At 49.5% G+C, this 144,179-nt stretch overlaps 1 protein-coding gene across 1 annotated transcript; it reads left to right on the forward strand.

Moving 5' to 3' along the window:
• Positions 1–56,469: 56,469 nt before the first annotated feature.
• Positions 56,470–113,912, forward strand: LOC144784952 (FUN14 domain-containing protein 2-like). Its single transcript, XM_078664067.1, has 5 exons — positions 56,470–56,504; positions 77,119–77,269; positions 89,702–89,777; positions 89,913–90,047; positions 111,902–113,912. Exons 1-5 carry the CDS (start codon positions 56,486–56,488, stop codon positions 111,977–111,979), a joined length of 459 nt encoding a protein of 152 aa, XP_078520193.1. The 5' UTR covers positions 56,470–56,485; the 3' UTR covers positions 111,980–113,912.
• Positions 113,913–144,179: the final 30,267 nt, after the last annotated feature.

The following is a 144,179-nucleotide window of genomic DNA, read 5'->3' on the forward strand; positions in this document are numbered from 1 at the left end:
AGTCTTGAATCAAAATCTCGTAATACATAGTGACCCTTGAAGTCACGTAGGAACAATCGTATTCCCTCTGGGGAACAGCATATAACTGCACCTAACTCTTTCAGTGTTTTAATGCCTAATAGATTTTCTGGACATGATTTAGTAAGTAACAGATCAGTAGTGCGGGACAATGGACCTACTTCTAGAGTAACTGGCTTTGAAATCTCATTTACGATAGGTTTTCCTGAAAATCCAAGGGAAACATTTCTTGAGCCTGAGAGCGGAGCCCCTGGAACTTCGGCGTGACTAATTGTGGTCCTACTTGCCCCTGTATCAATCAAAAACTTTCTGTCTTTCCCTAATACTTGACTGTGAACATAGGGACCTTCTTGATCTACAGGTATCTCGATGAGAGGCAAGCCTACCTCCCTCTCTAGGCTGTTTCATGAATACTGCTGGTACTCTGGATACTCAGACTGTGCATACTGGTACATCTGCGATGTAACATGCTGTGTTGCAGCAATAGGCTGCGGTGCTGTAACTGTCTGTGGTGCATTCTGTGGCTGAGGAGTCTGTGAAACTTGTTCTTGTCTAGGCGGACGTGGTCTTTCTTTAGTCTTACCAGTAGCTATGTTGTGTTTCAGAACTGCACACTCATTTATGAAATGACCTGGCTGTTTACAATAATTGCAATTCCCTTTAACGGGAGCTGCAGGATGACTGGCTTGATTCGGACCCCTCTTCTGACTGTCTTGAGGAACAGATTGTGCAACTAGTACTTTCATTTTCGTGTCTTTCATACGTTTTCTTTCGTGTTCTTGTTCTTCTCTGATTCTATTCTGGTGATATTGAAGCATTTGCAACATCTGGGACGGGGTATTAGCTTGCCAGGTACTTTCGACTTTCAGAACTCGATTTTTAATTTGTGGGCTTGAATTCTCGACTAATTTAGTAACAAAAAGGTGAGGGTATGACTCGCTACTTGTCTTGAGGCCACTGTTGATACTGAAACATTTTTCAAATCTAGAATAAAAATCACTGATATCTTCGTCTTGTTTCTGTTTACAGGCTGAGATTGCATCCCAGTCTTCTTTTCTAGTTGTCAATAATCTAGGTAAAACTTGTATTAATAATTCTGGTAATTCTTTACATTTATCTCCAAGACCGGTACCTGGTACTCGTGCCTTATCTTCGGCTTCTAGAACTGCCCAATCGATCTTTTTCTCTCCCACCTCCCATTCTTTTTCCTTGAGCTTTTCATACACCCCTGCGGGCAGCAGAACCTTTAACATTTTAATTATATCTGGATATGTGTATTCTCCCATACGGAGCATGTCTTTTAATTCTCGGTGGAACCCTGCTGGATCTTTATCATGACAGGGAATTAATTTCTTCATCTCGAGGAGTTCCATCTTTGTAATCGGAGTGTAAACAAACACTCGCTGCATTTCGCCACCCGTTCCTTTAACTGGGTGGACTTCTCGTAACGGATTCTGTCTCTCCATGTAAAATGGTTTACTTTCTGGGGGCGAGGCATGAACAAAATGCGGATTCAGAAACGTTCTATATTTGTGACGCTGTTCTAGAATGACACTAATTAAATCGGTACCTAGACCTTTCCATCTATACTGGAGTAACTCGTTCAGGACATCATGTAACGGACCTGGATCAGAGTGCTGACCCTCATACAAAGTAATGAGGTGCTGAATCATATACATACCCGCCAGTCGTTGTTCGGCTGGGGGCATTTTCAGAAACATTTGTGCCACTATTTCGTCTGGAAAAGTGGTAGAATCAGTAATCCATCGGACTGCTGATCGGGCTAGTTCTTGTTCATGCATGGTACTTAACTCACTGTAACCGATTCGTGATTTCAGAATGTGATCGGTAGCTTGAAACACTTGTTCTAGTGAACCTTGTTCTGGTGCTGGAGAATGAAAAATAGACTTGTGTTCTAGGCGTAAATGGCGATCTGGAAATCTAGATTTTCCTACATACGCTATTCTGGCGGGATTCTCGTCCTCTACCTCTTCAGTATCAGAGTTACTTTCTTTCTCGCTTACTTGTGCTGCTTTACGTTGTTCGTGTATCTTTATTATTTCTCTACGGATTTTCTTGTACATACTCTCCACAGCACCGACGGTCTTGTGCTTACCCTCGGCTATATTATCACTCCACCTTGTCAGGGTTTTCATTTCAGCCGGATCTTTAGACGGGTAATCTTGTTCTCTTATTAGACAATTGATCAGAAACTTTAATATCATGAGCTGGATCTCGGCTTTCCTTTGAGACATGGCCTCGCTAATACTTTCTGGATCATCCCCTGTACGGATGAAACGATATATTCTGTCTAGATCTTCTTTCATATTCGGTAAGGTGACTAGGTACTCGGCCACCTTTCTTACGCGGAATGAATATAAAACCATATTATCCTCGCCTGGGACTGGATCATAACAGCATTCGGCAAGGGATTTTCTTATTTCTGCTACAGTCTGATGTCTAGGCGTACGCTGTGACGCTTGTGCATGTAATTCGGCTGTCGTTAAACGCTTGTGTGGCGGCGGGGTTTGAGGAGTACCTCCTCCTGCGGCCCCTAAACTGGAGTCTAGGTCTACTGAGGCTCTTCGTCCTGGCAGAGTGGGAAATGGAAATGTAGGCTGGACTTGTATGGCGGGCTGGACCGGGGGTACCGTAACAGGTACTCCGGTGTCTGGAGAAGCGGGAAGTGCCTGATTTACAGGGACTGGCGGAGCGCGAACAGGATTTGCATATTCTGGGACTGTGTCGTCCAAATAGGACGAAATAAAAATATCAGCTGCGGTCTGTTTGTGACGTAGCTTGGTCGGAACTAATGGTGGCGGGAAATTACTGGATGCCTCTGGGGTCGCTTTTGGCAAGCCCTCGGCAAGGAGAGGATACATACCCCTAATAAGGGCATGCCTCTGTCTGTCTGACTGTTCGGCTTTGACTTGTTCACCTATCTCGATTAGTTCTTTTTCTTGTGCTCGTTCTAAGGATTCTCTACTTAATTCTGACTTTCTGATTTCCTTTTCAGTTCTTTTATGAGCTTCTTTGCGCCATAACTCGATGGCATCTTTCTGTGACTGTCTGGCTTTCTTTTTCCATAATGCTTCTTCTACTCGCATGATGCACTCGGCATCCCATGTACCCGATACGGGCCATCTATACTTTTCTTCTAACTGTTTGGTATACTCTACCCATAAATCTAGATACAATATGGCGCTTATGCCATGCTTCTGATACATAAAGTGACCTGGACTGTCCCTCGGCGGAACAGGAACTGCTTCTTCTAACAAACCCTTTCTAGTTTTTAACTGACGTAATCTCGAAAAGAGAGACATTGTAAACTTGAATCGGAACACAATACAATACACGAGGAACAATAACAACTGGGAAAACAATTCAGGCATACCACGACATTGGAAATACATTGAACAACATCATAACATAACAGTTCGGACAGAATATTACCTGGAATACTGAGAACAGAAACACAAGAATTTCTCGAGAACGGAACAGACTAGAGTTACTGGATGCACTGCTGAAACAGTACGGAACATACCGGTCCCATAAAGGGACGCATCAAGACCCGTATCCACCTAGGTGAACACTTCGTTTGTGAGTCTGTGTACCACCAACCCACGGACCAGAGTCAATTTAGATTGACCCTGTCTAGATACTACCCCAGTAATGGTACTCACCGGGCAGCAAGAACGGAAAGCCTCGGACTGGACTGGACTGCTACGACGACGGACGACGAACTTCGGACTTCAGTTACGGGTGGGCCTCCAGATACCTCGGACCTTGGACTCTTGGCTTGGGCTCTGGTCGGGACTCGCCGCGTTCCTCCACCGTCTCGTTTGGATGCTGGACCGCCTCCTCCGTCTCCTCCGTGGGCCTGAGGGATACTTGAAGCAGAAATATCTGCCGGTGCACAGAAGAGTTCCGTCACGACTGCAGAGGGTCAGGGGGTCGGCGTGGCTTCACCGACGCGTGGGGAAAGGGCAAGTTCCTGTTCGGGCGCCATTATGTGGTAAATAAATAAATAATACCTCTCTTTTTGACTAGACATATATCATAACAGATAGCTCAATAAATAAGAGTCAAGATTCGAGGTAGTAGGAGTTTTTGCAGGTTTAATACAGCATAAGGACAGGAACAGGACAACCTGCATAGGAATAGGATGACAGGGCCCAGCAGCTGCTGGGGCTGGATCTGGGATGAGCGCGCTGACTTTTAATAACAATACATGAGCATATATACATAACGCAAACACATAGCATTACATTGCAGTAGGCGTAGCAGTGGGTGGAGCAGAAGGCGTGACGCGTAGCAGTCGCGAAAGATAAGGGTAAAAAGAGGTGTAACTGGGCGCATACATAGACATGTGATGCAAACGTAACAGAATATGTCATGAATGGGGCGGAAACATTGGAGGGGGCTACCTAAGGAGCCGGGACCTCTAACCTGATGGTGCGCGCAAACTAGCAATGACGTATCACTAGGAGAAGCTGGGGGCTATGAACTCTGTGCTAGGAGCAGAGACTGAAGTCTGGAGAGTCAGGGCGACATGTACCTAAACAGTATCTAGTATCTGATGTCTTTTGAGGCCTAGAAACGGGGACTTTATAATAGAATAACGTGCACACTGAGAAACGTGGCAACGTAGCTTTACATAGGCCTGATATTCGTAGTATTCACGAGAACTGGAAACTGGCATATTAGAGGTGGACACAACTGTAATTGCGTCATTAATCGAACATGGGGAATGCATATGCATATTTAATCATGCACACATAACATATGATGGATGACATGTAGGGACACAGAACATGGCAAAATTTACTTTTCCACACCCTGACAGACTCCTGCAGCCCCCCGACAGACTCCTGGGTCTGCAGCCCCCTGACAGACTCCTGGGCCTGCAGCCCACTGATAGACTCCTGGGCCTGCAGCCCCCTTACAGACTCCTGGGCCTGCAGCCCCTGATAGACTCCTGGGCCTGCAGCCCCCTTACAGACTCCTGGGCCTGCAGCCCCCTGATAGACTCCTGGGCCTGCAGCCCCCTTACAGACTCCTGGGCCTGCAGCCCCCTGACAGACTCCTGGGCCTGCAGCCCACTGACAGACTCCTGGGTCTGCAGCCCCCTGACAGACTCCTGTGCCTGCAGCCCCCTGACAGACTCCTGTGCCTGCAGCCCCCTGACAGACTCCTGTAGCCCCCTGATAGACCCCAGGGCCTGCAGCCCCCTGACAGACTCCTGAGCCTGCAGCCCCCTGACAGACTCCTGCAGCCCCCTGATAGACTCCAGGGCCTGCAGCCCCTTGACAGACTCCTGCAGCCCCCTGACAGACTCCTGGGCCTGCAGCCCCCTGACAGACTCCTGTGCCTGCAGCCACCCTGACAGACTCCTGGGCCTGCAGCCCCCTGACAGACTCCTGCAGCCCCCTGATAGACTCCTGGGCCTGCAGCCCCCTGACAGACTCCTGAGCCTGCAGCCCCCTGACAGACTCCTGCAGCTCCCTGATAGAATCCAGGGCGTGCAGCCCCCTGACAGACTCCTGCAGCCCCCTGACAGACTCCTGGGCCTGCAGCCCCCTGACAGACTCCTGCAGCCCCCTGATAGACTCCTGGGCCTGCAGCCCCCTGATAGACTCCTGGGCCTGCAGCCCCCTTACAGACTCCTGGGCCTGCAGCCCCCTGACAGACTCCTGGGCCTGCAGCCCACTGACAGACTCCTGGGTCTGCAGCCCCCTGACAGACTCCTGGGCCTGCAGCCCCCTTACAGACTCCTGGGCCTGCAGCCCCCTGACAGACTCCTGTGCCTGCAGCCCCTGACAGACTCCTGGGCCTGCAGCCCCCTGACAGACTCCTGGGTCTGCAGCCCCCTGACAGACTCCTGTGCCTGCAGCCACCCTACAGACTCCTGGGCCTGCAGCCCCCCGACAGACTCCTGGGTCTGCAGCCCCCTGACAGACTCCTGGGCCTGCAGCCCCCCGACAGACTCCTGGGCCTGCAGCCCCCTGACAGACTCCTGGGCCTGCAGCCCCTGATAGACTCCTGGGCCTGCAGCCCCCTGACAGACTCCTGGGCCTGCAGCCCCCGGACAGACTCCTGGGCCTGCAGCCCCCTGACAGAATCCTGGGCCTGGAGCCCCTGACAGACTCCTGCAGCCCCCCGACAGACTCCTGGGTCTGCAGCCCCCTGACAGACTCCTGGGCCTGCAGCCCTCTGACAGACTCCTGTGCCTGCAGCCACCCTACAGACTCCTGTGCCTGCAGCCCCCTGACAGACTCCTGGGCCTGCAGCCCCCTGACAGACCCCTGGGCCTGCAGCCCCCTGACAGACTCCTGGGCCTGCAGCCCCCTGACAGACTCCTGTGCCTGCAGCCCCCTGACAGACCCCTGGGCCTGCAGCCCCCTGACAGACTCCTGAGCCTGCAGCCCCCTGACAGACTCCTGGGCCTGCAGCCCCTGACAGACTCCTGGGCCTGCAGCCCCCTGACAGACTCCTGGGCCTGCAGCCCCCTGACAGACTCCTGGGCCTGCAGCCCCCTGACATACTCCTGGGCATGCAGCCCACTGACAGACTCCTGCAGCCCCCTATCAGACTCCTGGGCCTGCAGCCCCCTGACAGACTCCTGGGTCTGCAGCCCCCTGACAGACTCCTGCAGCCCCCTGATAGACTCCTGGGCCTGCAGCCCCCTGACAGACTCCTGGGTCTGCAGCCCCCTGACAGACTCCTGTGCCTGCAGCCACCCTACAGACTCCTGGGCCTGCAGCCCCCTGACAGACTCCTGGGCCTGCAGCACCCTGACAGACTCCTGGGCCTGGAGCCCCCTGACAGACTCCTGCAGCCCCCTGACAGAATCCTGGGCCTGGAGCCCCTGACAGACTCCTGGGCCTGCAGCCCCCCGACAGACTCCTGGGTCTGCAGCCCCCTGACAGACTCCTGGGCCTGCAGCCCTCTGACAGACTCCTGTGCCTGCAGCCACCCTACAGACTCCTGGGCCTGCAGCCCCCTGACAGACTCCTGGACCTGCAGCCCCCTGACAGACTCCTGTGCCTGCAGCCCCCTGACAGACCCCTGGGCCTGCAGCCCCCTGACAGACTCCTGGGCCTGCAGCCCCTGACAGAATCCTGGGCCTGGAGCCCCTGACAGACTCCTGCAGCCCCCCGACAGACTCCTGGGTCTGCAGCCCCCTGACAGACTCCTGGGCCTGCAGCCCTCTGACAGACTCCTGTGCCTGCAGCCACCCTACAGACTCCTGGGCCTGCAGCCCCCTGACAGACTCCTGGGCCTGCAGCCCCCTGACAGATTCCTGTGCCTGCAGCCCCCTGACAGACCCCTGGGCCTGCAGCCCCCTGACAGACTCCTGAGCCTGCAGCCCCCTGACAGACTCCTGGGCCTGCAGCCCCCTGACAGACTCCTGGGCCTGCAGCCCCCTGACAGACTCCTGGGCCTGCAGCCCCCTGACAGACTCCTGGGCCTGCAGCCCACTGACAGACTCCTGCAGCCCCCTGACAGACTCCTGGGCCTGCAGCCCCCTGACAGACTCCTGGGCCTGCAGCCCCCTGACAGACTCCTGGGCCTGCAGCCCACTGACAGACTCCTGCAGCCCCCTGACAGACTCCTGGGCCTGCAGCCCCCTGACAGACTCCTGGGTCTGCAGCCCCCTGACAGAATCCTGGGCCTGGAGCCCCCTGACAGACTTCTGGGTCTGCAGCCCCCTGACAGACTCCTGGGCCTAGAGCCCCCTGACAGACTCCTGAGCCTGCAGCCCCCTGACAGACTCCTGGGCCTGCAGCCCCCTGACAGACTCCTGGGCCTGCAGCCCCCTGACAGACTCCTGGGCCTGCAGCCCCCTGACAGACTCTTGCAGCCCCCTGACAGACTCCTGGGCCTGCAGCCCCCTGACAGACTCCTGGGTCTGCAGCCCCCTGACAGACTCCTGTGCCTGCAGCCACCCTACAGACTCCTGGGCCTGCAGCCCCCTGACAGACTCCTGGGCCTGCAGCCCCCTGACAGACTCCTGGGTCTGCAGCCCCCTGACAGACTCCTGTGCCTGCAGCCACCCTACAGACTCCTGGGCCTGCAGCCCCCTGACAGACTCCTGGGTCTGCAGCCCCCTGACAGACTCCTGGGTCTGCAGCCACCCTACAGACTCCTGGGCCTGCAGCCCCCAGACAGACTCCTGCAGCCCCCTGACAGGCTCCTGGGCCTGCAGCCCCCTGACAGGCTCCTGGGCATGCAGCCCCCTGACAGACTCCTGGGCCTGCAGCCCCCCTCACAGACTCCTGGGCCTGCAGCCCCCTGACAGACTCCTGGGCCCGCATCCCCCTGACAGACTCCTGGGCATGCATCCCCCTGACAGACTCCTGGGCCTGCAGCCCCCCTACAGACTCCTGGGCCTGCAGCCCCCTGACAGACTCCTGGGCCTGCAGCCCCCTGACAGACTCCTGCAGCCCCCTGACAGACTCCTGGGCCTGCAGCCCCCTGACAGACTCCTGGGCCTGCAGCCCCCTGACAGACTCCTGGGTCTGCAGCCCCCTGACAGACTCCTGTGCCTGCAGCCACCCTACAGACTCCTGGGCCTGCAGCCCCCTGACAGACTCCTGGGCCTGCAGCCCCCTGACAGACTCCTGGGCCTGCAGCCCCCTGACAGACTCCTGCAGCCCTCTGACAGACTCCTGGGCTTGCAGCCCCCTGACAGACTCCTGGGCCTGCAGCCCCCTGAGACACTCCTGGGCCTGCAGGTCCCTGACAGACTCCTGGGCCTGCAGGTCCCTGACAGACTCCTGGGCCTGCAGGTCCCTGACAGACTCCTGGGCCTGCAGCCCCCTGACAGACTCCTGAGCCTGCAGCCCCTGACAGACTCCTGCAGCCCCCTGATAGACTCCTGGGCCTGCAGCCCCCTGACAGACTCCTGGGCCTGCAGCCCCCTGACAGACTCCTGAGCCTGCAGCCCCCTGACAGACTCCTGCAGCCCCCTGATAGACTCCTGGGCCTGCAGCCCCCTGACAGACTCCTGGGTCTGCAGCCCCCTGACAGACTCCTGTGCCTGCAGCCACCCTACAGACTCCTGGGCCTGCAGCCACCCTACAGACTCCTGGGCCTGCAGCCCCCTGACAGACTCCTGGGCCTGCAGCCCCCTGACAGACTCCAGGGCCTGCAGCCACCCTACAGACTCCTGGGCTTGCAGCCCCCTGACAGACTCCTGGGCCTGCAGCCACCCTACAGACTCCTGGGCTTGCAGCCCCCTGACAGACTCCTGGGCCTGCAGCCCCCTGACAGACTCCTGGGCCTGCAGGTCCCTGACAGACACCTGGGCCTGCAGCCCCCTGACAGACTCCTGAGCCTGCAGCCCCCTGACAGACTCCTGCAGCCCCCTGATAGACTCCTGTAGCCCCCTGACAGACTCCTGCAGCCCCCTGACAGACTCCTGGGCCTGCAGCCCCCTGACAGACAACTGAGCCTGCAGACCCCTGACAGACTCCTGCAGCCCCCTGACAGACTCCTGGGCCCGCAGCTCCCTGACAGACTCCTGGGTCTGCAGCCCCTGATAGACTCCTGGGCCAGCAGCCCCCTGATAGACTCCTTGTTCAGCAGCCCCCTGACAGACTACTGCAGCCCCCTGATAGACTCCTGGGCCTGCAGCCCCCTGACAGACTCCTGGGCCTGCAGGTCCCTGACAGACTCCTGGGCCTGCATCCCCCTGACAGACTCCTGGGTCTGCAGCCCCCTGACAGACTCCTGGGCCTAGAGCCCCCTGACAGACTCCTGGGCCTGTAGCCCCCCGACAGACTCCTGGGCCTGCAGCCCCCTGACAGACTCCTGGGCCTGCAGCCCCCTGACAGACTCCTGCAGCCCCCTGACAGACTCCTGGGCCTGCAGCCCCCTGACAGACTCCTGGGTCTGCAGCCCCCTGACAGACTCCTGTGCCTGCAGCCACCCTACAGACTCCTGGGCCTGCAGCCACCCTACAGACTCCTGGGCCTGCAGCCCCCTGACAGACTCCTGGGCCTGCAGCCCCCTGACAGACTCCTGGGTCTGCAGCCCCCTGACAGACTCCTGTGCCTGCAGCCACCCTACAGACTCCTGGGCCTGCAGCCCCCTCACAGACTCCTGGGTCTGCAGCCCCCTGACAGACTCCTGGGTCTGCAGCCCCCTGACAGACTCCTGCAGCCCCCTGACAGACTCCTGGGCCTGCAGCCCCCTGACAGACTCCTGAGCCTGCTGCCCCCTGACAGACTCCTGGGCCTGCAGCCCCATGACAGAGTCCTGGGCCTGCAGCCCCCTGACAGACTCCTGGGCCTGCAGCCCCCTGACAGACTCCTGCAGCCCCCTGACAGACTCCTGGGCCTGCAGCCCCCTGACAGACTCCTGGGCCTGCAGCCCCCTGACAGACTCCTATGCCTGCAGCCCCCTGACAGACTCCTGCAGCCCCCTGACAGACTCCTGGGCCTGCAGCCCCCTGACAGACTCCTGGGCCTGCAGCCCACTGACAGACTCCTGGGTCTGCAGCCCCCTGACAGACTCCTGTGCCTGCAGCCACCCTACAGACTCCTGGGCCTGCAGCCCCCTGACAGACTCCTGGGCCTGCAGCCCCCTGACAGACTCCTGAAGCCCCCTGACTGACTCCTGGGCCTGCAGCCCCCTGACAGACTCCTGGGCCTGCAGCCCCCTGACAGACTCCTGCAGCCCTCTGACAGACTTCTGGGCTTGCAGCCCCCTGACAGAATCCTGGGCCTGCAGCCCCCTGACAGACTCTTGGGCCTGCAGGTCCCTGACAGACTCCTGGGCCTGCAGCCCCCTGACAGACTCCTGAGCCTGCAGCCCCCTGACAGACTCCTGCAGCCCCCTGATAGACTCCTGGGCCTGCAGCCCCCTGACAGACTCCTGGGCCTGCAGCCCCCTGACAGACTCCTGAGCCTGCAGCCCCCTGATAGACTCCTGGGCCTGCAGCCCCCTGACAGACTCCTGGGTCTGCAGCCCCCTGACAGACTCCTGTGCCTGCAGCCACCCTACAGACTCCTGGGCCTGCAGCCACCCTACAGACTCCTGGGCCTGCAGCCCCCTGACAGACTCCTGTGCCTGCAGCCACCCTACAGACTCCTGGGCTTGCAGCCCCCTGACAGACTCCTGGGCCTGCAGCCACCCTACAGACTCCTGGGCTTGCAGCCCCCTGACAGACTCCTGGGCCTGCAGCCCCCTGACAGACTCCTGGGCCTGCAGGTCCCTGACAGACTCCTGGGCCTGCAGCCCCCTGACAGACTCCTGAGCCTGCAGCCCCCTGACAGACTCCTGCAGCCCCCTGATAGACTCCTGGGCCTGCAGCCCCCTGACAGACTCCTGGGCCTGCACCCCCCTAACAGACTCCTGAGCCTGCAGCCCCCTGACAGACTCCTGCAGCCCCCTGACAGACTCCTGGGCCCGCAGCTCCCTGACAGACTCCTGGGTCTGCAGCCCCTGATAGACTCCTGGGCCTGCAGCCCCCTGACAGACTCCTGGGCCTGCAGGCGCCTGATAGACTCCTTGTCCTGCAGCCCCCTGACAGACTCCTGCAGCCCCCTGATAGACTCCTGGGCCTGCAGCCCCCTGACAGACTCCTGGGCCTGCAGGTCCCTGACAGACTCCTGGGCCTGCAGCCCCCTGACAGACTCCTGAGCCTGCAGCCCCCTGACAGACTCCTGCAGCCCCCTGACAGACTCCTGGGCCTGCAGCCCCTGACAGACTGCTGGGCCTGCAGCCCCCTGACAGACTCCTGGGCCTGCAGCCCCCTGACAGACTCCTGCAGCTCCCTGACAGACTCCTGGGCCTGCAGCCCCTGACAGACTCCTGGGCCTGCAGCCCCCTGACAGACTCCTGCAGTCTTCTGACAGACTCCTGGGCCTGCAGCCCCCTGACAGACTCCTGAGCCTGCTGCCCCCTGACAGACTCCTGGGCCTGCAGCCCCCTGACAGACTCCTGGGCCTGCAGCCCCCTGACAGACTCCTGGGCCTGCAGCCCCCTGACAGACTCCTGCAGCCCCCTGACAGACTCCTGGGCCTGCAGCCCCCTGACAGACTCCTGGGCCTGCAGCCCCCTGACAGACTCCTGGGCCTGCAGCCCCCTGACAGACTCCTGCAGCCCCCTGACAGACTCCTGGGCCTGCAGCCCCCTGACAGACTCCTGAGCCTGCTGCCCCCTGACAGACTCCTGGGCCTGCAGCCCCCTGACAGACTCCTGGGCCTGCAGCCCCCTGACAGACTCCTGCAGCCCCCTGACAGACTCCTGGGCCTGCAGCCCCCTGACAGACTCCTGGGCCTGCAGCCCCCTGACAGACTCCTGGGCCTGCAGCCCCCTGACAGACTCCTGCAGCCCCCTGACAGACTCCTGGGCCTGCAGCCCCCTGACAGACTCCTGGGCCTGCAGCCCCCTGTCAGACTCCTATGCCTGCAGCCCCCTGACAGACTCCTGCAGCCCCCTGACAGACTCCTGGGCCTGCAGCCCCCTGACAGACTCCTAGACCTGCAGCCCCCTGACAGACTCCTGGGCCTGCAGCCCACTGACAGACTCCTGGGTCTGCAGCCCCCTGACAGACTCCTGTGCCTGCAGCCACCCTACAGACTCCTGGGCCTGCAGCCCCCTGACAGACTCCTGGGCCTGCAGCCCCCTGACAGACTCCTGAAGCCCCCTGACTGACTCCTGGGCCTGCAGCCCCCTGACAGACTCCTGGGCCTGCAGCCCCCTGACAGACTCCTGCAGCCCTCTGACAGACTTCTGGGCTTGCAGCCCCCTGACAGACTCCTGGGCCTGCAGCCCCCTGACAGACTCCGGGGCCTGCAGGTCCCTGGCAGACTCCTGGGCCTGCAGCCCCCTGACAGACTCCTGAGCCTGCAGCCCCCTGACAGACTCCTGCAGCCCCCTGATAGACTCCTGGGCCTGCAGCCCCCTGACAGACTCCTGGGCCTGCAGCCCCCTGACAGACTCCTGAGCCTGCAGCCCCCTGACAGACTCCTGCAGCCCCCTGATAGACTCCTGGCCCTGCAGCCCCCTGACAGACTCCTGGGTCTGCAGCCCCCTGACAGACTCCTGTGCCTGCAGCCACCCTACAGACTCCTGGGCCTGCAGCCCCCTGACAGACTCCTTGGCCTGCAGCCACCCTACAGACTCCTGGGCTTGCAGCCCCCTGACAGACTCCTGGGCCTGCAGCCACCCTACAGACTCCTGGGCTTGCAGCCCCCTGACAGACTCCTGGGCCTGCAGCCCCCTGACAGACTCCTGGGCCTGCAGGTCCCTGACAGACTCCTGGGCCTGCAGCCCCCTGACAGACTCCTGGGCCTGCAGCCCCCTGACAGACTCCTGGGCCTGCAGCCCCCTGACAGACTCCTGGGCCTGCAGCCCCCTGACAGACTCCTGGGCCTGCAGGTCCCTGACAGACTCCTGGGCCTGCAGCCCCCTGACAGACTCCTGCAGCCCCCTGATAGACTCCTGGGCCTGCAGCCCCCTGACAGACTCCTGGGCCTGCAGCCCCCTGACAGACTCCTGGTCGTGCAGCCCCCTGACAGACTCCTGCAGCCCCCTGACAGACTCCTGGGCCTGCAGCCACCCTACAGACTCCTGGGCTTGCAGCCCCCTGACAGACTCCTGGGCCTGCAGCCACCCTACAGACTCCTGGGCTTGCAGCCCCCTGACAGACTCCTGGGCCTGCAGCCCCCTGACAGACTCCTGGGCCCGCAGCTCCCTGACAGACTCCTGGGCCTGCAGGTCCCTGACAGACTCCTGGGCCTGCAGCTCCCTGACAGACTCCTGGGCCTGCAGGCGCCTGATAGACTCCTTGTCCTGCAGCCCCCTGACAGACTCCTGCAGCCCCCTGATAGACTCCTGGGCCTGCAGCCCCCTGACAGACTCCTGGGCCTGCAGGTCCCTGACAGACTCCTGGGCCTGCAGCCCCCTGACAGACTCCTGAGCCTGCAGCCCCCTGACAGACTCCTGGGCCTAGAGCCCCCTGACAGACTCCTGGGCCTGCAGCCCCCTGACAGACTCCTGGGCCTTCAGCCCCTGACAGACTCCTGGGCCTGCAGCCCCCTGACAGACTCCTGGGTCTGCAGCCCCCTGACAGACTCCTGTGCCTGCAGCCACCCTACAGACTCCTGGGCCTGCAGCCCCCTGACAGACTCCTGGGCCTGCAGCCCCCTGACAGACTCCTGCAGCCCCCTGACAGACTCCTGGGCCTGCAGCCCCCTGACAGACTCCTGGGCCTGCAGCCCCCTGACAGACTCCTGGGTCTGCAGCCCCCTGACAGACTCCTGTGCCTGCAGCCACCCTACAGACTCCTGGGCCTGCAGCCCCCTGACAGACTCCTGGGCCTGCAGCCCCCTGACAGACTCCTGCAGCCCCCTGACAGACTCCTGGGCCTGCAGCCCCCTGACAGACTCCTGGGCCTGCAGCCCCCTGACAGACTCCTGCAGTCCTCTGACAGACTCCTGGGCCTGCAGCCCCCTGACAGACTCCTGAGCCTGCTGCCCCCTGACAGACTCCTGGGCCTGCAGCCCCCTGACAGACTCCTGGGCCTGCAGCCCCCTGACAGACTCCTGCAGCCCCCTGACAGACTCCTGGGCCTGCAGCCCCCTGACAGACTCCTGGGCCTGCAGCCCCCTGACAGACTCCTGGGCCTGCAGCCCCCTGACAGACTCCTGCAGCCCCCTGACAGACTCCTGGGCCTGCAGCCCCCTGACAGACTCCTGGGCCTGCAGGTCCCTGACAGACTCCTGGGCCTGCAGCCCCCTGACAGACTCCTGCAGCCCCCTGATAGACTCCTGGGCCTGCAGCCCCCTGACAGACTCCTGGGCCTGCAGCCCCCTGACAGACTCCTGGTCGTGCAGCCCCCTGACAGACTCCTGCAGCCCCCTGACAGACTCCTGGGCCTGCAGCCACCCTACAGACTCCTGGGCTTGCAGCCCCCTGACAGACTCCTGGGCCTGCAGCCACCCTACAGACTCCTGGGCTTGCAGCCCCCTGACAGACTCCTGGGCCTGCAGCCCCCTGACAGACTCCTGGGCCCGCAGCTCCCTGACAGACTCCTGGGCCTGCAGGTCCCTGACAGACTCCTGGGCCTGCAGCTCCCTGACAGACTCCTGGGCCTGCAGGCGCCTGATAGACTCCTTGTCCTGCAGCCCCCTGACAGACTCCTGCAGCCCCCTGATAGACTCCTGGGCCTGCAGCCCCCTGACAGACTCCTGGGCCTGCAGGTCCCTGACAGACTCCTGGGCCTGCAGCCCCCTGACAGACTCCTGAGCCTGCAGCCCCCTGACAGACTCCTGGGCCTAGAGCCCCCTGACAGACTCCTGGGCCTGCAGCCCCCTGACAGACTCCTGGGCCTTCAGCCCCTGACAGACTCCTGGGCCTGCAGCCCCCTGACAGACTCCTGGGTCTGCAGCCCCCTGACAGACTCCTGTGCCTGCAGCCACCCTACAGACTCCTGGGCCTGCAGCCCCCTGACAGACTCCTGGGCCTGCAGCCCCCTGACAGACTCCTGCAGCCCCCTGACAGACTCCTGGGCCTGCAGCCCCCTGACAGACTCCTGGGCCTGCAGCCCCCTGACAGACTCCTGGGTCTGCAGCCCCCTGACAGACTCCTGTGCCTGCAGCCACCCTACAGACTCCTGGGCCTGCAGCCCCCTGACAGACTCCTGGGCCTGCAGCCCCCTGACAGACTCCTGCAGCCCCCTGACAGACTCCTGGGCCTGCAGCCCCCTGACAGACTCCTGGGCCTGCAGCCCCCTGACAGACTCCTGCAGTCCTCTGACAGACTCCTGGGCCTGCAGCCCCCTGACAGACTCCTGAGCCTGCTGCCCCCTGACAGACTCCTGGGCCTGCAGCCCCCTGACAGACTCCTGGGCCTGCAGCCCCCTGACAGACTCCTGCAGCCCCCTGACAGACTCCTGGGCCTGCAGCCCCCTGACAGACTCCTGGGCCTGCAGCCCCCTGACAGACTCCTGGGCCTGCAGCCCCCTGACAGACTCCTGCAGCCCCCTGACAGACTCCTGGGCCTGCAGCCCCCTGACAGACTCCTGAGCCTGCTGCCCCCTGACAGACTCCTGGGCCTGCAGCCCCCTGACAGACTCCTGGGCCTGCAGCCCCCTGACAGACTCCTGCAGCCTCCTGACAGACTCCTGGGCCTGCAGCCCCCTGACAGACTCCTGGGCCTGCAGCCCCCTGACAGACTCCTATGCCTGCAGCCCCCTGACAGACTCCTGCAGCCCCCTGACAGACTCCTGGGCCTGCAGCCCCCTGACAGACTCCTGGACCTGCAGCCCCCTGACAGACTCCTGGGCCTGCAGCCCCTGATAGACTCCTGGGCCTGCAGCCCCCTGACAGACTCCTGGGCCTGCAGGCCCCTGATAGACTCCTGGGCCTGCAGCCCCCTGACAGACTCCTGGGTCTGCAGCCCCCTGACAGACTCCTGGGCCTGCAGCCCCCTGACAGACTCCTGGGCCTGCAGGCCCCTGATAGACTCCTGGGCCTGCAGCCCCTGACAGACTCCTGGGCCTGCAGCCCCCTGACAGACTCCTGCAGCCCCCTGACAGACTCCTGGGCCTGCAGCCCCCTGACAGACTCCTGGGCCTGCAGCCCCCTGACAGACTCCTGGGCCTGCAGCCCCCTGACAGACTCCTGGGCCTGCAGCCCCCTGACAGACTCCTGGACCTGCAGCCCCCTGACAGACTCCTGGGCCTGCAGCCCCTGACAGACTCCTGGACCTGCAGCCCCCTGACAGACTCCTGAGCCTGCAGCCCCCTGACAGACTCCTGCTCCTGCAGCCCCCTGACAGACTCCTGAGCCTGCAGCCCCTGAGAGACTCCTGGGCCTGCAGCTCCTGACAGACTCCTGAGCCTGCAGCCCCCTGACAGACTCCTGGGCCTGCAGCCCCCTGACAGACTCCTGGGCCTGCAGCCCCCTGACAGACTCCTGGGCCTGCAGCCCCTGAGAGACTCCTGGGCCTGCAGCTCCTGACAGACTCCTGGGCCTGCAGCCCCTGACAGACTCCTGGGTCTGGAGCCCCCTGACAGACTCCTGGCCTGCAGCCACCTGACAGACTCTGTGGAAAATGACAATGTATATGTACATAAGCGGCGTTCATTTGTGTTCACCATACCCCTCGCTGTAAGCAGAACGAATACCGCAATGCATTGACCGCATCATCCCGCCAGCGTAGGCCAATGCACGCACGTACACGACAGCCATTTTAGGCACCAAGGCCTCTCTGCCCGTTTGTTAAACCCCCCCCCCCCGTTGAACACCCCCGCTCTCTCATGCATAGGCCATAAAACCCTCTCCCTCTGCGCGACCCTGCTCTAAAAGTGACACCCCTGCCTGACCGACACCCCCTGCATTCCTCCCAGGAACACCCTTCCCCTCTTCTGATGACCCGCCCCCCGGCTACACCTGGCCTCTCGACCCGGTCCCAAGTCATAAAACCAAGCCTCATGGATGTACCCCCCCCCCCCCCCTGGCCCCGCATAGGAAAACGTGATACACCAACCGAAGTGCCCGATCTTATCGCCTGCCCAACCTTAGATCTGACCACCCCCTCCTGCCCTCGTGTCCTGTTGGAATGTCCGGCTGCAAGATTACAATCACTTGTTACATTTGGGAGGGGAAACGACATCCGAGCGACGGGTGTGGGAATAGGCCTGAAGCTGGGATTCCAAACGTGCCTTTTCGTACTTCAAAGTGTCTTTATTGCAATAAGGAATGTTTGTGCATCATAAACCTGTGTATAAAAGACGGAGCCTCAGAGAAACTTGTTAGAGCACCTCTTGAAGACATTGTGCGCGTGTCCGAAATGACAGGCTCTCCTCATGAGAAATAAAAATCTGTTCCTGCATTCCCGCTTCCAGCGCCCGTCTCTTTATTTTGGTAACTGACCAATATGGGAACTAAGAGGCGTCTTATGCCGGCAGCCTGGGCATCGGTTGTAATTGGGCTGTTTTTCCTCAATTGGCGTCCCAACGCGGGGCCCATCAGCGACATAAGGTCCGGTAAGAGAGGTCCAGACGATGGGGTGAACATCGGAACGATTGGAGTATACCTGCCTTGAGAGGGCCCTCGTCCGGCAGCCGATTGAATGAACTTCACCGATTCCGAACGGACCTCTCTCAAGCGACCTACTGTCCTGACTGGGATCCCACAGGAATGCAGCGGTAAAAACATGGAGTAAGAGAACGATCGGGCGCTGGAAAGGGAAGGCGAAGAACTGTCCACACGGTCCGGTCCGGGTAAGGTTAAGTAGGACGTCTTTACGTCTGATAAATAGGATGGCTTTATCCATCTGATCGATTGATTGATTGTTTATATTGGAATCGGTATTTAAATACTAGTATTGTTCATTGATTGGTTCATTTAGCCTTAGTTGCTACTTGAAGTATTGGTCCTCTTTGAGACATTCTCTGTTTGCAAACAGCGACGAATAGGAACGTTCCTCTCTCTTTGCAAATAGTGAAGGATAGGTAATGCAGACTTTTGTCCCCCGTTGTAATCCGTCATGCCTATTTTTCTCCCCACTGATTCATTGGTTGCTCTGTTGCTCTTTGAGACATTCGCTGTCTACAAACAGAGAAGAATAGGAATATTCTGTCTCCCTTTGCAGATAGTGAAGGGTAGGTAATGCAGACTTTTGTCCCCCGTTGTAATCCGTCATGCCTATTTTTCTCCCCACTGATTCATTGGTTGCTCTGTTGCTCTTTGAGACATTCGCTGTCTACAAACAGAGAAGAATAGGAATATTCTGTCTCCCTTTGCAGATAGTTAAGGATAGGTAATGCAGACTTTTGTCCCCCATTGTAATCCATCATGCCTATCTTTCTCCCCACTGATTGTTTGTTATCGATTTTTATCGATTATCGCTCTTTTGAGATATTCCCTGTCTACAAACAGAGAAGAATAGGAATATTCTGTCTCCCTTTGCAGATAGTGAAGGATAGGTAATGCGGACTTTTGTCCCCCGTTGTAATCCGTCATGCCTGTTTTTCTCCCCACTGATTGATTGATTGTCTGGACATTTATTGTTTGAGGAATAGTTCTTTTGAGGTATTCTCTGTTTGCAAATAACGTGGAATAGAAATATTCTGGCTAGTCTTTGCACGTAGTGAAGGGTAGGTAATGCGAACCTTTGTCCCCCGTTGTAATCTGTCATGCCTATCTACTCCCCACTGATTGGTAAACTAGTTCCACCCGGACCATTTATTAGAGGTAGATCATCTGGCTCAACCGGAGGGCGCCCCTAATAAAAAGGACATATGTAAAATACGAAGTAATCACCGTATCCTGTTAACAGAAACTTTAGCACGAAACACACTAGAAAAGGAAGGAAAAAGAAATCGGGCAAAATCAGTAGGCCACTGATGAGTCTTCTTGACGTCGCTAGAAATAAGAAACGTTAGAAATAGCCTGCAATAAGAAACATGAAAGTGGTGAGAGAAGCCAAGCTTGACATCACGGCAGCCACGAGGTAGCTAGGCTCCGCCGCCCCTCACTGCTCCAAACATGTCCGTCCCACCGCCCGCCACGCCCAATAACGGTAACATAAGATAGATACAAATCAGCAGATACCTACCCCCATTCCAGAAGTTCCCGAAGTGCAACAGGTCCACGGTTACGCCCATCCGGAAGACGAGGCCTCGAAACATGCAGGGCGGGGCCCGGCTGGCCGCCATCAGCCGGAGAGGTCGTGGGGTGGATGGCCCGGAATGTACTGGTCCTCCCATCCTCTTCTTCTGGCGCCTTGCAGACCACGGGGGGGGGGGATGTCTTGCTTATGCCTCCGACCCCCCCCTCTCTCATCGCCTGGTCTGGCCATCACGAATGTCAGCACCAGGAGACGGCGTGGGGTGCACTGGGAGGGAGAGGCGGCGCGGACGAGCCTCTCCCACCTCCCCAGGTGGAGGCCCCTCAGCTGCACCCCCAACGCTCCACTCACCCGACAAGGGTTCGTCCACTATTGCGGTGCAGCAACGCTCCACTCACCCGACAAGGGTTCGTCCACTCTTACGGTGCAGCAACGCTCCACTCACCCAGCGGGGTCTCGTCCACTTTTGCGTTACAACGGCGCTTCGCCCGAACCAGCTGAGTTTCTCCCACTCTTGGGACACAGCGCTGCACCCCTGCGCCTCACTCACCAAGATGAGTTGCGCCCACCCCTCTTGCGGTGCAACACCACGCCCGACAGGCTGGAGTCCGTCTGCTCTTGCGATCCAGCGACTGCCGGTTGCCGCGGAACTCATAAAAATGGCGGTCGACTCTGCAGGATTGGGCCTGGCAAGCAAAGATGGCCTGGTCGCTTGTCAGCTAGAAAATGAGTCCCCCGTCCAGAAGCGTTCTCTTCAGCTTTGAAGATTCTACGAGAACTGCAGGGGCCCCCGACCCCCGCGGGCCCCCGATGGGGAATGACTGCCATGATTGCCCACGGAACGACCAAGACGTAGCCACGAGACGTTGGCGCTCTCATGCTGGCGCCAGCCTCAGTTTGAAAGACCAAAATCCCGCAGACTACAAATTTGATGAGTTCCGGTGGAACACCAGTATGACCCGGTAGGAAAGATTGTTGCCTCCCTCCCCCCTTTGACTGATGGTTCATATTGCCGGCCCCTTCTGTTGCCCTTTAACGAAACTTTTGGACTGCCGAAAGAGGCTCTGGTCCAACCACGAGTTGGTGGAACATTTTGACTATACTTGGACCTGCCTGACCTCAGCCAAAATGGCGCCGGTACAAATGAAACTAGCAAATCCCTGTTGTGTTCCGGTTGCCCAGCCTTGATATAATGAGATATGTATGCAGTTTTTGAAGCGCATGGCGGGAGGGGATGGGTACTGATTGAATATTCGGACAATGAATTGATATCAAGTTCTGAAGCGTCAGTGATTATCGTATTATTGAAAGTTCGAATTTTCGACACCTATGGTACTTGCCCACAATGAATTTTCGATATGATTTTATTGCACTTGTCGCACCTTTATGAAATAAACGATCACCGACTCCGTTCCGTTTCCCTCAAATAAATATCCCCTCATGTACAGTTCCAGTCTGCTCCGTGGCCGGCCCACGTGGTTGTAGGCCCGTATTTGTACGCCAACATTTTTTAATAAAGGTTTTTTGAAAAGCAAACATAGTTGTAGCGCTTAGATTGGTAAGTTTCGAATAAATGGCCACTGTTTCCAATATAAGTAAAATACAGGTGAAATGAAGCAACTCGATTACTTAAAGGTTAAAAAGCAAAGTACACAGAAATATTGCAAATGTGAATGGTCCAGGTTTGTCGTGTGTGTTTTTATTTCTATTTTTTATTTTTGTGCAACGTAAAGCAATCGATAAAGATCCCGGTATTTAGCCTTTACTTTATATGCCACATGTATCAGGGAAGTTGTTTGAGATGCCCCTAAGCCACTTCGAAGGAATGCCTCCTAGCCCCTCTAGTCTCCGTGCCTAGTGAACAAAAACGACCCTATACCACTGTAGACCATCCCTCCTACTCGAAGGAGAGCACGAGTTCACCCCCACTTTACACTGACTGCCCTTTGTTTTGACCCTTCCCTACACACGATTCGTAATACCACACTTGGGCGATCTATGCAATACACAGTCCATCAACGATTATCTCTCCCACACTACCGGTCCCTCTGGGCTTAAACGCCGAGATGAAAGGGACTGCACCCCGCGGACATAGGTCGAGTATGTGGTAAGTAAAAGCATTTTCGGATTTATGCGCGCTGATGTGTTTTAAGACGCTGCCCCCACCCCTTCTTTTTCCCTTCTTTCTGCAGGTCGCGGCGGAACGACGACTAAAGTATGGAGAAGACCTAAGCAACACGCCATGGTTCCGCGTGGAAAAATTGTATATTATCTATGGGGACTGCCCTGAGAACGTGACGAATTTGTGTGATATGAATGCACACGTGTATGCCCTGATGTGTATAGCTCGACTGAATACACGTTGCACACGTTTGGATTGATAAGAGAAATGTTTTATGTATGACTTAAGTGATGATCGAACGGCCGATGGAATGGGGAAAAGGGGTCTGAACATGGTGCCTATACACGACGAACAAACAAAGATATAGCACTCCCTTACTTAGAAACGACTGTCTCTCTCTCTCTGAACCCAGCGACTGGAAGGGCGGCCTGAAGTAGAAACTTGGCGGGTTATTGCAGTATGACAAAATATGACTCCAACCGGCACCCCAAATAATGCAACCAAGAATGACGTGCTCCCATGAGTAAATTCATACGGTAACTAAATAGGGAACGGTTCAGGAATATTCCGGGGTGAGGTTTACCCAAGTACCCTCCTCCTGGAAGACTAGGAATATTGTCGATGTTTAAGATTTACCACCTCCTTCTTGCACCCTCATAGACATGAAACTCAAAGCTGCCCCATTGTTCTCCCGACTGACACTCTCCGTTGCCTCAGCCTGGATACCCTTTCGCTAAAAATGATTCGAAGATCCCACCGTGAGTATTAGCCCGACCAGGTTAGTTCCCGAATAATTGACAAAGGTGTAAGTATTTGCAACCGAGGCCACCAGCAAAGGCAGCCAGATGAATTAAGTAGGATACTAAGGATGCGCAGCATGCAGGAAGAAATCTTTTTGGCCAAGTACTGTTCTATGTTTTGTCTTGGATTTTTTGTATATAATACATGTACTATCCCCCCCCCCCGCCTGAATTCATGTGTACGTAATGTATGGATCTACGTCGTCCCTCAGCCTGTGTTCCTATATAACTTGACCCCTGCTGTTCTGTGTTGTGTGCGCACTAAATGACCTATTATTGTACACGTTTCTCTCTCTCTCTTTTTCTCTCTCTCTCCATGTCGTACGTGTACCGAATAGTTTGTTTAGAATGCGGACGACTCTCTCTCTCTGAGGGTCCCCCTGTCCCCTCTTCCTTTGTGTGGTAACGTTGTGCCCCGCCTGCACAAGCCTAATTGGTTTTTTAACACAAAGGTGTTCGGCAAAATTGACAGAAACTAAAACAATTGTAATTTGCCATATTACTACCTCTCCTTTCTGTAAAATTATGGAACTTGAATTGGCTAAGAAGGAAAGGACAGGTAAGACGACTGATGTCCGCTAATCTGGCCCTTTTTCTTTATAGGGGGACTATATGTCAGTGGCCTTCTGTTCTCAGTTCGTTAGAAACACAATCCCCAATGCCCAGATTGCCCCACCTCTCTGCACCCAAGTACGGATGTCCAAAGCGTCCTCGTTTCTCCCGATTGACCCCAGCTCCATATCCCGAAGTATAACTGATGACACTGATTAACAGTTGCTCCCCGAGAAAAGAATGTTTAGCCTCTGTCCGTCTCTCATGATGATAGAAGACTGCCGGGGCTCGGATTAGAAAGACGAGTCTCTACCGAAGGATCCGATTTCGAGTTTGATGGAATACGCAGTTGATAGGAGTCTGACTTCTCTCCATATACGTCATGAATGAACGCCAAATAGACTTAGTACAAACTCAGTAGAAATGCCCGCATACATACTCCATAGTGGTAACTTCTGACCGTGACCGATGAACGTATCCCCAACTACTTAAGATTGGGGGCGGAATTGAAATGTATAAATCTCTTCTCCTGCCAGTTCTCTAAAACGTATTTTGTACCCATTCAAAGATACACAATAACCGGAGGAGAGGGGCCGGACGTGACGCACGGCCTGGCCGCAGATCATGAAGCACATGTGACCTCGACCAAAGGTGGAGCCGCAGAGCAACGAGACGCGGGACGAGGCACCACTCTCAGACACGGAAAATGAAAGGATGGAGGGATGCCTTGAAGCCCTCTGCTTGCTGACCCACGCTTGCCAGAAGTGCCCGCCCCTTTGAGCCCGATCGATGGGCCTGCCTGTTCGTTATCCTTTGCTCCCTTGGTTTGTCTCAAAGATCTGATCCCACTCCGCCCTCCCTTCCCTCGATTATCCGACAACCCCCCTTTTTTCACATGGATTTTGACTCAGAGAAGAACAGCATCTAGGTAGAATAGGGTTTGCCACGGAAGGAGAAAGAAATGCAGGTGCCCAGCATGAGGCGCCCTTAAAAAGATTAGTTAGGAAACAGGACTGTGGTCTAACAGCAGAGGACAGATCGCACCCTGCGACGTGTAAGGATGGATCCGAGCTGGACCTATAGCTCCACCGCCGGTGCTCAACAGCGCCAACAGAAGAAAACGAACTACTAGAGCCTACCAGTGATGGCTCGCTGTTAAAAAGACACTGTGGCGAAGACCCCCCCTTTCTGAACTTTCTACCCCCCCCCTGACTAATTGCTTGTATTGAACTGAATTCCTCCCTCAACCACTTTGTATTGCTTTCAAAATGTTTCATCGGTCACTTTTAACTGTACATTGATACCGCCGGAGAGAGAGTCAGAACATGGTTCCATAATGTGACGGAACGTTTCCTTGATTGACTCCGACTGAGTAGTATACCGATCTCTAGACTCGTATATATAACACGACAATGTAAATTCATATGTATTGCACCTCGTCTATCGCATCAACTGCACATGGTTATATGCAATCCTCCAGTATTGACAAACGCTATTTCATTGACCACTCATGGCTATATGTACACCCCGTCAGTTATGATAAACACGGAAATGAACTAACTTATGTTAAAAAGCGGCGACTGTGGAAAATGACAATGTATATGTACATAAGCGGCGTTCATTTGTGTTCACCATACCCCTCGCTGTAAGCAGAACGAATACCGCAATGCATTGACCGCATCATCCCGCCAGCGTAGGCCCATGCACGCACTTACACGACAGCCATTTTAGGCACCAAGGCCTCTCTGCCCGTTTGTTAAACCCCCCCCCGTTGAACACCCCCGCTCTCTCATGCATAGGCCATAAAACCCTCTCCCTCTGCGCGACCCTGCTCTAAAAGTGACACCCCTGCCTGACCGACACCCCCTGCATTCCTCCCAGGAACACCCTTCCCCTCTTCTGATGACCCCCCCCCCCGGCTACACCTGGCCTTTCGACCCGGTCCCAAGTCATAAAACCAAGCCTCATGGATGTACCCCCCCCCCCCCCGGGCCCGCATAGCAAAACATGATACACCAACCGAAGTGCCCGATCTTATCGCCTGCCCAACCTTAGATCTGACCACCCCCTCCTGCCCTCGTGTCCTGTTGGAATGTCCGGCTGCAAGATTACAATCACTTGTTACATTTGGGGGGGGAAACGACATCCGAGCGACAGGTATGGGAATAGGCCTGAAGCTGGGATTCCAAACGTGCCTTTTCGTACTTCAAAGTGTCTTTATTGCAATAAGGAATGTTTGTGCATCATAAACCTGTGTATAAAAGACGGAGCCTCAGAGAAACTTGTTAGAGCACCTCTTGAAGACATTGTGCGCGTGTCCGAAATGACAGGCTGAGAAATAAAAATCTGTTCCTGCATTCCCGCTTCCAGCGCCCGTCTCTTTATTTTGGTAACTGACCAATATGGGAACTAAGAGGCGTCTTATGCCGGCAGCCTGGGCATCGGTTGTAATTGGGCTGTTTTTCCTCAACTCCTGGGCCTGCAGCCCCCTGACAGACTCCTGGGCCTGCAGCCCCCTGATAGACTCCTGGGCATGCAGCCCCTGACAGACTCCTGGGCCTGCAGCCCCCTGACAGACTCCTGGGCCTGCAGGCCCCTGATAGACTCCTGGGCCTGCAGCCCCTGACAGACTCCTGGGCCTGCAGCCCCCTGACAGACTCCTGGGCCTGCAGGCCCCTGATAGACTCCTGGGCCTGCAGCCCCTGACAGACTCCTGGGGCTGCAGCCCCCTGACAGACTCCTGGGCCTGCAGCCCCCTGACAGACTCCTGGCCTGCAGCCCCTGACAGACTCCTGGGCCTGCAGCCCCCAGACAGACTCCTGGGCCTGCAGCCCCCTGACAGACTCCTGGGCCTGCAGCCCCCTGACAGACTCCTGGGCCGCAGCCCCCCGACAGACTCCTGAGCCTTCAGCCCCTGACAGACTCCTGAGCCTTCAGCCCCTGACAGACTCCTGGGCCTGCAGCCCCCTGACAGACTCCTGGGTCTGCAGCCCCCTGACAGACTCCTGGGTCTGCAGCCCCCTGACAGACTCCTGGTCCTGCAGCCCCCTGACAGACTCCTGCAGCCCCCAGACAGACTCCTGGTCCTGCAGCCCCCTGACAGACTCCTGGGTCTGCAGCCCCCTGACAGACTCCTGGGTCTGCAGCCCCCTGACAGACTCCTGGTCCTGCAGCCCCCTGACAGACTCCTGCAGCCCCCAGACAGACTCCTGGTCCTGCAGCCCCCTGACAGACTCCTGGGTCTGCAGCCCCCTGACAGACTCCTGGGTCTGCAGCCCCCTGACAGACTCCTGGGTCTGCAGCCCCCTGACAGACTCCTGGGCCTGCAGCCCCTGACAGACTCCTGGGCCTGCAGCCCCCTGACAGACTCCTGGGCCTGCAGCCCCCTGACAGACTCCTGAGCCTGCAGGTCCCTGACAGACTCCTGGGTCTGCAGCCCCCTGACAGACTCCTGGGTCTACAGCCCCTGACAGATGAAAATGGATAAAACCCCTGACGGGCGGCCAAAGATGGTCTTTTTGGTCGCTAGTATGTGATGTTCTTAGAAGCCGCAAATTGGGTTTTTGACTTAGCCCATGTCTCCTGGAAGCACAATATATCCCCCTTTGCGAGGTAGTCTTGCGTTTCCTCGCCCCTAAAGATGTTACTGAACCCTGCGATGTTCCATGAGATGAGGGTTAGTTCGCGTTGCTGAACACATCTTGATGTTAAGCATCCTCTGCTGGCATTGCTACATCTTTGGTTAGGGACGCTGTTGCCATGGATGCTCCCGGTAGACCTGGTCTTGCCTGAGCGTCTGCGCTCTGCGCTGCGCGTCACTGTACGAGATACTGTTTTTTATCGGAGTTGTTGGTCGTTCGGGTTTATCTCTCCCTCTTGGGCTTTTTTTCATTGCGCCTCTGAGGATTGATGTATGCTCCCGCCCATCGTGTTTGGGTTTGAGCATGTGTGGGTATTTCAGCATGCTAAGTGCGGTGACTTCTATGCCCCAGTGTGCGAGATGTGGTGCCTCGCCAAGAACCGCCTGTTGTACTTGCTGTTGGGTGAAGACGACTAAGGTGGAGTCACCGTGGGTGTCGCTGTCTAACCTTCTGAACTTTACCCACTCTGTTATCAGAGGTTATCTGTACCAAGGTGTCAATGTGTCCGAATAGACATAAGATGTTGGACCTGTTCAGAATGTCGTAGGAGCCTTTGGCTGTGTATCCGGGGGTGAACAACACCTTGTGAAGTGCTGGATGGTTTTTGTGCGTGGACGTGAGCAGTGTTGATCTATCCTCCCCCATGGAGAGCCTCTGGTACTTCTGATTTAGTGTGTTATTGTAGGAGGCTCTTACCTGGTGTCTGCCTTTTACCCCACTTGGCAGGGGAAACAACCTTTACAACGCAACTTTTACAACGCACTACCATTACAACGAAACTTTTACAACGCAAGATCCATTACAACGCATGTCATTACAACACAGTCATTACAACGCATACTATTACAACGCATACCATCACAACGCATGTCATTACACACAGTCATACAGCGCATAGTACCCTTACACTATCCAAAACTTACCCTACTGTTGCACCCCCTGGAGTTAGAATAGTACTTTTTACCCCTACACTATCCAACACTTACCCTACTGTGGCACCCCCTGAAGTTAGAATAGTAATTTTTACCCCTATACTATCTAATACTTACCATACATGCAATGTAATGGTATGCGTTGTAACTGTATGCGTTGTAAAGGTAGTATGCGTTGTAATGGAAGGCGTTGTACTGGTAGTTTTAGGAAATGCGTTGTAAAGGCATGCGTTGTAAAAGTATGCGTTGTAACATCATACATCCCTTGGCAGTCCAGCCCTTCTTTCCTCTTCGTGCCGCCCTCCTGGTTGATTTTTTGGCACTTCACCGCACTATATAAGAGGTCCGAACCCAGGGAGGCGGCAGCCCTGTGTGCTGGCAGCCTCCTGTGATGGGGGCTGCCCGACTGCCTCTTCCTGAGTCTTCTCTGTTGTTTGCCCTGCTATTTGTGGACCCTCCCAATATGTGTTCAGTCGACTTCGATCCTCATTTACCTCGGTGTTTTCTTCCCATGTCACCTGGGCATTATTTGGCTTTTTTAAGTTGAAGATGGGGAAAAGTGTTTTTTTGGGTTGTTTATGTTCGCTGTGCTCACACAACAAACATTAGAGGAAGCCCCCTCAGTACTGATAACATTAAACTAGTCCCACACAGACAGCATCACAACTAAGTCACTTTTTTGGTATTTTATTATCTGAAAATATATATATATTATTATTTCATATACTCGATAGTCAATAGTTTTTCAATAAATATTTCATACATAAAATTCTCAACAACAGAAAGTACAAAAAAATATACAATAAATTATACTATATACATACAAAAACCATTCACAAAAACATAACAAACATCATGAACATACAAAGTCACAACAAATTGCGCCGATGTATATAGTATATTTTTTTGTATTTTTTTTGTACTTTCTGTTGTTGAGACATGTACCTCAATTTATTACTGCTTCGTCTGTGTTTTCACTCTCACAAATTGGATCTGGATGCGAGTTCTTTGTAATTGTATGAATGTTATGTATGAAATATTTATTGAAAAACTATTGACTATCGAGTATATGAAATAATGATATATATATATTTTTCTGATAATAAACTACCAAAAAAAGTCATTTAGTTGTAATGCAGTCTGTGTGGGACTAGTTTATTGTTATCAGTACTGAGGGGGCTTCCTCTAATGTTTATTGTGTTGCTGTTTCCCTGATTTTGCCCCCTGAGATTTGCTCTTCAGGGTCCCTCTTGTGTTTTTTATACTATGTTCGCTGTGCTGCCAGAGTTCAACATTGCTGGTAAAAATTACCTTCTTTTGATTTTCGATTTCTTCAGTTTTTCTTCAGGTTTTTCATGGAATCCGCCCCTACTGCTGCTCCTTCTGCCTTTTCCACTGGAGCTGCTTCTTCGTGTGGGACGTTGTTTATTGTGCCGATCGATAATGCCTCAGGGTCCCTTTTCCTTGGGCTTCTGCGAAGTTGATGTTACTGGGTCCTGCCTGAGGTTCCTAGATTGCTCTGCTGTTTGCAGGGAGGTAGTTTCCAGTATTGTCTGGTTCCACATTCTTCCCAGCTGATGTCTTGGAGGTTTTTTGTTTTAGTGGGAACGTCTCCCCCTGTGCCTACTTTAAGGATCTAAAGTTACCTCATACTCAGGAGGATTTACCATCCCGCACCGCCCACTTGGAAGGATTCAACATTGTGTTATAAAGGAGTGCGTAGTCCTACCTGAAGGGTTCTCTTAATGCTAACAGGTTTAAGGCTTCTTGGGGTACTTCTTGCTGGGCTTCTTGGCCCATTGGGCTCCAACCCTCTGTGTGGGGCTTTCTCACTTCTAAATTCCTTCCAAAGTTTATTGGAGTTGAGTCCAAGGTTCTTTCAATAGTCAGCTCTAGTTTTTGTAGGAAAGAGGTGTTTAGATCGTCTATCCCTGGGGAGTTGGTCTGACGGTCTTTCCCGGGTGTCGCGATTAAGGCTGGTCTCTTAAAGGAGAGTTGGCCGCAAGCGCCTCTTTGGGCCACTGGTGGATTTCTGCTATAGTCCGCAGGGGGCTTTTGGCCGTAGTTGCAGACTTTGGAGTGTTCTCAGGGCTCCCTGTTTCTTGTATGGCGGCAGACTCTCAGGCACCCACTCTAGGGTGGTGTCCACGCTGACCCTTGCTGTCCCCTGGGGATCCTATTGGTTTGACTGTGGTCTCTGCCTCGCCTTTCTCTCCTGGGGGATTGTCCAGTGTATTTGTTGGGCTGCCTGAGGCTTGAAATGAGTGATGAGCCCTTGATGGGGAGCGTTGAAGCTGGTTTGCACCTGAGATTGTGAGATGGCTGGTCGTCCTCTACAGGGTCTAGAGACCCTTGATGTTTAACTGCTTCTGTTTAAGCGTCATGTTCGTGCACCGACGTCTGGAAAGTTCTGGTTGATACCTTCCCTCCTCCTGGTTGACTCGAGCCTTTGCCTTCTGCCGGTGCACGGGTCCTCTTGGTACTTGTAGAGTTTGGTGAGGGCGCTAGGCCCTCATTCTGTGGATAGGTAACTGAGACACGGACACAGTGGTATGGGAATAGGTAATGGGCCCTGAGCACGTGCGCTCAGTCCCTTTTATTAGCCAGGGTCATCTGACCTGTGACGCCTGGTGGTGGGTGGGTGTTAAGTGTAAGATTACAAGTGAAATAGGCCCGTGCACTGCTGTTGATAAAGTTTCAAACAGAAAGTAGAATGTTTGTAGGTGCCCTAGGGCGAGAAATAAACAATCCGCAATAGTGTGATCAATGGTACATTGATGACATCCCTTAGGCACTCAAACTGGTGTATCCCTCCTAAATGATTGACTGAAAGGTAGGTATTTTCAACCGTTTTTATTTTTCCTCAGTAAATGGTATTCATTTCATATCCATTTTCAATATTTTTCCAAAAAACAATCCAACTTCAAAAATGCGTGTTATTATTTGCCGGTCTTGGTCGGCGTTCTGAACTTTATTAAACTTCAAACACCAGGCTCCCCGATGAAGGGCGGTTGCCCGAAATGCATTGGAGCAAGATATAATAACACGCATTTTTGAAGTTGGATTGTTTTTGGGAAAAATATTGAAAATGGATATGAAATGAATACCATTTACTGAGGAAAAATAAAAACGGTTGAAAATACCTACCTTTCAGTCAATCATTTAGGAGGGATACACCAGTTTGAGTGCCTAAGGGATGTCACACTATTGCGAAGTGTAAGATTACAACATGACTGAGACACTAGACCGTGTCCTCCGTCAGTACAGTACTTGCGGGAGGCGGGACTCAGTCCACTTTCACTCCTGCCCTCCCTCCTGCTTTGCTGAGTGGGGCACTCCGGGTTAGTTGACAAACCATAGGCTTTGCCCTTTTCTTACTCCGGCCTTCTGCCTTCGCAGCTGCTTTGCTGCTTTTCTTCCCTTTCCTTCTTCCTCCCTCTATTCTTGTTTGGCGTTTGCTTCACTATTCTTCTCACCGCCACCCCCGGCTCTCCTCCTTACGCCCCTGCCTTTTTAGGAGCAAGGCTCGGGGGGGGGGCGTTGTTGAGCAGAGGCGGGTGTAGCAGCGTAGGTGGGGTAGGGTGAGTGGCGTGAGAGTGAGACAGGCTTTGCTTGTCGTGCTTGCGGGGGCGAGACTCCAGGAGGGGGCAAGCGTGCCAGCCTGAGCTGGCAGCCTCAGTTCCTCCCTCAGGCCTTATCTGCTGCGCTGTGGAGGCTGCTCCCTTCACTCCTTGCCTCTCGCCTCTCTTCGCCGGTTGGACAGTTAGGCCGGTGAATGCAGGTAAATGCAGGTAAATGCAGGCGAATGCAGGTGAATGCAGGTGAATGAAGGTAAATGCAGGTGAATGCATGTAAATGCAGGTGAATGCAGGTGAATGAAGGTAAATGCAGGTGAATGCATGTAAATGCAGGTGAATGCAGGTGAATGCAGGTCAATGCAGGTGAATGAAGGTAAATGCAGGTGAATGCAGGTGAATGCAGGTGAATGCAGGTAAATGCAGGTGAATGCAGGTGAATGAAGGTAAATGCAGGTGAATGTAGGTAAATGCAGGCGAATGCAGGTGAATGCAGGTGAATGCAGGTAAATGCAGGCGAATGCAGGTGAATGCAGGTGAATGCAGGTAAATGCAGGTGAATGCAGGTGAATGAAGGTAAATGCAGGTGAATGTAGGTAAATGCAGGCGAATGCAGGTGAATGCAGGTGAATGCAGGTAAATGCAGGCGAATGCAGGTGAATGCAGGTGAATGCAGGTAAATGCAGGTGAATGCAGGTGAATGAAGGTAAATGCAGGTGAATGCATGTAAATGCAGGTGAATGCAGGTGAATGAAGGTAAATGCAGGTGAATGCATGTAAATGCAGGTGAATGCAGGTGAATGAAGGTAAATGCAGGTGAATGCATGTAAATGCAGGTGAATGCAGGTGAATGCAGGTCAATGCAGGTGAATGAAGGTAAATGCAGGTGAATGCAGGTGAATGCAGGTGAATGCAGGTAAATGCAGGTGAATGCAGGTGAATGAAGGTAAATGCAGGTGAATGTAGGTAAATGCAGGCGAATGCAGGTGAATGCAGGTGAATGCAGGTAAATGCAGGCGAATGCAGGTGAATGCAGGTGAATGCAGGTAAATGCAGGTCAATGCAGGTGAATGAAGGTAAATGCAGGTGAATGCAGGTGAATGCAGGTGAATGCAGGTAAATGCAGGTGAATGCAGGTGAATGAAGGTAAATGCAGGTGAATGTAGGTAAATGCAGGCGAATGCAGGTGAATGCAGGTGAATGCAGGTAAATGCAGGCGAATGCAGGTGAATGCAGGTGAATGCAGGTAAATGCAGGTGAATGCAGGTGAATGAAGGTAAATGCAGGTGAATGCATGTAAATGCAGGTGAATGCAGGTGAATGAAGGTAAATGCAGGTGAATGCATGTAAATGCAGGTGAATGCAGGTGAATGAAGGTAAATGCAGGTGAATGCATGTAAATGCAGGTGAATGCAGGTGAATGCAGGTCAATGCAGGTGAATGAAGGTAAATGCAGGTGAATGCAGGTGAATGCAGGTGAATGCAGGTAAATGCAGGTGAATGCAGGTGAATGAAGGTAAATGCAGGTGAATGTAGGTAAATGCAGGCGAATGCAGGTGAATGCAGGTGAATGCAGGTAAATGCAGGCGAATGCAGGTGAATGCAGGTGAATGCAGGTAAATGCAGGTGAATGCAGGTGAATGAAGGTAAATGCAGGTGAATGTAGGTAAATGCAGGTGAATGCAGGTAAATGCAGGTGAATTGTAATTGTAAGGGGTGCTTATAAAGCGCACTGACACCATGGGTTTCCTGGCGCTGGATGGACATGGAGAGTACAGAAGGACTAAGCAGATTGAGGAAAAAGCCAAGTTTTTAGAGACTTACGAAAAAGAGTCAGAGAGTTAGAAACTTTAAGAGAAAGTGGAAAAGAGTTCCAAAGCTTGGGGGCCAGGTGTGCAAATCTCCGGCCTCCAGATCTGCAGAGCTTGTAGGAGGGGACAGTCAGCAGGTGAAGATGAGAGGATCTCAGATTCCGAGACGGGCAGTAGGGACTAATCAGAGATTTCACGAACGCGGGGCAAGGCCCGGCTAGCGATTTGAAAATAAGGCAGCCGATCTTGAAGGCCGACCTTGCGGTGACAGGGAGCCAGTGGAGTTTGACAAGGAGGGGCCTGGCGGACTGCCACTTCGGGATCCCTAGGGCCAATCTCGCCGCTTGATTTTGCACCACTTGCAGTCTGGCCACCGATGTTTTAGGCAGACCGTGGTAGATCGCGTTAGAGAAATCTAAGCGGGAGAGGACGAGAGCCATGATGACCTGCAGGAGGGCATCGGGAGTGAAGAGGGATGCCACTTTCCTGATCCTGCGCAGCTGGTAGATGCAGGACGAGACCACCGTCCCCACCTGTGGCCCAAGGGATAGACCGGAATCAATTGTGACCCCTAGGCTCTTCACCGAAGCCACGGGGGTGGGGGAGGGACCAAGTTCCGCCGGCCAGAATTGTGGCCCCCAGGAGGTGGCGCTCCTACCAGGAAGGAGGAGCTCCGTCTTCCCGGGGTTCAATTTCAGCTGGTTGTGGCCCATCCACCGAAGAATATGGGACATGACTGCCTGAAAATTGGGAATAGCAGAAGGGGAGTTAAGAGAGAAGATGAGCTGCAGGTCGTCCGCGTAATTAAACACGGTAACGTCCCACTGCCTCAAGGAGAAAAGAAGGGGGCGAAGATAAAGGTTGAAAAGAAGAGGGGATAGAGAAGAACCCTGGGGAACCCCACAAGGCGAGTGCTCCCTAGGAGAATGCAGGTGAATGCAGGTGAATGCAGGTGAATGCAGGTGAATGCAGGTAAATGCAGGTAAATGCAGGTAAATGCAGGTGAATGCAGGTAAATGCAGGTGAATGCAGGTGAATGCAGGTGAATGCAGGTGAATGCAGGTAAATGCAGGTGAATGCAGGTGAATTCAGGTAAATGCAGGTGAATGCAGGTAAATGCATGTGAATGCAGGTAAATGCAGGTAAATGCAGGTGAATGTAGGGCGTCGTGGTTGTTGTGAGGGAGGGAGACAGGGAGCAGTTGAGTCTGGAGGCAGGAGGAGAGGGGAGATCTTTTGACGAATTTGCGCCACCTCAGCCGCAGTTCTCCCGCTATCTCCCACCCTGCTGCTGCTGGTGGGAGAGGCTCGGTCAGTACCGCTCCTGTACTCCTGCGTCTGCCTGCGGCCGTGCCTGAGGGTGGAGGGAATGAAGGCAGAGGGAAGGGTTACCAGAGCAGGAGCTTCTGGCCACCGCAAGCCGCACCCAGACCTGGCTGGGCCACTTCTGCTGGACCCGGCTCTCACTCTGCCGTGGCTGCTATGCAGCTGCTCTCAGGACCCCTCCCTATCACAACTCTGCCTCCTATGGCGTTGGAGGAGCAGAACCCTGCGGGGTGCCCAGGGGAGCCAAAGCAGACCGTTCATGGCCCCCAATGCTAGTATCCTCCTCCAGGCAAGACAAACGAGAGAAGGAGCTCCACTGGCTCAGTTAGGCTCCCAGTCGTCCGGCTCGTCATCTGCTTGACCCGGGACCAGAAACAATCTTGCACGGAAGTGTGAAGCTAAAATACAACACACGTATTCTTAAGAGTGCTGTGCCTGGCATATTGTACCATCAATTCCTTCAGGTCGGCTGTCTCAGCTGGCCATTCTCTAGTGAACAATGTTCCAGTGGGTGAACACCAATGTGTAAGGAAGCTCCTCAATGGCATCAGAATGTCCCGTCCCTCGGAGCCCTGGTACGCGGGCTTGTTGGAGTTTATTCTGGTCCTACGTTTGCTGATCTCCTGGCAGGACGATCAATACCTTTCCAGGAAGGAGATCTCAGCCAAGCTGGCTATGTTTCTCTGTCTCATCTCTTGCAAGAGAGCTTCGGAAGTAAGAGCTCTAGACCCCTCAGCTACGATTTTTACCCTGGAAGGGGTCACCTTCAATGTCTCCAGGAAAACTAAGACGAGTACCAGGTTGGTATCTTATCCAGCTTTTCCTGATAACTCTAAACTGTGTGTGGTTAGATGCCTTAAGACATATGAAGGTATGACATTGAAGGTTCGCCCTCTGAAGAACCGGGTTATTTAAGACCCAGCGGCGTCAGGGGACACGCCCAAAGTCTCCGAGTTCACCTGTCTTCTAAGCACAGAGACACGGAATCTTCTTGGTGACGTCAAAGAACGAATTTATTGGCTGCAACCAGAAACAGAGGTCCACGAAGTACAATGGCTGTATATTCGTAGGAGACTGCTCAATTTTTAGAAAGCAAGCCATCCTTTTTATGCCAAAAATCACATTCCAGACAAATACCTTACATTTACAAACCGACCGATCACATGTATCCAAATCAGAGGTATCGCATGACGGTAAAACCCACTTTTCGGTTGCCCAGCCCACGATCGATCATTGGCCGAACCAACATTCTTCATCAGTCAGGTCGATCGAACCCATCATAAAAACGGGCACCTCCTCATCGTAAAACAGGTCATAAAGAAAGGAGCAGAGACAGGTGTGAATAAGATAAGACATAGTTGTGTGCAATAAAAGGGTTTATGAAGTCCTGTGCCTTGATCCTCAATCTTGATCAGCTACTGGGAAAGGAACTGGCCTAACAAGTTCGGCTTCAGGCAAGAGGGTCGTTCGCTCGGGTCATTCAGAAGTCAGCTAAAGTGTACGTGTGCTAAAGACTCGTTTGGCCGAAGTCATCGGTCTATGTGAGGGCAACCACAAAATGGCTGCCGTATACAAAATGGAACCCGAGGGCTCAGAACGAATCCCTAAATACGTAGTAAACCCATCGATGTAACGTGACGAAAACACTCATGCTTGCCGTACTAACTGGTTATGGTTCGCTAATACCAAATTCGTAGCGAAACCATGATCTTTATGGAACGGGTTCAGGATTCACGGAACCTCAGACCCTCCATTTGCCCTTACATAGGCAATTAACCTACACTCACGTCAATCTGAGTCCAGGTCTGTATTCATCAGATCATCAAGATGTCGCTGAAGCATAATCCTATTGCTTAGTACCTCTCTTGGGACAGGGCTCCTTGCACACGTAGTAGCACAGAGGCCACATATAGCAGGAGCGCACTGTACACAAAGACAGAACAGAAACAGAATCGCTAAAGCCAGCCCAATGAACATCAGAATCTTCCATCCCCAGGTGGATAACAGTTCCCAGAACCATCCCATTAACGACCAATCTCCTTTATCCACGTGTATAGAGTCGGAGATCTTATGTAACTTGGAAATGGCCTGGTATACTGTCGGAGCGTTGTCTGGAATGAAAACACAGCAGCTTGATTGGATCACTTTACATTCCCCACCTCGATCTGCAAGTATGACATCTAACGCAACTCTATTCTGGAGTGTCATAAGACGATCCGACTGGAGCTCAGCAGTCAAGTTACTAAGGGCACCGGCTGTTTCAACTACGGTGGACTCAACCACTCTCGTCAATTGTCGTATGTTCCTGCTGTTAGCCATTGGTCCCCAAAACGGCAGAAAACCCTTCATAAAATCTCCTAATTCTTGTCCTGCAGTATCTTCCTTACTGAAGACACCTCTAACAATTCTTGTCTTGTGGTAATCTGCCGCAGCTGTATAGGTAGGAGGCAACAGGAACGAGACAAAACATGTACCCGAGAAGTCAGGGGGCAACCATGTGTATGCCCTATCGTAACAGACAAAATAGGTACCCTTAGCTGCTAGAAACGATGGGGAAGTCTGGGACGCAAAAACATACGTCTCCGTGCAGATACTCTTCCCTAACTGAGCTCTCGGATTCTTGCCATTACCTTGCAGACAAAGATGACCCTGATGGGGTACGATCCAGATCGGAGAGGATCTTTTCGCTTGCTGGTTCTCACTCAGACTAGCTCCATATCCAGTCACGTTCCATCCAATATACGCTAGTGTCTCTTCTCTCGGGATCGTCTCATAGGAGCTAAACCCTCTAATCATATCGACTATTCCCTTAACTAGAGCACTATTCTTCGTATTGTCCTTTACGGAACATAGGGTGTGGACTTCTCAAGCATAGATAAACATCGTTCTGTATGCCCACACAGAACCATTGTAGCTGAATGGTAGGATCAGGTAAGGAATACCTTTATCAGTTGTATGTGGCATAAGGCCACACACCCAACAGTTAGTCGTGTTCACTACCAGTTGGTGTTGGTGTAGAAGCTGAACAAAGGAGTTATTAACGAATTCCAATCTTCTAATGGATGCATGTTCAGGCAGAGGATGAAAAGAATGTGAAGAATCAGTAGAAGAAGGTATGGGTTGTGTAGTGGGAGCAAACGTCACTTGAAAAGAGAATACAATATATCCCATTAAAAACATCATTAAGCTAAGTAACATAAAAAGACATAATATTAAAAAACATTTGCTGCTCATAATTCGACACATTTTGCTTTTAAAACTCATGTCCTCAACAGGTCTCTCCATCTTGAAAAACTCCATCCTCTAACCGTGCCGTTCGCGGCAGTTGGGTGTTCCGTGCCTAGGAATGCGCCTGTCAGTCCAGGGAACGCCCTAGGACCAACCAGAACCGTCGACCTTGTGTCTTCGGCTTGCACTCCAAAGACTTTACACCGCGACCCTACAGCTGAACCCGGATGGCGGTTAAAAAAACAAAAACAAAACAGTTTCTCAGATGGGAGAGCTGAATTTCAAAAATAGCAAAACGGAAATTTTTTTGTTTATTTGTCCCATGACTCTTGGTCGCAAATTATAACGGCCTTTATCAGGCAATGTCTGGTCGCGGAATAGCAGTTCAGGCTCAGTAGTGTTCAATCGAACTGACGGTGGCACAGCTTCTTGCAGGAGATCGTCGCTTTCTCGCTCAGAACTTGTCCCAATTAAACGTGCATCGCTAAAAGGCAGAAAACGAGGCACAGTGTCAGTTTCTGAATCAGGAATGCCCTCCTGGACCCATCGGTCATACGGCAGAGGCAAAGGAACCCTCTTACAATGTACGTCGTGGATCCAGTTCTTTTTTCCTTGCACTCGAACTGCAGATCGCGTTGATAAGAGTACCGCGTAGGGACCAATCCAGCGAGGCTGATCGTTCTTTGTCCGCTGGAAGTTTTTGATCAGCACCCAGGAGCCAGGATCGATGACATGTCCTGGATCGTCAGAAACCTGAGGCAGTGTATCATGAACCTGTTGGTGTAAGACACGCAATTTAGCCGTCAAGTCATACAGATAATCAAGCAATACAGGATGTTCAATCTCGCTGAATTGCGTCGGCCTCGGCACGACCCATATATTCGCCGGGCGACCAAAAATTATTTCATAGGGACTAAGTCCCACTCGAGAATGTACAGTCATCCTGGTTGACAAAAGTGCTAATGGCAATGCGTCAGGCCATTTAAGACCAGAGCTCGCCTGTATCTTGGCAAGTTTTAACTTAAGAGTGCCATTATAGCACTCTACTAGTCCAGCTGATTGTGGGTGATTTGCAGCGTGGAACTTCTGCCGGATACCTAACCCCTCACACACTCTCTTCATAACTTGACCCACAAATTCACTCCCATTGTCACTCCAGACCATTCTCGGCAAACCATACCTAGGGAAGAACTCTTTAATGAGTACTTTAGCTGTGGAGACGGCAGTGTTATCTTTTAGGGGATATGCTTCTACCCATCTCGAAAAGGCACAAACAACCACAAGTACGTATTTCAGGTTGTTGCATCTCTCCATGTGAATGAAATCTAATTGCAAGACTTCAAACGGATACGTCGGAGGCGCAAAATGACCAGCTGGAGTTGGGGTTCCCTTACCAGGATTGTACATCAGGCAAACCATACAATTCTTGACCACATTCTCTGCACACTTAGGAATTCCAACATTCTGCCATACTGGAGCCAACAACTTACAAATCCCTTTCACACTGATATGAGCCATTCCATGCGCCATCGTAACCACTGCAAGCACATACGCATCGGGTAACAACCCTCGCTGATGCTCTGACAACTCAACCCAACAACCATTCGCATCAAATTTACCCGTACTTTCTCGCCATACGCTCAACTCTCTCTCTGTAGCTTCAGCTTGAATAGACTTCACACTTTCTATCGTATCCTCACACATCCCAACATCACCAATCCACCTTGCAGGGCCAGCAACATACATTCGACTCATCACATCCCTTGCCACATCTTTTGCAACTTCATCGGCAAACGCATTACCGCGACCAACGTCATCGGTAACCTTCTAGTGTGCACTGCATTTCACAATCGCAACTTGTAACGGCAAAGTAAGTGACTCAAGAAGCTCGTTCACCAACTGACCATTCTGAATCTTCGTTCCATGAGACGTGAGGAACCCACGTTCCTTCCACAAACGTCCAAAACTGTGAGCCACACCAAACGCATACTGGCTGTCGGTATATATGGTCACTCTCTTTCCTTTCGACAACACACACGCTCTCGTAAGTGCAATCAACTCGGCTGCTTGAGCTGAATTGTGTGGGATACGTGCAGCTTCAACAATCGTATGCAAAGTAGTAACAGCATATGCCTCAGTCGTATCACCATTCGGAAGCTTGAAACATGAACCATCCACCCATAAGGTACCATCACACTTTACAAGAGGAGTGTCCCTAAGATCTACTCTCCCTCTCGTTTCTTCTTCTGTCCTGAGAAGACAATCATGCTGTTCAGAAACATCTGTCTCTACTGAGATCGGCAACAACGTGGCTGGATTCAACGTATTGCATCTCTTTATGTGCACATGACTCGCTAGGAGTGTCAACTCATAACCTGACAATCGAGCACTAGTTAAGTGCTGTGTCTTTGTCCTGTTTAACAGGGTGTCCACTGCATGTGGAACCATTACAATCAACATATTATTCATGACCAACCCAGCAGACTGTCGAATAGAATCAGCTGCTGCCGCTGCGGCTCTCAAACAACTCGGCAACGCCCTAGCTACCGGATCCAAAGACGACGAGAAATACGCGCATGGACGTTGCTTGTCCCCAAAAGATTGTGTCAACACTGACAATGCAAATCCCTCTCTCTCGTGAACATAGAGCGTAAAAGGCTTACTGTAGTCGGGGGTACCCAACACAGGAGCCGAACACAATGCATCGCGCAATTCAGAAAAACTTTTCTGACAGTCGTCAGACCACGGGAGGGGATTCGGTGTATCTTTACAGGTCAATGCCACCAGAGATTTGGCCAGCGTAGAGGAGGCAGACCTGGAAGCAGAGGTCAGCCCGGGACCAGGGTTCAATTCCCGGCTCGGCGGGGTCTTGAGTCCTAAAATTTCCATGGACTCGACAATTCTCGCTCCGGTGCCTACTCGATTCACGGGTTCACACTCTGCGACTCTGGGCAATAGCTTGCTTAATCTCCACAACGGCCCCTCGCGGCGGGATGCCTGGCTTTCACCTTGCGGATACCCTGCCGGGGTTATCTCACAGGGGAATACCAGGACGGGTTCCCTAAGCACGCACGTAGAAACCGCTTGGTGATTTGCGCTATATAAATTCCTGTACATTTACAAAGAGAAATTCGGTATCCATTGTCTGCAATATGATGTAATACCGAAGAAAGCACGCACGTCTCGTTGTGTAATTGGCACACTCATTTTCGCAATCGCTTGAATTCGTTCTGGGGTCAATCTTGTTCCCTCCTTCGATAAGAGATGACCTAAGTAGGTCACTTCTTGTCGACAATACTGTAACTTCGAGAGAGACACCTTGTGATGGAAGTCAGACAAATGACGCAACAACGACAAAGTAGCTTCTTTACAAATCTCCTCAGTATCGGCAGCGACTAACAAATCGTCAAATCGTCAACGTACTGGAGAAGAGCAGCACCATCAGGTAAAGCAATCGTATCAAGCTGTGTTTTTAAAGCCTGACTATAGATAGAAAGACTCTCGCAGTAGCCTTGAGGAGCTCTCTTAAACCGGAAGCTTCGGCCTCCTAAAGAGAAGCCAAAAATATCCCTACTCTCCTCGGCAATCGGGATGCTGAAGAAAGCATTCTTCAAATCAATCACCGAGAATCAAGTGGCCGAAGCTGGAATCATGGTCAATAAGGCAGTGATATCCGGAACAACAGGAAACTGTGGCACAACTATTTTATTCACCTCTCTAAGATCGATCACAAACCTGTAAAGAGGTGGTTGAGAAGAGTCAGGCAAAACAGGGCTATTTGCAAACATTACCTCTTGTTTCCTCAATTACGTCTTTCTCAATTAAATCATGGATAATCGCTAACAACGCTCTTTCACCATCACTAGAGATCCTATATTGGGGAATGCGTGGCATTTTAACGTTTGCTTTCAGCGTCACAACATATGGCAGTATCTCCAAAAGACCCACAACATTAGGACCAGTAGCCCAAATAGTATCAGGAAGAGAAGACAATTCTGTCGGAAGTTGATCCCTCGACAAATACATCGGAGAGACCACTTTCTTACCCAGTGTAAGTTGTACTCCCGAAGGAGAACAATACAATGTTGCATACAATCTTTTCAACTGATACAATCCCAACAAGTTCTCACCACAACCTGTCGTCAGAATAAGGGGTGCTTCGAATTCACGTGGTCCAACAGAAAGAGACAAAGGATTAGAAATCGGGTTTCTAACTGGGGCGCCAGAAAAACCTACTGAAACATTTGTTAAGCCAGACAAAGGTGCGCCAGGGAGTCTAGAGTGCATAATAGAACTCTTCGTGGCACCAGTATCCAACAGAAAAGGCTCTGACACACCTGATGTAATCACTTCAACATAAGGTCCACTCTGATCTACTGGAACTGAAACCACTCACTCTCTTTGTCCATGGCTGTCCTAGCAATCATTACCATCCACATTCTCACCTTCGACATAGTAGTCGTCAGCATAGTACTGAGTCGTCCTACCAGACGTATTATTCTGCTGATCGAAACAATTCATTGCATTTTGTGGAGGGAAGGAACGCGCGTTCTGTGGAAAACCTCCACGTCCCCTACCTCTAGAAGCTTGCGGAACACCTCGACCTCTTGCACCAGAAACACCATTCATACACTGTAACAAAACAGGGCAACTATTTTTAAAATGACCCTCTTCTTTGCAATATGCACATTGATTAGGGCCTACAGGAAAACGCGGTTGAGAAGGCTCAATCCTTTGCCATTTTCGCTGAAACTGCTGAGGTTGCTGATATTCACCTTGGTTATTACGAGGCAGGTACGCTTGCTGTAAAAAAACCTTCGTCTTCAAATCCTTAGTCTTTTTGTCTGCTCTATCCTTCTCATCCTTATCCCTATTTTCGTAATACTGTGCAGTAGCCAATATCTGTGCAGACGAGGAAACAGCCCAAGAACTCTCTGAATCCTTTAACTTGGTACATAACTCGGGAAGTAAATTATGCACAAACTTATCAACAAACAACCGTTGACCACCTTCAGTACTCATGTCTTGACCACTATGGTCAATAAACGTTTCTTCAAACCTAGTGAAGAAATCAGATACGGTTTCATCCTTCTTCTGCTTACACGCAGACAATTTGTCCCAATTTACTCGCATAGCAGGCATTAAAGTTTTCATGTAAGTAATGATCTTACCCGGAAGGTCAGCAACTAAAGGCTCAGGTTTATTACCACCAACTTGCCGTGCATCCGCAGCACCAATATTAGCCCATGTATCACCTAACTCCGGCGCATGATCAGTATGACAAATCAAACCCCATAAAGGCTGCGGTACCACATTACCAAACAACATGTCTATATCCGCTAGATTCATGATGCATGACTCTGCAGTCTGTGATAATTCCTTATAATACCCTGCAGGATTTTTACGGGGGTCAGGTAAAGTCTGCTTAAGGGCCAAGACTTCAGCACGTTTCCACGGAACATGTACCCAAACACGTTGAAAATGAGCCGGTACGGCATCAATGTTATTAGGGGCATCAGCCGCAACAGCGTCCTTCCATACAGGAGGAACTTCTCTCATCGGGTACTGCTTCACTTTCCTCCTAACAGAAGGGTCAGGCTCAAACAACGACCGAGAAGGAGACTCATTCCTGAGCGAAAGCAGCGTCGCTACCGCTCTTTCAACGTCAGGACCCACAATTTTGCCTTTCGCAAACTCTGATTGCACATTGGACAACTCAGTCGGAGTTAGTTCCAGATCACCGTCTTCCCATTCCTCACGAAGGAACGTGCACATCGTATCAAAGACATATCTCTGCTTCGGTTCTTCCCATTGACGGAAGACATCCATAACAGACACTATATCATATCTTAAAGGACGAGTGATCCATTTACGCGCTAAATGATCTAATACTTCCCTCTCTCGGGAATCAGGCAGTTGACTACGCAACTGTTTACGCTCTGAAACGGGGTCGTACTAAATGACCCAAAGAAGGGAGACAGAAGACTAGTAACAGTATCAGTCATCCTCTGTCGAACAGAAGGAGAAGTTGACAGGACAGGAGATAGAGCGGACTGAGAAAAGGTCAACGTAGGAGCAGTAGCAGAGGAGGCAGCGAGAACAGGTGAAAAAGTCGCAGGAAATAAAGGCGGAGCAGGTAGCAAAGTAGGCGGCAGCCCTTGAGAAGGTTGCACCAGGGGAGTAGGCGCCAACTGAAGAGGAGCTGCTGGCAGTTGTGCGATAGCAAGAGGCAGAACAACCGGAGGTTGCGCAATTAGAGGTTGCGGAGGTGCTGTAGCATTCTGAGCATAAGGGGGTGGCGAATTCAACAAATGTGACATCAGAGGATCTTTCACAAGATCCTCCATCGCATCTTGCTGAAGAGGCGGCAAAACTGGATAGCATTTATCAACCGCCATTTTACGTTGCCTGTGCAACTGCTCACTCGCTTGTTCTTCTTCATTATCTTTAAACTGTATAGCAGCTTGCATTATCGATATACCCTTTTCTCTTTTATTTTTCTTTGCTAATTTAATTTCTTTCTGTTTGGCTTCCTTTCGCCATAGGCGGAAAGAGTCAAACATTGCCGGCCGGGCTTTCTTCTTAAAGAGTCTAACTTCTAGATTATCTAAAACTTCCGTGTCAAAGCTACCATATTGGGGCCATTTGAGGACACTGTCCTTCCTAGTGTACCTAATCCATACTTCATTATACGCGATGGGGCCCACGCCATGTTTTGCATATAGCTCATAGGTTGGAGTTCCAATCGGAGGAACCGGACACGAGTCCTCCAATCGGGAATCCCTATTACGACCACAACTAAATATTCTTCCAAGTCTGCTAAGACCAGGCACCTTCGCTCTCTAGTCTAGCTTCAAACTTCAAGGGAGTATCGAATACGATAGTCTCGTGAATACACAAGTCCCTCGGCTTTGGAGCTAGCAAGTCCCAAATCAAAGATCCCAAGGGATACCCAAAAACAAAACTAAGGACTGGGAGACGCTCCACTCATACTTAACTGAAGTATCGATGACATCGCCAGAAGATCCGTCTATCGTCTCGCTCTACAAATCATCAAAGGCTCCAAGACAGGGAGACAGTCAGGGCAGCAGTCCTTTGTAGCCATCGGAAAGCGGGAAACCTCGCAGCAAAGACTTTCGGACCACGAGGACATACAGGGGTCGATGAAGTGGCAGGCCTTCCTCCAGAATTTCCACACGAAGCTCCTCACGATCTTCAGGCTTGGACCGGTACCGCTGAAGTCGCCCCACGTTGGGCGCCAAATGAAGAACCGGGTTATTTAAGACCCAGTGGCGTCAGGAGACACGCCCAAAGTCTCCGAGTTCACCTGTCTTCTAAGCACAGAGACACGGAATCTTCTTGGTGACGTCAAAGAACGAATTTATTGGCTGCAACCAGAAACAGAGGTCCACGAAGTACAATGGCTGTTTATTCGTAGGAGACTGCTCAATTTTTACAAAGCAAGCCATCCTTTTTATGCCAAAAATCACATTCCAGACAAATACCTTACATTTACAAACCGACCAATCACATGTATCCAAATCAGAGGTATCGCATGACGGTAAAACCCACTTTTCGGTTGCCCAGCCCACGATCGATCATTGGTCGAACCAACATTCTTCATCAGTCAGGTCGATCGAACCCATCATAAAAACGGGCACCTCCTCATCGTAAAACAGGTCATAAAGAAAGGAGCAGAGACAGGTGTGAATAAGATAAGACATAGTTGTGTGCAATAAATGGGTTTATGAAGTCCTGTGCCTTGATCCTCAATCTTGATCAGCTACTGGGAAAGGAACTGGCCTAACAAGTTCGGCTTCAGGCAAGAGGGTCGTTCGCTCGGGTCATTCAGAAGTCAGCTAAAGTGTACGTGTGCTAAAGACTCGTTTGGCCGAAGTCATCGGCCTATGTGAGGGCAACTACAAAATGGCTGCCGTATACAAAATGAAACCCGAGGGTTCAGAACGAATCCCTAAATACGTAGTAAACCCATCGGTGTAACGTGACGAAAACACTCATGCTTGCCGTACTAACTGGTTACGGTTCGCTAATACCAAATTCGTAGCGAAACTATGATCTTTATGGAACGGGTTCAGGATTCACGGAACCTCACCTCCTGGAGAACGACATCTCCTGATTGCCATCAAAAAGCCTTACAAGGCCATGTCATCTCCGACCATTTCCAGATGGGTGAGATGGGTTATGGCAGAAGCTGGTATTGATATCAGCGACTCCGGAGCTCATTCCATCAGGGGAGCTATGGCCTCCAAGGCTGTTCAGGTAGGGGCAGACTGGAGGATATCATGAATGCGGTGGATTGGTGATCGGATTCGACCTTAAAGAGATTTTATTTTAAACCAATCGAAGAGGCAGACATGATGGTGGTAAGTAAGCTTTAAACAAGCACAATCCTTGCCTCTGGTCCTGACAGAAAGAAAAATGTTCTAGTTAACATGAAGGAAAGTTTCAATTCTAATATGGATGCGGAGGCGGGGGTTATCCCCCCCTGGCATGTAACTCCATGCTTCCCACCCTGGGATATAAATAAGGGTTTTTTCTTAACTGTACGCTATGCGGCACTCTAACGAACTGGAGACCTGTCATTCAGAGAAGTATTTTGGATGTTAATTAATTGCAAATGCACTAATTGGTCTTGTGATTCTGAATGCAATGTTTTTCACTATATATAAATGTTTTGGTTGTTGTACTTCAATAATAGAAGTTGATTAGTTACTACAAATACTATTGTAAATAGGATTTTACAGGCGTGGTGGCATTATAACATGTTGCTCGTTCCTAATTTGGAGTTATGTTCGAGAATCTCTAATGTTTCTCCACATTTCCTCTTAGGCTCAGATTCAAAGATGGAATGAGATTACACTCTTAACCTCCATCAGTGAAGAAGACGAAGGACTACGGTTCATTGTGGAATTTATAGACTGTTGGATTGTGAATGGATTGGACTTGGTTACTATGATTACTCCCTAAGGTTCATGGGAGATTTCGTTTGTGAAGGTGTTGTTTTATTTTACCTTTGAACCTGCTATGTTAATAAAGGTGAAGAAAGACATGCAACATATTTGCCTGTGCGTCCTTACTAGAAATTAAACTCCCCTTCATGTTAACTAGGAAATATTTCATTCCATTATGCATAACTCCACTCAACACCACACAATTCCACAATAAACAGGCTCGTCTGTGCTGTGCGGGATTAAGGTGGTCATGTTGTAGTGTAAAAACTGTCGCCAGTAACCGAAAGACTAAGGTATTACGCTAGATAATATAAACAAGCATTTGCAATGCTCCTAGTGCTGAGACTATTACTGTGAGGAGCCTCTTAAGTGTCTCTCTCAGAGAAGAAGTCTGTATTCACTGCTGGCAACGAACTGTTCCCAACTGAAAAAGTGGTGTTGTGGACAGATGACTTGAGTGAATCTTGCAAAGATGAACAGGGAATGTGCAGGCTGCCGCGGCTGCAGGAGAGGGCTGAACTTTCATGGCACTGGGAGGCGCTTCAGGGCTGGGGACGTCTAGGGGCGGCCAGAGCCTCGACCCACAGGCAGAGTGTACCCGGGGCACCGCAGCTGCTCCTCTCCAGACCCAGGCTGTCCTGAAAGGTCAATACGATGATACATAGCGATCAAAGGTTGATAGCCAACTTTCAGCAGGACTCATTGTAATAAGGTCGCTAATGCTCAACAGTTATTACCCAATAGAGTCCTGAGCTAAGAATAACCAGCTTCAAATGAGGCTGGAACAACAATCTGAACAGCGCATGAGTGATAAAGTCCTCGCTGCCAATTCTACTGCTTTGGCCAAATTTAGCCAAATGGTTGTCGGAAACTGATTTAAATACATTGCAATGGTGTCTGCTGCCTGAACTTGTCATGTTTAACTCCGCATTGCAGTCCAAACTCAATGGGAAGCCCTGCCCCAGCGCCCCGGCGCTCTCCAAAATGGCACTTGCCCCCCTGCGGGGGATGGGAGCCCCAGACTGCCAGTGAGAGCTGCGCAGCAAGCAGTGCCAGCTGCACCGTTTAGGACTTTTACAGCTGCGCAACAAGCAGTGACAGCTGCACCATTTAGGCCTTTTACAGCTGCGTAGCAAGTAGTGCCAGCTGCTTCGTTTAGGCCTTTTCACAGCTGCGCAGCAAGTAGTGCCAGCTGCACCGTTTAGGCCTTTTACAGCTGCGCAGCAAGTAGTGCCAGCTGCATCGTTTAGGTCATTAACTGATGTGCAGCAAGTAGAGCTGTTTCCAGATGCATTGTTCAGACCTTTTTCAGCCGCGCGGCTATTAGTGCCAGCTGCACCTTTTTAAGTTACTTTTCCGTGGGGACAGGTCTGATTAACTTGGAGTCCTGCTGCAGGGACAGCACCATTGACACTATGGTTTTAGGGCATTTGAGTCCCCCTTTGAGATGGCCAGTTGGCCAGGGAGTCTGCGAGGTTTGTAAGGCGCCAGGCCTGTACATTTATGTTGGTGCTAGAAATTGCTTTTCATGTAGTATGTTTTCTGCACCCTGTTCTGAGCACCTTTACAGGTGGTCTTAAGTTGATGAGGCTGCTGTGCATACTTAGGCTTTGCCAGTCCCGGACGGCACATTAGCTCTTATATCCTCACCTTAACATCTGGATTATGTGCCCCCTTTATGCCCTTTTATTTCTCTTCTCCACCGCTTTTCCAGTAACACCTTCCTCTTATCCCCCCCACCCTCCTCTGCCACATCTTCCCATCATGGCCACCACTCGAGTTAAGGTTGGAACTAATTGCTACAAAATCATTTATCCTCCCAGCCTGACTAAAGCTGCAACAAAACGATTGAAGCATAACACTATTGAACGTTTCCCGGATTCCCTTTTTGTTGATCAATTTCACAACAGTCGTTTTGGGAGGCTCAAAAATGATTTCATTTTCTTCACTCACGACACCCCCTCATGGTCCACCAGCTTATACAAGTCCCTTAACATCACCTCCTCCTCCTCTATCCCTCATGGGAAAAAGCTAAAAATGTCCCCCTCTGCGCGCTTCAATGGTTACCTCACTATCTCACTCTATAACAACGGTACGGTCATGATCCAAGGCAATGACACCTGTCTCTCGCTTTTTGACCTCCTCTTCCCCTCCCTACTCCCCTCCTCTGCGACCGGGGTTTCCCCCGACTCTCCTACTAGCTCCACCCATTACTCCCTCTCTCCTCCTCTGACCCCCCTTTACTTCAATTGGCTGCACTCTCAAGAATCACAGGTCGGCCCTCTTCCCTCCCCCTCCCCTGCGACCTCCTCTCCTATTCCTCCCCCCTCACAGTATGCCCCCTCCCACTTCACTTCAGCCTCACCGCTAGCTAATGCGCTCCTCGTCCAATCTGTATCATCCCGGTACTCCAATCTCTTCTCCTGCCCCATTTTCCTTCCAGTCATCCCCCTTTTTAGTCCACCTCTCCTCCAACCTTCTCCCCCAGTGAACTTTCCCTACGCTCTCCTTATCCCTTCTTCCATACCTCCTGTCCACCTCCCCCTCCCCTCGTTATTCACCCGGATTTCTCCATAATCCCACTGCATCTCTCTCCTCCCTCCCACTCCTCCAGCAATGCTATGCTATTCCCTTCCCCCCCTGGTAACCCTGCCCATTTCCCTCCCTCGGGTCCAACAGTTCCACTTCCTTTCCCCAACTTACCTTTCTCTCAACCCCCCCTCCACTCCGCCAGATGCCCGTTCCCTCACAGCCACCTTTCCTAGCTGACATGCCCTCCACAACAACCTCTCCTCTTTTCCTCCCAAACCTCCTTCATTCCCATGACTCCACACAGTCCTCCCCTCTCCTTCTTCCTTACCTCTGTGTTCCGCACCCCTCTTCCCCTAAAGTTATCGCTAATCCCTCTCCTTCCTGTAACACCAACAAAGACAACGCTCCCCTATCCTCCGATTCATTCACTCCCGCTCTCAACCTCCACCTGTCCCCACTTTTGAACACTACACCCCAACTCACCTCCTGTCCCCCCACCTCTCCCTGCCTTCCACCACCAATTCCACCCCCCCCCCTGTTTCCATCGATCCACCCAACCTTCCGTGCTCTGCATTACTCTCGCTGGAAAATAAGCTAGGTTCCCTTATCACCTCCATCTCCCAGCTCACAGCTTCAATTTCACTTCTAAGCTCTAAGATTTCCACCTTTTCTTGCACCCCCTCTCCTTCCCAACTTCCCACGTGATGCACCTCGCCCCCTCTCCTCAATTTCGCCAAGCTCAATCAGTCGTCTGCAAACTTTGTTAACTCGCACAAGCATTTGAACGCCGCCCTTCCTCAATCTGCATACCCTAGCAACACTACTATCTAGACTATGCCAACCATCTCCTCTGTCAGAACCAAGCATCCACCTAAACCCTCCCGAGCACCCCCACACAAGCACAACATCCCGATCACCCTCCAGAGCCCAAGTGCCCCAGTCACCAAAACAGTCCTGACAGAGCTGCGCTGTCTGCTCCACAACTGCAGATCTGCAGTAAAACACAACCTTGAAATCTCAGATACCATCACCCACCACAATATTGACATGCTCTTCCTCACAGAGACCTGGTTCAAAGATACCTCACATTCTATGTTTGATCTCCTATTACCTACAGGCTATTCTATACTTAGGAATGACAGAACTGACAGCACGGGGGGAGGTGTTGCAGTCATCTTTAGAAACTCCCTTCAACGTAAGGCCTCTCCTATCAGCTCCTTCCACACCTTTGAATGCCTTTCTCTTGAGTTACAAGTGCACCACCGTTCACCCCTTAGATTCCATGTAATTTACCGCCCGCCTCGTAGTGGCCCTGCGTTTTTGGAGGAACTCACTGACTTCATCAGTGACCAATACTCGCAAAGTGTCAATCAGACCTTCGTGGGTGACTTCAACCTCCACTGGGGCTCTCCGCAAGACTCTTCCGCAATCTCCCTGGCCACCTTCCTCTCTGTAAATGATCTCAGCCAACACTGCTCAGAATCAACACACTCTAAGGGCTCAATCTTGGACCTTGTTATTTCTAAAGCAGGCATGCTTTCCATCACTACCCCTATTCATGTAGACTGGTCTGACCACCTCCTCATCCCATTCTCTATTCAACTATCACACTCGATAACACTTGGCCAACCCAAGAGGGCTATCTCCTGGTTCCGTGATGTTAAAAACATTGATGTCGGTCCCCTCTGTGAATCAGCTTTGTTATCACTTCCAAGGCTAGACCCGAACCTAGATGTTGACGATCTCACCTCCCAATGCCTCACAGTTCTTGCAGATGAAATTAATAATGTCGCTCCACTCAAAAGCAAAAGGTTAAGACCCACCCCCTCAGCACCTTGGTTCAACAAATCCCTCTATGAAGAAAGGAAGCAACTAAGATTCCTAGAGAAACAATGGAGGCAAGTGCCCTCCACCGATAACTTGTCCATGCTTCGCTCCGCAAGTTCCAAGTACCACAAACACATCTTCCTTGGGAAAGTGGCGCACTTCAAAACCCTCCTCGACTCAGCCAAAAAAAGACCCAAAAAACTATTCGATCTCATCAAGATTCCTGACTGTTCTCCCCCATCGTCCAAGTTGGAGGATTCTGCAAAGAGAGCAGCAGATTTCGCTATATTCTTCGATGAAAAAGTGAAATCACTTGTGGATCAGGTCGCTCATCCCACCCCTCCAGAGGAGTCCAAATCCTTAGCCATTTGGCAAAACTTTGACCCCATATCTGAAGATGCCCTTCTCAAGTGCATCCGCGAAACAAAGCCCTACAACCATCATCTGGACCCCATCCCCAGTGCCATTGCCATTGACTTTTCTACCCTTTCCCTCACCTACTGGACCACTCTGGTCAACCTCTCCCTCTATCAAGGCTCCCTTCCTGTCTCCTTCAAAACTGGGCAGGTCACCCCGCTTCTTAAAAAACCAACTGCTGATGGGTCCAACCTTAACAACTTCCGCCCCATCACTAACTTACCCTTTCTTGCGAAGATTACAGAAAGATGTGTAGCGAAACAACTCTCTCGTCACATCAAGGACAATGAGCTTCTTGACAATTTCCAGTCTGGCTTCATTCAAAACTGCAGCACCGAAACAGCCCTATTGCAAGTGGTTGATGACGCGCTGAGGATCCTCGACTCGGGGGGGTCCTGTCTGCTAATTCTCCTTGACCTTTCTGCAGCCTTTGACAGTGTCAATCACAACACCCTCCTCAACATTCTTAAACAGAGAATGGGCATGAAGGGCACTGTGCTTAAATGGTTTGCCTCCTTCCTCTCTGATAGATCCCAAATGATCAAAATAGCGAACAGTCTTTTATCTCCTGTGGCGGTAGGTCAAGGTGTTCCTCAAGGCTCTATACTTGCACCCACATTGTTCAATCTCTATTTAGAACCACTAGGAAATCTCCTAAGTAAATCCGGGATCCACTATTATCTTTATGCTGACGACACTCAAATCTACCTCAAGGTTGCCTCCCCTCACGATCTCTCTATCCTAAACTCTACTCTCGACTCCATTCATAACTGGATGTTTACTCATCAACTGATTTTGAATCCCTCCAAAACAGAATTCCTCCTCTTCTCCTCTTCAATTTCTCCTCCCCCGGTGCAATCATGGATGGATCAGTTGAATCTACTTAACACTAAACCCATCATTGCCGACAGCGCAAAATCCCTGGGGGTCATTCTCGACAAAAAACTCAATCTAACCCCCCACATCAATTCCATTGCTAAGTCGGCTCGATACCATCTGCGCCTTCTTTGGGGAATCCGTCGCTTCTTCCCGGAGCAGGACCTTATAAACCTAGTGCAATCGCTGGTCCTCTCCAGACTTGACTACTGCAATTCTCTTCTTACTGGCCTCCCCAAATCCCACCTGTCCCCCCTTAAATCTGTTCTCCATTCAGCAGCTCGTTTCATTTATGGGGCCAAAAGAAGCGAGCACATCACATCGATGTTGTCCACCCTCCGCTGGCTTCCAATTGAGGCTAGAGCTATCTACAAGACTGCTTGTATCACCCACAAAGCCTTGCACTCCTCCTCTCCTCGCTACCTGGTGAATAAACTGAAACTCTCTGGAGGCTCTAGACCATCACGAAATGCGGAAAATCTTCAGCTTGAACCTCCCACTTTCAAGAAGGAAAGAACGATGGCACAATCCTTTTCAGGCAACGCGGTGAGAATCTGGAACTCCCTTCCGCCGCAGCTCCGGACCACCACCTCCTCCAAGGCCTTCAAAACTAACCTCAAAGTTCTCCTCCTTCAAAGACACTTCCAAACGTAATCCATGCCCTCTCTATTATCTGAAGGAAGCCCTTCCATTATAGAATAATCTACTTTACATGACTATGGAAGTGTCTTCCCAGTGTGTTCTTGTGGTCTGAGAGTCGGCCATATAGTGCAGTATTATCTTTCTACCTGTGTTTGGTACTCGTGTGTAACATGCACCCGTCACTTTCTCTAGTAACACACTGTTTTCTACCTCTTACATTTGTTTTTTTTCTTCGATATCTGCGCAAGTGACACCAGTGCCTACGTAATGTTTGTTCTTGTGCTTGACTGTCCTCCATATATTGCAGTATTATACCTCTATGTTTACGTTGTACGCTTTTGTAACCTGCACACGTCACTTTTTCCTACTGTAATGCACCGTTTGCTACCTCTTTTATTTTGTTGGTTCACGTTTGTCACTTTTGTAATGCACCGTTTGCTACCTCTTGTATTTTGATGGCCCACAATTGTCATTTTTGCTTCATTTAATGTAACGTTTGCTTTTGTATTTTGTTCACTTGTAATGTTCTCATGTATCAGTTCTGTTCCTACTGTGAAGCGCTCTGACACCTTCGGGTAAAGTCCGCGCTATATAAAAATGCATACATAAATAAATACAGTCCAACCCTCAGGATGCCACCACCCACACCCACTCCGCTCCATAACAGCTAAAAGTCATTCACAATGCTAATATCTATCAGATTGCGGCGATCAATTGGCTTTGCCAATGCTTGTTAGTTGTTACAGAATTGCCTGGTTCAAGCTCGGGGGCAGGGCTCTGCCCGCCCCCCCCCAGACTGGGTGTTGTTTTTAGGTTTCGCCTGTCGAAAGCTGCGCAGCAGCGTTTCGCGCAGGTGAAATCTTATGTTAGAAACATTATGGCCTTAGTTCCGCCTCTCTCTTCCATTGGCTAGCTCCATAAATGGAGGCTAGACATTGGAAGAGAGATCTGTCCGTCATTCACCGAGGCGATTCGTGGACGTTCCGTAGAATTTTTTCTTTTTGCCTATGTCATGCGGCGGTGGGCGTGTTTATTTTTTTTTGGGGGGGGGGAGCTTTTTCTTTGTCATTCCTCAAGGCCGACCGCCGCCGGAAGAAGTCCTGGTGAGTGCTCCCCTCCCGCTGTCCGTTCCCGCCCCCCCTCCCGCTGTCCATGTGCCCGTTCCCGCCCCTCCCGCTGTCCGTTCCCGCCCCCCCTCCCGGTGTCATGATGGTATTTGCATGTGAACAGCTCACAATCTGCCGCGGGTACCACAGATGCCCTGGCTCTGTTCAGTGTGGGATGGAGTGGGGGCGGCCATCAGGCCACTTACACAGATTGTGTGGGTACCTCGCACGTACATGGTCTTCCCAGAGGAGGGCAGCTTCTTGGGGTTCGGTCACGAAACCAAATTTTGTGAGGCCATGCGAGATTAACACGATTTAAACGGCGGGATGATGAGTGCGCCTCGACACGCCTCTAACCCTCTTTAGGCGCCTCGGGGGAGGCCGGAGGGCCCCGGTCCCAAGAGCAGGACTTCCAGATAGCGCTTGGAACGGGGCCATCCGCCGTGCAGCGCTTATTGCGTCCTTGAGAGGTCGGCGCTGCTGGTAAATCCCACGCAGACCCGGTTGTCGTACCTGTGTTGACAGCCCCGAGCTCCTGCCGCAAATGAGGTATAAATGCCCAAACCGTTTTACGTATTGTTTACTTCACGTTTTCCCCTTCTCAGCCCTTCCGCCCTCTCCTCGTTTTGTCGGGAGCTTTGATGACAAAATCTGAACTCTACCAAGTGCCCGACTCCCCCCCCGCGTCATCCGTGGTGCCGTTGCAAGGCTGGGGCTTGAAACGTGCAATGTGTTATCCGGTGTTTTACTCTCGTTCAATGAACGGAAACTCGGACTTCAAGACCCAGAATGCACTAGGTTGTGTGAGGGCAGACCGGCATTGGCAGCAGAGTCCTTGATAATATGAGGTTTGGGATGTGCACTTCTTTCTGCACGGCTTGTAATGTCCAGCGGGGATCGGAATTCGCTCATAAATGTAAATTTTTTCCCAGTACCTTAAATTGCGAGCGCCAGGGCTGACCCCCATATATTCACAGCGTGAGAGAAGGCAATGGTTCACAAAAAACGTATAATACCCCCCAAATCTTTGTTCTTTGGTTCAGGCCGCTGGAGTGGCACTTTCCTGCCTCAGTGGGGCAGTGGAAGGGGTCACCCAGAATGCGCCACACGCACACATATGTGTAACAAACAGCGCATGTACACAGCCAGACACCTAGACATGTTCACACCGGAGCACGCACAGAGAGAAGAGAGAGGCTGTAGACAGAGGAGGCCACCCACAGGACGCTCACTCAGGCCTACACCCAGAATGCACAGGGCGCTCACAGACCGATGGAGTTCACACACTTATTCCCTCTGCTCCTCGGAGTGCCTCACCTGCCCCCCCCCTCCTCAGCCAGGTGCCTCCTCTCCCCCAGGGCTCCAGCGCATCCACAGGGGGGGAGCGCCTTTATTAATTAGGGACGCGGGCGGGGGCAGCCAGGCATCCCTAACAGGTAATCTTCTCCCGCCCTTGATCTTCCGGCCCCCAGGGGCCCCTCCAGGCGCTTCTATCAATTAGAGCCGGTCACCTTTAGGCCTGGCTTGGAGCTCCGCGCCTCCGGCCCCGGGGCTGGGGGATGGAAGCACAACTCCCTGGAGCCTTCGGCTTGTAATCCCACACTGAATTATTGTCCACATACCACATACTGAGTGCACTGTAAACACTCAAACTACCGTAATTGCGCACGCAAAGTGCCCACGCTCTGCACAAAAATAATTGCTCTGCCCGATTCATGCTTTCCGTCGACACTAACTCAATCACAGTTTGTCCAGTAGTTTAAGTGCAATGATTCTACACTCTGGCCATACCATCTCCACCACCCCCCTTACAGTTTTCTGTAGCAAACAATTAACTGCGCAAGCAGACCTATCAGATCGCTACATCTGCTCCCTATCTAGAAGTAACCAGTTCCTATAGCTACAGGCTATCAACTCGCACTATTCAGCACAAAGCAGTGTGAGTCTTCAAGGGAGAGCATGGTGTGTGGGAGAGCATGGTGTGTGAGAGGCCTCAGTGTGTGAGAGACAGCAGTGTGAGAGACCTTTTATTTATGTTTTGGTTTTTGAAACATAAATAAAACGCATTGTTATCTGCAATATCATTAGCTCAAAGTCGCGTAAATACGCGACCTATTGCATTGCAAATGCTATAGGTCTCGCATTTGCGAGAGATTAAGCTATTGGCATTGTAAATGACAATGCCATTTATTTATTTATTTTCAAAACCAACACATAAATAAAAATTGTCATTTGCAATGCCAATAGCTCAAACTTTTCAAAAGGCGAAACCATTGCATTGTAAATGCTTGTTAGGGGTTTTGCCACTTTAGAATAGACATCTTCGCTGCCTGACTTCAAGACGGCTGCTCAGCCGGGCCATGTCGGGCCCTCGTTGCCTGACTCCAAGATGGCGGCCCCCGTGTGGACGGACACCGGGCTGGCAGGCAGTGGTCCGTCTTCTCTGTCCACACTTCCGCGTCACGTGATGGCGCAAGCGGCTGCTTCGCGCAGGCGCAGACCCTCGGGGCAGGCTGAAGATGGCGGCGAAGGCGAGAGGTGGGTGCGAGGGGGTCCCGGGCGGGGAGCGGGCGCTGAGGGGGTCACCGAGCGTGTGAGGGGTCACGGGGACGGGCACAGAGCGGGGCGCGGGCTGACAGGCACTTCACGGGGTGCGAGGTCACCTGTCAGGGTGAGGGGACACGGTGACGGGCACAGTTCAATAACAAGGCCTGGGGTCATCATGATGGGCACACGTAGGGGGGGGGGCACTGACCCAGGGAGGGGCCCACGTGGGGTGTCGGGGGTCACCTGTCACAGGCGGGTGCACTGGGGTTATTGAATGAAGGGTGGCAGGTGTAGAGGGGGTGTGAGGGGGGCTAGAGTCTCTGACCCAGTGAGGAGTTGTGGTGAGAGGCACTCATGGGGTGTCAGCAGTGCATGGGTCACTGTCACAGACGGGTGTGGGGGGTTCAGAGGGTGTCACATGTCATTAACGAGGCTTGGGGTCACAGGGATGGGGGGGTCACTGACCTCTTGAAGGGTTGTGGTGCGAGGTCAACTGTCACCAGTGCATGGGTCACTGCCACGAGCACACACGGGGATGTTGGGGTACAGGGGCGTCACATGTTGCTTTCCAACCCCCTCTGCAGTGACAGCGAGTCTAAAGATAGCGCTGCTGAGCCCAGTTGCTGGGCACGGCTGGAGTGTTCGAGGCCGCGCATGTCAATTCAATTCATAAACTTTATTCGATTCACGTAAGAATCATAAAAGTCAATTAATACATTTCAGAACATACTTTAAAATTCATTTAGAAGCAGTTTTTAAATTTGTACAGTAAATTAATAACATACATTGATTAATAGGGATAGTTATGGCCCATTGCTTATTCGATCAGGTTCAAATAATCATGAAAAATAAAGCAACAGTATACATGAGCAACAAAACTGATACTGGGAGCCAAAATTAGCTATACCGTTTTCTGATCATGAGTGACACACGTATAAAATTTAACATTGCACAACAAACGTCAGGTGTAGACAAAGCTAACAAATGGTCGTAGCCCTCTTTATAATGGCAAAGTTGTTTTTCCTTAAGGATCGGCTTAATGAACCTCGTTCTCGGATCCTTATATAAAGAACAGAAAAGAACAACATGCAACGTGCTTTGGCTATCTTTGTTGTTACAGGGACAGGGGGGCAGTCTCTCACACCAGCTCCCCTGTCTAGGAAACGCAAAAAGAAAATGCAAAATGTGTAACCTAAACCTTGTCAAATAGAATCGCCATTGCACATGATTTATAAAGGTTAAATAAAACTGGCAATATAAAGTAACCTTAAATTCTTGAGGGCTAGCCAAAGGGTGCACAAGTGAGGATTTCAGATAACTTTTTTTGATAACAGATTTGATATCCCCCTGGATGTTTTCAGGACTATCAAAAATATTACCCAGGCCTATTTTATGAAGTGTTTCATTTACATAAGACAACCATGGGATCTTGTTCATGTGTGTCAATTTTAGACAATCCCGAAGGATGTCTCTAGACAATTGTAAGTCCTCTGACAGCCATATTTTGCCCCATAATAGAAGGGGGGAAAGACGGATTGTGTCACTCACATAACTCAAACCTACCTCATCATGGGCAAATCTATTTGAGGAGCTTAGTGGAATAGCCAATACACGTTTTAAAAACTTGTTCTCCATAATTTGTATTGCATCAGGGCTTTCAGTTCCCCAGACCCCTGCCCCATAAGTAGCTACTGACAAGCATTTTGCTTTATACAGGGTTTTTAAATGCTTGACGGGTTTTTGGCCTAACTTCCCACAGAAACGAAACAGTCCTTCAATAGAGCGGCTAGCACTCTGGACTCGAGTCTTAATTACCGGGGCCCAACTTAGTTTGTTGTTAAAAAGGTTTCCCAGATAGTTGAAGTTTTCCACTTTTTCAATGGTGCAGTTGTTTACTACAAACTTTCTGGTTTTGGTGCCCTTTGGGCCACAGACCATTACAAAGGATTTGGTGAAATTTACCTTCAGGTCTAGGTCCAACATAAAAGTATGAAAGGCATCAAGACAATGCTGCAAACTATTTCCTGTGAGAGTCATTAATACCGTATCGTCGGCATAAGAGAGCATCGGTACACTCCTGCCATTAACCCTTGGAAAATCATGGCAGTGGTCCAACAGGTATTTTTCCAGCCCATTAGTGTAAACTAAGAACAGGAAGGGGGCTAAAATACATCCTTGACGGACGCCCTCAGTCGAGGGGATAGACTTTGTTTTCTCTCCCCCTGGCCCGAACCTTATGGCTACAGTGGTTGCTTCATGGAGTCTACGGAGCAGAAGAACCAAAGGTTCCTCGAAACCCATATCCTCCATCATCTTCCACAGCTTATTTCGGCAAACGGTGTCGAATGCACTTGAGAGATCCATGAAGGCAAGATGAATGGAAGAATTCATTGCCTTCATGTATTTCCCTATAATCAATGCCAGGTTTAGGCACTGTTCGACAGTACCTTTGCCTTTCCTGAACCCATATTGCGAATTTACAATAAGGCCCACCGAATCTGCCCATGTTTCCAATCTGGCCAAAATAACCCTACCCAATATCTTACATGATGCATCAATTAGTGAGATTGGGCGATAGCATCGGGGGTCAGATCTATTGCCCTTCTTAAAAATTGGCACCACTACTGCCTCCTTCCATGACGATGGAATACGACTAATAACAACTGCTCTAAATACATTTAATAAAAGAGGGGCCCAAATCTTGACATTGTGCTTGAAAAAATCCAATGGCACTAGATCAGGGCCGGGAGCTTTTAATGACATACCTTTCAACAGGGCATCTTCTACTTCCTGCAAGGTGAGTGATAGGCTCAGGGACAAAGTTGATTGCGAAACCACTAATTCCCTAGGGTCTCCCAATAACAATTCATTAGGTGGAGTTCCGTGTGGGTTAAAAATAGCCCCAAAATGTGATTCCCATGTTTCACAAGGAATCTGCATCAAAATATTATCCTTACCATTACTTATAAAAAGAGGGCGATTAATTACTTCCCAAAATAGCCTTCCGTCCTTCAAATCAGAGGCTTTTTCTAGATCTTCCCAAGCCAGATTTTTTAGGTCCAGCTTCCTTGTTCCTATTGCTTCTTTATAGGCCTTTCTAGATGCCCTAACTAATTCTATATCCCTAGGTTTTTGATTTAGTGCCACTTTCAGGGATCTATGTGTGGCCGAACATGCAGCATCAAACCATCTGGGCCCTGACCTTTTGTTTTTCCCAATTGGTTTTGTAAGGCGTTTGGCTACATGCCCACACAATGTTTCAAAATTCTCTATAACCTTTTCGGGATTAGATGTCGGTGATAGGCATACATCATATTCTGAACTATGTTCAGTTATGATCTCTGCCTCAAGACCTGCTGCATCTATTTTACCCCATTTAAGAGTAATGCCTTGATTCCTGTTACATTTTATGGGTTGATCCCAAATAGAATGTTTGAGTTTAACAGGACAAAAAAGGGATAGGATCAAGGGATTGTGGTCACTGGCAGCATTAGCAACTACTTCCAATTTATCAACATAATGGAAATACCCATTGGAAATAATTACAAAATCAATAAAACTCATCGTGCCTCTACTTCCCTGAAATGTCGGTATCGGGGCCAAGTCTGGACCAACCCAGGGTTCCACTATAGCTAGGTCATTCAAGATGATGATATTATTTAAAGCGTCCCCCTGGGGTGTATGTTTGAAATGTGTCAAAGGAAGGTCGTGGGAATCTCTCAATCCACACACCTTCGAGTCCCCATGGGTACACAAAGAGCAGTTAAAATCCCCCACCCAGATGACAAAAAGTAGGGGATGCTCGTGACGTGCCCTGGTCATGGCCTCCTCCAACTTCAACATTACAGTTGTCTCGTTAATATCAAAGATGTTATAGTACCAATTAATCAATAACAACGGTTCGGGAAACAAGTTAACCAGCATAAGCACTTGAAACCATGCAGTGTCAACTATCTTGGTAATTACGAGTTTACACAGTTTTAATGAGGTTGCTGTCATTAGACCACCTTTTGCCCTACCAGCCTGCGAGGCTACAGCAGGGGTATTAAGGGCTTGGAAGCCATCAATATCCTGTGTGCAACGGCTCCATGTTTCCTGGAGACACAAAATATCACAAACACCCACAAAATCTAACCATGCCTCATCCTCCAGTCTTTGAGCAAGCCCAGCAATATTCCATGAAATTAGGCAGATCCTTTGTTCACTTTGGGTCTTTGTGACTGGCTTAAGTGATACTTCCGGAACATGCCATTCAATAATTGCACTTGACACACTTTCTGTATTGATACCGGCCACAGGAACTTGGGGTTTAGAAGCACAACCGTCACCGATGGGAACTTTCACCCATGGGTTGTTGTTGCAACTTTCACCCTTCGCCCTCTGGCTGGCATCTTCTGTTATCAGGGCATTACCAGGAGAATAGTGTGGTGGTCAATCTTGCTCATCCATACCCATAAGTGGTTCAAAACGATTTCTTAACGGGATATTATTTGGGAACCATCCTGCCACCTCCTGCAAAGGACCAAACATGTTGGTAGTTGGGGCCCCTTGCCACCAATTTTGCTGGCTATGTCCATCGAACCTATTTGGTTTCCGTCCAGCATTCTGGACAATAGTCCAGGAACCTTCTTTCGCATAATGAGTTCTTGGAGGATAAAAGAAGGTAAGGGGTCTCAAAACTATTGTAGGGTTAACTTCATACGATGGCCGCACACATATATTCTGTGCTGTGTAAGGATCAGCAAAAGAAACAATAATACAGTCGCCAACCAAGGACTTAGGTGTGGGGCCTATCCATGGCACTCTACGGACCATTAATATGCTGGTTCTATGATGAACAGGGAGCTGTGTGTTGGAATTAAGCCAGTGAATGACTTTATTTTTCAATGATTGAGGATTCTCCTGGGAATTCTGATCCAGCTCTGGGACTCCAGCAAGTATAGTCACATAGGGCCCTGCTTCTGGTGGAAGATCAATAAAGCCACCACGAAAATTGGGGCGACTGATCGGCCGCTGGAAATTATTCAGAGAATTTTGCATTTTCCTATGCTGTGGGGCAGCTCGTGAATTAGAATTCTGCCTATAGGGTGGATTGGGCAAGGGACATAATTTTGGTGCAACAACGATTGGAGTTGATGCAGTCTGGTTTGCAACAGTGGTGCGTGGCTTCGGTATAGGTTTTACTAATGGTGAGGGCATAGGAATATTTTGAGGTAATTGTATGGGTAATGGTACGGATACTAGTTCTTTTATTTTGGGAGCTAAATCAATCTCACTAGCACGTTTAGCTTCCATTTCCTTTAGACTCAGGCTGGCCAAGGTAACTATGGTCTTATCCATTTCCAACAGATTATTCTCTATACGAGACAGCCTTAATTCTAAGGGAGTAAGTAGCTGTTTTAAAGTACCCCAAACTAAATTAAGAAATTCTTCATCACCCCGTCTATCATTTGGTGATCCACCCACTTGAACCATCGGATCATCAGTTCTAGTTGTCTCTGGGGAGGCAACCGGGATGCTATCATCCGCGGAGCTGTTTAAATCCGAAACGGTTTCCACACCCAGAGTGCCCGGATTAATTTTTAAACTACCATCCGTTATCCCAAGGGATCCTAGTGCCCTTCTGCTATTGAAAAATTTTGATCTAGCGGTTTTCGCCTTTTTTCGAGCATGGATGGCCCTGGCAATACATTTCTTTTTACGTATTGCCGCTTTCCTGGCCCTAGCTGTATTCATAAGTGAATTAGTTTTAGGGGGAAGCATGGTACCTAACATGGAGGTTAATGGCACGGGATCCTTAGTTATTACCAGTGGAGTAAGTGAATGGATCGAAGGGGATATTGAGGAAGAAACAAAAGGTGCTGGATGGATGACAGCCACTGTCAATAGTGGCTGCGGACCTACTGTATGCTCGGGTGTACGGGCAGAGGCAATATTCCCCATCGAAGACTTTCTAGTAGTGGCTAAGTGCTCGGATAGTCTTCGTGCAGCTTCAAGATCTAAAGAGACCCTGTGCTGCATTTTACTGATTTCCTCGTCAATAGCCAAATTGGTTTTGACTAGGAAATCATCCAGTGTCCGATTAGAGTTCGATTTACTTACAGCCATAAGGGTTTTACTCCTACTACCCCGCGAGCACATTATACAGATTCAAGAAATAAATAAATAGCAATAAATAAGTATTAAAATTAAAACTTTTTTCACCAATAAAACTGTATAATGCACCAACCAACCAAGGGGCATGGCCCAGCCCAGTCCTCTTTAGTCCTCGAACGGCCTCAAACGGCCCAGTCTTTGCCCTGTCTTCGCCCGTGCTGCGTCCCGCGCTGCGGGAGGACAGGAAGAGGAAATAGGGAGCGTGGAGGGCAGGGGGCAGGGCCAGCAGGGAGAGCGGACCGGAAGGTGGTAAACGGTCTCGCAGGGACTCCTGGCTCCTGGAGTCCCTGCACGCTCGCAGCCCCGCTAGCGCCTCTCACCCTCGGCCAAACAACAGTAACCAAGCCCTCCTCACAGTGTCCTGGGTCCCTCTGCGCGACGCGGCACCCGCGAAGCGGGTGCGGCGAGCTGTGGGCGGTGAGGCGGTGAGGAATGGGCGCCGCTGTCGTCCTATTCAAATCAGGTAAAAGCTCCGTGTAAATGCTCCGTGTAGTCAAGGGGAACCCACAGGAAAGGCAGTGGCGGGAGATTTAATAATCCTCAGAAGGGGAGGGGCAGGGCCAGCAGGGAGAGCGGACCGGAAGGTGGTAAACGGTCTCGCAGGGACTCCTGGCTCCTGGAGTCCCTGCACGCTCGCAGCCCCGCTAGCGCCTCTCATCCTCGGCCAAACAACAGTAACCAAGCCCTCCTCACAGTGTCCTGGGTCCCTCTGCGCGACGCGGCACCCGCGAAGCGGGTGCGGCGAGCTGTGGGCGGTGAGGCGGTGAGGAATGGGTGCCGCTGTCGTCCTATTCAAATCAGGTAAAAGCTCCGTGTAAATGCTCCGTGTAGTCAAGGGGAACCCACAGGAAAGGCAGTGGCGGGAGATTTAATAATCCTCAGAAGGGGAGGGGCAGGGCCAGCAGGGAGAGCGGACCGGAAGGTGGTAAACGGTCTCGCAGGGACTCCTGGCTCCTGGAGTCCCTGCACGCTCGCAGCCCCGCTAGCGCCTCTCACCCTCGGCCAAACAACAGTAACCAAGCCCTCCTCACAGTGTCCTGGGTCCCTCTGCGCGACGCGGCACCCGCGAAGCGGGTGCGGCGAGCTGTGGGCGGTGAGGCGGTGAGGAATGGGCGCCGCTGTCGTCCTATTCAAATCAGGTAAAAGCTCCGTGTAAATGCTCCGTGTAGTCAAGGGGAACCCACAGGAAAGGCAGTGGCGGGAGATTTAATAATCCTCAGAAGGGGAGGGGCAGGGCCAGCAGGGAGAGCGGACCGGAAGGTGGTAAACGGTCTCGCAGGGACTCCTGGCTCCTGGAGTCCCTGCACGCTCGCAGCCCCGCTAGCGCCTCTCACCCTCGGCCAAACAACAGTAACCAAGCCCTCCTCACAGTGTCCTGGGTCCCTCTGCGCGACGCGGCACCCGCGAAGCGGGTGCGGCGAGCTGTGGGCGGTGAGGCGGTGAGGAGGTGAGGAATGGGCGCCGCTGTCGTCCTATTCAAATCAGGTAAAAGCTCCGTGTAAATGCTCCGTGTAGTCAAGGGGAACCCACAGGAAAGGCAGTGGCGGGAGATTTAATAATCCTCAGAAGGGGAGGGGCAGGGCCAGCAGGGAGAGCGGACCGGAAGGTGGTAAACGGTCTCGCAGGGACTCCTGGCTCCTGGAGTCCCTGCACGCTCGCAGCCCCGCTAGCGCCTCTCACCCTCGGCCAAACAACAGTAACCAAGCCCTCCTCACAGTGTCCTGGGTCCCTCTGCGCGACGCGGCACCCGCGAAGCGGGTGCGGCGAGCTGTGGGCGGTGAGGCGGTGAGGAATGGGCGCCGCTGTCGTCCTATTCAAATCAGGTAAAAGCTCCGTGTAAATGCTCCGTGTAGTCAAGGGGAACCCACAGGAAAGGCAGTGGCGGGAGATTTAATAATCCTCAGAAGGGGAGGGGCAGGGCCAGCAGGGAGAGCGGACCGGAAGGTGGTAAACGGTCTCGCAGGGACTCCTGGCTCCTGGAGTCCCTGCACGCTCGCAGCCCCGCTAGCGCCTCTCACCCTCGGCCAAACAACAGTAACCAAGCCCTCCTCACAGTGTCCTGGGTCCCTCTGCGCGACGCGGCACCCGCGAAGCGGGTGCGGCGAGCTGTGGGCGGTGAGGCGGTGAGGAATGGGCGCCGCTGTCGTCCTATTCAAATCAGGTAAAAGCTCCGTGTAAATGCTCCGTGTAGTCAAGGGGAACCCACAGGAAAGGCAGTGGCGGGAGATTTAATAATCCTCAGAAGGGGAGGGGCAGGGCCAGCAGGGAGAGCGGACCGGAAGGTGGTAAACGGTCTCGCAGGGACTCCTGGCTCCTGGAGTCCCTGCACGCTCGCAGCCCCGCTAGCGCCTCTCACCCTCGGCCAAACAACAGTAACCAAGCCCTCCTCACAGTGTCCTGGGTCCCTCTGCGCGACGCGGCACCCGCGAAGCGGGTGCGGCGAGCTGTGGGCGGTGAGGCGGTGAGGAATGGGCGCCGCTGTCGTCCTATTCAAATCAGGTAAAAGCTCCGTGTAAATGCTCCGTGTAGTCAAGGGGAACCCACAGGAAAGGCAGTGGCTGGAGATTTAATAATCCTCAGAAGGGGAGGGGCAGGGCCAGCAGGGAGAGCGGACCGGAAGGTGGTAAACGGTCTCGCAGGGACTCCTGGCTCCTGGAGTCCCTGCACGCTCGCAGCCCCGCTAGCGCCTCTCACCCTCGGCCAAACAACAGTAACCAAGCCCTCCACACAGTGTCCTGGGTCCCTCTGCGCGACGCGGCACCCGCGAAGCGGGTGCGGCGAGCTGTGGGCGGTGAGGCGGTGAGGAATGGGCGCCGCTGTCGTCCTATTCAAATCAGGTAAAAGCTCCGTGTAAATGCTCCGTGTAGTCAAGGGGAACCCACAGGAAAGGCAGTGGCGGGAGATTTAATAATCCTCAGAAGGGGAGGGGCAGGGCCAGCAGGGAGAGCGGACCGGAAGGTGGTAAACGGTCTCGCAGGGACTCCTGGCTCCTGGAGTCCCTGCACGCTCGCAGCCCCGCTAGCGCCTCTCACCCTCGGCCAAACAACAGTAACCAAGCCCTCCTCACAGTGTCCTGGGTCCCTCTGCGCGACGCGGCACCCGCGAAGCGGGTGCGGCGAGCTGTGGGCGGTGAGGCGGTGAGGAATGGGCGCCGCTGTCGTCCTATTCAAATCAGGTAAAAGCTCCGTGTAAATGCTCCGTGTAGTCAAGGGGAACCCACAGGAAAGGCAGTGGCGGGAGATTTAATAATCCTCAGAAGGGGAGGGGCAGGGCCAGCAGGGAGAGCGGACCGGAAGGTGGTAAACGGTCTCGCAGGGACTCCTGGCTCCTGGAGTCCCTGCACGCTCGCAGCCCCGCTAGCGCCTCTCACCCTCGGCCAAACAACAGTAACCAAGCCCTCCTCACAGTGTCCTGGGTCCCTCTGCGCGACGCGGCACCCGCGAAGCGGGTGCGGCGAGCTGTGGGCGGTGAGGCGGTGAGGAATGGGCGCCGCTGTCGTCCTATTCAAATCAGGTAAAAGCTCAGTGTAAATGCTCCGTGTAGTCAAGGGGAACCATGTCATTGCGTGGGTGGCGGGAAGAGTTGGCACCGATTTAGGGAGTGCTGACTGCCTGGCTGCTGCTTCTGAAGCCAGAGGACGGTGGGGTTTGCTGATGCCTGCAGTGTAGAGTGATCAGGGAATGAGCAGTGCCTTCGTCCCCACTGAGGCCTCAGGGGGGGCTGCATATTGTGAAGCTTTAGGCAGGCTTCGCTTCGCATGATCTTCGTTAGTTTGTGGAAAGAACCACGAGGGCAGAGGGTCAGAACTCATCGACCTGGGTGCAGATGGCAGTCAGAGGTTGGTGGATCCAGGCTCCCAGAACAGGGGCATTCATGAAGAAACTCTAAAGTGTGCCCCTGACTCATTTGCTAATAGTTTGTCCAAGATTAATGCTCGATTCTGCAGTAGATTCAGACAGCTGTAGGTTATACTGTGTGGACTAATTCAAATGCTCAGAAGTAACACAAGGCCTTTTTCTTACAAATCATTTTGATTGGAATGGCTTTTGGACCAGTTTTTCCATTGCAACTCTGTCCTCCTCGGATCTTCATGTTTCAGCTTTCAGTGACATTTTTGTATGAGCAGCGTGCAGTAAACCTGTTGTATCATTCTTCTGAGTCGACAATGGGACTGGGAACTTGAGGTACCCATAGTCACCTCAGGCTGGCAAAGTAGGTGTCCTGGGGAGTTCATGCAAATCTCTTATGGAAGCCTGACTTGCTGAGGAGTACCGCAAATGTCACTCTCCCTAACTGAGGAGGCTCAGGCTGGTCTCAACACAGGCCACTCAAGCATCAGATTGGTCATTTTTGGTTCCTTTACGAGCAAACTTATGGGACACGAAGAATCCTCTTGTGTACATGCTGTAGCTGTGTTTTCAGATGAGGAGTTAGGTTGGACCTATGCCCTTGTGTGGGTTTGGTTCTCCGTATGTCCTTGTGCATTCAGCACAGTGAATGCATTCTGGGTGTGTCCATATTGTTTTCTGATAGTGTGTACAGTTTTTAAAAATCCCTTTGTGCTTCTACTTTGAGACAGTGTTTATAACTTTTACACAAAGTGGTTGGAAATGAATGACGATACAGACCGTAATGCGCATGATTTTGATTGGCGGTAATACTCTTGGTCTCGGGACCCCTTCGAATTATAGTTCTTTCACTCATACTCCAGGGACGTGTTTCTAGGTTTCCCCTTGAGTTCCTTCGAGAAACGTGTTCAGTTTGTGCCCTGATACTTCACAGTGGTCTGGGGTTCTAGGATAGCTTTTACAAAGACCAGCATCCGTACTGGAACCTGTTAGGGCCACATGGGGCCTATAAGAAGGCATCAGTGTACGTCATGTGTCAATGCTCTAATCTTCCTTTACAGTCATCTAAACAGCTACACACACAGGCACAGCTTCATTGCACGTGATTCAGAGTGCTGCCTGGAACCTCGCGCAGCGACTCACTCATTCCACTACAGCTCTCTTATTCTATTAAAACTGGAATTTTGGGAGCTCTATTGAAGACCACACAGGGGCAGAGGGCCAGTACTCAGTGATATAGCCCCGCTGGGAGCTCAGTTGAAGACAATGATGTGGCAGCAGGCCGGTATTGAGTGATATAGGCCTGCTGGGAGTATGGTTGAAGACCGCAGAGGACCAGTACTCAGTGATATAGCCCCGCTGGGAGCTCAGTTGAAGACAATGAGGTGACAGTGTGCCGGTATTGAGTGATATATGCCTGCTGGGCACTCTGTTGAACACCATGCACCGGCAGAGGGCCGGTACTGGGTGATATAGGCCTGCTGGGAGTATGGTTGAAGACCATGCAACAGCAGAGGACTGGGACTGGGTGATATGGCCCTGCTGGGAGCACCGTTGAAGACCATGCACCGGCAGAGGGCCAGTACTGAGAGATATACCCCTGCTGGGAGCTCGGTTGAAGACTATGCAGCGGCAGAGGGCCGGTACTGAGAGATATACCCCCGCTGGGAGCTCGGTTGCAGACTATGCAGTGGCAGAGGGCCGGTACTGAGAGAGATACCCCCGCTGGGAGCTCTGTTGAAGACTATGCAGCGCAGAGGGCCGGTACTGAGAGATACAGCCTTTCTTGGAGCTCCGTTGATGACCATGAGGCAACAGAGGGCCGGTACTGAGAGAGAGCCCTGCTGGGAGCTCAGTTGAAGACCATGTAGTGGCAGAGGGCCAGTACAGAGAGATATACCCCTGCTGGGAGCTCCGTTGAAGACCATGCAGCGGCAGAGGGCCGGTACAGAGAGATATAGCCCTGCTGGGAGCTCCGTTGAAGACTATGCAGCGGCAGAGGGCCGGTACTGAGAGATATACCCCCGCTGGGAGCTCGGTTGAAGACTATGCAGTGGCAGAGGGCCGGTACTGAGAGAGATACCCCCGCTGGGAGCTCCGTTGAAGACTATGCAGCGGCAGAGGGCCGGTACTGAGAGATATACCCCTGCTGGGAGCTCGGTTGAAGACTATGCAGCGGCAGAGGGCCGGTACTGAGAGATATACCCCCGCTGGGAGCTCGGTTGAAGACTATGCAGCGGTAGAGGGCCAGCACAGAGAGGGATACCCCCGCTGGGAGCTCCGTTGAAGACTATGCAGCGCAGAGGGCCAGTACTGAGAGATACAGCCTTTCTTGGAGCTCCGTTGATGACCATGAGGCAGCAGAGGGCCGGTACTGAGAGAGAGCCCTGCTGGGAGCTCAGTTGAAGACCATGTAGTGGCAGAGGGCCAGTACAGAGAGATATACCCCTGCTGGGAGATCCGCTGAAGACCATGCAGCGGCAGAGGGCCGGTACTGAGAGATATACACCTGCTGGGAGCTCCGTTGAAGACTATGCAGCGGCAGAGGGCCGGTACTGAGAGATATACCCCCGCTGGGAGCTCGGTTGAAGACTATGCAGCGGCAGAGGGCCAGTACTGAGAGATATATCCCCGCTGGGAGCTCCGTTTAAGATCATGCACCAGCAGAGATCCGGTACTGAGAGATCTAGCCCTGCTGGGAGCTCCGTTGATGACCATGAGGCAATGTATAAATAAGGGGGTTTACCCTAACATAGTCACTGGGACCTGGGTTTTAGTTCCAGTCCCGATTCATTCGCCACGAGTGAGTAGTCCAACCCCCCCGCCCCCCCGCTCTACCCCTCCATAATCTGAGTTTCACTCACGGGCATTAATGATAGTTTCGTGCACTTTTCCCTAACAGAATTACGGAGTTTCATTACCCGCGATCCAGAGGCGGATACGGTCTGATACCGCATCACCGACGGTAAGCCCTTGACATGATGTAATTATGTTAAGGTTGCACAGTGCTCTGTGTTTTTCCACTCGTAATAACCCACAGTAATTAGTACGCCTGGTTTATTTTTAGGCGCGATTGTTCGACCGGCCCCTTTACATCCTTGTCAACTAGCGTCTTTGAAAATTCACATAGCAGGTAAGCCTGTTTCACCAATTGCCGATGTGACTTCCACATCGCACACGGCCCATGTAATTCGTATTTTTCGTGTTTCGTTACAGACACGCACTAAAACTCTGCGTGATGACATCGCCTGTCCCTTTAACAGTCTAAAATTCAGGTATCCTTGAATAACTTACTACTCTATGTCTTGGTCTTGAAGGTGACCCCCACCTCCCCACGTGCCAGTTTTCTGATCATAACGCTCCGGTCACTATTTCAAGCACGCCACTTGGATGTGTGTATATATATATATATATATATATATATATATATATATGTGTATATATATATATATATATATATATATATATATATATATGTATATGTATATATATATATATATATATATATATATATATATTTTTTTTTCTCTTTTCTCCCCACCACCGCTGGTTAAGAGATATGCTGGCTTGGGCGGTCCCGTTGCAGCCACCAGCTGGCTGTGTCAATTCACTCCACAAATCATCAAGGATTATCGATGAAAAACGGGACACCCAGGGCTGCAGTATACAAGAAGTTTATTCGGCAGATGAAGAAAGTACAGCGACGCGTTTCGCCATTACGGCTTTGTCACGCTCGTCTCATGGCATTCAACATCGTTATTTAAACACCACCCTAGTGCACATAGTAAACATTCAGTGAAATGGCGGCGGCCATTTTGTAACATGCATGGAACCGTCATATTGATATCACTTTCGGACTTTACATTTGTATTGTATTGTTTGGTTGTATGCTTTTTTGTTAAATAGGAATTAAATCATAAAAAAGCATGTATTTTGTTATTTACGATCAGTAACCACCAAAACCCGAGTTATACGTATAATACATTACAGTGTGCCATTTTATAGCCAAATGCTAGTATACTCCTAGTATACAGCCCTGGGTGTCCCGTTTTTCATCGATAATCCTTGATGATTTGTGGAGTGAATATATATATATATATTTTTTTTCCACTTAAATTGTACTAATGTGCCACACTAACCATGCTTTATTGTGGCACCACACGTCCACGCCGGTGTATTAATTGATATATGTAGACCTCCTCTAATTAACCATTGTGTAACTATATTGGTCCTATCTAGGGAAGAATAATACCCCCTTGAATAATAATATTTCCATTTACACATTTTAATTAGGTTGCCTGCCCCTTCCTTTCTGGTCCTGAAGAAGACCCCACAGCAAGGGCACGACTAATCCCTGCGTTGATTAGAGGGTCGAAACGTCGACAACCACCTTTCTTGTGTCAACTTCACGCCAACATTATAACATTGATTGTGTTTTGTGAAGTATGCCGCCTTGATTTAAACGCCGAATTTGTAGTAATTTTGTTTTGTATTAAATTGTCAATATAGTTTTTCTAATTGACTGATTTTACTGTCACTAATATCTTTCATCATCACATCCTCACTTTATCACCACTTCCCTCCCTTCGCCTTCCTTGGGGCACTGTACAACCGCCAACAGTGTTTGATAAATTGTTTTGTATATTCAATATACTTTATCCCATTGTGAATTAAACAGTGTGGCTCCATTCAGTGTTTTGGAGAATAATTTTGTGATTTGTATATATTACTTTACGTTCACACTGGGACCCCTTCCTCCTAGTAGATGACCATGAGGCAGCAGAGGGCCGGTACTGAGAGATGAAGCCCTGCTGGGAGCTCAGATGAAAACAATGAGGTGGCAGTGTTATGTTATGTTAATAACACTTCTATAGCGCACAGCTGCCCCAGCCAAGGGGCGTCCCGGCGCTTCAGACAGAGTACCCAAACACAACACAGCAGAGACTAAGACAGCGGCGCACGAAACCGAGAACTAAGATGGATGAGGGAACAAGTGTGTTTTAATCGCCCTCCTAAACTTCAGGAGCTCATCAAGATCACGAATGTGTGACGGAAGAGAGTTCCACAGTTTCGCGGCCAGAACTCGAAAAGATCGGCCTCCCGCCCTACTCAACCTGAACCGAGGGACCACAACCAGGTTTTGACCCGCGGATATGAGAGAGCGCGTAGGCACATATGGCACCAGAAGGTTATCGAGGATCTGAGGAGAGGCCAGCTTAAGGATCTTGAAAGCTAGTGGGCCAGTATTGAGTGATATAGGCCTGCTGGGCACTCCGTTGAAGACCATGCACAGGCAGAGGGCCAGTAAGTACTGAGATATAGCCCTGCTGGGCACTCCGTTGAAGACCATGCAGAGGGCCAGCACTGAGAGATAAAGCCTTGCTGGGAGCTCAGTTGAAGACCGTGCAGCGGCAGAAGGATAGTACGGAGAGATATAGCCCTGCTGGGAGCTCCGTTGAAGACCATGCAGCTTCAGAGGGCCAGTACAGAGAGATATAGCCCTTCTGCGAGCTCCGTTGAAGACCATGCAGTGGCAGAGGGCCGGTACTGAGAGATATGGCCCTGCTGGGAGCTCCTTTGAACACAATAAGGCAGCAGAGGTACCAGTACTGAGAGATATATCCCTGCTGGGAGCTCCGTTGAAGACCATGCAGCGGCAGAGGGCCGGTACTGAGAGATATAGCCCTGCTGGGAGCTCCGTTGAAGACTGTTGGACTTGGGCCTTCTGGCAGGTTCACCCCTGAACCTTTTGCCTTGAAGTATAGTGATGTCTGGTCTTTGCGCACTTTGACACTGTGGCGCAGTGTAAAGTGTGTGCGCTCCCTGAGTGCGTGTGGGAGATAGGCCTGCCCTCCCATAGGAATGCATGGGGAATGTATGTGTCCCTGGTAGTTCCTGATGCGTGGGGTGTACAGGCTCGAGTCTGGTATGTGTGGACTCGGGTGATTGAATGCTGCAAGATGATGTATGCGGCATGAATGTGTCTAGTGGGGAAGTGCCACTTCTAGGAGTTGGCATATTAGTGTAAAATATGCCTGTAGTGTGATTGGCTGGAGCTAGCTGGTGAGCCTGGCTCCAGGAAGGCTGGATGGGTCTGCCCGGTGGTGAGTGGGAGATTACCATGCTGATGGCTGGGGAGGAGTGCACCTGTGTCCTGGATGGGGCTGGGCTTTCCCCACACAATGCTGGCTCCGCCCCCTGTGGTGCGTCTAATGACCCTAGCACTGCCAGTGAATAGAGAGGGTGGTTGGGCCCATCAACAGTGCTCACAGACCAGCTGCGACTGGTTCTGCCCCCACCCTGCCCAAAGACAAAGGATTTGTCTATATAAAAAGAGGCTGTGACCTCTTGAAAAGTGTTCTTGTTCCCAACTTGAATCTGACCAGGGGCATGCTGCTGCTGGGGCCCGGGGTAAGGCTTGCCCCCCCTGGGCACTGCCCAGCCCCTGGCTTGCTGATGGACCCCTGAAGGACTTTGCTGGACTGTTGGTTTGCCCTAGCGCTTGAGATCGCTTTTCTGTTGTCCCTAGTGCTTCGTAGCGCCTTATTTCTGCCCTAACGCTCCGAGCGCTTTATTTTTCCCACAGCGACTGCCCACGCCGCATATTGGCCCGTAATTGCTTCTTCCGAGGCAGCCCACCCCTCTAAAATCACCGCCGTCGGGCCCGGGATTCCCGAGGAGACGCTGTGCCCGCCTCCCTGCTCGGGGCCGCGCTGCCATTGGCGGACCCCTGAGGCAGGAAGCCTGGCAACCGGAGAGAAGACGTGGGCTCCCGTGAGCTAGGGAGAGCCCCGGGCCGCCCCACCTTGAGTCCCGGTCCCGAGATGGGGGACCGGGTGAACAGAGGCGCTGTCGGGCGGGGCTCCCAGGGATCGGGAGAGCCCCCTACCGCCGCCCAGAGAAGAGAAATCCCGCATAGCCGGTGAGTGGGGTCCGGTGCTGTGAAGCGGAGAGGGTGGCGTCGGGGCACATTGCCGGTGTCCGCCCCCCCCCCCTCCTGTGGTGCATAGTCCGTGTGGGGGCGCTGAGAGGCCCCGGGGGCATCACGTTGTTTTTGAGCCCCGAGAGGCTCAGGCGGCATCTTGGGAGTGACCGAGTCCCCCGAGGGGGGACTCCCACAGAAGGGCACAGTTCTTTGTTCGGGCCCACGAAGCTCCCGCATTGCTGAGGGTAGAGCGGCCCCGGCTGGCAGTGGGCCGCTCCCCCCACCCTGGCACACAGTCCTTGAGCCTAGTGAGATGCTTGTGGGGGCATTTCGTTACTACTGCATTTTTGTGTTCAGAGCCTAGAGGGGCTGCATTGCTTCGTTTTGAGCCCAGAGAGGCTCAGGGGGCATTTCTTTGGGCCAGAGCCTGCGAGGCTCCAGCGTGTGGCCACATCCTCCTCCAGCTGCCCAGCACTTCGTGGGCAGCTGCCACGTTTAGGTCTTGGCGCAGTGGCGCAACCTGGACCCTGGACTTTTGATGTCAGTTCTGTGTTAACGTGATTATGCGAAGTGTTCTTTGCTGCACCTCTGAATGTGTTGTAGATGCATCATGTGCCTTGTTCCTTACACCTCTGAATGTGTTGATTATGCATCATGTGTTCTCCTGTGCTGCACCTCGGAATGTGTTGTAGATGCATCATGTGCCTTGTTCCTTACACCGCTGAATATATGTTTGTGAATCATGTGTTTTGTCCTCAGGTCTAGGCCCCTACTTGTATTGTGATACTTAGGTGGTTGCTCTTGCTAGTACAGGTGGTGCTAGTGAGGTCCTGGTTCCCTGCGTGACCTGTTCCTAAAGTGGTTAGGATTGTGTAGGTGGTACTTACCTGATTACCAGTAGTTACTGGTTGTGTGCTATTTTGTGCTACAGTGATTTTCTGTTATGTTCTAAGTGATATTCCAAGGGCTTGATACTGAGCTCGCCCCCTGACCAGAGTCCCAGGACCAGTGGACTCTATTGTGCCTTCCCTGACAAATTGCTGGGACTTGTCTGATCTCCCTGGGCCACTGGGGCCTCGCTGAAGTGTGCCTCGCTCACTCCCCTCAGCAGCTCTTGTCCGGCCGCCCATCCAAGCCTCGAGCCGCGCCGCTCTCCCCTGAGCCGCGCCGCTTCGCTGGGCCGCCCGCATCCTGCCTTCCCGCTCCTCCTCTGAGCCGCACACATTGGTCGCCCCAGAGAAACACTTGTAGCTAGCCGGTCGCCCGCTAAAGCCTACTAAGGAGGTCACTCGCATTATCCTGCGCAACCAGGACGGAAGGTACTGTCCGATAGGGTCTATGTTCTAAGTTCTAGGCCTACAAGTATTGTATTGCTAGTTCTAAAAGTGCTGATTCCTGACAGTGGTCCATGTGGCCCTGTCTTGTACATATCCCCTGTAAATTCTGCTTGTGCCTGTTGGCACATTGTAAAGTGTGTGTTTTATCTAATGTGTTTTGGTGTAATACAAAGGCTATTTTTATACATAACCTTGTGTGGAGTTTCCTTTGTGGTGGGCCCTGGGTGTTGTTGCTGGGGTGCGTGCGCAAATACTTAACTCACATCGCCTCCAAGTTTAGCCTTGCTGCTCGCGCCACGTTACCTAGAGGGTGAGCAGGGGTTATCTTGGCGTGTAACTCCCTTGCCCTGACTTGGGAGTGGTGGTCTCTGACTGACTTTGGCGAAAGCCCTGGCCAGCCAGGGATCCCATTTCTAACAAAGACCATGCAGCTTCAGAGGGCCAGTACAGAGAGATATAGCCCTTCTGCGAGCTCCGTTGAAGACCATGCAGCTTCAGAGGGCCGGTACTGAGAGATATAGCCCTGCTGGGAGCTCCGTTGAAGATCATGCAGAGGGCCAGTACTGAGAGATATAGCCTTGCTGGGAGCTCAGTTGAAGACCATGCAGCGGCAGAAGGATAGTACGGAGAGATATAGCTCTGCTGGGAGCTCCGTTGAAGACCATGCAGCGGCGGAGGGCCAGTACAGAGAGATATAGCCCTTCTGCGAGCTCTGTTGAAGCCCATGCAGCGGCGGAGGGCCAGTACTGAGAGATATAGTCCTGCTGGGAGCTCCGCTGAAGACCATGCAGCGGCAGAGGGCCGGTACTGAGAGATATTCCCCTAATGGGAGCTCCGTTGAAGATCATGCAGCGGCAGAGGGCCAGTACTGAGAGATATAGTCCTGCTGGGAGCTCGGTTGAAGACCATGCAGCGGCAGAGGGCCGGTACTTAGAGATAAAGCCCTGCTGGGAGCTCCGTTGAAAACAATGAGGCAGCAGAGGACTTTTCTAGTAGAATCCTGTTCTCCCATTAGACACCGAGTATCCTAAAAGTGTTGGCTTTAGTCCTGTGACGCACTGAAATCCCCAGATAGCCCTGCCCTGTGGGATACAGTTACACCCACCCGCCCTCAGTGGCATTAGATAGTGTTCTGTGCAACACTGGGCTCCTCCAATGGCTGGGCACAGGAGTTCTCTAGCAGCATTTGTCTGCGTCCTGTGCTCTTCCAGAGGTGGCTCTTTTCCCGAGTGGCACTGTTTTCATCCAGCTGTATTAGATAGTCTTCTGTGCTTCTCCAGTGGTGGGCTTTCCTGTGGGGCACAATTTTCCTCTAGCAGCATTATATTGTGTACTGTGCTCCACAGGTAGTGGTTCTTGTTCTGTGGGGTCACAACCCCCTCCAGTGGCATTAGATTTTATTTTGTGGGACGCTGTACTCCTCCAGTGTTAGGTCTTTTTCAGTCAGGCACAGCTTTCCTCCAGCAGCATTAGATTATGTCCTGTGCTCATCCTTTGGGAAGTCTTGTGTGGAGCACAGCTTTCCCCAGCTGAATTGGATTGTCTCCTGTGCAACACTATGCTCCTTCAGTGATGGGTCTTGTTGGCACAGTTTTCCTCTAGCTGCATTATACTTTGTCCTGTGCTCCTCTGGTGGTGAGCCTTGTCCTTTGGGACACAGCTGTCCTCCAGTGGCATTAGATGTTGTCTTGGAGGGCACTCTACTTTACCCTGTTCCTCCAGATTGTGTCCAATTCTCTTTTGGTGGTGGGTCTTGTCCTGTGGGACAGAGCTTCCCCCATCCCAACAAGATTAGAATGTGTCCTTTGCGGCTCTGTTATGTTCTAATGGTGGGATTTGGCACCTGGGCATCTGCTGTCCCCAGTGCGGGTTCACCTTGTCGTCTGAATACAACAATAAATATTGTTCCGAGTTGTTTTTCACAGAACCTACCTGCACTAAATGCTATTGTTTAAAATATACACACCCCTCCCCCCCCCGCTCACTCCCTGTCCATAGTCTTTTCTGTACCCCCAAACCTTCTACTTTTTAATGTAATTAATATGTATTAGATCTGTCGGAGCGGAGGACGGAGACAGCGCTTACATGTTTAGCGGGACACTGTAGGCAGCCGTATCACCTGCTTCTGAAGGTTTGACCACAAGGCTGGTCACCCGCTTTGCTTTACTCATTGAGCACATTGTGGAAAGGGGATTCAGATGTAAGGATGGGACGGAAGCTCCTCCACTTGTAAGGGTCCTCAAGAACTAGTTGTTCGGTTTCATATTTTTGGGTTCCTTGTTAATCTCTTTTCTGAAGATTGCACGTGTGTTGTTAAATTGCCCCCTCCTTGTTTGCAGAGGCTGCAGAAGAGGCATTAGAGGCTTTGGACCTGGCTGAATACGCAAAGAGGCAGCGCTGGTGGAACAAGATCTTTGGGCAAAACTCTGGACCCCTTGCAGAAAAGTACTCTGTGGGCACGCAGCTGGCAATAGGAGGCGCCACAGGATGGTAAGAAGGAGCATGTATTGACTGAGCGAAGCGTGCCACTCTCTCGCCTACCATTACCTCGTTTCATCACCCCCTCCGCCCAGAGGTCTCATTGAAATTAGCGTCCACTTGATGCCATCTCCTTGGGTTCTTTACCTCGTCACAAATTCCTAACCCTTTCTCACACCAACAGTGTGTTTTGTAGCAATACATTAGTGTATACTGCAGTTAATAAAAACCTACCCCAGTGCTGTTCCTACCCCTAATCTGTTATATATATTTAATTATATGTTTATTGCCTAAATCATGACTTGACAACCTCAAGGAATGCTAGTCCCTTGGTTTGTTTACGCAGCTTGTGAAACTACAGTACACTTCTGTGACATACCGCGCCATGTGCAAGATGCGGCTACATTCACTGCATCAAATCAGGAGGAAATCTCTGTGCTTCAAACACATAAAAACGCTTCCCTTTTAGCTAGTACCTCCAACATCTTCCTCCATCCTGTACACTACAAGCGCAGAAACAAATTACTTAATCGACTCAAACCGCTTTGAGGTACCGTGGAGGGCTCTATAAAAACTTCAATACAATGTTAAAAAAATGAAATTGACATGAAAGTTAATTCAATTTAGAGATTTCTAATACTCTGCCTTACTAAAATATAATTTAAATTAAACTAACAAAAATAACACTAATGTTCACAGTAAACCCTTACCTCAGCCATTGGTAAATATATTACATTAATTTGAGTTCATTTAATGAACATCATTTTTTTTATTTTTATAAAAAGGACATGGGGCCGTTAGTCTAACTCTGGTAGTAGCCGTTGTCTCAGCCCATCCCAGTGGTTCATTGTATATTTATATTAATAGCTACTTTCTTTTTTTATTTTATGTTCTATTTATTTACATTAAAAAAAATATTATAAATAATTTCCCCTCTAGGCCAAGGTAAAGGCCCGCGATGTAATGGTGAATGAGACAATGGGGATGGTATGGTAATGGTCAGAAGAGGTAATGCAGGCAAGGTACTAGTATCCCCCCTTGACTGTCATTGGTGTTCAATTATTAGGGACCTGGGGCTTGTTAGGGCACGTGGGTGGGTGAAGGCGGGCATGTTTGTGTGCACTGCCCCATGCTGGGATTGCGTGTGCAAGACGAGGCCTGAACCACTAGGGTTGTGTATGTGCTTGTTGGATGCAGGATGAGCTATGGTCTGTGTGTTTGCCTGTTCTTGGGGAATGTGCCTTTGAGTAAGAGGCTAGACTCTGGGGGGATGGGTTTCATTCAGCCCTGGGGGGTTGCTAGGGAGGCAGTTCATGGGAATCCATGAAGCTGCTGAGTCTCCTTGCCTCAAATCTTCTACTTTTTAAATTTGTAAATATGGAGTGGATAGCCCAGAGTATACAAAAAAGTGATGGGTGAATGCTTGAAGTAATCTCAGCCACTGGTAATTACTCGGGCCGCATCCCAATCCATTTTTATTTTGCACATCATGCCACCTCAGTTTGAACTCCCCCAAATGCAAATCGTCTTGACCCAGCACCAATGGGAACAGTCCAGCCCAAACTGCCATGCCCTCCCTAAACAGGAAGACAAGCAACCTAGGACCTGTTTCGCCTCAGTTGGGGATCATCAGCCAGGTGTAGCTTGGTTCCAGTGACTCAGAGTGCACGGGACCCACGCCAGGACATACCCATCCCACTGAAGGCAACACACTCTAGTAAACAAAAAAGTGTTGGGTGGAATGCTTACATTAGTTTCAGCCGGGAAACATCCTTTACAACGAAACTTTTACAACGCACTACCATTACGACGCAACTTTTACAACGCAAACCATTACAACGCATAGTGCCGGGGGGCGCTCTAGGATAGGGAATGTATTTAATATACTATCCAACACCTTCCCTACTATCCACGGGGACTGGAGTTGGAATAGTAAATTAAATAAATCACTATCCAGCGCCTAAAAGCATTATGCGTTGTAATGGTATGCGATGTAAAAACCGCGTTGTAAAGGCATGCGATGTAAAAGTATGCGTTGTAACGTCATACATCCGTTTCAGCCACTGGTAATTAGTAGACACAGTTCCCAGACCATCGTTATTTTGCACACCAGGCCTCCTTAAGTTGGACCCAGCTAGATGCCCTGATGTGGGTTGACAGAAAATTTGAACAGATAAAACCTATTTCAGTTTCAAATAAGTTATACCAAATTTTCTAGTTTATATTTCAAGGGCATGTATAACATATACATTTTTCAACATTCTGGTTGCTCCGAAATAGATGGAAAAAGAGGTGTTTATTGAGATGGTCATGCGCGTTGTGATTAGAGAAAGAAAAATAATTCTTTTTAAATAACATCCATGGCTATGAGAGTGACATTCACATTAGCCAAACTCAAAACCGTCTGTCTGAGAGTTTCTTAACCAACTGTTATCTTCCTTGTTTGTAGAGGTAATGACTGAATCAAAGCCCACCACTCAGAGAGATAATTATACTCAATCCAGGCTTTTATTGCTGTCGGCATTTCGACCCGACTGTTGAGGTTAAGCGAAGTCATTCGGGTCTTCATCAGGACGGTGATAGGGGGTGATGTATATAGGTCAACCTATAAAAAAGACAGACACAATAAATAAAGAGTGGGTCCTATTAAAAACACTTGCATCGTCAATAATGTAGGTATAACCACTGACCTAAAACGGTGGAGCCACAACATAGGCGGGGGGAAGGTGTTCAATCCTGATACACCCTTCTCTCTTAGTTAAGTGTCGACAATTTTCACTAATAGAATCTGGGGGTGTAAAATAATTACATTAGGTAAAAATGCCATCTACAAAACATGTATATTCCAAAAAAGCTTATGAGGAAGCCTCGTCCTCACAGTGTGCCGGTCTCATGGGTTCAGCTAAACGATGTCCCCTTCAAATATTCATAAATAATCAAGGCTGAGAATGGGTTTACCGGAGGAAGGTTTGTGTAAGCGGGGATATGGTCAATTGGGGACATTCCTCCATATCATATGGGAATGTCGGTATATGGTAAACTACTGGGGCTCTGTCCATGATGTTACGCAGGAAGTGACAGGTGTGGCTCTCTTGCCGGAAGCTAGGAGATGCTTGCTGAATATTTGGGAGCCTACGGACCTAAACACTGCACAGACCCAATGGGTCACGTTGGGGGCCATGATTGTTAAGCCAAACATAGCACAGCAGTGGGGCTCTGAAGGGCCGCCAACAATAGAGGGGTGGAGAGAAAGTATGGATTGGTGTATGTTCCGTGAAAAAAATGTTTACCTGGCAAGGGGTCGTCTTCGGAGGTGGAACAGTGTCTGGGGCCCATGGAATAATTGCAGAGGGAATATTTGTGTGCCACCTGCAAATGTAGTCTTTGATGTCCCACTTTCCCCATGACCCGTATAGGTGAATATTTATGGTATTGATGTTTCATTCTCCCCCCCCCAAGCCAATATTTATCGTATTGTATGTTGATGCTGTGAGCGACCCTCTTCTGTACTATGCACCGATGTGTTTATTGATGCCTTGTTTTAATAAAAAGAAATATAAAAAAAAATAATCAAGGCTGCAAAGAGCATGCCTTTGTATTATTCACAATGTTGGAATCCATATGTGACCAGGGGAAATAAATTCCAAAAAGTCTGTGCGTTTAATCTGAAAGTGGAGTTGAATCCATTCTTTCGGAAAGGGTGCCTAAGGCATTACTTAAACAAAATCCCTACCAAACCCAATTTTCCAATACAGGACTTAGACCACCTTTGAATTTCACCCCCAGCCCCATCTCACCTCATCTCTCACAAAGTACTCGCTTTTGAGTAGGTGGTGCTGAGAGACACATTGAATGTGGTCTCCAAGAAGGAATATGTCAGATACAATATATCCAAAATGGAAAGTGAAGCCCTGGAATCACTAAAGAATAAAAATAGAATTGTGATTAAATCAGCCGATAAGGGAGGGGCGATAGTGGTACAAAACACCACGGTTTATATAAACACCTCTTTTTCCACCTACTTCAGAGCAACCAGAATGTAGAAAAATGTCGATGTTATACATGAACTTGAAATTTAAAATATAACATTTGGTTTAAGTTATTTGAAACCGCATTGGGTGTGATCTGTTCAAATGTTCTTTCCCCGCTTGCCTGTATTGCAAATGGAGTATTGCAATGTGCTATAGGTTCACACTGTTGTTTGTACTATATGCTACCCAGGTCCTGTTGCCTTCTTGGGTTACCCCATTAGTTTATAACAGACGTTGGTAGAAGCAAAATCTTGTAAGCACTTTAATGCCAACACTTTCTTAGCTTGCCTTCCATTCTCAAGGTGCTTGCCTGTGGATTTCTCTGCTGATAAATTTGAAGACAGAGCTCTGCCATCTCTGCTTCAGGAGACTTCTCAAAATCTGCTTCTTCAACACACCTTGATGTCTCTCTGTTGGTAGGTTTCCTGGTGTGCGTACTAGGTTCTCTGCGCTGACAGGGGATCATTCTCAGGGTCCAGGTTTGCACTTTAAAAACAGTAAATAGGTGATAGATGGCCTATTTGTATAGGTTTCGCTAAGGCTTTTCTGGCGTGCATGGTACTCTTGTATGTCTTAAGTGATGCAAGGTTGTGAGCCTCATACGAGGGCATTGAGCACAAGCAGCGAGGTTGAAAGTTGCATCTGCCACTTTTCAGTGCCATGCAAAAGTTAAATAGAGGTTTGTGTAGCAGCAACTAAAAGTAGGTTCTAGATATCCGCACTTGTACTGTCAAGAGATGTTGGCCCACCTCCATACTGTCTCTTGTACTGTCTATAGACACTGTGTGAAACTGTTTGTGCTTCAGCCAGTGTGAAACATAGATCTTGTGGTCAGAGTTCTCAGTTTTCTATTATACTAATGAGTTGGCAAATGTGCCTTTCAATTGGCTACTTGCCTCTTCTGTTGGGTTTAACCACACTTTAACAAAAATAGTTTATTTCAGTGATGGACCATTTTGCTTCTTTGGTGGGTCACTGAAACAAGACCTAGATCAGAAAGCTAAAATGCCCATCCGGTGCAGTGCCCGCATGCCGTGATGATTCCTGGAAGCAGAAGACTGGATGGTGTCTCTCGAATTTCAGGATGCATATTTGCACATCTTTCGAATTCATGCATTGTACTGGTCTGGTAGTCAGTAGAGGAAAAACATACTCAACAGAAGCCCTTTTGGCCACCGTCAGTAGTAGCTGCAGTGGTGATACGCGCCTCCACTGTGGGATGGTGTGTGCATTGGGAGGAGCTGGATATCAAAGGCCTCTGATCTCTAGATTTGCACGGTTTACACATCACTTTGCTCGAGCTAAGGTCGAATCACCTGGTACTGAAGGTTTTCCTGCCTTCCCTTCACAACCGTATTTGTCTAGATCTTAACAGCCAACATAACTACAGTGTGGTGCATGAATAAATAGGGAGGTGTGATGTCTCCTATTCTCTGCCGGAAAGATCTAAGGCACTCTGCCTGTGCACAGAATCTAGCTGGTCACCAGCCACCTGGCATACCAGAGGTGACAACCTTAGCATCATCTTGCAGACCCCAAGTGGCACATAGATCTGAAGGAGCTCATTGACATTTTTTTGCCCTATGGGTCATCTTTCAGGTAGGTCTGTTCTCCATTCGCGAGAGTGCCCTGCCTACAGCTCTGTGCCGTCCAGTTTCTGCCACATGGAGCCTTGGGATTTGTTTTTAGGTTGATGTGGAATTTTCTGCTTTCCTACGTATTTTCACATATTTTTAATCCCTCAAGAGTCTATTAATGTATGCCAAGACTGTTAATGTATACCAAGACTGGGCTTGATTTATCTGATTGTTTTGAACTGGCCAAGGAAGGTGTGGTATGCAGTCTTCTACTACTCTCCCTATGTTCCCTATGTCGGTTACCATTCTGATTGGATATCCTCTCCCAGGGGCAGGGTCTGCACCCCCACCGTCCTCCCAAGCGTCCACTTTCATGCTGGAGTTTGATCTGGGGACAGCTGGGCTTCTTTCGCTTGCCACAGGAGGTTGTTGTCATTATTCTATCAGCTTGAAGAAGTCACTGTATGTCGATAGGTGGAACCACCTTATTAACTGGGGGTTAAAACCAGTATGTGGATCTCCTGAAAGCACGCCTTTCATATACTTTGAGGTTTTCTTTATTTCACCAAGCGCGTGCAGTGGGCACAGTTAAAGGTTACATTGTTGACGTCTCAGTTCCACGTTGTCTTCTGGATCAGCTCTCTCTCTAAGCCCCTGGCTGTTCTAACATTTTTGAATGAGATAACATACATGTTACCACTTTCTCCCTTTGTCGTGGCTCCCTGGGAGAAGGAAAGCGACTTTCCTGTCCAAGGTGGTGACCCCATTTCATATGAGGCAGTCTATTTCCGTTCCCCACTTTTTTCCATTCACTCCCATCACAGCAAAGAGGTGAGGGTGTATCGGCTGGACCCTGCTCTGGCAGTCTTCTTCAAATTCGACTGAGTTCAGGTCTAACAAGCAGTTGTTTTTTCGATATATGGGCAAGGCATTCCAGGAGAGGCTGCTGGCGCTGTGGGTCACCCTCTGCATAAAAATGTTATGGCCTTGCTAAAAAGTAACCACCTGTGGGAATCCATACTTATTCCACCAGAGCGGAAATGCTAACCTCCTCACTAAACAGGGGAGTTCCCATGGCAGAGATCGGTCACGCAGCGACATGGGCTTCCTTTTCACATTCACAGAGCATTATTGCTGGGACTCTGAAATCAGGAGGGGTGACCATTTTGCTTGTTTTGTACTACATGTCTCCTGGTATTGCCATCCTTCGGACCCACTACGTAGGGGCTACTGCTATGGTGAGGAATCTGCGGGTAGAAGTTTCCATCAGAAGAAACATTTTCTAACCTTTGGTAACAATCTCTCTGTTGGATATGGTGCCTGCAGATTCAGCACCAATCCACTCACATCCCTGTTCTGGGGGATGGTTACATGCTCCACAAGTTATAGGATCCCAGTGTAGTCCTTCACAGCACATCCATGTTTGATCTGATGGTATATGGACTCAGAAACCAATGGATGAGGAACTGACGTCCAGGAGCTTGGGTGGCACTATATGGCTCCATTGATGACACAGCTCCACTGTAATCGACACTGGAGTGGAGCCAATGAAATAAAGCTGTTGCAAACGTTTCTGGATCCAGTGTAGCACTTGGGGATAGTAGAAGAGTGGGGTTTCTGTAGGTAGGCTGTCCAGCATAAAGATAATTATCTCTAATTCTTACATAGCACAAACGTGTCGGGAAATTTTCATTGCAGCCTGTGTCTGTACGTGACAGTGAACACCTTAACAATGAATGTTGAGACTTTATAGAACTCCATATAGCAGACTACATTAGGAGGACTAGTCCAAAGATGAAAGCAGCATGTAAACCACACATTTGAAAAGTACTTTAAATGTTTGTTTACTTGTGGAAGGTCACTTTCACTGACTAGAGAGACATCTGGCTCAGCTGCATCCTGGACAAATGTACAGAAATTACTGCAGGCCCTGGTGGTATTGAGTGGAAGTCACATCTGGAAAGCCTCTCGGGTGCAAAATTGGCATGACCAATAGCTAGTTAGCATTCATTGTCTAACAGTTTTAGTCCTAGCCGTTCTCCATGAGACATCTGCGAGGTGGCCATGTAGGCCATGCTGCATGCCTTCAGAATATACTTTGCTATGTATGCGAGCGAGCGGAGGCCCAGTTTTCAAAAGAAAATGTGGGTTTGATCCCCTCTCCCCACTCCAAGTATGTTGATGAGGTTAGAGGAAGGTGAATAGACATACCAGTAAGTATAAGTTTCTCATGTTGTGACTCTTGTTCCAGGAATCTGTTCCGCAGGCGTACCTGTCCATTAGCCGTCCTCTGTCTGCACCCTTAGGTGCACAGGCAGGAATTGTGGGGAACTGGTAGGATATGAAGCTTCCAGTTCCCTCTCAGTGTAAAGCCCTGTTGGGAAAGGTATAGTCTGGAATCCTGAACCGGAAGTGTGATGTAACTGTGGCAATAATGAGGTGCTAATAGTGAAGTAACAAACTCTCCAAGCTCTTTCACTGATGCATAAGGGGCACAGTCTGAGGCCGCAGAAGCACAGCAAGGCGACGCGTGGAAATAATGAAGCGCTTAGTGAAAAGGATGGGGGGGGGGGGGGGGATAAGGCTGTGACAGCAACTTGCCATTGGCATAGCACAGCACTGACAAGGACACTGCTTCACAGTGAAGGAATGACTGTAACCCTGCTGAGGCATGGGAGAGTACTGAGAGCGATGCAGCAAAGCATAGGCGGTTAATGTTATTTCCTAAATCCATGTACGCAGGGCTTCATTGCACATTAGTTAAAGCCATAACCATTATCTAGTCTGCCTGTCAGAGTGGTAGCGCTGAGAAAGTAAACTAAAAACCTGCGGAGCTGCGTAGAGCAGGCAGTACAAAGCCAAGTCGCCATGCGTGTGCTGAAGAAGCATAGAGCGATTCTGCTTGCAGGCTGTATGCCATGGTGTCCAAAGGTTTGCTCGCCCCTATGGAGAGGGTCCGGTCTCCCAAGTCACCGTCTTTAGGGCCACAAGGAGAAGATGATTGAAAGAAACATGGCAAGGAAACGGAGCAGTTGAAGTGACTTTGGCAGCAAAGAAAAGCTGGGGACTTGGCATAAAGGACCTTGTGTACAATGGTAAAGACTTAAAGATAATCCCCGAAATGACTTGAGAGCAACCATCTTTGTGACACATGTAAAATCCTTGTATGGAGAGTTCTACGCTCGTGAAAAATTATACAAAATCAACTTGACTAGGGGATATTTCCAGACACTCTAGCAGAATCATCGAACCCACTACTCGTAAGATCATATCCCACCTACTTCTGGAAGCAAAGCTGGTTCTACCATCACCCTGACACAGTTCATACTCACATGAGGCATGTGACTTCAAATGGAATGGTGGGTGCTGCAATGACGAGCTCTCCCTTAAGGCAAATGCAAAAGAAGTCAACTGTGGCAGACCGTAACGGACCGAGAACTGTGGCCGACAAAAAGAGAGGATGTTGGCAAGAAGGTATAAGGCCTAAGACCACTAACATGGGAGGAGGATTCCATTTCTGGTGAACAGGGAGGCTGAAGGTTTAGAGGAAAGCGAGGAAAACTAGTGAAGGGCGTTTTTTTAATAAATGTTTTCATTCTAAATAAAGAATATTGAAACAAAGATTCTGGAATGCATATGTGGGAAATGAGGGGCATAAGCATAGAGATACAGAGATGAGGTGGTCCCATCTGATGTCAGTAAACAGTCTGCCCACCATGTTCTGCGTTGAGGAAGATGTTTGACCAGCATTGCCAGGTAAATGGAATTGGTGTAATCAAATGTAGATTCAGTATGATCAATGATTACTGTTACATGAAGAGCTGGACAAAAATGGTAGATTTTCCTAAGAATGTGCAGTTCAGCAAAACAGAAATGTGCTTCCCTTGCCACATGGGCATTGAATGAACAGTGGGAGTCGGTCAGTACCCCCAGGTTACAGATGACATTTGGCCGGGCAGAGTAGTTCTGTTACTATCAGCCAGGAGATGTGTTCCAACACAAGTGGCTGGAAGAAGTGTTCAAAATCAACTTGTTGCTGGGTTAGATTGAGGAAGTTGGCGGACGGTACCAGTGAACAGTTAGTATACAGTGGAGCAGAGGGCCACAGGGTTACAGAGCTGCCCCAAGAAGCCCTCAGTGAGAGAGTGGGTGCTGTTCCTTTATACAGAAATCTGCGCCCCATCTTTTTTGTGCTGTGTGGCGAGGGCCTGCTTATTTAGGTTATTAAAAAGTAAGGGGACAACATGTCGCACAACACAGCTCGGACGTTTCTCATACGAGAAGAAATGGAGAAATGCCACTGTGTAGGGTTTTCATGATGGGAACCATTTGGTCCAACTATGGACTGTCCCTGAGGTTCCAAGTGCAAACCAATATGTAAGCAATCCACTCTGGTTGATGTTGAAAACGACCAATATCTCTGCCATCAACTGGACTTGCAATATCATTTAGGGCTGAGATCATGACCCCTTCAGCGTTTTAACTAAGCTACATGTTAAGCATTACGTAGGCCTCTGCTGCAAATGGTTGCAGCTGACTTAGGGATAATTTTGTCTCTCCATAGCTTACCCCAGGAAAGATAAAAGTGAGATGGGACGAAAGGTATTCAGGTCTGTTGGACTCAACAAGGCTTTCTTTTACAGTGGTTTAACTACCACAAGTGTCCAACGTTCAAGGAGAACAACCTTGGCTGAAGAACGATTAAAGAGTGACAAAAGCTCATTTTTAAAAACAGGGACTAGTAGTTTCAGGAAGTTGGTAAGAATGGGCTCTGTAGAAGAGTCTGTGAGAAGGCTCTCCTTGAGGGCTAGCTACAGATGCTCTTCTATGATGAGGAGAAAGTTTCTAAACCCGATTGGGGTGGGCAACTTAGCAGGAGATAGAGAGTTTTCAATGGGGCTGATGTCACAAATAAAGGCCATCTTGTAAACAAGATCCTGCGGTGTCGTAACAGCGTTTGAGAAGGCAGAATATTGGATTGGGAGGCTGTTGCTGACTACAGCTCTGCTGTTATGTGGAGGACCTCCTTAGAAAGACTGGGACCTCATTAACGTGACCCAAGGAACAGCAAGCTTTTGCCTCCCTGATTTGTACTCTTTATGTACGGACAAAGCTGCCTGGCTATTTTCTCTTGGGTCATAATCTTTCTGCTATGTTCTTTTGGCTCCTGCGTGAACTTGAGATCTTTTAGTTTAGCAGAGAACCAAAGGTGGTTTCTCTTTTTATTGTTAGTGACCGGTTTCTATTTTTTAACGAACTACGTGTCCTCAAGAGCCAGTGGTAACACACTCTAGAGCGAGTTCAAGAGGCTGCCCAGCTTTCCTTCCCTATGAGAGTGGCAGTGGCTGGGTAAGGGTCATATCTGAAATATTTCCAGCTGCGTGATAAGGATTCTGATTTTGGGCTTTTTTAAAATCCTAATTTTGAATGGGAAATGGTTGGTCCCTGCAAAAAGATTTTGCTTTTCTAACAAAATTCTATTGCTGGCTGAGAAGATGTGCACAAGAAAGGGGTCGGCTTCATGGGGTCGGTTTGGCACTGAGCAGCTTTATGTTGTGGATGACCAGGTCACTTACAATAAGTAATAATGTGCCTCAAATCACACATTAGACCTTCTAAAAGAATGGAATTGTCTTTATTGATTGCTCCTTTGCAATCTCTTCAGCCAGTCCTAGGTGATTGGCAAGTGGCGATTTTTGGGGTCCATAGACCAGGACGCAGTTCTAAAACACAAACAGTGACACAGCAGACGCATGGCTAGACAGAGTAGGGCATGATTTCGAGTCCAGCTTCCCACAGATGTCAAGTCCCAAATTCTGGTTACCCTTTTGACACTCTGCCATCGTTCCCGCTCATGTATCCTGTTTTTGGAAGTAGACCCTCCAAGCAAGCTCTGTAGTCCACAGTGTAAAGGTCTCGAAGTCTACCAGTTACACCTGGACGCCCTAGTGGCGAGGGGCTTGGGTCTGATGGTGAATGCGTTTAGCTTCTGAACACTCGTAGTCGGTGCTGGTGACCAGAGTGTGTTTGGCTCACTGGAGAGGTTTCTTGTGCTGGTTGATGGGGCTGTGGCTGACCAGGTAGTAGAGATATATATACACATATATATCACCACTACTCGGTCAGCCACAGCCCCATCAAAGGACCAATCACGGTCACATCAGTGTCAACCATACGGGTCATCTTCTTTCACAGGAGACCAGCCATCGCCAGATCAATCTATATATAATGTGTGTATATGTGTATCATTCCAATCTACATCAGATTTAAGGACTCTGCAGCTGTGTGTAAAAATGTTTTATCGCCTTCTTGAACTGTAATATTTATTTGACATTCATTTATTTTCTATTATTGAGAGACCAATGCAGTTTGACAAAGGCTGTTCGCAGCCGAAACGCGTCGTACATCAGTCCAGTGTTTTTGGCACAATAAACAGATAATTTTTCGCATCTACGAGGTCCCGGTCTTTACATATTGAAGGGTAGTTTTGTGGTGTGTGTGTTTATATATTATTTTGGGCACCTAAATGTTTTACAATGCAGTGCTGTGTATAGTATTTGGTTGGTGGATGATACAAGGTTGTGCATATCAATTGGCTATATTTGAATTACTTAACATCATTACATTTCTTAGTTGCATTACTTTTTACATATCTTTGATATATTAGGCATGTGCCGATAGTGTTTCATCCAGATCAGTATTTTTCAGTAAGAAGCCAGAGCTAGGGTTCGAACCCAGTTCTGCAGGTTTTAAAGTCAGCAGCTTGGCCAATAGGCCACTTCTGGTGCCTTGCACTGTTTGTTGGTTTGCTTCCTAACCACCTGCTCTGCTTGCAGGTGTGCTGGCTTCTTATTCAAGAAGGTGGGGAAGTTAGCTGCAACCGCTGTCGGAGGTGGCTTTTTCCTTCTGCAGGTCTGTCATTCTTTCATTCAAGTGCTTTTTTCTGCATTGGTTCAACATTCGAACATGTTGTGGCTTTTGTGTTTTCACTACTTTGCTTAGTGCCCTTTGTGTTTTGTCCTAAATACCGATTTTACTTATTTGTAGATTGCGAACCACACTGGTTACATCAAGGTGGACTGGAAACGAGTGGAAAAAGATGTGAACAAGGCCAAGCAACAACTGAAGATACAAAAAGGCGGAACAAACCCGTCTCCTGATGTGAAGACCAAGATCCAGGAGGTGAGAACGGGGCTAGTGCTCTCGTGGGGGGGGGGGGGAACTGTGTGGTCGGACCGTTGGGTATGGAAGTGGCACTGTCCGTAAGAAAGGAATCCGCCAGCAGCTGGAAGTGTTTGGGTTGGCGCGGAAGAGTGCTCATACAGCTGAGGGAAGTGGAGGGTCTGTCTAAGGGAGGAGTGAAGTCTAAGCAGGGGTTTTGCCAGAGGAGGCCTGGTTGAGGAGCTCGTTCACAGATGTACATTCACTTCTCGGCATGCTCTGTGATGACGCGATACTTGTTTGATGGTAGCCTGATAATCCTTTGCTCGTTCTTAAGGTCGTGGTGAGCGGGTTCACTGTGATATTAGGTTGTTTCCAGAACTCAAACCAGCAAGCTACCATCACCCCCCACTATGGCCCTTGCCTCCCCATGCTGTAGTAAAACCTGTTTATGGTTTCAGCCTTTTTGAGCCCTGATTCCTTTTCTGATACACATCTGCATGGGAGGCGTGCGCCTCTTCTGCTCTGTTAGACGAGAGTGTGTGGCTGGTGTGCCAGACCGCGGATCAGCTGCAGTGGTAGTGATGCTGCAGGTGAGGAAGGAGCTCTGGTGGTCTCATATCAAAGCAACCCTTTTTAACTATCCTGGAACCCTGAGCACCCATGCACACTTCAGGTAGAGGCTCGACTAGGGGGGGGCTTGTCCCAAAGGGAGGAAGGTGCCTTGTACCTGCTTGTTCCTTTTATCCTTTTTTGGGTTTCTATGTGCTACAGGGAAAAGTGTCATCTCTGTGACTCACTGCATGGATTATTTTGCACTTGAGGCACCTATGCTCCTTGACCATTTCGGTTATCAGCAGTAGCACGCAACCAGTCGTCATGAACAGGAACGTGCTTGAATCTTGATCACACTTCTGTCTTCCACAAGTACATTCAGCACAGTGACGTTGCAGGATTTCCATTATTAACAGTATGTGGTCTACTGCTGTGTCTGCTTCTTGGGCAGGCTGATCGGTTTGTTCAGCTGATGCTCTCAGGCCGTGCCCTTCTTCCAATCACTAAACCTACCAGCTCTCTTTCCAAGCTTGGATGGGAGGAGTTACATCAGCACATCCGGACGAAGACCCAGCTCCATGATTGGAGTCTTGCCCACTTGAAGCAGAAATGGAGCAAACTGAAACAGATTAGTTGCTCATTTCAAGAAGTCCTTCAGATGCAAAATGGAGAAATGGGAGCCTGAGAGCAAAGACCGATCTGGACCGAAGTGCAGTGCCTACCTTCTGTCGTGGGATTCTCTCTGAATGCACAAACAGTAGAGAATGTCTGGACACGTGCAAGATCCCTGGAACAAACATTTTTCAAAATAATATTATAGGTACAAAAGTGTACCCTAAATAAATATCATGTACATTCTTTTTTTGTGTTGAAAACTCCAGTAAACCCGATTAACAATATTATGTATTTGACTTGAAACACCGCGGAATTACAGCATTTTTTAAAACCCAGTTGAAAGGCAATGTAGCTTCTAAAAAGCTGCACACAAACAGTGCTAACTTGCAACTGCCCCTTTAAGGAATTATAGGGCTACCAGCCTTTCCATCACACAAGGTTCGGGGATACTGTTCGTTTTTTCAGCTCACTGAGAAAGTTCAATGAACTGTGGTCTTTTATCCCTTATTTTGGATGAAAATCTTCATTTATTTGGGGGGGTGGGGGTCATTCAACAATATTAAGCATCTACTTTGTAAGGTCCTTATTTTCCTGCGGTGTTTCTCCTGACCTCTGTCTCTAGAGCCACCATGCCTGCTCTCTTTGACAAATGCCATTTGTGTGGAGGAAAGAAATCATGAAAGGATGAACAGATGTGGGCATCATCTGCCTTCAGGATTTCTACTCCCAAGATATGCTTGGAGATTACATATAGGTGTCTCGGGACAGTGAGAGAGTTAGTCCTGGGAAGAAGTCATCCTTTCAGCCTTGCTGTCTACTCGTCTCCCTCTTCTTCTATCCTGTTGTTACCAGGTCTGATCCCTGTCGCACTCAGGCCAATTCTTGAGTTGCTTACGCCCATACTCCAGATTGACTTTGAGGTGCTCAAAATCGAGACATTCTCCTTCAACATCCCTTCAACTCTGCCATTCTTCGAATGATGAGCTGGCGAGGAAAAGGATCCTCTTTCTCTTCTTTCAAGGGAGAGGCTATCTGTCCTCACAAAGATCAGGTCGTACTCCTTTTAGGCGTTCCTCCTCTTTATCAGACGCGAGTCTGCTTTCTGCCAGATACCCAGAGATAGCGGCTCATAACATTTCCCTGGTGGGTGACATTTCCTTCCATCAGGTAACTAATAGAACTGCAAATCTAATATTGTATCCACAAGTGTCCTAAAACGCCATTATTTTGATGTTTTTGTTTCTAGAATCATGGGGTGCACCCATGGAAGTCCTGGTGCCAGGACTTTGGTGCCGATAGAGCACAGCCTTTGACCTCCATCAAACCCTTTGATAAACAGGAGAAGTGCAGACCTCTTGATTAGGTCCACTCTTCTTAAGAGGCTGATCAGGCTGTTTCTCTTGTATCTGCTTCTAGGAAGCGCATTAACGTACCTGACTCCCATTGTACTCTCCTCCTGAAAAGGAAAGCAAATGGATGGATGCGGCGGGAAGAACATTCGGCACATCCTCGGCTACTCCTTTAAGGCTGGCTTGCTATACAGCCTTATTGGGTTGTTCATATAATAGCAACTCGCTGGAATGCTTCTGTGCGCTTGGTGTCTTCAGAAGCAGATGGATCCCAGAACATGACACAAGGAATTGGTTTTACTGTATCTTCTTTGTTTGGTAAAAGGTGCCCTTCAATTCTCTTCTCTCAAGGAACATTTGAATGTCATTGTTGCTGTTAAGAAGTCCCCTTATGGCATCTTTATTCAGCATCCTAGTGTGGCGGATTTCCTTGAAACTCTAAAGAGCCTTACCATGTGTCACAAACCCTCCCCTCCATGAGAGCTTAGCCTCAGTTGAGCTCTCCATGGGAGCCATGCACAAGGCAATCTTAAAGCACATTTCCCTTTACGTGGCCAGAAGGGTAAGTGAGCTTCAAACTCTGTTCAGAGGATCTGTGTCTGGTTTTCAACTGTAACAAGATCTCCTTAAGAACTCTTCCTTCTGTCCTATCTAAAGTCATATCTGATTTTTTGTATCACTTAGACTCACAACTTTCCTCTTGGGGCATATCTCTCCGGCAGAAAGATCTCTCCCTTTCCGAGATGTGAAGAGGGGTCTAAAATACATGGACTAAATAAAGGAAGTAAAAAAAAAAATAATAATAAAACAACTGTTTGTAAATTACATAGTGGTCTCAGTGCTGTGTTATCAAATCATAGCCTGAAGGTTAATGTCCTGCTTAACTAGCGGTTACCAAATGACTGAGCGACTCCTTCCACTAAGAGACACTGCCAAGTCGCAAATGGGCCAAACTGGTAGCAGATACAAAGCAGCCACACATGGCAAGCGCATCCACTCCAATTCTATCAGGAGACACACACGAAGACACTCAACTCTTCCACACATGGATGACTTCGATTAGCAATGAGCCAGCCCCGTTAGAACTGCCAACAAATAAGTTAAAATCTAAAATCTCAGCGCCCTGGTATACGCCCACACTAGCAGAGCTCCACCTCCAGTGCAAACAAATGGAATGGAAATGGAGGAAGCATACACCCCAGAAGACTTAAACCTCTTCAAATCGATAAGAACAAAAATATCACCTGCACATTAAACTAAAAAAAAAAAAAGTACTTCCCAAAAAAATACTAGATGCCGGCCATGGCCAGAAAACAATTTTCACAATTGTAAAATCCTTCACCGACCCTAAAATGTCTGTGATGGGGGTATTTCCCTACCAGACATTATGTGACCAGATTTCTGTCTTCGTTAAGGAAACAATTCTCAATATACAAAATTTTAACATCCCGCACACTCATCCTTTAGACTTCGAGCCTGACCCCACCCACACAGGGCCTTTCCTACCTGTTTTTGAAAAAAGCTCACTTGAGCAGCCACGAGAAGCAATAATCGGCTGCAAATCTGGTTCCCCCTTGGACGCATGTCCACCTGTTGTCCTTCATAAGATCATTTATATTGTCTATCCAGTAATTAACAATATAGTTAACTCCTCACTGGCCGCAGGTATAGTCCCTGCGGAATGGAAACTGGCAATAGTCAAACCACTTAAAAAAAAAAAAAAAAACGGAACATGGATCCATCCATACTTTCAAACCTTCAACCCATATCGTTACTACTTATTCTTGGCAAAATTACAGAAAGACTGGTTAATAGACAACTAACCGACTTCTTTGAGAACGCCAAGATACTACTCCCCTGCCAGTCCGGCCCAAACACTCGACTGGATCCGCACTACTAGAAACAGTGGACACATTGAAATTAACCCTAGATAAAGGTAAGGAGGCGGTGCTGATTCTATTAGACCTGTCAGCTGCATTTGACACCATTTCACATGATATTCTCCTCACCCGGATAAAAAATAGCGACATCTCCAACACCGCAATAGCCTGGATAAAATCCTTTCTTACCAACCACAAACAAGCAGTGGCCCTAGGAACTTTCTTTTCAACACAACGCCCCATTACATCAAAGATTCGAATAACGCAGAACACAATTTTAAGCTCTACCTCACAGAGGTCACCAGTTGGATGCACCTCAACCACCTCAGATGCAACACAGATAAACCCGAGATCCTGTTGATACGAAGGACAATCCCTTTGAGCCAGGCCAATGGTGGCTTGAAAACGCACCGCCCCGCCAAACACAGTAGAAGTAGCTAAGAATCTGGGAAATTTGATACCTCATTCTCATTCCGACCTCAGGCTCTGACGGTGGCAGGGACGTGCTTCAACATAATCAAAACACTTAAAAAGTTTTTTGACTACATTCTGCTCTCTGCAAGGAAGACACTGATTCTGTCTAGACTAGACTACTGCAACAGCCTACTCGCAGGAGTAAACAAACAAGTACTAAAGAGACTACAGGTGGTACAGCATGCAGCAGCCCACTTAGTGCTAAAACTGCCCACATATCACCTTCCTCAGCAGCCCTCAAAACCCTGCACTGGCTGCCTTATAATCTTATTTAAGGTTCTGCTAATCACTTTCAGAGCCTTTAGAAACCCAGGACCCAAATATCTATTGGATAGGTTTACCCCCTACACCACTGCTATGATACTCAGATCCTCATCAGCAAATTTTCTTAAACCCCCTGCCTTTAGGTTCAAAACCAAAGGAGGTAAATCTTTAGCAGCTCTTGGAACCAGAGCTTGGAACCTCATGCCAACACACCTAAGGCTGATAGAAGCAGAAACTCACTTCAGAAAGTCCTTGAAGACTTGGATCTTTGGATCCTCAGATTCCTTGTTCTCATCTCTCATATAAGTGAGGGACCTGTCCTTCCTTCCTTTCCCTTTCCTGTATAGCTCAAGGAGGCTACTTTCGGAGTGATAGTCGTGCTCTATATATAAGCAAATCAAATCCTTCCCAATAAGCCAAAGCAAATTCTATCTGGGTAAAAGTGTCTACGGCTGCCTTGATGCAATCTGGCTGCTATTTCCAGAAATTTGCAATACAGCAACCTCAAAGTCTGTGCAAACTTTGGGCAGAAATGACAGAATTTTCTCTGACTCCAAAACTGATGCCCTGTAGGTAGGGCCTCCTTAGAGCTTCGGTGCCTGGCTCAGGAAACAACCTCCTACTCTGTTTTCCATCTCTGTGTAACTTAACTCCTTGTGCAATCTATTTGCCTAAGAAATGCATTTGTCTCTTACGCACCTTATCTGAGGAAGTGCATTTCAAAACTGCTCTTCTCTTCCACTGTTTATGAATATCACAGAGAATCCCATGACTGAGGAGGAACAGTTACTTACGTAAAATCCCAGTTCTTTGTTGTGGGTATTCTCTTTGAATCCAAAACCAACCCACCGATCTCTTCAGATTGCATTAGTGAAAAGACTGTAAAGCAGTGTTTCCCAAACTGTGGGTCGGACGAAAGACGATTTTTGGTGGATCGCGAAAGTCCAAGCAAGAAAAAAAAAGATGCCTTTAAATTCTGTATTCATCTTGTCACATTTGCTGTGCTTCAAAGACAGAGGTCAAATGTCATGCTAGATTTTCTGACAAAACATGGAGACTGGTGTTTACAAACTCCTCACTTTGCAGTCAGGGAAAGGAAAGTAAATGATGCAACAATCTTGCTGGAGTACGAGGAGTGTGAAAGGAAAGAGTGTAGGATGTCATTTTGTTTGTAGCACAACAGAATGTAAATACCTGTAAATGGACTGTTCACATTCAGCAGTTAGGTGAAGCATTTTCTTTGTAGTTCTGAAGTGTGATTGAAACAAAGATGTTAATAGAATCAAAACAAATCAAGACATTTTTAGATGATGCGTGTGTGAGAAGTTGGCCTGATATATGATGCTCACTAGTTCTAGTGATCACCTTGTATCAGTCCAAGCAACCCTTATGGTGATTGGTTGTAAGTCAACCTTATAGACCAGCAATCCTAATGGTAGCATGGACAAAGCAGTCTTAGGCTAAACTCTTTTGGCATGTGAAGCCAGCTGTTTTACCACAATATAACCCCTTGAATACCAGATGAAAGGACACCACACAGGTTGTTATTAAAATAAACAATATATGTATTCATAACAAACACCTCTGAACTCTTTATGAGGTCAGAGGGCTAAGCACATGACAATCTCTTACCAAAAATACGACATGTTGCACAAAATTACACTGCTGCCCTAGGGGCACGACAAACCATATACTAAGTAAGTGGAATGTGAAAGTCAATAAAAGGAATGGAGCTGTCCAGAGGCTGTAGGATCGTTGGGACCACGCTACACTAACTCTAGGTAAGTAATAGGAGGCCCACGGAACGCGTGTGCAGAGTGTGAACTCACACGCGAGATGCGTAACAACGTCTATGGACAGTACAGTTCAAGTTAAAGGTGAGTACGGACAATCCTGACTAGGTAGGACTAAAACGACTGTGGAACTGGACACTAGGACAGTTAAACTACCCTTGAGCACCGAAATGCTCTCGTTACCTCACCCACGGGCCGCGGGTGCATAGGTGTCAAAGTGTGTCGGGTTCTCGCGTTGAAGTCAATGGAGCCTGAAAGAAAAGATGCTGCAGGCAACTAGGAGGAAGATGTCCGGTGCGATCCAAGGGTGGATCGGTGAAGAAGAGGACCTGAAAGCAGAGGGGACAATGTTCACAGTCACTAGCCAGTGACTGGAGTGGAACCAGGAAGGAACCAGATGTCGTCGTCGCGATCAGGTGAAGAGTGGACGCTTGACTCTGCAGCCACGTGGACCAGGAGGTGTCTTCGACGACCAGGATGGAGGCACGAGCTGTCCCACGCAGGCTCTCGCTGTCGGCGGTGTTGGATCCGGAATCGGCGTCAACAGGCCTTGGCAAAGGCAACCCACGCGGTGAGTGAAGAAAGCGTCTGGTGCGGACTAGGAGAGTCCGGGGTGTCCCTCTTTTGGAAGGGAGCAAGGGCCAGTCTGGAGCAACCAGACCAGCAGCAAAGATTCAAAGGTTCGTCGTCTAGGAGGCCACTAGCCAGCCGGCAAGTGACCAGACAACGCGTCGAGCAGCAAACCAGCAGAAGGGCCCCACGCAGATCTCGTGGATGCTGGAGGGCTGATCTTCGGTGCAGGGGCTGGGGCTTCTCAGCCCCCAAAGCACTTGGTCGAGTTTACCTCGGGCGTCGTGCTGGAAGCGAAGTGCAGTTTCTTCCAAGATGGCCGGTCCCACGTGTCTCGTCGCACCCACGGGTCTCCGCTTTACTGCAGATGTGAGTTGAGGTCGGAGAGGTCTGGGAATCCGGGTCTCGTCGGGCTCTGAAGTCTGGATCCTCGAGGGAAGACGACAAAGGGAAGCCGCTGGACGCTTGATGGTGCCTGCTTGTGCAGGGTGGACACTCCTTGCCCACAAGGGAGATTTCTTCAGTCTTCTGTGGAGCAGAACGTCGAAGTCCAGAGTTTCTTCTTGTAGAGTAGTTCAGGATTAATCTAACTTGGAATGGGACCAGCTCCTACCTTTATCCTGCTAAAGGGGGCTGCACTACTGACTAGGTCCCTCCCCTGGGTGGGACCAGGAAGGGGGGTGGCTACACCCCCTATCCTTTGTCCGGTTTCCCGCCAGAGCTGGGGCAGGGATGCCCCAGCAACTGGTTTGAACCGGTGTATGCACAGGACACCTTGTGTGCCCCGGGCATGTCTCATTCCTTTCAGGCCTATCCTACCCAATACACAAAATCCTGTCTGGGGTGGTGCTAGCACCTCCCAAGGCAGGAAACCCTTTGTCCAAGCCTCCCTCGCTGGAAGGACTCCCAGCAGCAGGAGGTCAGACTTGTGTCTGTGGTGGCAGCATCCATTTTGTGATGCCAAGGCTCGAGTTATTTTTAACCGGGGTTCTCAGTTACATACATGTCGTGTCCCTCTAGAAGGTCGGAATGCTACCCCCGTCGCCAGAATTGGCGAGGGGGTAGTATTCCAAATCGTATGACACCTTACTCGACATGTTTTGATAATGTTATACCAGAGTTGGCATTTAACCGCTAGGATTATAATGCACTTAAGAGTATATGGTATAGCGTTATCATGCAACAGCTATTAGGACTTGGTTCCGCAAGCTGCAAACGGGCTCAGCTCATGCCAGAGCACCATCTCACATAATTCCAAGCACTCTGCCTTCAGGATTGATAAGGCCTTCCATAGGAGTGACTGATAGGAATATATGTGTCCATTTTAGGTTTAGATATAGGGAACTATATCTCAAGCAAAGGGTGATTACACCACCTTGCCCCAGCTGTCGTGCAGCCAGTTGTGTCTGTTTAGATGGCTAGCCAGGGGTGGCATAATACATGCTTCAGCCCCTGGTAGGCCCTGGGTACACCTATGCCCTGGGTACCTAAGGTACACTGTACAGTGGCCGATAAGGTGGCCCAGTACCAATTGGTAGATGCACCTAAGGTACATGGTTGCCAATTTAGAGAGAGAACAGCTAGGCTGGGGGTCTGATTAGCAGGCCCACAGCCAGGGAAAGTCGTAAACCAGTGAAGCAAAAAGCAAAAATCTGGGGTGACCATAGGATTGCAGACCCCACTCTCCTACAGCGTGCATGATAAATATTCACTGAAACCCGATTCCCACATATTATCTTTTGTATGCAATATAGTTTTATCAATTAAACTGTCTCTATGTAAATTTAGTGTCCATTTCAACATAAAATGCGTTGTCTGTACATGACAGTGCGCTACCACTTGATACTTTATGTTCATAACACCCCTCCACCCCCTCTTCTGTCTATTAAAGCGAGGTGGGTCACAAACGTTCTTCGTTCTAAAAATTGGATCATGATTCTAAAATGTTTGGGACGCAGTGCTGTAAAGGATACAGTCATTCGCCTGTAATCGCCGACCCGACGGTAAATATGTACCTCATATGGTATCTTAGATTTGTGCTTGTTCCCAAGTATATCTTTTCTTGTTGATGCAAAGAAACACTGTCCTGACACATCTGCGTAGATAGCCCTTGTTTTATAAGGAGCTTTTTCCAGGTACATCAGCTCAATACATTTGCATAGACAGAAAGTAAACAAGACTGCAACCCATGTAAAAACAACCGAGCTGTAAACAGAAGTCCACGTTAGTCAGATAATAGCTTTATATATTGTCTGTAATTGAGACTGCTCTATTCAGAATCAAGAACATTGTCAGACCGTCTCGATTAGATCCAGGCAAAAAGCTGATTCTGATAATGAACGATAACACTTCATTCATGTCAACTAGTATCATAGTAAATGTCCATTAAATAGCTTGTTCCTGGTGAAAAGTCACTGTGTGAAAAATTATATACCAAGTATATATTTTTTACCAAGTTGTCTTTGAGAGGTTGAGATCCCGTGCCTGGTTTGCACGCTTACGAATGTAATTTTTGATTTCAGTGTTTCACGAGTTCCTAACAGGTGTGCGCTAACTCCAATAATTCACTTGGAAAACTCACTGTGGTCATTTGCCTTAGACCACAAGATAGTGCAAAACTAGACTTCAAATTGCCTTTTATTATTTCTTGACTTTTCACGTCCTCATGTGGACAGGAGTGGGGGCCTGTGGATGTTGAATGTAGCTCTGGAGAGTGGATAGGATCTCTTGCAAGAACACAGTTACTGTTAAATATTGTGGGGCCCTTAGACATAAAACCCTTCTAGCCTCTTGCAGCTGTCTGGCCTACGAAAGAAAGTAAAGGGAAAATGCATCTGCTTCCTGCAGTTCAGACCATGCTTTTGACAGAATAGGTTTTACTACCTTGACAGTTCTACCTCCAGGTGTGCGTGTGACCTACCTTTTGTACAATCTACTCTTTGTGGCCATCCAAGGTTTTCCAGCTCTGGAAGCCGTCTAGGAACTGATCCTATTTGCAGAGTCAGACCACTCTGTCTGCTAATGTACATTCCGTAGCCGTTTGGTGCATGCCCTTCTCCTTCGTGAAAGCCGTTTTGTAGGGCTTCTAAAAGCTTTGTCCAGAGTTATGATCTACCTTCTCGCCTCGGGTTGTTGGCCATGGCTTCTCCACATTGGTCGACGTTCCTGATCCATCCTGACTTGCCTGTACATTGCCTTTGTCTGCACGTACAGAGAAGCTCTGCAGCATCAGCTGAGTTGTGCATCTTGCTGGCAGCAGGACTTTGAGGTTGCTCATCCGTCCGTCAAGATGGGAGTAAGGCTAGGATCAACTCCTTGGATCAGCTCCGAGGTTGCCGGGCTAGTCTTGCGGGCTGCACGGGCCTGGGGACTACATATAGAGCCCTAAGCGCCAGCATGTTTTAGTAATAGATTCCTGAGGCGGAAGCCGGGAATCGGGGAACGCTTTTTTAACCTCAACAAACTTGTATTGAGGAGTATTTTTTTTTTTTTTTTTTACTGTGATTTAAAACTGGTCTCAGCTTCTTACCTAGTGCACATATTTCCCCCGGGGTTCTCGCATTGCAGGCGGCCGATTTAGGGCTGTCTCTGACGCGGGACTCTGGAACTCGGGTGCCATCTTTGGGGAACTCGAGGTTGCCGGGCTAGTCTTGCGGGCTGCACAGGCCTAGGGACTGCAAAATGAACCTAAAAACGCGTACGCGCCAATGGCGCGCCGGAGGCAAGCCCGTCTGCGCCCGTCCGCGGCCGGATGGGTCCGGGGGCCATATTCCCTGTCCAAAATTCTGATGGTTCTCTCAAATACTCCCGAAAAGCCCTGCTATCTCTCCGCTATAGTAACTGTCCTCTTACAACCCCTTTAAACTGGGATTTTAAGCCGTTTCACTGCCACATGTGCGACTTCACCTCTATACCCTCCACATCCAATACCAACAACTTCGCTACTGATACTGTCTATACATCCCGTATAAGAATTGATAACAATAAATCTTCAGAGCTCACTTTCTTCAGTCTTAACTGTCGATCACTTCCTTAACACAAGAGAGATATATATGACTTACTCTCGGGTTCCCAACCCGAGGTCATCTTTCTTACAGAAACGTGGCTAAATGATAGTTCGGGTCCAGATATTGCCAGCGCACTCCCCCCTAATTACACCTTTTTGGGGAGAAATCGGGTTGGCAAGGAAGGAGTTGGGATTGCAATTGTCTATAAGAATAAGTACAAATGTAAATGGAGCAATCTTGATTTCCCTGACTGCGAAGTCGGCTTGTTCAAGCTACTTCTTTCATCCAATTTTACTCTTTCTGGTGTCTTGATATACCGTCCTCCAGGACCAATTCGCTCGTGGGCAGCCTCTTTCCCCGATTACATTGCCCCGCTTCTGCTTCAAGCCACTAACTTTTTGTTGGTGGGTGATTTAAACCTTCATCTCAATGACATTTCCCAACCAACTAATTTTATTGCAGATTTACCGGCCTTTTATTTCTGGTCCCACCCATAAAGCAGGCAATCTGCTTGATCCAATTTTTTCTAATATGGACACAGTCCTATGTAAATTGGCTACTCCTGTTCTCTGGTCCGACCATTTTTTGGTCGAATTCCTAATCAAATGTAAGCAATTCCCGAAAAATCTACCATCTGGGCTAATAAAAGGCAGGAACTGGAAAAAAATTGGACATTAACAAACTTAATTGTCTCCTTGAGAATACTAGACCATTAGCCTCAACTACCACCGTGGAAGAAGAAACGGTCAGCCATCAGCGGCTTAGCTCATCTATCGATTCCTGCCTTCCCCTTTTGAAAAGAAAATCTAATAATCACTACCCCCTGCCCCATGGTATTCTGAGGCCCTAAAACGGGAAAAACAAAATGTAAAAATATGGAGAGACAGTGGCGAAAATACTAAGACCCTAAAATAAAATTTTTCTATAAGTCAGCTCTGAGTAATTACCATCTACTATGTCACAATGCTCGGGCAGAACATGTAAATCGTACGATTCAAGAAGCTCAAAATAGCCCTAAAACACTGTTTAAAGTTGTTAAGGAGCTCTCGGGCTTCATGTCAGCCTAAGCCCCCCGCCTCGATTCCAAACATTGCGATGATTTAGCTGATTTTTTTGTCACTAAAATAAATACCATCTACGCTGACTTTGAGGAGAAGCCATTGGCAGTTTCCTCCCTCCCTAATCAACCATCCCTCAGTGATACCTTGTTTTTTAACAACGCTGTTACTTTAGATCAATGGTCTCGAATGGATATTACTTCCTTTTGCAAAATCCTTAGTAGTATCTAGTCTGGTTCCCCATATGATTTGTTTCCCCCCTCAGTCCTCCAAACTTTAAGTTTCCCCACACTCCACTTAAGCATGCAATTATTAAACACCTCCCTATTGGAAGCCAGAGTTCCTGCAGCATGGAAACACGCCATGATTGTGCCTCTATTGAAGAAAGCAAACCTGGACCCGGAAGTACCATCTAATTTCCGTCCTATCTCCCTTCTCCCAATTTTTTCAAAAGTTTTGGAGAAGCACATTAATGCCCAGCTTGCTAACTTCATTGAGACGCACAATCTTCTCCACACCTCTCAGTCTGGCTTTCACGCAGGTTTTTCTATTGAGTCCACATTACTGGGCGTCACTGATAATATCCGCCTTCAAGTGGATAGAGGTGAAACCGTGGCACTTATTCTCCTTGATTTAAGTGCAGCGTTTGATACCGTTTCTCATCCTATCCTTGATTTAAGTGCCGCGTTTGATACCGTTTCTCATCCTATCCTCTTGAATACCCTTCAATTATGCGGTATCACGGGTTCGGCACTTAAGTGGATATCCAGTTTCTTGACAAACAGGACCTTTCAGGTGTTCTCTTCTACGTCCAAATCTGAAGTCCACTTGTCTCAATATGGAGTTTCTCAGGGCTCCATATTGAGCCCTCTGCTTTTTAACATTTATGTTAGTCCATTAGCTGTTATTGCTGAGGAAGCTGGGCTCACGGTATATGCCTACGCCGAAGATACCCAGCTTATTTATTCGCTCTCCACCAAATCTAATAATAACACCTCTTTGATGAAATCCGGGTTAACAAACATCGCAGACTGGATGCACACCAATAAATTAAAACTCGACGGTGGTAAAACCGAGCTTCTTCTTTTCGGCAAAAATAAAACCCTCTGGGGCCCTCAACATTGGCCTTCACATATGGGACCCCCGCCGCTTCCTGTGCAAACCGCCCGGAATCTTGGTTTCATGGTTGATGACCAACTCACCATGAGGCAACAAGCTGGTAAGGTAACCTCTACTTGTTTTGTCATCTTGAGATGGCTGAAAAAAATCCTGTGGATGCTTCCATTGCCCACCCAAAGAACGGTAGTCCAAGCTCTTATAACATTTAGACTGGACTACGGAAACGTTCTGTATTTGGGGGGTGGGTAAGGAAGTGTTGCACAGGTTACAGGTGGTACAAAACTCTGCTGCCAGATTGCTTTGCAATCTTCCAAATAGAATGTCTACCTCAGTCGCGTTACACGGTTTGCACTGGCTTAAGATTGAGAGCCGCATTAAATTTAAAGCTCTGTGTTATATGCATAGGATCAATGCTGGGGTAGCACCCCACTATCTACAGGCCTTAGTTAATCAATACTGCCCTTCACGCCTCCTTCGATCCTCTAATCAGCATAACTTCCAAATTCCAAGGATTAAGAGAATCAAAATGGGGGGCCGTTCATTTTCACATTTGGCTCCAGCACTTTGGAATTCCATGCCTCTTTCCCTTCGCGTGGAACCACATTATCACATTTTTCGCAAAAATTTAAAAACCTGGCTTTTTAATCAATAGATTCTCCTTTTACATTGATTTTATCTTCTTTTTTCATTCTGCGATCTTAGCGCCGGGAAACCTTTGGGTAGCTGTTGCGCTGTATAATTTTAATTATAAATAAATAAAATACCCCAGAAGAAGAGGAAGGAGTCCAACCAACCAGCCGTTTATGGTTGTTTGGGAATGAGGGGGAACCGTCTATGACTTTTATTGATGATGTGAGCCTACTAGTACCGTCCACTCACTGTGAGCTCAGTGACCGCGATAAGAAAGTAGAGAAGTATAGGATGTGCGCATGCCATGTTAGGAGGAGGATGTGCACTGCGAGCTCAGTGACCTCAATAAGGAAGTAGAGAAGTATAGGATGTACGCAAGCCATGTTAGGACGATGATGTCACTGCGAGCTCAGTGACCTTGATAAGGAAGTAGAGAAGCATAGGATGTGCGCATGCCATGTTAGGACGATGATGTCACTGCGAGCTCAGTGACCTTGATAAGGAAGTAGAGAAGCATAGGATGTGCGCATGCCATGTTAGGGCGATGATGTGCACTGCGAGCTCAGTGACCTCGATAAGGAAGTAGAGAAGTACAGGATGTACGCATGCCGTGTTAGAACGATGTTGTGCACTGCGAGCTCGGTGACCTCGATAAGGAAGTAGAGAAGTACAGGATGTACGCATGCCGTGTTAGGACGATGTTGTGCACTGCGAGCTCCGTGACCTCGATAAGGAAGTAGAGAAGTACAGGATGTACGCATACCATGTTAGGAGGAGGATGTGCACTGTGAGCTCAGTGACCTCGATAAGGAAGTAGAGAAGCATAGGATGTGCGCATGCCATGTTAGGACGATGATGTGCACTGCGAGCTCAGTGACCTCGATAAGGAAGTAGAGAAGCATAGGATGTGCGCATGCCATGTTAGGGCGATGATGTGCACTGCGAGCTCAGTGACCTCGATAAGGAAGTAGAGAAGTACAGGATGTACGCATGCCATGTTAGGAGGACGATTTGCAGTGCAAGTAGCAACAAACCTCTTCCATCTTACTCCATGTTTAGCTGATACGTTTGTTGCTTTATTGATGTTTTAAACCTTTCTCTGCAGTTGCATTTGGGCATTATTGGGTTACAACAGACTCTACAACAGACTAACACAATAGTCCCCACTATTTCTAGGTGGTGGTGTCACATTTCTGTCCTTTGTGGTTTCAAAGGTTGACAGTGTGAGGGTGCTCAGGTCAGACTTGAAAGTGGGTGTTTCATGATTTCTCCCTGGTGGTGCTGGCAGCTGGTGCAGGACACCGATTACTCAAGACAAGAAAAACACTATCCACAATGCTTTTCCGAGCCCAAACACTAGATTGCGGAAAAGCATGTGAATCTGTCTTGCGTTGCAAACCTATTGTTACAGGTAAGTAACCTGCTCCGTACCAAGCTAGCAAGTTCATATACAGTTAATGCCCTCCCTTCTGTCATCACTGATGTAACCTCTAGATCACATTTAAATCCCACAAGTCCATCTCAGCCTTTAGAGGTGAATGCCATAGAGCGTGGTGATACTAACACGTTATTTTCACACTAGACATACCTACACATTCTGCGGCAGGGAACCGCGAAACAATAAACTTAACAAATGTCCCCTGTTGGGTGGGGTCTAGTGTGAGAGCGTGGGTTTCTGAATGGTAGCTCTTGTGGGCTGGTGTGAGAGCTTTGGTTTCTGAATGGTAGCTCTTGTGGGCTGGTGGGAGAGCTTTGGTTTCTGAATGGTAGCTCTTGTGGGCTGGCGTGAGAGCTTTGGTTTCTGAATGGTAGCTCTTGTGGGCTGGTGTGAGAGCTTTGGTTTTTGAATGGTAGCTGTTGTGGGCTGGTGTGAGAGCTTTGGTTTCTGAATGGTAGCTCTTGTGGGCTGGTGTGAGAGCTTTGGTTTCTGAATGGTAGCTGTTGTGGGCTGGTGTGAGAGCTTTGGTTTCTGAATGGTAGCTCTTGTGGGCTGGTGGGAGAGCTTTGGTTGCTGAATGGTAGCTGTTGTGGGCTGGTGGGAGAGCTTTGGTTTCTGAATGGTAGCTCTTGTGGGCTGGTGTGAGCTTTGGTTGCTGAATGGTAGCTCTTGTGGGCTGGCGTGAGAGCTTTGGTTGCTGAATGGTAGCTCTTGTGGGCTGGCGTGAGAGCTTTGGTTTCTGAATGGTAGCTCTTGTGGGCTGGTGTGAGAGCTTTGGTTTCTGAATGGTAGCTCTTGTGGGCTGGTGGGAGAGCTTTGGTTTCTGAATGGTAGCTCTTGTGGGCTGGTGGGAGAGCTTTGGTTTCTGAATGGTAGCTCTTGTGGGCTGGTGTGAGCTTTGGTTTCTGAATGGTAGCTCTTGTGGGCTGGTGTGAGAGCTTTGGTTTCTGAATGGTAGCTCTTGTGGGCTGGTGTGAGAGCTTTGGTTTCTGAATGGTAGCTCTTGTGGGCTGGTGTGAGAGCTTTGGTTTCTGAATGGTAGCTCTTGTGGGCTGGTGGGAGAGCTTTGGTTGCTGAATGGTAGCTGTTGTGGGCTGGTGGGAGAGCTTTGGTTTCTGAATGGTAGCTCTTGTGGGCTGGTGTGAGAGCTTTGGTTTCTGAATGGTAGCTCTTGTGGGCTGGCGTGAGAGATTTGGTTTCTGAATGGTAGCTCTTGTGGGCTGGCGTGAGAGCTTTGGTTTCTGAATGGTAGCTCTTGTGGGCTGGTGTGAGAGCTTTGGTTTCTGAATGGTAGCTCTTGTGGGCTGGTGGGAGAGCTTTGGTTGCTGAATGGTAGCTGTTGTGGGCTGGTGGGAGAGCTTTGGTTTCTGAATGGTAGCTCTTGTGGGCTGGTGTGAGAGCTTTGGTTGCTGAATGGTAGCTGTTGTGGGCTGGTGGGAGAGCTTTGGTTTCTGAATGGTAGCTGTTGTGGGCTGGTGTGAGAGCTTTGGTTGCTGAATGGTAGCTGTTGTGGGCTGGTGGGAGAGCTTTGGTTTCTGAATGGTAGCTCTTGTGGGCTGGTGGGAGAGCTTTGGTTTCTGAATGGTAGCTCTTGTGGGCTGGTGTGAGAGCTTTGGTTTCTGAATGGTAGCTGTTGTGGGCTGGTGTGAGCTTTGGTTTCTGAATGGTAGCTGTTGTGGGCTGGTGTGAGAGCTTTGGTTTCTGAATGGTAGCTCTTGTGGGCTGGTGGGAGAGCTTTGGTTTCTGAATGGTAGCTGTTGTGGGCTGGTGTGAGAGCTTTGGTTTCTGAATGGTAGCTGTTGTGGGCTGGTGTGAGCTTTGGTTTCTGAATGGTAGCTGTTGTGGGCTGGTGTGAGAGCTTTGGTTTCTGAATGGTAGCTGTTGTGGGCTGGTGTGAGCTTTGGTTTCTGAATGGTAGCTCTTGTGGGCTGGTGTGAGAGCTTTGGTTTCTGAATGGTAGCTCTTGTGGGCTGGTGTGAGAGCTTTGGTTTCTGAATGGTAGCTCTTGTGGGCTGGTGTGAGAGCTTTGGTTTCTGAATGGTAGCTCTTGTGGGCTGGTGTGAGAGCTTTGGTTTCTGAATGGTAGCTCTTGTGGGCTGGTGTGAGAGCTTTGGTTTCTGAATGGTAGCTCTTGTGGGCTGGTGTGAGAGCTTTGGTTTCTGAATGGTAGCTCTTGTGGGCTGGTGTGAGACCTTTGGTTTCTGAATGGTAGCTCTTGTGGGCTGGTGGGAGAGCTTTGGTTGCTGAATGGTAGCTGTTGTGGGCTGGTGGGAGAGCTTTGGTTTCTGAATGGTAGCTCTTGTGGGCTGGTGTGAGAGCTTTGGTTTCTGAATGGTAGCTCTTGTGGGCTGGCGTGAGAGATTTGGTTTCTGAATGGTAGCTCTTGTGGGCTGGTGTGAGAGCTTTGGTTTCTGAATGGTAGCTCTTGTGGGCTGGTGTGAGAGCTTTGGTTTCTGAATGGTAGCTCTTGTGGGCTGGTGGGAGAGCTTTGGTTGCTGAATGGTAGCTGTTGTGGGCTGGTGGGAGAGCTTTGGTTTCTGAATGGTAGCTCTTGTGGGCTGGTGTGAGAGCTTTGGTTGCTGAATGGTAGCTCTTGTGGGCTGGTGGGAGAGCTTTGGTTTCTGAATGGTAGCTGTTGTGGGCTGGTGTGAGAGCTTTGGTTGCTGAATGGTAGCTGTTGTGGGCTGGTGGGAGAGCTTTGGTTTCTGAATGGTAGCTCTTGTGGGCTGGTGTGAGAGCTTTGGTTTCTGAATGGTAGCTCTTGTGGGCTGGTGTGAGAGCTTTGGTTTCTGAATGGTAGCTGTTGTGGGCTGGTGTGAGCTTTGGTTTCTGAATGGTAGCTGTTGTGGGCTGGTGTGAGAGCTTTGGTTTCTGAATGGTAGCTCTTGTGGGCTGGTGGGAGAGCTTTGGTTTCTGAATGGTAGCTGTTGTGGGCTGGTGTGAGAGCTTTGGTTTCTGAATGGTAGCTGTTGTGGGCTGGTGTGAGCTTTGGTTTCTGAATGGTAGCTGTTGTGGGCTGGTGTGAGAGCTTTGGTTTCTGAATGGTAGCTGTTGTGGGCTGGTGTGAGCTTTGGTTTCTGCATTGGTAGCTCTTGTGGGCTGGTGTGAGAGCTTTGGTTTCTGAATGGTAGCTCTTGTGGGCTGGTGTGAGAGCTTTGGTTTTTGAATGGTAGCTCTTGTGGTCTGGTGCGAGAGCTTGGGTTTCTGAATGGTAGCTCTTGTGGGCTGGTGTGAGAGCTTTGGTTTCTGAATGGTAGCTCTTGTGGGCTGGTGTGAGAGCTTTGGTTTCTGAATGGTAGCTCTTGTGGGCTGGTGTGAGAGCTTTGGTTTCTGAATGGTAGCTCTTGTGGGCTGGTGTGAGAGCTTTGGTTTCTGAATGGTAGCTCTTGTGGGCTGGTGTGAGAGCTTTGGTTTTTGAATGGTAGCTCTTGTGGGCTGGTGTGAGAGCTTTGGTTTCTGAATGGTAGCTCTTGTGGGCTGGTGTGAGAGCTTTGGTTTCTGAATGGTAGCTCTTGTGGGCTGGTGTGAGACCTTTGGTTGCTGAATGGTAGCTCTTGTGGGGTCTGGTGTGAGAGCTTTGGTTTTTGAATGGTAGCTCTTGTGGGCTGGTGTGAGAGCTTTGGTTTCTGAATGGTAGCTCTTGTGGGCTGGTGTGAGAGCTTTGGTTTCTGAATGGTAGCTCTTGTGGGCTGGTGTGAGAGCTTTGGTTTTTGAATGGTAGCTCTTGTGGGCTGGCGTGAGAGCTTTGGTTTCTGAATGGTAGCTTTGGTTTCTGAATGGTAGCTCTTGTGGGCTGGTGTGAGAGCTTTGGTTTCTGAATGGTAGCTCTTGTGGGCTGGTGTGAGAGCTTTGGTTTCTGAATGGTAGCTCTTGTGGGCTGGTGTGAGAGCTTTGGTTTCTGAATGGTAGCTCTTGTGGGCTGGTGTGAGGGCTTTGGTTGCTGAATGGTAGCTCTTGTGGGCTGGCGTGAGAGCTTTGGTTTCTGAGTGGTAGCTCTTGTGGGCTGGTGTGAGAGCTTTGGTTTCTGAATGGTAGCTCTTGTGGGCTGGTGTGAGCTTTGGTTTCTGAGTGGTAGCTCTTGTGGGCTGGTGTGAGAGCTTTGGTTTTTGAATGGTAGCTGTTGTGGGCTGGTGGGAGAGCTTTGGTTTCTGAATGGTAGCTGTTGTGGGCTGGTGTGAGAGCTTTGGTTGCTGAATGGTAGCTGTTGTGGGCTGGTGTGAGAGCTTTGGTTTCTGAATGGTAGCTCTTGTGGGCTGGCGTGAGAGCTTTGGTTGCTGAATGGTAGCTCTTGTGGGGTCTGGTGTGAGAGCTTGGGTTTCTGAATGGTAGCTCTTGTGGGCTGGTGTGAGAGCTTTGGTTTCTGAATGGTAGCTCTTGTGGGCTGGTGTGAGAGCTTTGGTTTCTGAATGGTAGCTTTGGTTTCTGAATGGTAGCTCTTGTGGGCTGGTGTGAGCTTTGGTTTCTGAATGGTAGCTGTTGTGGGCTGGTGGGAGAGCTTTGGTTTCTGAATGGTAGCTCTTGTGGGCTGGTGTGAGAGCTTTGGTTGCTGAATGGTAGCTCTTGTGGGGTCTGGTGTGAGAGCTTTGGTTTCTGAATGGTAGCTCTTGTGGGCTGGCGTGAGAGCTTTGGTTGCTGAATGGTAGCTCTTGTGGGCTGGTGTGAGAGCTTTGGTTTCTGAATGGTAGCTCTTGTGGGCTGGTGTGAGACCTTTGGTTTCTGAGTGGTAGCTCTTGTGGTCTGGTGCGAGAGCTTTGGTTTCTGAATGGTAGCTCTTGTGGGCTGGTGTGAGAGCTTTGGTTTCTGAATGGTAGCTCTTGTGGGCTGGTGTGAGACCTTTGGTTTCTGAATGGTAGCTCTTGTGGGCTGGTGGGAGAGCTTTGGTTTCTGAATGGTAGCTCTTGTGGGCTGGTGTGAGAGCTTTGGTTTCTGAATGGTAGCTCTTGTGGGCTGGTGGGAGAGCTTTGGTTTCTGAATGGTAGCTGTTGTGGGCTGGCGTGAGAGATTTGGTTTCTGAATGGTAGCTGTTGTGGGCTGGTGTGAGCTTTGGTTTCTGAATGGGCTGGTGGGAGAGCTTTGGTTGCTGAATGGTAGCTCTTGTGGGCTGGTGTGAGACCTTTGGTTTCTGAATGGTAGCTCTTGTGGGCTGGTGTGAGAGCTTTGGTTTCTGAATGGGCTGGTGGGAGAGCTTTGGTTGCTGAATGGTAGCTCTTGTGGGCTGGTGTGAGAGCTTTGGTTTCTGAATGGGCTGGTGGGAGAGCTTTGGTTGCTGAATGGTAGCTCTTGTGGGCTGGTGTGAGACCTTTGGTTTCTGAATGGTAGCTCTTGTGGGCTGGTGTGAGAGCTTTGGTTGCTGAATGGTAGCTCTTGTGGGCTGGTGTGAGAGCTTTGGTTGCTGAATGGTAGCTCTTGTGGGGTCTGGTGTGAGAGCTTTGGTTTCTGAATGGTAGCTCTTGTGGGCTGGTGCGAGAGCTTTGGTTTCTGAATGGTAGCTCTTGTGGGCTGGTGTGAGACCTTTGGTTTCTGAGTGGTAGCTCTTGTGGGCTGGCGTGAGAGCTTTGGTTGCTGAATGGTAGCTCTTGTGGGCTGGTGTGAGAGCTTTGGTTTCTGAATGGTAGCTCTTGTGGGCTGGCGTGAGAGCTTTGGTTGCTGAATGGTAGCTCTTGTGGGCTGGTGTGAGAGCTTTGGTTTCTGAATGGTAGCTCTTGTGGGCTGGTGTGAGACCTTTGGTTTCTGAGTGGTAGCTCTTGTGGTCTGGTGCGAGAGCTTTGGTTTCTGAATGGTAGCTCTTGTGGGCTGGTGGGAGAGCTTTGGTTTCTGAATGGTAGCTCTTGTGAGCTGGTGTGAGCTTTGGTTTCTGAATGGTAGCTCTTGTGAGCTGGCGTGAGAGCTTTGGTTTCTGAATGGTAGCTTGTTGTGTGCTGGAGCAGTTCAGTGGAAGTTGGACATACAGTAACACATCACCTGGTGATAGTGAGGAATCGCTGTGGTCCTGAAGGCTTCATCGGTTGATGTATGTGAGGTGTGCTAACCGGGTAATGCCAAGACCCCCTCCAGTGTGTACCAATGTAGCAGTGAGGTGATGATTCTGTGCTTCTACTAAAAATGTTTTTTTTTCTGTTTCAGGTAAAGAGGTTTGTGAACAAAAACATTGTCCTGAGTGGTGGCTTCGTCGGAGGATTTTTGATTGGAATGGCGTCCTAGGATGGCGGCCGCCTAGGTCACCTCTTCAGTCTCCCAGCGATGATGGAGTTTGCACATTTTAGGACCCTCTGGCGTTGCTTCTAAGTCTTGTTGCTGCTCTTCCTTTGGAGACACTTACTCGTAAACCCCTTTGCAGCTGGCCTGGTTCCCTAGCTGATCTCTTCCCATGCTGACTTGGAAGCAATGATGATGGCCTTCTGAATTGTTTAAATTACTTGAGTGGAATTTGCTTTTGCCTCGCTAGCTTTGGGGCTTAAAACTAGAGGACGTCCTTACCCTCTCCGTGTCCTTTAGTTTTTTCCTCCTTATTTGTGATGAGTTCTGGACATGTAAGCCCAGTTCCTACCCAGGCTTCAGTCCCTATGATTCTTAATCTGTAATGACCCCAGAGCTTGGCAGCTTGCCATGGACCCCCATTTGCTACATTCTGCTAAACCCTGCCAAGCCGTTACTATTGCAAACTTGGCTATACAAGGATTTTGATCAGAACTGAGAAGACTCCTGGACATTTGTGTTGTAGTGGGTCCTGTCTGCCTTGCGGCATGACCTCTGCATTGGGTTCTATGCCCTGCCATAGACTGTTACAGTCTGCAAAGAAATCGCTGTGCAGCTCGCTCAGTTATTTATTTTACGGTTTGTGTATTTGGCGTTTCTGTATTACCTATCCGTGTAACGGAGCACTCCAGGTGCCAGTTGACTGTATGGCACATTAATCACTCTTCGTGTTGTCTGTGGTCCCCACAGAAGGTTTGAGACTCGAAGACAAAGGAAGGGTGTTGTATTTTTCCAGCACCTCCAAAAGTGTACCTGTGCACTTGTACACATTTGGGAGGTGGCAGTTTGCACATTTATGTCTCTTTTGATGCCACTGTGAGTAAGTGAAGACACGTAGTGTACACTTCACCACTAATGGTTTCTGGGTGCAGCAACAGACCCCTTACAGCTCACTCTTTCCACCCTACACTAAGCCCTGAAGGTACTTACTTGTGGTCCAGGGCCCCCTTAATAAATACTCCACCTGTCAGCTCTTCATATAGATGACGTGCTTTCAAACCTAGATAGCTCAGTCACTGATCTCACTGCTGCCAGATTGAGTAACACCTTCCTACACTGGTCCTGAACCCACTGCACCGACACCTAAAGTTTTAATGCGGTTACTGAACTGACAAAATAAAACCTTCTAAAGAGCTTCTTCTACCCACATCCCCTTCAAAACCATCTACATCGTCCACAAGGCAGCCAGTGACGGTACACTAACATCCTGGGATGTGGTCGCAGTGCACGTGTGGTTGTGTACCGATCCCAGACAGATTTTTAGTTGGCACAGTTATCAGTAAGCTGGTACAGAGCCAAGCACTGCCTTTAGTCCAGAGGTGCACTTTACAGGTGTAACCTTTACTGACACTGTGTTTCTCATCAGACTGAGGAGAGAGGTAACCACCAGCACTGGTACTCAGACACCCCTGGGTAATCCAACCAGCACTGGGGAAGTAAAGAGCGCCTGTGCTTCTGCTAGGATTAGAAATATGACACTCGAGGTGCCACAGCACTGGGAGCGTGAGACCCTGGGATGCTTCGCCTGTATCTGTGATGATAGGAAGGCGTCTGCTTGCGTCAGATCTTCATGTAAGGGACAATCCAGGTCTCCAGGATTAGCTGACACGCATATGTTAGATTTGTGGAAGTTTTATTGAAGTTTCAGCACAGCTGGTCAGCTTTTCCATTAAATGAAGGAGCTGCCCAAGTGGGTTCAGTGCCTGGAGAGGACACATGTAACCCCCACTCTGACACTAGTGCCAAAATGTGACCTGTATGGTTTCTACCATCCAAGCTCAATAATGGATAGGAAACCGCAGGAGCCACTGGATGACTTGTTTATTATATGCAAATGCTTGTGTTGAGTATTTTAATAAACGTTGTTGGTCTGATTGTGCCATATGTGTTATGATTGAGAGAAGTGCTCAGACATCCTAGCTCTGCACCAGGCTTTGTTCGGATACAGACAATGCGTGTGAACTAATTCCCAAAGGTTAGCTTGCTTTGATTGCAATATGTTTTAGAAAGATTTATATTTTGAATTGCCTTTAATTGATTAAAAAATGTAAAATAGTTTGAAATGCTCTTACATACTGTTCGGCCTGAGAGAATATAAATAGTCTTAGCTGAATTCTGGGTACGGTGTATCGGCGGAGTAGAGCAGCTCTTTTTGCCATGGACCGCCATCCCGCAGAATCCTTTGTCGCACTCCCAGATGCCACCTGCAACAATTCCGCAAGATCCACTTGAGTATTCTGCGTGTCTGGTGGATTGGTGGTCCTCTCTCATCCCCTTTGATGGACACGTTTGTGTTGTAGGCTCTTCCTTCAGGTTTGTAGAAGGTCTTGCAATAGCTGATGGTAGAAGGGCTAGGGTGGTCCGAAACCACGAGCACAACCTCTAACTGCCTCTGTGACATCCTTGTACGCTCGCATCAGTCTAAGCTGGTTCATACCTCTGGTGATCTGATGGAACCTTCCTATGCTTGAAGCCCCCTTTCTTGCCACTCAGTCAGTGGTTCTGTAATGAGAGGTAAAGGCATTGAATGTCAAGTCCTGGGGTCAGCCAATGAGATGTCAGCACCTATTCATGGATCTTCAAGATCACAGATTACTAAATCGACTTCAGCTTTAAAGCTGCAGAGCAGAATAAAATGTGGTGATCAGTAGTAAAGTATATAGAATAGAGGAAATCCCAGGCTTGTACCCCTGCCTTCCTAGAGAGCAGCTATATGAATAGCGTCTATTGCTTGGACCTTCTGTTAAACTGCACAATTCCCTATCAGACTTTTTTTCTGTGAAAAAAAAATGTAAAACATTTGGCTTTCCGTAGACACTAGTCAGTCAATCAAACATTTGTAAAACGCAGCAAATCACCCATGAGGGTTTCGAGGCGCTGTAACATCCTTTATGCAAGATGGTGATCCTGAACCCACCCTTGGGGCTTTGTGCAAACATAGCCAATTCTACATGGTCTATTACTCCTCATGCCCTTTAAATTAAATATGGCTTCCCGTGGACCCCGATCCCGCTTGTGTCCTGACCAGGCTTCCAGACATTATACTCCTGCCTGATCTCCCTTGCATCAGCATCACTTCCTACAGAGTGATAAAAAAGCCATTATCATTCCTCTGTAGAAAAAACATTCAGCAAACCCTCAGCATATTGGCCACCTCATACACAGGATCTCTTGGTTGCTTTTTTCCTCTAAAATACCTGATGAAGAAGTGAACTGCCAAATGTCCTTCCTCAGCTAAAGTAACCCCCTTCTTGGCCATGCCCAGACATGGGTCCTGTGCACACTGCCATTGGAACCAAGTTACCCGGCTGATGAGCCCTAACTAGGGCGAACCCGGCCCTGTCTTGTCTGGGTTCCAGTTCAGGGGGGAGAGCCTGGCCTGGCAGTTTATTTATTTATTAAGGAGTTTTATATGGCGCTAACCTGATCCAAGGGTATCGAAGCGCTTTACAACAGTTTTTGAGCAAGATTCATACAATAAGCAGTATTCTACATATAAGTTTGGCAGTCCAAGTGTGCTGAGCAGCATTGAGGTAGTACGTGAGTCCTTAGATAACCTCATAGAGTGCACGTTGTCTTGGGGTTGAACCAATTAAGGGGTGGGGAGCAGTTGGGGGTCAAATAGCAGGGAGGAGGTAAGTCTTAGAGCTACTATGTCAGGAAGAGACGACGAGCAGGGAATAGCGTTTTGATGGCGGCTATCCATTCGGGAGGGAGCGGTTGAGGAAAAGGACTTTATGTTGTTTTTTGAATTTTGAGAAGGACGAGATAGTCCTGATACCGACTGGGATGGCGTTCCAGATTTTGGGTGCGTTTCCAATGAGGGACCGTGTGGCAGTTTTATGTTTGCGTATTTTCATGGTGATGAATAGTAGGGTGCTGCAGCTCGTGAGGTTCCTTGTCTGACCAGCCCTCTTGAGTTTGGCAGCCAAATACTCAGGTTTTCCTGTGTGCAGGGTTTTGTGTGTGAGGCAGGCAGTTATGTATCTGGCATGCACTTCGATTGGGATCCATTTTAGTTCTCTGATTGCCGGTGAGATGTGATCGTATTTCCTGATTCCAGTGACCACTCTAGCTGCTGTGTTGAGAGTAGTTTTGAGGGGAACTAGGTGAGATTTTATTGTACCAGTGAGGGTGGCATTCCCATAGCTGAGTCTGGATAGCACCAGTGATTGGGTGGCTTGTTTGAGGTCATTGGTTGGGATAAATGGTTTTATTTTGTTAAGTAACTTCAGGGTGACGAAGGCACTCTTTGCGGAGTTGGTGATGTGATTGGCCATGTCGTGTTTTGAGTCTAGGGTAATTCCTAATGATTTTACGGAGTTGGTAAGAGTGCGATTGTCGTTAAGAGCGCGATTGTCGTTAAGAGCATTCAGAGCTTTTAGCCATTCTGAAATATAAGGGTTCTCCTCTTTGTTGGAGATGAGGAGTATTTCGGTTTTGTCTTGGTTGAGTTTTAGGTGGTTAAGCGACAGCCAATGTTTGATTTCTTTTAGAGTGACATTTAGTCTGTGAATGTCATCCATGGAGGAGGTTTCTAGATACATTTGGGTGTCATCTGCATAGAGGTGGAAAGGGATGCTAGTATTTTTGAGTAGGGTGGTGAGGGGTTCCATGTATATGTTGAACAGTTGAGGTGAGAGCACTGAACCTTGGGGGACGCCCCTGTTGACAGGGTGTAGGTCAGAGGTAACGTTTTTTATTTCTATCCTGTGTGAGCGGCTGTGTAAGAAGAAGAACCAGCGTAGGACCACCTCATCAGCTCCTACCCTTTCTTGTAAAGCCTTGATGAGAAGTTGGTAATCAACTGTGTCAAAGGCTGCCGATAGGTCTAGGAGAATGAGGAGGCAGCATTGGTCGGTATCAAGGGATTCGTGGATGTCGTCTGTGATTTTAAGTATCGCAGCCTCGGTGCTGTATTGTTTTCTGAAACCCGATTGGTGGGGGTCAAGAAGGTTGATGTTATCCATATGCTGAGTCAGTTGTTGGAGGACGCATTTTTCAAGGATTTTGGATAGGAGGGGGAGATTGGAGACGGGTCTGAAGGTATTCAGTTCCTTGGAGTCAAGGCCTGTTTTTTTTTAGTAGTGGTGTGACTTGGCCAACTTTGAGGTATTCAGGTATGATGCCGGTTCTCAGGGAGCTGTTAATGATCTTGCACCAGAACGGGGCTATGGAAAGTCTGTTTTTTGGTCAGTTCGGTGGGAATCGGGTGAAGGACGTGAGAGGCTGGTTTGGAGGTGGAGATTGGTTTGAGGATCTCTGTTTCCGGCATGGGGTTGAAGGACTTCCAGGTTTTTGTGGGGTGCTTGGGTGAGCTATCTACTGTCACTGGAGGCAGGTTTTTGCAGATGAGGTTGACGTTGATGTCCAGTGAGAGCTCAATCTTGGTGATTTTTTCTTCAAAGAAGTTGGCAAAGTTTTCACACAAGTCCTTGGAGGCCTATAGGAAGGATTCCGGGGGTTTGGAGATTTGTTGTCTGATTTTGAACAGTTAGTTGGGCCTGTTTTTTGCGTTATCCATGGGGGGCGCAGAAGGTGGATTTTTCACGGCTGATGTGTTTTTTGTATTTCCTTTGGGTTGCTTTGAGTTGTTCGAGTAGGCTTGTTGATGGGTGGCTCCTCCATAGTCTTTCTGTAGCTCTTAGTTGTCTTCTTTCGTTGTTGATGTCCGTGTTGAACCAAGATCTGGATGGGATGTTCCGGTTTTTTTTTTAGTTTCAAGGGGGCTATTTGATCTAGAATGGATGTCATGTTTGTGTTGCAGTGGGCAGTGAGTTCTGTTGTGGATAGATCGTCCGTGGAGGCAGTGAGGAGAGAGTTAACCCTTCCCTCTAGGTCAGTCATGTTATATGGGTGAAGTTTCTAGTCCATTTCGGAGGGTTTCGGGTGGGGCGTTTAGGTGTGATGGGCTGAGTGAGGTGGAAAAGCATTAAGTGGTGGTTGGACTAGTCCACGGGCAGGATGCGGTCTATCTTGATAGTGACGTGCTGGGCGATAATGGCGTCTTGGGTTGCTCCTTTGTTGTTGGTTTCCTCTAAGCAGTGTTGGGTAAGGTTGTTGCTGTGACGCAGCTCCTTCAGGTTCTGGATTGGCAGGTTGTTTTCTTCATTCCAGTGAAGATTAAGGTCACCTAGAATAAGGTTGTTCATATCTCAGAGAGAGCAATGGGCAATCAGGTCGGACAGGTGTTTGGTGAATGTGGTGGTGTTGCCTGAGGGGTGGTAAATGAGGTGGCAGATGAGTGTTTTATTGTTGCTAGTGTTGATGTTGGCGGTTAGGCACTCAAAGGTGTTGTAGGTGAAGGAGTCTATTTCCGTCACAGAAATGTTGTTTTTGTGGATGATGGCTATGCCTCCACCTCTTTGATCTTTTCTATCTTTGTTGGTGATAACTAAGCCAGGGGGGACAAGAGTATCCATGAGTGGCAATGAGGAGTCATTTAGCCATGTCTCGGTGATGAATGCTCTGTCTAGGTCATGGGTGAGGATGGATTCCGCTAGCTCTGGCATGCTTGGTGGCTGATCTGCAGTTTATGAGCATGCAGTTTGTGGGGGACGTCTCTGTGTGTTTTATCATTCGGGGAACCGTGGGGATGATAGTCCATGTGGCCGGGGGTCTAGGGTTTTCGGAGGGGCCTATTCTCTTCCCAGTCCGGTGATCACCTGTAGTTTGGATTGGAGGGTGGCAGTAATAAGATTGTCATACGAGGAAGCGAGAGCTGCCGCTTTACTCGCAGAAGTGTCATCTCTAGTTCTTTTCGGTCTCTGTGTCTGATGAGAGAGGGGGGTAGAGATCCCTTTTGGATGGGGAGCATTGGGAGCCTCTGTTGAGAGAGAGAGAGAGAGAGAGAGAGAGAGAGAGAGAGGGGGGGGAAGGAAGGGTAATGGTGTGGCTTTAGGGGTGTGGCGAGGTTGGTAAGGATTTCACTAAGACCCTGGATTATGGTGGTTATTTGGCTTTCAAGCGGGTTGAGCCACTAACCCAGTCTCTGTCGGCGTGGGTGTTCTGTGCGGGAAAGTTAAACCTGGGGGGAGAGCCTATCGTTGTTAAGTTGCCCGTTAGTGGGTGAGGTGTCAGTGTGGGATCTAGGCGGGGTCGGTGGTGCTGGGAGGCGGGGGCCATGTTGGGGCGTGAATGTTAAATTGCATGAGGGACTGGGGAGGGGTTGGGAATCACGTACTGTGTTGAGGTCGTTCGAAGTGGGTTGGGAGGGAAGGAGGGCAGAGGTCGGGAGAGGGTGGTTGCCAGAGGTGGGTAGAGGGGTTTTGTTCTCTCTGGTAGTGTTGGAGGTGGTGTCTCGCGGCAGGAGGTAGGTGTTATTACTAGGGTGCACCAGAATGGTGGGTGAGTTCTGTAGGCGGGTCGGGTTCTTCAGGGAGAGGAGGATGGGTGGGCAGGGGAGGAGTGCTTGGGAAGGGTAAGTCCGGATGGATGGGAAGAGCGCATTAAAGATTTCTAGGTTGTCATTGTTGGCTTGTATCGGGACTGTTCCATTGGAGGAGATGGTTGCGGTGGTATTCCCATTTTGACCAGTATGGTTAGGGGCTGAGAAAGTCAGTTTGCAGCTATGGGACGTGTTAGTCATTTTGGAGGTTTTGAGTTGCGATCTGAGGAGGAAGTTCCATGTTTCGGGTCTTTCAGTGTGGAAGATGAAATCCATTTTTACTTGTCCTTTGGAGGTGCAGTGATAGCTGTCCACGAATAGTGATTCAGGCTGGTGTCTGATCAGTTTTTGTTTAAAGGTTTTTTTCGCTTTGGGTGAGAGGTTAGGGGAAAGCTGATCGGGAAGGAGTTAGGACCGTGCGGTTTTAAGTGGTTCGCAGAGGCGGGGTTGGAGTAGGCTGATGTGGCATATGGCATAGTGACTAAGTGGGACGGGGGCAGGCACCCTATAAGGAAGGGTGGGCTATAGTTTCCAGAGCCGTCCATACAGGGGAGAGTGCGAGTGGTAGAGCGATTTTGTGCTGTTGCTATAGAACTGTTGACTCTCCAGAGCAGAAGGCTGAGGGTGACTTCTAGGAGGACGTAGAAAGGCGAGGTATCTACAGACAGGGCAGCTACAGTCTTTGCAGCTACACAATTTCCACTCGCTATACCAACACAGCTCCGGCCTGCTTGGTTAACAGTTGTTTAACAGCTGTGACATATCAGAGGGCTCCCGACCCAAAACTCTATATGGCTGTGACTCAGCGCTGGGAAAATTAGCGCGTCGAGATCTTGATAAGAGGGATCGGAGCTCTGCCATTTGAAGGTCAGGCAGGCTTTGCAGGAGGAGTTAAACATCTTCATCTTTCTTGCAGTTTTGATTTTTGGGTGTGAAAAAGGGAGCAGTTAGTACAGTTCCAAGATGGCCGACTCTTAGCTTAGCAAGCTTCTGCTTATTTGCTGGAAGTCCTATTTCCCTTTTTAGTTTCCAGCATGGGTTCTTCTTCTCTGGGGAGTGCTAGGTCAGTCCTCTTTCTGTTTTATTTTGTTATGTAGGGAGGGCTTAACCGTAAGTTATGCAAGCCTCAAAAAGGGTTTCAACATGACTTCCTAGTTAGCCCACCATATTAAAGTCAGGCAGGAATATTTGTCAACAAAACAAAGTGCTCCCCCTCACTGTCTGTATCCTCTCACCTGTTTTATCGGGAGAGCCAGCTCCTCGTCAGAGTGGGAAAACAAAAGCCCGCTCCATCGCTTTAAGGCTGGGGTCCAGCAAAAGCTGGCAAGCTCCCTCAACGCTCCTGGCTTCCAGTGAACAGGTGCACAAGGCGCCCCCACAGCGGCCGTCTTTAGTATAGGCGTTCCCATAGGTAGCCAGCCATATCGGGATCCCCTGTCCGGACTCAGATTCTCCTCAGTGTGCGGCGGGGACCCTGGGCAGCTCATCGTACTCGTTTGCTGCGTGTTAGATTGTCCACTCAGCAGGTCAGGTCTTCTGGCGCCAGATCACTTCAGAGGCCCCAGTCTCCGGTCTGGTGGATCGCAATAGATGTGTGTACGCCTCTGATCACATTCTGCTTACAGCTCACAACGTCCTTCAGCGAAAGAACACCGGGTGAGCAGTCCGCACTGGCGGCCCGCGATGAGGCAGCCTGTAGCCCTTGGGACACGTTCCAAGGTCTAACTCTCCGGACGAGACAGCGGGGGTACAAGATTCCCCTCAAACGATGCTGGTGAAGGACCGCCACAGTTGCGCCAGACCCCAGTTGCTGGGCAGCCCACCTCCCCGTAGTTGTTCCAGTTGCTTGCGCTGGATTTCGCCTCAGGGACGCAGTCTATAGGGCAGGCGCCGCGGAGCCTCAGATGAGTGTCAGTTATATCAATGATGGGGGAAGGAGGACTCATCGACGTGAGTTCAGCGCAGGCATCCAGGCCGCTATGTTGAGGGTCAGGCAGTGACCACCTCTGGTACTTCTAACCGGCCCCAGCATCGATAGGGGGTCACACACTAAGGTAGCAGGGGGCGCACAGCCTACCTCCCTTTATCTGCTGTACTGTTCCCACGGCGGGCGGCTCCTCCTCTCCCAGCCAGTTTTAGTCGCAGAGTCTCACGGGTGCCATTCTGAGTCCAGGCAGACCCAATGTCTAACGGTGTCCAAACTTGTGGCAGGACCAAGGGTGTGAGAGGTGGTGGAGTGCACTCACTGACCCCAGATTAATGAGTTGACGTGAGTTCAGCGCAGGCCTCCAGGCCGCCATGTTGAGGTCAGGCAGTGACCACCTCCGGTACTTCTAACCAGCCCCAGCATCGATAGGGGGGTCACACACTAAGGTAGCGGGCGGCTCAGGGGGCGCACAGCCTACCTCCCTTTATCTGCTGTACTGTTCCCATGGCGGGCGGCTCCTCCTTTCCCAGCCAGTTTTAGTCGCAGAGTCTCACTGGTGCCATTCTGAGTCCAGGCAGGCCCGATGTCTAACGGTGTCCAAACTTGTGGCAGGACCAAGGGTGTGAGGGGTGGTGGAGTGCACTCACTGACCCCAGATTAATGAGTTCGAGCTGGACTGCTCCCATTAGAGCAGTGTCAAGACTGATTTTCATATGACTGGGTCCACACTGAGGTGACATGGTGCGTAGGGGTAACGATGGAGTGGGATGCAGCCTGAGAGATTAGCAGTGACTGAGATAGTTTCAAGCGTTCCATCCATCACTGTTTTGTATACTTCTTTTCTTAAATTAGGAGCACACATTTTGGAGGTTCCTCCGTTCTGTCTGAGAAGCACCAGAGCCATTTCTCTCCTTGGCTCTGGTCTCCAGTCTTCTGTCCTTATGAATAAAAAAGAAAAGTTGTCTTTTCCCACATCAGTGCATTCTCCACCTCTTTGGTTGTCCTTTAGCACTAGAATATCTTGTTGATGATTAAACCATTTTTATTGGGTTTTATCAACTTTAGACATTAACAATTGCAGCAGGATAAGAACAAAAAACCGGTAGCAATTTACAAGTCCAGTGCAAATTCAGTGCAAGAAAGAAATCAATGTTCAGTACCTGCACAAACAATAGGCTTGTAGTAAATTGCACTGGCTCACAATGATGTAAAATGTCAGCAACATGCTGCTGTGTAAAAATGGTCTCCCTATGTGTCCTTGAAACATAAAGGGGGAACAATGAAAAACAGGGATGGGTTGCAGAACTTGGAAAGAAACCAGGGTAAGCACGAGCAATAATGGTATAATGCTTAGCATATTATGATGGAGTGAGGCGGCTAGCTGGAGATCTGTGGCCTTTGGCCCAGTGAGGGAGAGGTGTCCTCTCCAGCCAGTTCCTTGTACTGAATAAGCATAGTATCCCAGGCAGCAGCTATAGGCGCCAACATATAAGGCGAGCCTCCTCCCTGTGCAGTGCAGAGCTTTCTGCCTCTCCCTATCTAAGTAGTGCCTTGCACCATTGGGCGATATCCGAGGGGATCGTGGGCTATCCAGTGCAGGCATAGTAAACTCTTGGCCAACAGGAGGGGGCGGTTGGCAGATGCACCCGAATCCTGTGATTTTTTTTTCTTTCTGTAAAAAATACTTAAGCCTGTAGCTTTTTAAGAATTTAACATGTAAAGTTCTGTGACCGTGGTCAATGAAGTATGTATTGTTTGCCAATAACGTGCTATGCTGGGGCAAGACCAAAGCATGTGCCGATGGTTGGCAACATGGGTGAGACATCTAGGACAAGTGAACTATCGCATCTGAAAATATAAACTTATTAAATGTGTATTAAAATGCAACATAAACCATTTGTTTTCAGGCACCCATTCAGTGTAAATATTAGTAAACTTCAGATGGTTACTCTATGTATTTTTTTCTTCATATTTATGAATATTAATGGGGAGGTTAAGTAGCCAGCGTGCCACTTTTCATGCACAGATCTGCTTATCTAGCTCTTTAGTGTTGCAGCAACTAGAACCTCCCGTCCCAGCAGACCTCCTGGTGCGATTTTCATTCATTGGCTTTCCTTGTTGTTGGAGAGATTTGTCACTTAAGAAATCCATCACATGGGCAACGGCAACAACCGCTACCATCGTCCACCTCAGACCTCTCCTGGAGGTCGTGTTTGGATTGAATTTTGCTCCATGATCGGCTCATGTGTCACTTGAAAGACTGACCCCAGCGCTGGACAATGAAATATACCATCCCTCTCACGAGATGTTCTACTAGCTTAACTGTAAAGAGTGCTTGGTGGACCAATCCTTGGAAGGGAGGGTTTGATACTCATCATGCGACTAGCTAGTGTCCAATCCTAAATATTCCAGTTTCAGGGCTTGATGGGTCTAAGGGCGACACCCACTTATATCATTTCCTTCTGAAAGGACCAGCCGCCTTTCACACAAATACATGCACCCTTCAGCGACGGACGTCTTTGATGAGGTGATCTTCAGATACAAAGTAGATCTTGTAAATAAGTATAAGTAGAGATGGGCACCCTTGTCCTCTTCCTGTCGGCTTCCTTATTGGGTCTGTCTTTTAATACTGCTAGCCCGGCTCTCGAAGGGATAAGTTAAGACAAGTAACCCGTTGGCAATTACCACCACTCCCTCAGAGGAGTGCACATTGAAAGTTCCTGGTTGGGGCACCAGTCCTCCCTTCTGGGTTCAGTAGGTTTTTAAATTCAGTGATGCATGCAGTGACCCTCTGAGCGGGTTTGATCAACAGGAGCCGCCTGGAATGAAGTTAATGTAAGCACTTGGGGCCTGATTATGAGGTTGGGAGTGGGACGGCACGCCACCGCCCGCTCCTGCACCGCCAAACTCGGCAGCCTGCCTGATTGCGAGTAGTCTTGTGGTCTGGCAGGCAGTTCTTAAGCATTCCCAAGGCGGTGCCTTTGAAAGAGGCACAGCAATGGGAACGCCAAAGCAAGTTCCGGCATGAAGTGGGCATGCATGCAGTGCCCCCCTGCATGCATCTTCATGGCCAGAGGCAACAGGTGGCCCTGTAGGGACCCCTTAGTTTCCTCACCATCAGCAGTTTCATGGTGTGAACACCGCCATGAGACTGCTGGCAGAAAGGAATCTCGTAATATGCTTGACGGGGCCGCAGTGGCCCCACCAAGCATATTCCAGCCTCACCGCTGTGCCACCACCAAGGATCGCTGATCCCTGGCTGTTTCGTTGGTCTCAAAACGGTCCGATCAACATACTTGTAATATGGCAGTCAGACCACTGGTGCGGCAGTCCCTGACCGCCACCACACCACTAGTTTGGCGGTCCGATGGTCTGCCAAACTCGTAATCGGGGCCTTGGGTATCAGATGGTCTTAGTAATGTTGCCTGCCTGTTTCTAAGCCTATCAAAGCTATAAACATACATGCCTAGGATCGCACCATTTGATCAAGTGGCCTACAGGCATTGGATTGCATGTGTCTCAGTTCCGAAGCAGGTACTGCCATTGCTATTTCACACCACCAGTTGGCGGGGTTGGTCCTTCTACCCGGCTAAACTTTCTTTAGTCCACTGGAATGGGTGAGGTGAGGCAGTTGCTTTCACAGATCTGCCAACTCACACAGTGATGCACGATATCAGCTCCCATCACACGGGGAGGAACCAATATCCATTGGGGGGAGGAAAACCAGCATTGGCATAGCCAATCGGTCGCACTTTTGGGACCTTATAAGTGTCTAGCCATGCAGCACGTTTTCCTGGGTGCGGTGCCGCCAGGGATTAAATAGCAATATAATGCTGTCACAAACCAGTCTGGAGCGAAGCGAAGATAGCTCGAGCAACTGGATGGTCATGAATACCAAACAATGAGCTAATGTGTGTTTGATGAAAAAGAAGCTACAACTGGTGCCCAGGAAAAAACTTGCATGAAATAGTTGATTTTGAGGTAAATAAAAAGTAATTTAGCCTGGCAGGTCTGTAGTTCATTATTGAGAAATCAAGCACGAATCCCAATGGCAAATAACTATTTTTAAAGTTTTGTTTGTTTTAAAAAAATAAAATAAAAAAAATGCTGTGAACCGGCGAGCACTTGTGCAATGTCACAGAGCTTTCTGTTTTTAAAATATATTTATTTAAAGTGGGATGAGGTGAGCGGGACAGGCAAGCAAGGACAGAGGAAGTGGGTGTATGCAGAGATAGTGATAGAATGCAGGGGAGAAAGAGAGATACCACAGGGAGTGAAGTGAGATGAGAGGCTGAGACAGGGACAACAGATGCATTCGAGTCCTCTGACAGGGATAGGTACAGAAAGGCAGGGAAGAGCTGCAGAGATGAGTGAGAGATATCTGGCAAGTTGAGGTAAGAGAGAAAGGCACTTCAAGGAAGGGAGGGGATATGAGACTGGACCAGTGTGGCGCTGTGCAAGAGTGAGCGATGCACAGAGGTGGTGCTTGGCAAACTTAAACTGGAGAGAAAGACACCGCAGAGAAGATATTGAGAGGTTATGGAGACAGACAAAATGCAGGGGGACAAGTGACACAGCGGGCTGAGACAGGAGAGAGCGTGGAACTGAGACAGTGCGGAGAAGAAAGTGTGAGAGGCTGCAGACCGTTGGCAGGCTGAGACGGTAAAGAAAGACCTTTAACTGGAGAGGGTGGGGCATTGAGACCGTCGACAGGGGGAGAAGCGAGAGAGGGGATACCTGGCAAAGAAGAGAAAGGCACCTCACGGAAGAGAGAGCAGGGTACAGAGGCAGTCTTCAGGGGAAGAAGGTGAGAGAGATGGGCTACCTGCCAAGAGAAAAACGCCCTAGGTAGGAGTGGGTGGGCTCCAGAGATGGGGGAGAAGGCAAGAGATGGATATCTGGCAGACTAAGACAGAAGAGACGAACGCCTCACCAAAGAGATGGTGGGATATACAGACCGCAGCGGAGAGAACGAGCAAGATACCACAAGCAGGGATGGGCAGTATAGCAGGTTGAGGTAGAAGAGGTGGCTAGAGAGGCATTCCAGGGAAGAGTAGGGAAGGACAAAAACTGGGAAAACAAGAGAAAATATAGATAACGAGAGCTGGGTACGAAGTGAAACGTCCTGAGTGGGCTTGCACCCCTTAGGTCTGAATTAAGAACGGACTATTCTTTTTTCACTTCCACAGGGGCCCATACGTCCATTAGGAAATGCTGCACCTCTAACTCTTACGGTGGAATGTAAATATCGGTTTCTTCACTTTTTATAAGAGTGTGGCGGGCATACCGGAGTGTGCTTCCTTCTGTGAGATTGCATATGTAACAAGCATGCAACCTGAGAATTTAAGGGGATAATTGAAGCAGAATTGTGTAAATGAAGTGTACACATGATGTGCACAGCAGTACTACCGGTGTCCTCTTAATATCCAGAAGTGAAGTTAACAGAAGTAGAGTAGAACTAAGATCAGCTGGGTTTGGGTGGGTCTGGGGCACATGAAAACTCTGGGCTTGAGATGGAGCTATGGGTGGTCTGAATAATTTAATGCCTTCCAGCTCACAATAAAAGTAAGTACAACTTCATGATTAAATTAAAAGATGGTCTTTTAGCAGCGAAAAAAAGGCTGCAATAAGAACGATTCATCGATTTTCTTGTAGTTGTGTTCCTTTTCTAGCTCCCAACAACAGGAACAACCTCCAGAGGCCCAACACAGTCACAGGCACCTTTTGGCAGGTTAGAACTCCCAGCAAAGAAGTTCAGGGGAGCTGGGGCTGAAGACTTTGGTGGAGGAGTGTGGCTCAATGGTTAGAGCGGCAGACCCTGATGCAGAGTTCTGGCCAGGGACCAGGGTTCGATTCCCACCTCGGCGGGGTCTCGGGCTCAATTTCCTCAGACTTGTTAATTCTCGCCTCTGTGCCTATTCTAATCACGGGCCCCACGCTGCAACTCTGGGCAATAGCTTGCTTAGCCTCCACACCTGCCCCAACAGTGCTAAGGATGCCTGGCTTCACCTTGGGGGTGTCCAGGAGTGGACACTTCACAGGGAAAGCCAGGAGGGGTTCCACAGCGGTATGAGTATCAGCGCCAGGAAGCCAAATAGGCGACACCGCAAGGTGACCGTCTGGTGACAGTGCGCTCTATAAGTACCATGACATTTACATTTGACTTTGTGTCCTTGAGACTTCGGAACAGGAGGCAAGCTCTACTCAAGCCATTGGAGTTCTTCCTCAAGCAGGGAGACACAGCATCCAGCAAAGTCCTTCTCCTTTCCTTGGCAGAAACAGCTACTCCAGGCCAACCCCAGACAGCACACAGCAAAGGGGCAGTACTTCTCAGTTTCTCCAGCTATTCTCCTTGGCAAAGGCTCCTCTTGATTCCAGAAGTAGTCTAAAGTTCAGGGGTTTAGGTCTAATACTTATACCCCAAAATGTCTTTGTTCTCTTGTTCTCTTTGTGCAAGTGTCTCTGAGCCCAGTCCAAACCAGTTCTGTCCACTCTGCTGCAGCTGCCCGGCAGGAGGTGGAGACAGGATTGTGTAAAACAGATAGGCCCTAATAAGATGCAAGGGAAATCTCCTCCCACCACTCTAAATGCAGACCAGGCCTATTCAGGTGCTAGTGAGAACTCCTCTCCCTACTCTGAATGCAGCCCAGGTCTGTTCAGCCCATCCCTGACTCATTCAGGAAAGGCAGAACACACATCACCCCCCTGTGGCTGTCTGAGAGAATGCACCTCTCCAGCCCCTGTCACTCCAAAACCAGACAGTCAATGCACAAACAGGCATTGGCACACAGAATGGTTAAACAAGAAAATGCCTACTTTCTAAAAGTGGCATTTTAAAACGCCAAATTTAAAACCATCTTTACTTAAAGACGTGTTATTAAATTCTGAGTTCAAAGAGCCTCAACTTTATTTCTCTATCTTGTCCCAATGTGAAGTTATATTTATAAGAAATTATAAATAAACTCCCATTCTACCCTAAGGGGCAAGATAAGCTTTCAATAGTGAAAAATGAAATTGCCAGTATTTCACTATCCGGACATGTCAGACACACCAGTACATGTCCAACCTTTCACATACACTGCACCCTGCCCAGGGGGTAACCTTAGGCCTACCATAGGGGCGCCTTACATGTAAGAAAATGGAAGGTTAGGGCCTGGTAAGTGGGTGCAAGCACAAACAATAGCAAAAATAGGCTATGTCCCAGTAAAATGCCGAAACTGTGTAAAACATTTTGGTTTTCTTACAAAAGTCTGTCAGACCCTAAAAGCTGGGAAGAGGATTTCAGGACCACTAACCCTTTGTTGATACCATTTTCAGGGGAAAAAACAGACGCTTTCTTCTGCAGCACATTTTTCCCCCCAAAAACATTTTGCTGTATTTTGGCTAATTTCTGGAATAAACAATCCCTGGGTACCTCTAAAATCCCCATAATGTTGGAAGAAAAGGACGCAAATTTGGCGTGGATACCTTATGTGGTCAAAAGTTACAGGGGCCTAAGCACAATCTACCCCAAATAGTCAAAAAAGGCTTAGCACAGGGAGGCCTAGCAGTGAAGGGGTCAATTGGGGTTGCAATCTCTTTCTTCCAAGAAGGTAGCTTCTGTAGCGTACTTTTTCATTGTTTTGATTTAAGCCAATTGAGGATGACAAAGGAAAAGGGCTGACGAAAGGGGGTAGATGAATCCTCCAATGAGGGCAAGCACAGCTCTTGTCCTGTAGCCAAGGAGGATTTTGGGATGTAGGATTAGCTAAAAACAACGGACATTTTGAAACTATAGTTTAACTATACTATTACAATACATTTTTTTTGTGTCTGTAATGTCAGCTGTGCATAGTGATCAGATGACTGTTTTCTTCTCAACATAATGTTATTACTTTTCTAATCATGAACCTTCTATACAGAGTTGGTCTTCTTATTCGGATGTGAGGTCGAAATTGATGAGATAAATTCAAGATTTACAGGCCTGTTTACAGAAAAGGGAGTGCATCAAGAGCTGAGATCTAAAAACAAAGAATGGCATGAGTATAAAGATACAGTAAAATACAGGTACCGAAGCTGAAAACGCACCCACAGTATAACACGAGCAAGAACGAAAAATAGTCCCCCAAACGAACAGATAAACTACCCAAGTGTAAAGATATAGTAGTTGGTCCCGGCTCCATGGGAGGAAACAAAAGACAAAAAAGGAGGGACAAAGCGGAAGGATTGACCACTAGCAAGCAAAGAATTCTAAAGGACACTGAAACAAACAAATGAGAAGCAGTGGGTGGGTTATAAGCCCACAAAGAAGTGTATATACAACCGTTCTCAAAAGCTCGATCTAAAGAAGAAATTGTGAACTACCATGAAGCTAACAAATGATAAGCCTATGGACAGACTAGGGTGTAATGAAGGCATCAAGATGGTGTCCTTTAACTGATGGTGGTTCTCCCCGATAACCCTGGAACAGTAAGAATAATGTTACAGTGTATTCTGGTTGTTTCCCGCAATCTGCGGAATCTTGTGAGGTACTTACAGTAAACTTACCTTTGCTTCTAAAGTACACAATGCCACTTTTCTTTGAGGATAATTTAGTAGGGACATGCTCTGAGTGTAAAGTGAAGACATGAGGCCTCATTCTTAGAGATGTCCGAATCATAGACGTATAGTGAAGGTAGTTCGATTTGTTGTGCATTTACTAGAGAGATCTTTTTGCTACTTACATGCCACAAGTTCAACTTCTGATAGGTTTGTCTAGATTTAGCACTATTTTCCCCAGTTCATTGAATAAGCGAGGAGCAATCAGACTTTGTTCTACTGGTATTATGGGTGAAATCAATTTTCTCCAGTATGTCTGATGCAACATTCTTCCGCAATACATCCTGCCAGGAAATCCTGTTATGTCTGTCACAGGTCTGTCGGGGGCCAAAGCAGCAACAATGATGTGCCATTTTTTGATATTAGTACTTGACACTGTTTATAGATTAAATGACCAGCTCTGTATCGATTTTGGCCCAAGACCTCCGATCAGCTAGGTTTACACCTCACAGTTGTGGTTACTGTGGCAGAAAATGTAGTTGGGGGAGAATCCCTTCTCCCCCCAGAAACACATGATTAAAAGCTTATCAGGAAAGCAGCCAGCTACCCACTCAGTGAAAGTACAATATGCACCAGTGACAGACACAAACACAACTGTCTTCACCTGTAGACATTTCTGTAAACACAGGACAATAGGCCATTTACATACTCGCATTCCTAAGTCTGGAAAGCATCAGGGAGGGGGTGAGACTTACCTCAAGAGCAGAGCAGGAGGAGTACAGGGGCACAGGCCCTCCAGCTCCTGCACCAGCAGCAGGTGATCCCTCTACTTTGCATCTCTCCTCCTCCTGCCGGGGCTTCCAAGGTTTCAGCAGAGACTGAGGCTTCGGTGGCTGCCAAAGGGGTAGCGGCAGCAGTCCGGCCGGTGCCAAGGATCCGAGCATTCAAGACGTAGGGGCCGCTGCCAGGCTGCTCCTCCCTGATGGTTTCTCTATTCAGAACTTTACTTTGCCCATGATATGACAGATGTCGCCTTCTTTCTGTTGATTTCCTTTGTGAGGAGTTTTGCTGCTGCTGGGAAATGTCTCCGCCTGTGCCCTCGACGTGCCCTTGCCTCCGCAACCGCTCTCGCTGCTGTAGAAGGTTTCGCGAAAACATTTCTGTGGAAGGGGCAGGCTGCTGTGGTGGCTGGTGACATGCACTGGGAATAGGTGGATGGCACCAGCAGTGTGGGGGAGACGAGTAAGAGTCACACACTGCCATCTGTCTTCCATAGCCAATTAAACTCTTCATGCAACATTTACTACATGGTGTAAACTGTAAACTGGTGTAGTGTATTCAGCGCCAACTCTTGCATGGACTGACCAGAGCGGAAATATTAGCAGCGGTCTATTGGTGCAACCACAATGCAAGTAAATAAAATGGAATGATGCAGTTGCAGTGGGCAGTAATACATTGCTGTTCACAATTGAAATGTGTAGTGATACATGAATGTGCTCTCAGCTGTAGCTGAAACAGTGTTTGGAATATGTTGAAATATTTCACCACAGCTGAGGCCCGTGGCTAGAAGTAGATGTTTAGGAGGAAGGGGAGGGAGGGGTGATGGTGGTTCAATATGTTAGGATTGTAAAGACCATTATGCAGTTTGGTGTCTTTGCCTTTGGTGCTTGGAAATTGACAACATATGGCTCCTTTTGAAGCATTATCCTTTAACATGTATGTGCAAAATATGATGGATGCAAATAAAACTATACAGGGGGTTTGGTAAAAACTGAATAGAATCTAAATTAAGTGGGTATCAAAGGAGATGAGTAACGGAGTGGAGGGTGCGGGAAGGATGGCAGCAACAACGGGGGATGGAGGGGGGAGGGAAGATGCTACAAAATACGGGTGCCAAAGTGGAACATGCACCCACAGTGTAACATGAGCCGGAAGGAAATAAAAAAGTGTCCCCCCCTCAACGAACAGATAAACAATCAAAGCATAACATTTCAGTACTTGGTCCCTGCTCAGTGGGAGGTAACGAAAGACAAAAAGGAGGGACAAATAGGAAAAACTGACCACTAGCAAGCAAGGATTTTTCATGGACACTGAAACAAACAAATGAAAAGCAGTGGGTGGGCTTTAAGCCCACAATGAAGTATATACTAAAGTATATTCAGCAGGTCTGGAAAGCTGGACCTAACGAGCTGAAAGCCACTGTAAATAGTGATTTTCCAGCTCTTTTTCCAAGGATTTGAACTGCTGATGTCTAGCAAGGGTTGTGAAAATACCCCAAGACATCGGCACCAGCTGTAGCAAGCTTTTTGGGGGAGGGGGAGGAGGGGGTTTGAGGGCAAGGTGGGGCCAAAAGTGCCTCTTAGCGCGAGGCCTCGCCCGTTCAAGGCCCGCCTCCTTCTCATGGTGAGATTTGTGTTCAAGTTGGCAGGTATACTTTCAGTTTCGGATCCGAACACCCTTTCCAACCTTAGGCCCATTTCATTGTTGCCATGCTTGAGTAAAATTGCAGAGAAACTTGTTAACATTCAACTCAATGATTTCGTGCAAGAAGCTAACATCCTACATCCCATGCAATCTGGTTTCAGACCCGACCATTCAACAGAATCAGTACTACTCCATACCACTAAGACCTTAAAACTTGCCCTGGATCAGGGTAAGGATGCGGTACTGGTTCTGTTGGACTTGTCAGCAGCGTTTGACATGGTCTCTCATGATATCCTGAGACAGGGCCGGCTCTAGGCTCACGGAGGCCCTGAGCAGGGAGTGTAGGTAGGGGGCCCGAGGCCGCCAAATCCCTGCCAGGGGCCGCCACGCAAATATGTATCTAAGGATATATATTGGCGTGGCGGCCCCTGGGGTTTGGCGGCCCTGTGCAGGTGCACAGCTTGCACATGCCTTAGGCCGGCCCTGCCTGAGAGACCGACTTGCAGCCTTGAGACCTAGCGGTGATATGTGCGCTATACAAGATACTTTGACTTTGCACACAGTGGAATCACGAATAATGCATTGGCCTGGATCACATCTTTTTTTAGAAAACAGGCATCAGATTGTAACATTAGGACATTACAAATCACGAGAAAAAGGGCTGGCATCAGGGGTTCCTCAGGGCTCTGCCTTGCGCCCAACCCTTTTTAACCTCTATATGGCACCACTGCTCTTTCTGATGGACACTTGTGATGTTGAATCCATCGCCTATGCAGATGACACTCAACTGATCCTCACCCTAATTAAAAATTCTACAGTGGCGGAAGAAAAATTTCACCACTGTCTAACAGCAGTGATGGATTGGATGCAACTGAATTATCTGAAATGCAACCGCACTAAAACAGAAATTATGCTGTTTGGCAAGTCCAAATACAGTGGATACAGTGAGAAATCTGTGAATAGATTGTAATCATACATTATCCTTCCACAAGCAAGCTCTCGCTGTGGCAGGTACTTGTTTTTAAATAATAAAAATTCTCCGTAAATTCTTCGATCTAGTACTGATGCCTGCTAAGAAGATGGTGGTAGCAGCCTTAATTCTATCTCGTCTGGACTACTGTAATAGTCTGTATGCAGGAACCAAAAACACGGACCTGAGAAGACTACAGGTAATCCAGAATGCTGCAGCGAGGTTGGTAGTCAAACTGCCTAGAGACTCCTCCTCAGCAACAGCACTAAAAACCCTCCATTGGCTGCCTGTCCATCAGAGGATTCTTTTTAAGGTCCTGACCATCATTTATAAAACCTCCCAAAAAAACAGACCAGAATACCTCAATTCCAGAACTAAGCCATACATCATGCAACACACTCTACGGTCATCTTCAGAGAATCTTTTACCAGTCCCCAATTTTAAACTTAAAACTAGAGGTGGAAATACAATGGCGGTCCTAGGGCCCAAGGCTTGGAAGTCCTTGCCAACACAACTTAGACACACACAAACCAAACTCATTTTTAGGAAGTCCTTAAAAACCTGGATCTTCGGCATTCCAGATAATACTGTGTGGTCCCGTATCTAAGCGCTACTATTTTAGTTCATGCTAGTTCTTCTCCTCTCAGGTGTTCTTTCTCCGCGAAAGCACAGAGAAACTCCTTGGAGTGAACGTTGCGCTATATAAAACTACATTCATTCAGGTGTGCTGGGATTTTTATTTTATTTTCTTCCTCCTGCATTCAAAGTAATTCAAAATAATAATGTTGTGATAAGTGTTTAGTGGAAAATAAGCCAAGCAGAACTTGGAGCTCAGTGACCATGGCCAGGTCGATAGCACATGGTGAGTTTTTCCCTGCTTGGCCTCCCACTTATCAAGAGATCTGGCCTGAAGCGTTGTTGGTATACTTATTGCCTCCACTACAGCACGTCTCAATTCCACCTGGTTAGATATTGGAGGGGGTCATCCATCCTGGTCCATTGGTTTTCCAGTCTTCTTCAAGCACCTCCTCCTCGGCTCACGTGGCTGATGCCTGGCTGGGGGTCTCTCATAGGGGCGTGGCCGCTGTGATTAAGGGCGTGGCTTAAAACAGTTACGTTAAAAACCTGTGCCTAGCATAGTGTGCCACCTGACTGGTATTTTACTGCTTCTGTCCCTTCATCAAGAAATATAACACAACAAGTAACTTTACACCTACAACAAGCCACTACTATCGGCGTTGTCAATGGTTTAAGTTGTTTAAGATAAATAAGCAACAACTATGACTGTGTTGTACACAATGTTGAAAATGCTACTCACTCCTGTGGGTGAGGTTGTGGTGTGAGGCTACCGCTGCCGACTTTCGAGCTGAGAAAGCAGGGTCGAGGCTGACGTACTGTAATTCAAAACATGAATATGTTGTTGTGTAATGTAACTGGTGCTCATGTGAAGTGCTCCAAGTTTGCTGCTATATAAAACTGAAAAACGAGTCTCTTTAAAGTTACATCAAAGGCAGTGACGGGTTGTAGTATTTCAGAGCTAAGGTTTTTTTTCTTCCTCCCTGAGGTAAAAATGGAGAGCCCAATAGGGACCCGTCTCAGCACCTGCTTTTAAAAACTGCAGATGCTGAGCACCGGCAGGACCCGGCCCACTTAAAGCCCTGCACTACCAACAAGAAACATCTCTGGACATGGCCCTTATAAAATGATGTCAACGATAGACATGAATGAATGAATGAAATTAGACTTGTAAAGTGCAAAACTTAGCCCAAGGGCGTCAAGGCACTAGATGGGAGCATCCAAGGACAGAGACGGAGAGAAAAGAACCAGATTAAACAGAGGAACGACAAAAAAGCCAGTGGTAAAGAGACCAAGCAAGAGAGTTCTACTGGAAGCGAGTTCCACACTTTGGGCGCAGCAGTGGAGAAGGCTCTGCCGCCCCATTTAACCCTCTTAAATCTCTGAATAATAAGCACATTTTTATCCGCAAATCGAAAGGATCTTGTGGGAGCATAATGCTGGACAATTGCCTTGATGCCCTCAGAACCGCAATCATAAAATGCTTTATGTGTCAAACATAAGATCTTAAACATGATCCTACAGTCCATCTGAAGCCAGTGCAGAAGCTTAATCGAGGCCGAGACTGAATGATGTCTAGGGAGGTTCAATACCAGTCTGGCCGCAGCATTCTGCACCATCAGTAGGAGGTGGATAAGACCTTTATTAATGCCCAGATAAAGGGCATTACAATAGTCCAATCTGGGCGTTACTAAGGCCAGAACAGCCTGTTTACGTGCTTCAGGAGAAAGATAATGAGAGATCTTTCTAAGGATTCTAATAATGCCGAAACAGGTGGAGACAGTCCTATTCACCTGGAGACCCAGTGAATATTGCCATGTCTGAACTGGGGTGGCAGAGTGAGCTAAAGAATGGTGATGGATTAAACCCAGATCTTTTGACTGGGTGTGAGTGTTTGATTGGTTCAGATGCTCCGTCCATCACCACCCCCTTTTGTACCGCTTTTGGCCGCCATAAGTTGGCAGGGTATGCTCAGACGTGAGTCCCTTGCTCACTTTGCCACTGGATTCAAGCAAGCCGGGCTGAAGACGGCTGTAATGCCAGAAACCGGTCCCAGGATGCTTGTTTCCGGTCCAGGGAAGACATGGCTTGGCAGTTCGGGCTGGACTGTTCCCATGAGGCACAGGGTCAGACTGCTTTGCATATGGCCATGTCTGAACTGGGGTGGCCGAGTGAGCTAAAGAATGGTGATGGATCAAACTTGATCAGTTGACTGGGGGTGAGTGTTTGATTTGCTCAAACGCTCCGTCCATCATCCCCTTTTGTATCTGCATAGGCCAACACCTCCAACCCAAATGATCTCACCAATTTTGCTAGCCGGGCCACATAGATATTAAAGAGCGTAGGGCTCAACGAAGAGCCCTGAGGGACACCACACCCCAAAGATTTTGGGGCTGAAAAGAACTGACCCAGCTTCACACTCTGCTCTCGTTTGCCAAGAAAAGGGGCAGTACCTCCGACCCCTATCTCTCCAAGGCGAGCCACCAGCCTGTGAGGGGACAGAGTGTCAAAGGCTGCGGTGAGATCCAACAATACCAAGAGAGTGGTATAGCCAGCATCAACCTGAGTCCGGATGTTGTTAAAGACTGTTGTCTGGGCTGTCTCCGTATTATGGCATCTCCTAAAACCATGTTGAGAACCATCCAGAAGATGGTGGTCTTTTAGAAAGGTGCTCAGATGGCAATTTAGATAAGCCTCCAAAATCTTAGCAGGAACGGGGAGCAAAGAGATCGGTCGAAGATTTTTCATCTCGCCAGGATCCAAAGAGGGTTTCTTCATTAATGGTTTCACCAGCCGCAGCGAGGGATAGACTCCCTGTGAGATAGCCGTGTTCATGACTGTCATTAACGGGGGGATTGTAATCTCCCAGTGGGTTTTCAGCACCTTAAGAGGGCTGGGGTCTTTGGGGGAACCTGATTTAACATTGTCCAGAAGCCTATCAGTCACCTCAAATGACATGGGAGGGAAGGTAAGGAGCCTGGGCATCTCCCCTAGGGGCAAGATCTCACCGGGGAGGTATAGAAGTTGCAATTCCTGGCCTAATACAGGATTTGCTATTTCCAATAGAGCGTAACTATCGCCAATTTTAGCTTGAAAGAAATCCGAGATTTTCTCACAGAGTTCCTGCGAAGCCTCTAGGGGATCAGATGCTTGCAGAGAAATAAGAGAATTCATTATCTTAAAAAGGTCCCCAGAGGATTTCAGAGAGGCAGTGACCCTGAAGAAATATAATCTCTTTTCTTCCATAATGGCCGCTTTATAAACTTTCAGAGATCGCTTATGTCGTTCCCTCTCAAGGGGCTCTAAATGAGCAAGCCAGCGCCTCTCCTGCTTACGACACCCCTGTCTGAGTTTTCGGAGTCTCTCTGTAAACCAGGGAGACGAGGGCCTCCGTCTTCCAGAGTAAAGGGGCATATTATCAAGGACAGGCGATACAGTATCGCCGCTTTTATCGGCAGGAAACTGCCGATAAAGCGGCGATAATGGGCTTGATAATATGCTCTATGAATTCCAATCGAAGCCCATGTTAGATGTGAACACATCTAACATGGGCTTCGATTGGAATTCATAGAGCATATTATCAAGGCCATTATCGCCGCTTTATCGGCAGTTTCCTGCCGATAAAAGCGGCGATACTGTATCGCCTGTCCTTGATAATATGCCCCAAAGTTTCTTGGCAGGAGCAAGGGAATCCATTGCTAGTCTCAAGGTATGAAATAACTCCACTGCAGCAGAATTAGCGTCAAGCTAGTCTGCTAGGTTTCCAGTTTAAGTTCCTCAAATGTGACTGGCAATTGCTTCAAAAAGGCCTCCGGGCACGAGTCTCTCCCCCCTTCAAGGCCCCGCCTCGTCCTCACACTATCATTTGAATGATATAGCAATGCAGTGGCGAGTGTATCAAGAACAAGCAATGCCGCCCAAAACCAAACAGTCCGGTAACAAAGGCAAGACCTATTGGCTTTGCCATTGCTTGTTTGTGACCTGCACAAAGCCCTCACTCATGGCCACGCCCCCTCAGAGCACTTTCGTGGCTGGGGAGGTAATGAACACAAGGTTCCGCCCCCTCCCCAGGCTCCACCCCTCTTGGATCCCTCCTCTCACACATTTTAGAGGTTGGCAGGTCTGCAGTTAGTGACTGACAGCTCTGTAGTTTAGTGTTGAACAAGGAACACTGAAAAGACTAATGCAGTGATGTAGTTAAAGTACCTGACATTTCTAGAATGTCAGTTCACACGGATATGTTTAATCTTTTTTCAACAAGGTTCTTTGAAAAGTGTTACATCATTTTAGAATGTTTTCCTACCGAAAGAATACGCTATGAATCCATTTATGGGGATGGCGCTCCCTCTAGTGGCCTGTACTTGAAGTTGTTGAAGTAATACACGTTCACTTCACATCTTGTTTCTCTTTGAAAGGTGACTTTATTTATTTATTTATTTATTTATAAAGTTTTATAAGCAGACTTATTAAGTATAGGTAGAACCACTGCAATTATGTGATTCTGTGGCTGCAATTTTATTGCATAGTTATGGATCTGCCACATTTGCCACATAATCCATCATCTACTGCAAAGTCGGCAGATTTAAACAAAAAATGTTTGTTTCTACCTCAAACGGATCAAAAGTTACTAAAAACGAGACAACGTGGATTCGCGCGCAGTGTGAGGCACTTTGCAAAGGTTAACCGGTCATCTTTCAATTACTCTTTTCTGTATTTGGTTCTTAAACGGGTACTAATGAGGTGAAATCTTTACGCAGACATTATTACCATGTGAAAAAACTACAAACTAATGGATACTATCAAAAAATGTGCTGCATTGTGCCACATAATTTGCCTTTTCATGCCGCATGATTTAGTCAACCCTCCCTCATAATTCCAGTGGCCCTGAGTATGGCTGATGATGCGACTGCTGACATAACTGCCAGATGGCAACGCCACTTGGATCCGTTAATAAACAACATATAAATATATTTTAGAGCAAAAGCACAACAACAACAAAAAACTGAGGAAGGCAGGGTGATGTCAACAGCACTCTAGGGGAGAGAGCAACATAGGGGGTGGGGGAAAGAAAGACATGATGGAGAGAACAACAGAGAGCGAGAGAAAGAGCAGGACACTTGAGCAACACGGAGTTGGGAGGTGGTGCAACCGGTGTTTGAGACCACAAGGAAGAGAGCTGGAAAACACATGCACTCAACTTTATGGAATGCCTAAGCAAAAGGAAGAAAGTAGTACCCTAAACACGAGTGGAAGGGCACCAATAAAAAGGCTTTGCTTCAGGTGAGGAACCAACAAAAGATGGACAATTCAAGCCATTGAATAAGGAGCACGCAAGTGAGATGGACAGTAAAGTGGACCAATGGTAAGCAATGGACGGGCTGTAAGTGCTTGGTAAGCTCTCAATATGTCTTTTTTAAGCAGGCAGCTGTCTGGCAGGTTAGACCTAAAGAGGCAGAAGTCTCATGTTTTTCACAGTGGTGGGGCATACGATTCCCTCATTTCTTTTAATATCTTTATATACTTTGCATACGCTTCTCTTCCCACAACACTTTCTGTTCTATTTCTTTACTGCAAGCGTAATCGATTAGTCGCCTTTAAATGATGTGTGGTCTCTTGTAACCAGACAAACTAATTGAAAGCATTGGAATCCCAAGTAACCATATAAACACCGTTTTTCACTTTCACTGTTTTCTTTCAAACCCCTTTCTGTAGTTTTGAGAAATCAACAGCACGTTCTACCTGTTTTAGTAGTATATTCTTTCCAGGAGCGGTTTATGTGAAATACTGCTTGAAACAATGACGAAATCAATTAGTGAATTGCAGCCCCTTCCATTGTATGTGGGTTTAAAACTAACCTGTGGAGCACACAATTCATTACGAAAGCCTAAATCCATTTCGAACATCAAAGTGTTTACAAGGTTTCCCGTTGGTGTATGTATGAAATGTGTACAGGGTTCACCTTTGACATTAACTAATCCACATATACCAGTTAGGCCATTTGGGCACAACAGACAGTTAAAATCCCCCATCCATATAACCCGATTTCCTGAAGGGCAATCCCTGTTTGAGTTTAGCATAACATGTGAGAGACCCTCAAAGACACTGGATAACTCACACTTTGGGATATTATTATAGAAATTTACGATGTTGAGGGTCTCGTATGCCTCCACTGAGAGCTCTATCATCTGATAGTGCTTTGATGCGGAAATGAATTTTCCAGCCCTTACATTGGAAGCATTTGAAATTAAACAACACAGCCCCCCTTTATTTCTGCCCCGGACCGATTGCTCAGCTGGGGTATGAAAAGTACGGTATCCGTTTATTAGGTCTCGCTCGAGACCTATTGCTATGGAGTTGGGTCTCAAGGGAGACAGAGCGGTGCACGAGCCTACCAAGGTCTGTGGACGCGCTTACGCAGGCCGGCCGAAGGCACGCACACACACACGCGCAGACACACACACGCGCAGACACACACACACTCACACACGCGCAGACACACACACACACACGCGCCAAGCCCCCCAAGCCCCACTTACCGCATCGGCGGCCTCAGCCGCCACTCCTGACTTCTGCTGCCACCGCTCCTCTGGGCCATCCACCACTCCGTGGGCGCGGGGCTTCTCGCAAAGACGGAAGTCCCGCCCCATGACAGCCGTGAGCGTGCACATCCCGAAACCGGAAGTTCGGGAGTGTGCACGCTCACGGCTTGTTACCACAGCATTCTTCCTCCCTCGGTCTCCACCGCCCTGTTTGCTGGTAATGGTAAACCCATCCCAGCGTCTCTTGTCTACTCTCTTCCCTGTTGCTTCATGTACTTCCTCACTCCCCTTTTTGCTGCCAGTTTTCTCTCGCTCCGATCCTCTCTTCATTGTTTTAAGCCTCCTTTCCTTCCTTCCTTGTCTGCACCCTTCTTAATTCTTTTAAGTTCACTCGCACCCCGTATTTCCAATTTTTACTGTGACCTGTCTCTGTCTCACACGCCTCCGCTGCAGCCTGCCCACTTCTCTTCCCGGGTCTTGCGCCCCACTTCACCCCTGTTTGCAGCCTGTGTCTTCTTTCTCGGCTGACTGTTCCCCACCCACTTTTCAGCAGTCTGCACCACTCTCTCTGTCCACTCCTGTTTCTGCAGATTGTACCCCCGTTGTACCCTTCCTGTGCCACCGCACCCTCTTTTTTGCACCCTGCACCCCTACCGACCCTTTCTCCGCAGCCTGCATCCCCCTCTTCTCTTTATCTGCAGCCTGTGCTCCTTTCTACTTTCCCTCTCCAGTTTGAATTTCTAGAAATACTGGAAACCTGGGCGTGCATGCCGCCCCGCCACCTCCGATGGAACACCAGGTGTCTGATAGGGAGGGACTCTCGGGGTGAAAGGGGGGGGGGGCAGGTTCTCTCGACACCCGCTGCTGGGGTCCAGGCGCCTCTAAGGTAATGGGCTATGCCTCCGAGGGGGTGGGGAGGGCATGAGGTAAGATCAGAGCTGGTTTTAGTTAAACTGTACAACACAAAGATATGCGCGGACAGGGAGCCCCCTCTTCGTACCGCCAGCCCCCCCCCCCTCCCCTTCTCCCCTTAGGGGGCTGGCAACATTTATGGATATGCTCTCCTTTCAGACGCCTCTGAAGTTTGACATAATGTATTTGTACTACCAGTTATGCCCAGGAGTAGGTCGCTGTCTGCTCCTACTAGAGAGACGGAGTCGGGCGGAGGGGGACAGGGGCAAAAGGTGGAGGTCCTGCAATTGCTAAGGCTATGTAGACATTGTGTTTGCGTATACACACATTTACGAGATTTACAGGTCAAACTACCTAGCTAACTAATCCACACACTTTGTATTACATTTTTTTCAAGGCTATGTCAACCAGCATTTGTAATGCAATACGTCTCGCACTTGCGAGACTTTGAGCTTCTGGCATTGTAAATGACACACCTTTTATCTATGTTTTTTTTTAAAACATATAAATAAAAGGCATTGTCATTACAATACCAATAGCTTAAAATTTCGCAAATGCGAGACCTATTGCATTGCAAATGCTTGGTTTTTAACTGCCGCTGCTGGCTGCAGCTGTTTTTAGACCTCTTTCCTGCCGATGTCTCCCGGACCGTGCAGTAATATCCCAAAGCGGGGGGGGGGGGGGGGGGGGTGATGTCCCGCGCATCTGATCTGTGCACGCAGTGGCGTAACGAACCTTGAGGGGGCCCCCCTGCAAGGTACGTGAAGGGGCTCCCTCTGGACTCAATCTAGAGGTCCCAGGAGAAGTGCAGTGCTGATGGGGCCCCCATGAGGGTGAGAGCTCCCCTGCACCGCGGGGGCTGCAGGGACCTGTGTTATGCCCCTGTGTGTACGCCAGGCTGTCGCTCACCCACCTCTGGTGACGCATTCATCTCCACGCGGAGGTGGGCGGCTGTTACTTAGGAACAAGCCAGAGCGCACTCTCATTAAGAGAGCTGACATTATGGAATAGAAGGGGAGAGCTGTGTCTTGGAGGACAGGGGTGAATGAGAAATCCGGACAGGCCCATCTCCGACTGGCAATGTAGTGCCTAGCTGGACGTGTGCATCTCTGCCTGGCCTTGTAGCGCGAAGCTAGACATGTGCATCTCTAGCTGACAATCCTGTGCTAAGTTGAACCGGCCCATGTCTGACTTACCTTGGAGTGCCGAGCTGGACAGGCCCATCTCTGGTGGTCCTCATAGTGTCTCACTGGACAGGCTCCTCTTCACTGGTTTTGTAGTGGCTAGCTAGACACGCCCATTTCTAGCTACCATATGATGCTTAGTTGAACAGGCTCATTCTGATGATCTTTGTAGTGCCAAGCTAGAGAGGCCCATACTTGACTAGTAGTGCCAAGCTAACTCCTTGTCCCCCTCCCCCAGTATTTTCCAAGCTGGACAGGCCAATCTCTTCCCTTGTTGTACCAAGCTAGGCAAACCCATTCCCGACTGGCCTTGTGGTTTTAGGGCAGAGTTAGAGTAATACTGGTTTATAGAATCGCCTTCCCTGTTCACCTCTCTTACCATACCCTGTGGTTGTCCTTCACCCTGTGGCTGGCCTTCTTGAATTCACTATGTCACTGCCACCTTGCTTGAAGGCAGTTTTGTACCTTGCCCAGTCTTTCTGCGAAGAAATATTACAAATATTTTAAGTTTCTCTAGAGGGCCTTCTCTTGCCTAGAGCATTATGTAAGCGTGCACGACAGCTGAAAGATGTTTGCAGGCCATGGTGTGCCTTGCTCTGTATCCTCTTCTGAAGTTTTCATCCTGTGGACTAGTATCCACATGTTTAAATCCTTCAACCTCTTTTCAGGTGATTTGAGATTTGAATCATGTGCCACTTTTTAAAAAGTCTAGACCTTATTTAGTGGTGTTCTTGAGGGCACATTCTGTGACAATGCAGAGTTCGGTGGCATATTGTGCACAGAGTGGTTGACGCATTGTAGGCTGTAGTGAACGGAATGGGAGTCACAGTGCATAGTGGTGCACTGGTGCAGGGGGGTCATTGGGTGCACACTGTAAAGTAGTGTGAAGAGCCCATGGAGGCGGGTGCGGCCAGATTGTGACATTGCGCAGGTCCGTCGAAGATTGGACCACCATTGGAAGGTCTTGGGGGAACAGAGGTTTCTTGGCATGGGCATGTTGATTAAACGTGCAGAATCTATGTAGTGGACTGTGGGTGCGCATGTAAGGTAGAGTATTGCCTTAGTGGGAACTATGTATGCTCATGGAAGTGTGGGGGTCACGCAGAGTGCTGACGTTAGTGTGCACGACCAATGGAGATGATCTTGGGTGGACATTCAAGGGTAGTGTAGAGAGACCATGGAGAACATGAGGCGCAGTGTAATGTAGTAAACTAAATTGGGGGGTACGTTGTAAGGTAGCATGAAGGACCAGTGGAGAAGGATGGCTCTTATATATGTTAATGTGAGCGGGCCCTGCAGAAGAATGAGGCACAGTATCAGTGTGGGGTTCTTCTGGGGGTCCACTGTACAGTTGTGTGGGGTTCAGTGAATGCAGTTAGCAGTACCTGCTACTAGAGGGTGTAGCTGTGCTGTCATCCAAACTGGGACCTTCTCTCAGTGCGAGACAAGCAGGCATGCCTTCTTTACACATGAGTACGATAAAAGTGACCACTGGTTATATATTATTGCAGAACCCTGCCTCCCTGGTTATATTGCTCTGGAAATCGCATCTACGTCCCGTGCAGCCTCTCCCCGGAGTATTTTGAAAGATTAATCGTGGATGGCTTACAGTCCTGTGGACATCTGATGGACAGGTCTGACTCACTGATGACTGGAGTCACGCCTGGACAGGCCTGAGTCACGCCTGGACAGGCCTGAGTCACGCCCGGA

The sequence above is a fragment of the Lissotriton helveticus genome, chromosome 10 (assembly GCF_964261635.1).
Source record: "Lissotriton helveticus chromosome 10, aLisHel1.1, whole genome shotgun sequence".
Taxonomy (NCBI): domain Eukaryota; kingdom Metazoa; phylum Chordata; class Amphibia; order Caudata; family Salamandridae; genus Lissotriton; species Lissotriton helveticus.

Coding starts and splice junctions, on each gene's coding strand:
- LOC144784952 (XM_078664067.1), top strand. Junction 89,778..89,912: donor GTGGCTTTTTCCTTCTGCAG/GTCTGTCATTCT, acceptor ACTTATTTGTAG/ATTGCGAACCACACTGGTTA. Junction 90,048..111,901: donor TGAAGACCAAGATCCAGGAG/GTGAGAACGGGG, acceptor TTTCTGTTTCAG/GTAAAGAGGTTTGTGAACAA.